The sequence below is a fragment of the Electrophorus electricus genome, chromosome 9 (genome assembly GCF_013358815.1).
Source record: "Electrophorus electricus isolate fEleEle1 chromosome 9, fEleEle1.pri, whole genome shotgun sequence".
In the NCBI taxonomy this organism is placed as follows: domain Eukaryota; kingdom Metazoa; phylum Chordata; class Actinopteri; order Gymnotiformes; family Gymnotidae; genus Electrophorus; species Electrophorus electricus.
The window spans coordinates 4988827-5129697 of NC_049543.1; the positions used below are offsets into that span (position 1 = coordinate 4988827).

Here is a 140871-nt window from a genome sequence, read left to right on the forward strand (position 1 = left end):
AAGGAAGCAAACGTGAGTCTATGAATAGATTTAATAAAAAAGGAAAAGGAACATAAATATGCACAAACAAGAAGTAAAGAAAGCCAACAAAACCTCAGTGACTGATAATCAGTCATGCAAACACAATGGACATGTATAGTGCCAAGGTAACATCATAACTAAGTGAAACGGTGAATGGGACTCAACACAGTGTCTTTGTTTTGCTTAACTTCCTTGTTGTGGTTCTGTTCCTTAGATTCGCTTTCTCTGCCCCGCAAGAGTTGCACCTGTATCTTTTTAAATCTTATTAATACGTGCATTTAAACCCTGCCTTGTTGCTTGTGTTTTGGCTGATCATTGTGTTAATCCTAGCCGCTGTTCTTGTTCCAAGCCTCGTAGTTTCTCTACTTGTTTTGTGATGTTTAGTGTTTGTTCTTATCATTGCCTGTGTCGTTATTATAGCCTGCTTCCCAGTTTGTCATTGTATTGTTTCGTGTAGTTTAAGATGTATTCCCAGACTCTACGTGTCAGCTCTATGACCCTGGACTGTGACTATGACACTTCTCAGCATGTGCATCCGCCTCGTGATCACCCCATGTTTCTGTTAGACCCAGAGACAGCTAGGTCTTCACTCTCTAATTACTCAATGAACCTCAGTAGTATCACAATCACATCTTCCCTAACATGGAGTTATTATGTATCCCAGTCTCTTCGATGCTCATGTAAATAATACTTCTAGGACTGCCTTTCTCCACCTCAGTAACATTTCAAAGATTAGGAACATGCTCTCCTCACATGATGCAGAAAAGCTAGTCCATGCATTTATTACTTAAAGATTGGACTACTGTAATGCTTTACTATCAGGCTGTACTACTAATTGTCTAAAGATGCTCAAGCTAGTTCAAAATGCAGCAGCCAGAGTGCTTACTAGAACTAGAAAATTTGATCACATCACTCCTATCTTAGCTACTTTACATTGGCTCCCAGTAAAATGTCGTATTAATTATAAAATACTTTTAATAACCACAAAGCACTGAATGGTCTTGCCCCACAGTACCTTGGAGAATGCTTAGTGCATTACGATTCACCATGTCTGCTTAGATTAAAAGGTGCAGCTCTTTACTAGTACCAAGAATAAGAATATCTACCGCAGGGGGCAGAGCCTTTTCCTATGAAGCTCCCACACTATGGAACAACCTTCCTGTAAATATTCAAGATTCAGACACAGTCAATATTTAATGCTAGGCTGAAAACCTATCTGTACATGTCAGACATTTTAACTACTTCCCATCTTAGTTAAAGGTGTAGATCTGGGGTTGCATGGGCATTGAGTATTATGGTAAACTGGGATGTTATGATGCTGTCACTTCACCTCTCTTTTGTCACTCATGTTTGTTGACTGAGAGTGGAGGAGTGCTTATGTTCCAGAGTCCCCTCATGTTTCCTTCTGGCTCTTTCCTTTTAGCTGTGCTGTCATAGCTAGATCTGCCGGAGTCCATGATTGCACATTATAGCTCCCTAATTTACCCTCCCTCTTACCTGGACATGCCTAATCCAGTCTCTCTTTCTGCCGAGGAGCATAACTACAAACAAGTGTGATGGACAATTAACACAGCAGGGGAGGGGTCTAGGAGAGGGGGCCGTGACAGAATCCCCCTCTGACGGGGCAACTGGAGGCTTGGACTTGAACATTTATAAAGCTGCTTTGTGACAACATCTGTTGTAAAAAGCACTGTATAAATAAAAACAATTTTCATTTTGACTGCTTCAGGTCTTTATGGATGTTAGATTAGACTATTTATGGAATAAACAAAATGGGATTATTTATTTCTTTACCTAGAAATGGGTAAAGAATACAGAAATACAAAACTAGTCATACAAATCAAAATAAGAAAAACTTTCCACCAAAAGCACCACTTCTTTAACCTTGTTATCCTTATGAATTTGCAATGATAAAATCAGTAGTAATAATTGCCAGCTAAACTGACCAAAGGATTAAAAACAGAAGAAAATGAACATTTTATTTGCACAGAAAGCTGGGTTACACACAAAGAACTGGCCAAAATAAATGAAAACTAACTTTCAAACATGCAACTTTAGCAAAAAGGGAAATAATGCCACATGCATAGATATAAATTACATGTAATATTACATTTTAAAATGGATCCTTAAGGAACCCTTTTTTGTGCCATCATTTATGGCTGCCATAGAAAGCTCACACACTATCGTACTTCCACATCACAGAGGCACTAAACACTTTCTGACCCAGGTGTGTGCTGCCAGAGAACCTGAGCAGAGAAGGCATACAGAAGAGGGTTCACGCAGCTGCTGATGAACGTCAGAGCTCCAGCAATATTTCTGACAGCTTTTCCAAACCATAACAACCCATCATGCCCGAGCAACACTGCAGCAGCAAGCACAATGTTGCTAATATGAGTTGGGATCCAAAGAATGAAAAAAGTCACCACGATTCTGGCCACCAAATTTGTCATCCTGTGACTGTTAAAGAAAGTTGAGTGTTTAACTCCCTGGTGAAGACGGCAATAGAAGTAAACCAGTAGAGGGAAGGGGAGCCCAAACAGAACTAAAGTCTCCAAGAGCAAAGTAGTCACCCTCTCTATGTCACTGGAATAATGCTGTGTGCAGTGCAGCTTTCCATCTTCCTCGGACTTTACACTGCGCTGAATGAGAGTATAGGAAGCCAAAATAGCACTCAGGCACCATATCCCAGTCACTAGTCTATGCTGTCCCCGCTGTCTGAGCTTAGCCCACGTCTGAGTGTGCAACACCTGCATGTATCTCTGCATGCTCAGTGAAGTCACACACAGCACACTACAGTATATGTTCCAGTAGACCACATAGGAGAGAAACTTACACAGAAACAAGCCAAAGACCCAGCCATTCAGGAGGGCCCAGATCCAGACTGGTAGGGGAAGCAGAGTCATTAGGTCCGACACAGCCAGACTTCTCATCAGCCTTGGGGTAAAAGTACCTCCCTTCAGCCACCCAGGAAGAAGCACCAACACTGCTATATTACCTGGTACACCGAGCGCAAAGCACATTCCCAGTACACCACTGGCGACCAGGTTTTCAGGCAAGCTGTGGGTGCTCACAGAGCTGTTGGAAGAGTTGACGTGTTGCATGGTTGAAGGTGAGATGCAGCTGTGGTGACAGCAGTACAGCTTCAGCTAAAGAAGTGAAAATACTGAGAGACAGTGAAACAAACCTGCACCCTGTGGGTTCTTTATTAAAAACATTGGTTGAAGCCACACTTCCTCAAACCATAGCCAGGAACATTTTGTTTTTAAATAAGTTGTCAGTTCTTGATGAAGTGCAGAATGCTCCCTTAAAAGCAGGCAAATGTAGCATGACAATACTGATAAGTGCATTAATATTACAAATGTTTACTGTAATGACTACTTAAAATACGTTTTAAGTTTATAATGTGTAATGGAAAATATAAATATCAAAACTACATTTCAAAATCCAAAACTAAAAATAAGAACAATGTGCTACAGTAAGACATATAAAAAATAAAACAAACATTCATATTTTACTATATTACACTCGTTTATATAAAACTCTGTGCTATAGGTTTCTATGGTATTGGTGAATCAAAGTCGTTAAGGCAGTCCGGGGTCAAAGACCCGACACAGAGAGTACGGGGATACATGACAAACGAGACAAGGGCCAAGATACTCGAGTAACTACACCCAAACAGCGACGACAACTAAACGCAGGGAAGCACACAGGTTAAGCAGGCTAACTATAACAGAGACTAGGAAACACGAAGGCTTGGATAACGCGAAGGCACAGAGTACAGAGAAACATAACCATTAGAATAAACATACATTCAACGAACAGCCACGACCAAGGCACACAACAGGGTTTAAATACATGAACCAAAGTTAGAAACGAGGGACAGGTGCAAGCAAACGAGGCGTGGAGAAAACGAAACTAAGGTATGGAACCAAAACACACAAGCCAGGAAAACCACGGAAGCTGGAAACTGGGAGGTGACTGCCTGCACCACTTTTGACATGAGCATGTTTCATTGAAGAGTAAAACAGACTCATAACTTCTGTTTGTTAGCACTATAGTGGGTAATGCTTCACTGATCTTATTTGTGGAAAGAACAAGCACAAGGAAAATGTCCTGCTATTACTCTCCTCATCCTCTAGCAGACACAGGGATATACACATATACACGTGTATATGTGTACATAATGTGCACATCAGATGTCTAATGTCAGCCAATGTGGGCAGGCAATGTTAAAGCTATTTCACTGATATGTGAGTGTATTTTTAGCCACGTGTACTGGAAATGAATTTGTGCATTAGGATGTTTGTGTCCTTCTGCAGATGCTCTCTGGACAATATTTTGTGCCTGTAATTTAATTTATCTTGGACTCAGGTGAAGGTTGTGACTCAGTTCATGACTGTGGGGAAGATAAGAGTGGGGTTCATCTGGTTTATAAAATCATGAGTAAACAAATTAATAGTTTAATAATTTCAGATTTACTTCAGCCTCATCTGTTTTTTTCTGATTCGCCCTGCATTGGGTTTATGTTGGTCTATCTTACCACTTTAAAAATACTCTAAAAGCATCATTCCATCATAAACTGTAAATATATCAATTATATAAACTTGATATGCGTCATGCATCTATGTCATCTATGCTTCATGTCTGCTTCCAAGACTCTCATCTCCCTCACATACAAACACCACCATGCATTTCAGTTCTCTGTTATGTCTTTTTTGTTTATCTAAAAATTAATGTCTGCTTTTTGGCATGCAAAACAAAAACTTTGAAAACATGTCTCTTCATAATCTATAATCCACAGATGTTTGTTTCTACTTGATCCCTGACATTTACATGAACCTTTACTGACAGCAATAATCAACAGCTTGTACATGTTGCTGTTAGAAGGTTCTCTGTATGTCCTCTGAAGCATTTGTCTTGGTGGCTACAAACAAAGAAATTCTGTGAAAACTGTGACATCGGGAAAAGGGTCTTTAGCTCACTCAAATCCAAGCATCCAATTACATTTATGGAATGGAAATTGATCTATACTGTGTTCACTTTCCTAATAGTGATATACTGTACCTTAAAAAAATCATTTTCCCATTGGTGAAAAGGATGGATGGACAGTACATGGGAAAATTGTAACTGGAACAGAGGGTTTCATGGGTTTATTGGTATTTAAATATTACTGTAGCATGACAACAGGAAGCATGTGGTGGAAGGAGTGCAAAAAAGGTGATATGAAATGATGTGAGGGATGGGGTGGCAGGCAGATAGAGAGGTAGAAGAAGATGGAAAGCAGGACTGATGGGCAGGTGTGAAGGACATGACAGGAGAGGGAGAGAGTGGGTAGGAGGCGTATAACGAGGTCTTTAATCGGATTGGTGGAATGCTTAATTGAATCAGCCTTCTGTCATGATGTGGAGACCGTGGCTGATGGATGTCAGCGCAGTGCCCCTGCCAGCATACTGTATTTCTGGCTCAGTTGTCACCTGCTGGAATACATGTTTCTCTGAAACACAGCATATCAGTCTAAATCTGTCAGCGGAATCCAATAGAGAACTGGAATCATTTTCCTAAGCACTGGACAAAATGAGCAAAAACTCTGGAGATTTCAGGTGGCAGATAATTAACAGATACCTGGCATACATACATGTCATGCCTATATTGCAAACTGGCACTTTGAGTTCTCAGGAAAATGTGCCAGCATGTGCTTCAGAACAGCACCTTTACAAAGCAGCCCAAAATAGGTCAGTTTCACTCAGAAATGCCTTCACCACTCACCCCTGTCCCTGCATACACCAAACAAAATCAGATCTGCACTGCCTCTTCCTTAGAACTAAGCATGGAAAAATACATTTTGCATACCTCCCATTCGTCCCACAAATATTCCCAGACTCCCAGTCTTGACAGGTGAGTCACACAAAGATCCTATTATCTACCTGATGGGTGTCCCAGGGGTGTTCATCCAGAAGCAGCTTGACCTAAATGTCGCCTGCTGGCTGGCTGGAAGACAAGTAAGTGGGAGGGTGCAGGAGGAGCAGGCGAGGACAAGGAGATTAAAGCTAGCTGGCAGAGTTTTTGCCCAAAAGGCAACCACACTTGGCTCAGTGTGGGCAGAAAGGACGAGTCCATGGGGCATCTGGACGTGGATGGTGTGAGGATGCTGGGCATTGATTTTAGTAATGCCAAACTGGGCCAGTGGTTCAGGCATGCAGAGAGTTTGAAATGGTAACAGAAGGAGGACAAACCTTGAGGTCGTCAGGCATGTGAAACCATATTTTTACTAACAGTGAAGCAAAACATTAAAAGCAAAAAAAACCCAAAATATTTCTTCTGAACAGAACTTCATGCTGATGTACACAGCACATGCTGTTACATAATGACCTCATCACTGACACCATCAACAGGAAAAATGGGGGGGGGGGGGTGTTGTTTGTTTGTTTCCCTTGAGGTGGGACCACATTCAAACTAAAAACAAAAATACATTTGTTTTTTTTCCTCCTCATTTCAGTGAACTGAGCTGTTGATTTTACTAGTGTTACTTTAAATAAGAGAGACTCCATTCAGGACAGAGTTTACAGTAGAAATGTAGTTAGGCTACTAATTTTAAGAGACAGAATGTATCTGAGTGTTTCAATCTAATATGATAGTGAAACACCATCACAAAATATGACTAATTTGTACAGACTTATGAATCTTCACACAAACGTCTATCCCCACACCACAATGGGTCTATCAAAGGCAAAATAAGGACTAGAAATGGCTTAAACAGATAAAAATCATCTTAAAAGACATATTCATGCTCTGTAGGTGAAAACCTGGGACTCATACTATAACATGAGATTTCCAAAGGTAGTCATTCTGAGATGCAGCTTGGGGATTTGAATACTAAATAATAAGCATCACACATACTGCTAAATCAATAAAGTGCACAACACATAATGCTAAATCGCTAAAGTGGACACAGGACCATGGACCAACCTGAAGAAATCTTTTTTTTTTTTCATTCATTTTCTATGAGACACATTCTACAGTTGTCTTCAAATCAACTTTTTTTTTTTTACTTTTCATCAGACTTAACAATATATCTTGATTGTTTGTTTCCAAATACATAATATTTGCTTTCTGGAACAAAGTGACAGTTTCAATGGTATTAGTTCTGTGTCTCAACAGATGCGGAGGGTTAATCTAAACTACTAAAACCATGAAAGTATGCAGTGCATGGTTTAGAACCACTGTATCATTATGGTTTGGAAGTCAAGCATTGCTTCTAAACCATTCGCTTTCAGCATATGAGTGAAAAACATTGAGATTCTAGTTGTGCAACACTGGTTTTGAAAGTGTCGAGTGTTAGTTCTTTGTCACAAAGGAAGCTACTTATTTAATGAGCTCATTTAATTAAAGACAGAAAATATGAACACTGTGCTTTAGTAGTCATATACCAGATTGACATTTTTTCAGATAATCAAGACTATGTAACTATGATTTGAGATTAAATGTATGAGTAATACTTTGTAATTTTACTTTTGTAGTAATACTAATGGATAATAAGCTCTCAGAAAGCAATAAGCAATCAGCTTGCAATCTGTGTAAAGTAATTCCTCACCCACAGCCCTGCAGTCAGCTCAATCCCTGACAGCAAGCTGCTGTTCTATCACTGCTAATGGAGGCCCCAGAACAGGCTGTGAAGAGCTTGCTGGAGTTTTTACGAGGTGGCAGGTGCACTTGTGTGTTTGTCGCGTGGATCTTTACATGTTCTCCAAGCTGTTTTTAGAAGCTCCTGTGACCTGTGACGCACACGAGACACATTACTACCCACCCACCCAAGCCCGAACAGTACCCAAGAATAGCCCGTCAGCCAGTGGCTAGGTGTTGAGTCTACCTATGATCTCTCTAAATATAGACTGATAAAGCCGTCTCCCCCCCCTTAGAGAGAGCTGGTAAATGATTAACAAAACGTCAAAATGTAACCTAACTGAGAAGTAGGTGTTTAAGGTCCTTCAGTGTTGTTAAGTAGTAACAAAATGTGTTCAGATGTTTAGTGATTTTTATTTTTCTAAGACAAATTTGTGCACTGTGAAAAGAAGCATCATTCTTTCCATAGTGAATAACAAAATGATTGAATGGCATTAATACTGATGCTGAACTAAGAAAATTGACAATTGATTTGAACAATTATTCTTTTCAGTTTTCTGTAGATCACGTTGAGTCAATATCTAAATTCATTTGCACATTTGTGTAACTCACACTGGCTGTATCCATAGAAACTTTCAAAAGGTCAAAAAGCTACTGGAGACCAATTACTGTCGAAATACTGAGGCGCTAAATACACAGATTTCTTATTATGTGCCTTACCTCAAATCAGCAAACAAGTGACATCCTACTTAAAACAACAACTTGCACTGTACACGCCAACTAGCATGTCGATAAAATGCACTTACAAGAAAAAGAAATGCAAAGAAAAACCTAGTGTCATTCATTTTAACAGCTCAGTAGCTATGAATATGTATTTACATTTTTTGTGAATAAGTACAGACTAACATAGTTTACATGCTAAATGTATTTTGGGCCATTATAAATGTCTAGGTGGAAAACCAAACTTCTCACAGCAGAACACAACAAACTTCATAAAAAGCATTTTTCATTAGTAGAAACATAGCATAGATAAATGCTAAAAACTGTAAATGCAGTCTATAACAAATTATATCATACAAAATCTAAATCTATCAGGACAATCAAGCAACAACATTCATATTTGTAAGTTCTTAAATTCAGCCTCTAGTTGATTGGCCTGTATTGTATTCTCATTTTCTGGCCTGTGCTGTCTCTGTTGCATTCCCCACACTATTTAAGTGAGCATCACTTCCTAGAATTTGAAATTTATGGCTGTTGTCAATAAACATAAGAATCTGGTTTGAACAAAGGTATATATACATAAAATCAAGTTCCTGGTTCCTCAGCTGATCAAACCCAAACCTGTTTCACTTCAAAATTTCTCTGTGCTTCCAAATCAAATCTAACACTTACAAAAGCAACTTAGATACTCGAAGTCTAGTGGTATTCCTGGAAGCCTTTAAAAAGATCTCATGCTTCTTCCATGTGACAGGCTCTAATTTAAACATGTGGCTCAAAGCAACCTTTGGTTTCCTAAACTGAGCATAAGGCAATTGAACTGAGGGTAACTACGTAAACGTTACCACACCACATCTAGTCACTCTCGTGAATGCACCCACACCCTTTTTTAACTACAGCCAATTAGGTCAGTTTTGTCCCTGCAGAGGGGATGCGGAGCAGAGGGAAGTGAATGGGAGAATGTGGGGAGAAAGGGAAAGGTCTCTGTGCTGGAAACTCAGTGCAGTTGCTCACATTCACTGTGATTCTGCCTCAGGGCCACCTCTAAGCCCAGTGGTGGCCCCGAGCATCTCGTCCAGCTGTCTCTCACTCAGGGCTGTCCAAACCGTGCTTCATTTAATTACTCTCCTGACTGCCATCCAGCATGTCTGCAAAGATGGGCTCCAAACTAGGCGTGTTTAATTACCCATCCAGAGTACTTTACTGTCCCTGAATGCATGCCGCTGCACCTGGGAAGAATATCCCATCACAATTGGGTTTACTTTGTAATTCTGCGGACACGCTGCAATTTTAAAGCTCCAAAATAGCTTGGTATTAATATATGATATGATGCTCTTAAATAAAACAAAATTGATTGGCAGCTATAAGCTCATGGGAACATGTCGCCTGCAGGAAGATAGATCAGGTTTGTGGAAAAGGGACTGAGGCAACGAAACAGCATGCAAAGTCACTAAAAAGGACTTCTTCTTAATAAATGTTGTGTTCAGTGAAACTTGCGGAGAATGTGAACACAGTAGTGTTTCATAGTATTAAACAGTACCAGTCTAGCACAGAATAGCATGTTATATTTTATTAATTTAACTGTTGCTGATTTTTCTGCTATCCAGTGGCTGCAGACACCAAGTATGTTAATCTCATCAGGCAGAGGTAGCCAATGGCCACTGGCATCATGACCTATAAAGAATATCACAGCAGCTATATTTCTGTGCCTCCATATTAATTTAATGTATCAATCCTGCAGCAGGAGGTGTGTAGGTGTCATGTGACTGATGACCCACGAGGCTAATCGGCTTTGAGGCCGGTGAGTGTCCTTGACCCACTTACCTGAGCCTGCTACTGTTGGCCCAAAAAGAGGTGGCATCAGAGGGAGAAATCCGGGGAGCAGAGGAGCAGGGACTCTGTGATCAAGATGATGCAGCACAAAGTAGCAGGAAAACAATGCAATGACTGATTTGAAAATGTAAACAGTGATCTTATCTTAAAGAGCAAAGCAGGACTGTGCTGAAGGATAATGGATTTTCTAGTAGCCAGGCGACTGACCTCTCAGTGTGATTTTAAGGCAAATGTAAATTCTGGTTCAGATGGGTGAGTGAGACATGACCTTTCACTAAAATTAGTGATCCTATGCATAAGTGAGTCTGTGTTCCAAACAGAACTGAAGAGTTCTGGTTACATTTGATGGGTCTACTATTTAAACTTCTAGGAAAAATCAGATATGCATCATATATATGATAATAATCAGACTTGACTTGACTTGACTTCCTATCAGATTAAACCATACTCATGTCAGTTAATCCTTATTGGAATGCCAATCTCTGTGTATGCTTTTTGTTAAAGCAGTCCATCTGAGCCTGACTCTCAGAGCACTGTTCCTCTGGTCAATGCGTCATGTCTTTCTTTTCCTCTAAATTCTCTCATGTGGGCTGAGCCACTTAATGCCTGCCCCCCACTGCAGTCACGTCTCCCTTCCATCTTTTTTTCATGTCCTGCTCTTGCGCTGTATTGATCTATCTCCCTATATGACCTCCTTGTGTCCCCATTCCCTACAGCCCTCTGCTCGACCTCATTTTCTCCAAGTGTTTTGCTTCATCATTCTGTGCTTTTTCACTGCAAAAAAAAAGAGAAGAAAAACTGGCTCTTGGCCGGCAAAATCATTGCCATTCTGGCTCCAAACATTTTTTGGTCTGGAATTAAGGATACAAGAGGTTGAAAGGCAGTGCCTCACTCTCAGTTTCAGAAATTCACTATTTCAGTGTAAGTTTCATCTTAATAACTGTATACATTCACAACATAATAATAAAGGCGCTTATCGTCTTGCTTTGATAATCTATGACAATCGGTGTCTATGACAATTCTTCTGCACCATGTGGAACCACTGAAGGAGTTCATTCTCGGTCATCAAATTTGCTCCAAACCAAGGATGTGATGCATGTTGTTTTTTAGGCCATCTGTCAATTTCTGTATCTGGGCTGGGGAACGCCCACATCAGATACATCGTTCAGCTTTCAAATGAGTAGAAATGCATGTCCATTTTTCCAGGGTTCACTCATTCCTGGGAAACCGGACCGGCTCCAACTCGAGAACCTGCACTTTCTTTATAGAAAGGCAGTATTTGTGTTCTGTTGGAACCTGCCTACATCGCTCACGTTGTCGTACCCTCTCCACAAGAGCTACATCGCATTACTGCAGCTCACAACTAGTGCTCAGACATGAAGCTGTCTGGCACTGATTACACACCATAAGGTGATGGAATGAAATCCAGCACAACTCAAACACATTAAAAACAAGACAGCGCTTGGAGACACTTGTGCTCATTTCAAAAGCACAAAGTTCACAGTTCAGAAACCACAGATGGAGACCTATAACATCTACGCTCTCAGGCTGTTTATTTTCTAGGCTGATTATTTCCAGCTGGGCAGGGCAGGACTTGCTTCTGACCTTTGCTTTTCTTGGGGCGCTTCTGCATTCTCAGTTTCTTTTCGTAGTCTTTGATAAACTGGATGCTGAGGTGCTTGATATCCTCCCGCGGGTGTGGGGGGTCCTCGTCTTCCGAGGCAAAGAAGGGAGAAGAAAAATATAGAATGAGTAAGACAGAAAAAGAGAGATGATTTAGGAAATTCTCAAACAGGTCAATCACATAACCTCAGCAACAGACAGTCCAGGTTACGGCAAGCATTCAAAGTAGAAGAAAAAGAGGTAAGAAATCCTCAGTGAGACACACGGGCACACACACACACTCAAGGTAACAAATACAGACCATCACCTTATACAGCAACTCTTGATGGATGGTGGTAAATGCTAGTTTTAAGACTTAAGCGACCCAGTTGTCTGGCTCAGTGGGCTAGAAGATCGTGGCACTGTCGTGCACAGGTCTGCTGACAATCTTGTAGTTTCTGGGTTCCTTCATGGTGCTCTGCACTAGGAAGCACCACATCTGCTGAGAGAACAGCTTGGTGAGCCTAAGCGATTGTGGGCTTCAAGAGCACAATGCTATAACTCAGCCAAGAGTATACCATCAGCCGAGAGGACCTGACCTTCTCCTGAGTCCGGCAGCTCATCTTCACTGGCTTTGGCCTTATGCTCTTCAGGTAGGGCAGATAGGCACAGATCTCCATCAGCTTTTCCATGGCAGTCAGTCTGCCCTTCTGGAGAGACTCCTATGGGTAGGACAGGGCAAGAGGCAAGAAGTGCCAAGGCGGATGTGGACCTGTTCCTTGATTGAAATGTAAAGCCCTGAAGGAGATTAGACTGAACCCTAAAATTATCCTATCCACCATGATCCCTACCATCATGCAGATCTGTGAGAGCCGTAGGCCTAAGGCCTGGTGAAATATTACCAATTTATCAGTCAACAGTATAAACACAATTATGAACTCAATGGCTGGCTGGCTTTTTTCATCTGTTGCTGTATCATGGCTGAGAAGAGTATCTGAATGCCCTTTTGTAAACCCAAGTAAACAGTAAATAAAAATTAGACAAGTCAGTTTTTTTTAGTGTACTACATTTTGGTGGATTCATAGCCTTACTCTCAAACAGCTCCTTTTATAGTTGAGGTTGTCGATGCCCTCCTCTATGATCTGCAGCAGTTCCTTAGACTCGGCCAGCCTGTGCTCTCATCGGTTGATTTGCTCCTGCTCTCGGCACACAGCTCCTTCAAGCCCCACCTTTATTTGCTCGTACCTTTAAACCATCAAGTGCTCAGTCACCCAACAATGTCCCTCACTTATCACTGCTAACCCCTGAAGGTGTCCTCTTAAATCCAACATAAAAGCAGCAGTCTACATGGCACAAATATGATACAATTGATAGCACCACTTAAAACTAGCTTACAATTCTGTCTGGAGTCATATCTCCTTATATCATCCTAGACAGCTCCTTAACTTTGTTAAAAGACAAAGGAGAGAGAATGCAGTGGGGTCCATGTGTTTTATCAGATTAAGGCATTAAAATGGAGTGCTGCTGTATTGAATGTGTCGCCAGGGGAGTCGTTAATTGTATGAAATTCTGGAGGTGGAAGGGGCAGAAGTAGCAAGGCATGCATCTCAATATGGATCAACTATGATGTTGATCAGGGCTTGGCCATGAGGAGAGTTCCAGTACACTGCGTCTTGCTGCTACAGCCCCGCCCACTCACCCCGCCTGCAGGTATCAGTGCAGCGTGGGCTCTCGGCCTCTCTCTGAACAGTATACCACTACAACCACTGCTAATGTTCGCCCAGGGAGGGGCTGCTTGGTGCCTGCATCCACTTGTGTGCCGAATGAGTTGGAGAGGGAGCTGCTGATGGGAACTGATTATGGGAACGGATGATGTCAATCCCAGAAACAGGCTGGAGATCACCAGGATGGCTCAGTGCAACTCAATCACTGTCTGCATGAGTGATGGCAGATTGATATGTGTCTGCAAATGGAGGCAGTGGGTAATAGCTCTCCGTTCACATAAGGAAGAAAAAAAGCAGCGTGCAGTATTGCTCCCCGTGCTCTTATCTACACTCTGCTGGGCTTCACTATATTGGATGAGTTGCTGCAAGACTAAGCTCCTTCACACAGTATATTATGTCATATGGTATATATATGACTGTATGACTGTACTATCCCTTGACTGACCTTGGTGCACTCTCCAGCAGGCAACAAAATGCTGAGATCATTACTAACATTAGAGGGAGTGTTCATTTTATCAGCTTTATCTGTTATGACATGTTAGGTCAGATCAGGTCAGGTACCCATCACACCTGACTCATGTTTTCCAGTAAATGTCAGAATGACATTTTAGTGCTGTGTGTGTGTAAATTTCTGTATAGCTTTTTGTATAAGCTCCATGTATACTGCATGTCATATAGTTCTGTCTATAGCTTTGTGTATGGATTTGTGTGTAGCTCTATTCAGGGCTCACCTCTCCAATCCTCTGCTGTAGCCATTGAACTTGATCCGGGTGTGCTGGAGCTCCACTACCGCTAAATCTTGTTGGTTTTGCTCCACCAGCTTCTTAGCCTTGGCCATTTTAGAGAGCACCAGATTTATCGCAGCTTTCTGGAACACCAGACGTTTCTCCATCTTCTACAACAGCAAGCACAGGCAGGACAACAGGACAGGTATTACTGTTTGGGCTCTGCTGGCCATTACATTAGAATAAGCAGACAAAATTAAATATATTTAAAGCCCCTCACACAGAAAACTGTCAAACATGTACAATATGGATCTTATACTTTATGGTATAGGATTTAAAGAAGCAAGATTTACTTTTGTTTTGTGCAAGAATACATTTAGAACGAGTGTATAGGAAGAAGTTACCTTTATATCAGTACAGCTCAGACTGACTTTTAAGCAATTAATGCCCTTAATTAATCAGGTTGGACATACTTTGGGAAATGCCAAGCAAGGCCATGGGATCCTGACTCACTAGGGAACACACAGTAAGTCACATTGAATGACATCCTTTCAGCGAATGTTTTTCTCCCACTTCAAACTTTTATGTAATCAGTGCACTTACAATGACATTTACAGCTATCTTTCAAATCATTTATGTCCTAGAAAAGAGCACTGGGTCTGTGGCCATATTTCTATACTATCAGCCGAGAGGACCTGACCTCCTCCAGATTCCCTCGGCTCATCTTCACTGGCTTTGGCCTTATGCTCTTCAGGCAGAGCAGATAGGCACAGATCTCCATCAGCTTTTCCATGGCAGTCAGTCTGCCTTTCTGGAGAGACCCCTATGGGTAGGACAGGGCAAGAGACAAGAAGTGCCTCTGCATCTCTCAGTTCCTTGGCTTGCTTCTCCATCTCCGCCCGCTGCTCCATCTGCCACAGCTCGAACTGCAGGAACAGGAAGAGCAGGGAAGGGGCGGAGTCATCAGAAGTGACAAAGGTCAAATGCAGGGTTGCACCAGCATGGCTGATAGCTGCTCAGAACAGTCCAGCCATGTGCGAGGCCCACCTTGGTGTCGCCCAAAGCAGTGCGGGCAGACTTTGACACCACAGCCACTTTGCTGAGTTCCGCATGACCCCTGAGCATGGTTTTCTGCAGCTTATCCAAACTATTGGACATCTCTCTCACCTCCTGCCACAGATATGCATAGCACATAGCTTCATAAGACTAGTTCAGTGGCAAATTTTGAAAAGGTATAAAAGGTCAGAGTTTGAAGAAAATTGATTTTCTTTATGTGTGCATGCACCCACTGACCTGTTGCAGATATTCTCGCACTCTGAGGTAAGTGTTGTTAATTTTCTTTGCTTCTGTGACCTTCACGTTGACATTTCCCAGGATGTTCTCCAGCTGGCATTCACACAAACAAATACACACAGAGGGTCACTAATGTAATCCATGTTATTCAACGATACCAACATTTTTGTGATTGAGAATCAAGCGCAGACTGCTAACATTGTCATTATTAAGGGTACTAAACTACAAAAGGCCATAATCATTTCGCCTCTGTCCATGGTTCTGAACGATTAGTTCTTTTTATACGTGGAAGTTGCTTACCTGCACACACTTCTCACTCTCCTTGCTGGGCCCTGTGTCCATCTCCAGCCTTCTCACATTCTGCTGCAGTTCCAACAGTCGAGCCTCTTTTTTCCGTTTTATAAACTTTAGCTCGTTGTGCTGCGCTTTTAGTAGACATAGCCTCCTATGCTGTTCGTCCACCGCACTCTACATTAATGTGCACATGTATATCTATTATTCTAGGATCTAGTCCATATCTCCTTTCAAAGAAAAGGCTAATTTGCCTCAGTAGTTGCTCGGGGTGTAGATAATGTTCTCACTGAAGCACTCATCACGAGCGGCCTTTCCTTAGCCGTCCAGCATGACCCTATTCGCTGCATCGTATTCGGCTTGGATCTGAACTCCATTCTGATATATATATATATACACATACACACACACACTTTTCCATATGCATATTTAGTTTCACAGTGAGAGACCAACTGACAACTGACTCATTCCACAGAAGATCCTGGTGTAAAAAACTTGGCTTGTTATTTTCAAAATCGTCCCGCACTGAACCAAACTGACCTCGTCTGCTCAGAAATAAAACTGGATGTGTTTACCTAGTTTTTGTACACGAACTCGTTGCTGCCGGAGAGGCAGCAAACGAGGTGGAACCGCCAGCAAACTCATCGTCGCAGAACTGAGCCGTTGAGTTTTTCCAAGCTGTCCTTTCTACTACTGGTCGTCCGTCATGATGGTTAACGTCACGAGGCAAAAAACAGAACTCTTCAGACAGGTTCTTTGGAACGAAGACACGGAAGCATTCGCCTTCGAATCAGTTTAGTTTCAACAACACATTCTATTTCTGTGATGGAAGCCGTTGTTAGTTCCATGATAAATTTAGGACCATGTGGCTAAACAAACATATTGACAGTACAGGAAACAGTTAAATATGCCCAGATTAAGTAAGATGGTTAAATATCAGCCCCACCACGCGACCCGGTAGATAACGTCGCTAAGATGACCAGGCTATATTTTGCACAATGTCTGTTAATAATGAAACTACAATATTTTTACTGTCAACTACAAATAACGATCCTTTGTTGAAATCCAGTACTGTTTATCTCTTCAGCATGGTCATGGATATAAACACAACAAAAGGGAACGTCTAAAAATGTTATATGATAATTGTTTTGAAAGGTTTGCATTAGAAAAAAAGAAATTTGTATCCTGACCACAGTCTTCTGTGGTTGAACAGATTATGTTTGTACTCAAAGAAATGATACAGTAATGCTGTAAGTGTTGTGTTGCATTTGTTTGTGTGTGTGTATATACATGCAGCTGTTGATCCTTAGTTCAATATTGCTTTTTGGCAGGAATGCAGTTTCAGCAAAGACCAGAGCACTGCACACTGAAGGGTTCTACAGCTGCAGTTCCTTATTAAGTCCTTCATGAGTTGTGTGCAACAAAGCAAGAAACACCCAAGCTTACAAACCCCTGACTGTACATTCATTAATAGTTATGTATCCCATCTGATGCAGGAAACATTAAAATTCAAAATACATCAAATTTCTCAACTTCGCTGTCATTATGTAAGACACTACAGTCTGATTCGTCTCATCACAGAGAACATCTGCAAAAAAACATGAACAACACTATGTTCTGAACAACACTATGAAGCATCTCCGGTCAATAAGTAATGTGACTCGTCTGGTTGGATTTCCGGTGTCGTCTTTGTCTTCTTGAAATCCTGATTTCCTCATCCTGTGTAAAACATTAATTCACCTTGAGATTTTAAGCATAACCAGAGCTATTATAAAACACATGGTCTTCACTTAGGTCCTCTTACTGTATCAACTGTGTCTGCTGTCTCTTCCTCGTCCGTGTGCAGCTCCTCCTCTTCCTCAGTATGCTCATGCTCACTGCTGGCATTGGACAGGTCGAAATCAGACAGAACCACATCATCCTCATAGTCTGTCTGGTACTCCGATTCCTCTGTGGAGGGCACAGGTAACAGATGTGTGTGAGAACAAGGTTGTCTCTGAATGTAAGGGAGAGCCAAATTCATTCCTCACCTTCCACAACGGCCTGCTTCACTGGCTCTATGCGGGACACTATCTCGGCCAGGTCTGTGAAGGAGGCATTTGGACAGGTCACCACCTGCATAAAAGACCATTCATTCAAAGGTCATTTCAGAGAGAAAATCTGTGTAAGTTTCACCTTGTTTCATGATTTAGTTGGTGGTAGGCTCTAGCCTATTTGTACAATGTAAACATAACGTAGTTCTGGTTAGGTTATCAGCTGTTCTATGTGCCAAATGTTGCAGGGCGTAGTGGAGTCAGCTGGATCCATGCCAAGCTGTGAAGGAGAGCCTGCAGTGCCTCACGTTCGTGCTCCTGCTCTTGTGGAACTCCTCTTGGTGTCGGTCCTTCAGCATCTTCTCCACCACACCACTACGGCACCACACGTCGAACACCGTCTTCCCATGCTGGTAGCCCACATCCTTTGAAAGTGGGGGAGTGGAAATGTCGAGGGATCAACCATAAATTTGGGGCGGGGGAGCAGGAGTCCAGGGGGCGGGGCAACAACTCACGGCAATCTCGTCGAACTTGCCGAAGTCTAGAGTCCCGAATCGGTCGATGGCGGGCCGGATGTACTCGCAGTATTCACTCTCCTTGACTGACTCAAGCTGGCGCACACAGCACACGTAAGCCAGCCGTGTCTGGATCTCTGCCATATTCAGCACCTGTGGAAAGGGGGGATCTTACATCACTCTGCTTACAAATCACTGTCCACCCAGACTCATACTTCATGTTACCATTCATCACCCAAACACCTGCAGGACAGAAACTCTTGGAATTAAGGAGGAAAGGCAATGGGGCACAGCTCACTCCTAAAGAGCTGATTCAAATCATCAAACAGCCATCAGGCTGCCACTGCGTCTCTGCTCACAGCCTGACTTGCAAAGATGAACACTACAGACCATCACAGACTTGCAAAGATAAACACTGCAGACCATCGTCAAGGCTCACCGACCAAGAGCTTTTTTTATCAGTGCGCCTGACTAATGGAGGCCTGTTACACTCTGCATTATTAATTGCACGGGCCACTTCCAGAGAGCTAACCTTCACTCGCTCTGCCATGGGGTTCAGTCGTTTCCACAACAACCACCACCCGGACAGCGAGTCACCATAGTTGGTGAGGCTGGTCTCATCCTGGTTGCCCACGTCAATAGCGATCACCACCTTGGCGCCCATGGAGCGAGCTACGTCAGCTGGAGAAAGGAAGGGCACATGAGAAGATAAGTGTACCTGTGCCGAAACCAGCCTCTATGCACACCAAAAGCATTTTAAACACATACCAACCCCACCTACCCCTGTGGCAAGTTCAGTGGTGGAAGTTTAATACTGTCATTTAAACTGTGTTTCATATGCACACATTTTATGAAACGCATGATGGACATTTTAATATGTTTACAACCTTACCAGGCAGATTATTGATATATCCACCATCCATGAGTAAATGTCCATCTTTAGGGTCACAGAGAGGAGGCAAATAACCTGAGAGAGACATGCTGGCACGCACATACCTCCACAGAGAACCTGAATGGCAGACGCAGAAAGAAATGAGCTCAAAGCTGAAAAGAGACACAGAGAAATGGTAGAGTCCAATGAGTCAATGCAATTACCATCTGTGTGCACTCTCATGGAAGATGCAGTGATGTCTGTAGTTATGTTAAAGTATGGAATCAAGAGGTCCTATAATAAAAAGGAAAACAGGTCAAATATGACATGGAGACAGAATTAGGCTGAAAATCATGAATAAGGTTTCTGTCCCTCTAGAAAAGGGAATTATGGGATGGAATCACATGGAATTCTACAATGCTGTATCTGCAGAGCTCTTTCAAGGTACACATCCCAAGGTTTAACATAAGCACTCTAGAGGTAAGGGATTTATTATTGCTATGGTAACCCTTCACTATACTGACAAATTAGTTATGCCTAATAATTTATTTATATAATTGCACTCATTTTTAAATTATGCTTTATATATGCTATAGTCATGTCTAGTGCCATGTATTCCTTATTGAAATCTTTTTCTTGAATATATGATGCCTAGAAGGCAATTCATGAATAAATAAACAAACAAAATTAATAAATGTATAAATATTTTTGACAGGACAGTACAGAAACAGCCATAAACTGAGCTGAGACAAAGCAATCAGGCAATAGCTCTGTCCTCTTCAGGAAACGCTTCAGGGTGAAAGCCTAAGCTTCCCCTTGAGTGCAGCCGGCCGAGAAACGTCACAGGCAGAGCTTCACACTACATTCTCACCTCGATCTGTTTGTCTTTAAACATGCTGCTGATGCTGGAGTTAAAAGAGGCCCCAGTGAACATGGATGTGACCGGGTATGTTAGATCCAGGATCCTCTTAAACACTGATCCAAACTCCTACAGCACGAGAAACCAATTGTTCATCCCTAACTTCAGAGAGATAATGTTTATAGCAGTGTTCTGAGAAGTTCAGCATCTCACCGTGGCCCATTCCCGCGCCCTGACTCTTAAACGACTGTGGTTCCTCTCCTCAGCGAACAGCGCCCCCATTAGGGAGCCAATGGAAGTGCCGCCCACCAGATCGACAGGGATGCCAGCCTCACACAGAGCCCGAATGATGCCTACCTGAGAACAGCCTCTGTTGGGGTGGAGGAGCTCAGTCAACTGTCAGGTGACATAGTCCACTGAAGTCATGTCAGTGCCATGTTCTTATGCCCACATAAGATACTCTGTGTCTAAAGGTTGTTCTTTCACTTTGAAAAGTCTAACTTCAATTTTGTCAAACCAGCTCCTATTTAGCTTGAATCTATTTGTAGGTAACATAGACAGTTAGCTAACTTTCTTCATCAGGTGCTCACTGATACACCATAAATCTTTCCCTACTTCACATAGCTTGCTCTGACAAGCCCTTAAAGCTGACCTGCATTCAAATTACATTGCTCAACTTAACCAGTGGTTTTCACCTCTTTTAATAAGATACTGCTCTTAGAAAAGGTTGACAAGCCACAGTGATATATAGTCCACCTCAAACAACTTAATGATATCATTTTAATGCACAGTAGCTTTATCTTGTATGTAGCAATATTCATAATTCCACTGCCTAATGATCTTCAGAGAATCCAGTGACATTTGAGAAAACATGTAGGATTTGAAACATTTTTTTCTAATTTATTTTCACAGGATGTGATAGAGGGTATTTCTGAAAAGAGCATAATTGTTTCCAAAGAAAAAGTTAGACCCAGAGTTCCTAATATGGGCATGACACCTACTGGATGGATTCAGTGGTCTATTAGCATTATGCTGCAGGATAATAAAATGCTTCTTCAAAGTTGGATTTGTTCAGTCAGGCTTTTTTATTTTTAACTTGAACATGTGCAACAATGCCTCTTTATTATCAAAGTATTGTAAGAATATGAAAACAAATTTGTCAGTGTGATGACGAATGAGAGATCAATGGATGGAAAATTACAACACATTAAAACATTTTTTTAAAAAAAATGCAATTTCATGCCAGGATCTTTTTACCCACCTTTAACAAGCTCCACAGTCTGATAAGGAAGAGGCACAGACAGAGAGCAGACAAACAGAAACACTATCAGCAAAGAACGCACACACACACACACACACACAGGATGCAAACCCCACAACTACCATGAAGAGTTTCTAACTGTTGCTGAATGCAGGTTATCACAAAGCCTGAGTGAAATCATACTACAAATGGAAAAAGAAAATAGGAAAGCTTTGTGAAGAACTACAGTTAGAGTAATTAATGGAAAAATACAGGGAAACCATTAGTGAAATAAACATGCCATTAATGAATATGCTTTTTATTTATTAGTGCTTTAAATTCCATAGATGAATGCTGACAACAGGTGTTGTATGCAGAACGGCTGATGGGCGCCGGGGAGATGCATCAACAGAGAGGGTGGAGGGAGGGTGGAAGCGTACCTGGCGCCCCCTCCGCCCAGCACTAGGGCGATGGCGTTTCCCGTCAGAACACGGGCCAAGCGGGAAAAATCGGAATGGCGATCCGGAAGTTTCTCGAACACACGCTGGTACATCTCACGCTGAGAGGTGCAACACAGAAAAAGACAGAGACAAGATAAACTCGCCGACCTGCCGCTTCACCAGATGTCTGCGCTTATCGACAAAAACGCGCCGCTCACGCTTTTATCGCAGATATTAACTACAGATTAGCAGGACGGCTGCCCATACTATATGTTTAGGTTGGTGTAAGCATCTGTCTTGAACTGAAAGTGAGGAGGGTAGACACTTAGAACGTCGGGCAATTACCAGATTGGGCAGTGGGCCGTTGCATGTTAGCATAAGCAGGTGGCCTTAGCATATTGGCATGCTCACCAGCTTGGGCAGGCTGCGTCGGCTGAAGACCCGGCGTGGGCACGACAGGTGTAGGTGCCTGGATATCCAGCTCCGCATGTTGAGCCACTCGGCTGTTCCGCGTGGCGGAGGCCCGTCCTCATGGTGCAGGAGCACCAGCTGCTTCTGAGCCCGCACTGCGCTGCCCTCCAGCATCCGCTCCAGCTGGGCGAGATGGGGGGGGGGGGGGGGGGGGGGGGGGGTTGGAGGTTTGCAGGTGCAGGGCCAGACCACTAAATACATACACAATCTCAATCGCCACTTCATTAGGCACTCTCTTAGAGGCACATCTTATAGGTGTATAGGAGGTGTTCTTGGCGACAGATGGGCTGCAGTCGCCAAACAACGCAAACAAATAAATGCTCCTGAAAAAGTGGTTGGTGAATGTATGCATGTGGTTAAAATGACTACTACAGCCAGTCATTTCCTGCCACTAATCTCCAATCTGACAGTTGCTTATTATATTAAATGTCATTATGATGTTTTTTAAGACATCACACCAATAAAGTTTAAGTGAGTAAAATTAGAAAGAGAAAGAATGAGACAGATAGATTTTGACTTTCAAAGCGAACCATGCAAGGCCAAGATTTGATAATATATATAAAACACACTTGTCTTTGCTTTGTGGATTACTGATAATCACCCTTCTCTCAGCTCCATTACTTTCCTTAGTAATTCAATATTACGCACCACTAATAATCCTGTCTAACTTCTAACAAATTTTTATCTTGGTCACCTTTCTTGTAGAGAGATTACAAGAAAAATAAAATCAACAACCTGAAGAAAAATCACAGTAAGGAGGGCATGAATGCCATACGAGTCCCTTTGGTAATCAGCTTCTATTGCTCTCTGGGGCTCAAGCTGTAAAGAACTTCATTCAGTCATGTCCAGTTCAGTGTCAGCTGAGTGTATTGAGATGTGGTGCATCTACCTCTCCCACAGTGGGCTCCATCTCCCCAAGCCCCAGGATGAGAATGCAATCGGCCTGCCGAATGCAGCGCTGGGTCCAGGGGGTCAGTGTGCCATCCGACTGGTACAGGACGATCCGGTGGATGTCCTCCTGCTGGCCCAGCCAACTGGACAGGCGATACTCGTGCACACTGGGATGATACAGGATCAGGCGATTGACGTTAATCATACAACACATAAAACATCGAGTCAAACCCATGCTGAATCGCACCGAGTGAAAAATCAAGCTCACAGCTCACCTGTCCAGAGCTGCAGTGCCCAGGCGCTGTTTGATGATGTCACTAGTCAGGAGCAAAGTGGGACCTGACACGGGGTCGTTGTCATGAAGGCAGGGAAAGTGAATACACTTAGCACCATCATCAATCCTTAACCATGGCCATTAATCTTATATAAAGTGTCCTTACCGATAGCACTGAGGGCATGCTGGAGCTCCAGGGTAAATGCAGTCATGGGCACCTCATCCGACACAGGCAGGATGGTGACGGTGGACAGGTTGGAGGCAGGGTTACCTGCATCCCAGTTACTGCCAGAGGTGTGCAGGCCCAGGCTATGAGCTATGGGACCAGCAAGGAGTGGAAGCATTACTAACACACACACACACACACACACACACGTATGGATTTTTCTCTCCTGCATTTTACATACCTGAAAGAGGTCTACCAACTTGCTGCATGTTTCCAAGGATCTTCTGACCGAGGAGGTGAATCAGTCTTGTCACAACCTATCAATGCATCGAGTTCTTCTATGGTTTAGGATGCCTTACATTCACTCAATCCTGACCCGGCCATTAATACAGTGACTGGAGTTATCTAACCTGGGGGTATTTTCTTTTGATGGAGTTCAGGGCCCCTTTGGGCAGCTTGGCCAGCTCAGAGTCTCTGACTGCATGCACGGTGGTGGCCCTGTTCATCTGCGTTAGGGCTTCCACCTGGAGAAAGGCAGCAGGCAAGGTTGAACACCAGGCCACGTAGCCTGTTGTTGGTATGGTAAGGGGACGGCGCTCACCACTCCGATGAGATCACCCCTCCCGTACTCGCCAGCCAGCTCCTTCTTCCCATCATCCCTCAGGATGACGGAACGCAGACGCCCACTCAACACAATGAAGGTGCTGTCTGACTTCTCACCCTGCCTGAGAGACAGACAGACAGAGAAAGAGTGAGCAGATTAAAAGATGTCTATATAATCTCACTGGACACTTCACTTGGTACACCTGTCTTACAGGTGCACTCTACAGGTATACAGATGGAGACTTGGTAGACCACCACAAGCCATAAATGAGAACAGATGAGCTGCAGTCTGTGAATGTACATCTACAAGATGTTTCTAATAAGCATCCAAACAGATGGACACATGTAACAACCCAAAGAGTAAATAATAATTACTGTGAAAAACTCTTAGGCCAGCCAAGAAATTATAAGCCATTTATTCATGTAGTACTTAATAGCATATGAAAGCTAAAAATGCTAGTACAGCAAGAAGTTTATTTTAAAGTTATTAATACCCTGTGAGAACAACACAGGTTTGGTTCCCTGACTTCTCCTCAATGTATGACTTGCAAAAAACATTCAGGATGATAATGACATCAAACAACGAAAACTAAAAACCCACAGAAAACTAAGTCCTTCAGACAAAACACTTGGGATTGGCCAGAGTGGAACTCCCTCAACAAAAGAAAAGGTTTGGAAGCATATACCATGGGAAGATATTAGCATACTTTTCTTTTTTCAAGTGGCCTTAGACTTGTCCCATGCATACATAGTAGTGTTATACACAGGAAGAACATAAAGGAAGAACATAAATGTCTTAGTGATTTGAGCATAACCGATACTGATGTTTGAAGACACGCTGAAATGGATGACTAAGTGTAAGACTGCCAGGAAAGAGATTAGGAGAGAAAAAATGAGAGTGAGAGATTAAGAGAGAAAAAGAAAAAGAAAAAGTGAGCGAGAGAGAGAGAGAGAGAGAGAGAGAGAGAGAGAGAAACTGCCAGACAGACATTACCTGTAAACGGCCTTTCCAGCCTCCACTGCCATCCAGTCAAGAGCGAAGTCAATCTGTCTGACGAAGGAGGAGACTCTGCGCACCACTGTGTGAGCCACATACAGCACCACCCGTGGCTCCACCCGCATGATCCTGCAAAAGAAGGTGGGTGTGTAAGTGACATCGAATAGTTAACACACACACACACACATACACACACACACACACACACACACTTACTTGGGCAAATACTTAATACATATACACTCAAATAAACCAAGAAATGTTTCACAGCAAAATTGACTGGGCGAGTGGATTCAAAGTGCAGTTCCGCAAACGACATGCGGTCTCTGAGAGGAAGCCAAACATGACCTGCTCTTATTTTCCTAGGAACAATGCAGCCTAATCAAGGAACAGCTTCTGGCAGGGTTGCCCTACAGGCTTTAGCCATTCAGAAGCTTCCAGATGGTAAAGGACTCAGTACACACAATGCTACCCACACAAAATCCTCTGTCAGCACCAGACCCTGAGACCACCACCACCACCACAAAAAAAAAATTAAAATCCCAAATCAATATCTCACACAAACAACTGATGACATTTCTGTCAATTAGCTGGGCACTCAGTAAGGCAACTGCTGAGATTTCATTTAAGACGAGCTGACTGCTGGTGGGAGAGCCAGGTGTTTGGATGTAGATCGTTGCCATGGAGAAATCCTTAAATACCTTCAGGGGTCTTTCATGCACACATCCAACAGAGTGACAAAGTGTCAAATCAACACCAAGCTCTACCAAATACAGAGAGCCAAAGAAAAGCTAGTTCCAGCCCTATCCTGCCAAAAAAACATGTTAACATACAGTATGTTCCCTAATGCAAGAAGCAGTGTTCATGAAATATGTGTTTGTGCACATGTGCTCGCGTGCATGTGTGGTCACGTACTCATAGAAGTGCGTTTTGGAGATGGACAGGAAGCTGCAGTCACGGTGGGCACGCACGCTGAAGATAAGTGGCTCTCCGGTGAGCACAGCTAGGTGGCCCACCAGCTCCCCAGGGTGAGTCACGAACAGACACGTGTCCTCATCTCGGTCGATCATCCGCTGGTGCACGTGCAGTGCGCCTGAGATCACGAACTGCATGCTCACATCCTGCCAAGACAGCGACGTTAAGGTGCAAAAGAGGCTGGTGTAATCGGCAGGGGGGAGGCTATATGTTTGGCAGAAGATCTCAAAGGAGGTCATGCTTTTTCCTGGGATATGTACACTGCTTTCTATTACTGTGAGCAACGCAGGCAAGATAGACTGCAAATAAATGTTCAGGTTTTCATGCTTGCATAGAGCACCTAGACAGCATTTTTCAAATAGTGCAGTGAAGGTTTTTGAGGGTGAGTGATCCACTGCTCTGAATAGCTTTACAGACCTGGTCTCCTTGATTTGCTACAACACACCCAGCTCGGACCTGCCTCAGGGTTACTCTCCCTTCCAGAAGACTGGGGTCCTGCAAGACAAAAACAAAGAAAGGAATCAATATAAAGCATAAACTTTATCTGGACACTAAAACTCACATAATTGTAATTTGTTTGTTGTTGTTGCGCGTTTGTTTGTTTGTTTTCTTATTCCATCCATAACAAAGCCTTGCCTGAAGCTGAATGATTTTGAGCAGGTCTTTCTTAGCAGCCTGAAAGATCGCGTTGACTTTGCTGTGGTGAACATGGCCGCAGTGCCCCCCAGTGTCCGAAAAGTGGTACACCGCAGAGGGAGCTGGCTGCATGGTCACAGACTTCTTCAAAATAGACTTCAACATAGTGGATAATAAAAGGAAAAAATAAACACTTTAAACAAATTGTTGTTGTTGTTTATTATTATTATTATTATTATTATTATAATCAGTGCACCTGGTGAAAACTGCCCAGGCTATAAAAAATGCGACAGTACCTTATAAGCACCTGAGCATGAGGGAACCTGATTAAGGTCACCTGTCCCTGACCCTGAGGGAGCCAAACATCAGGAACCATATTACAACTATTCTATACACTATGTACAAACAATACATGATAATGTGGTGAAGCTGATACAGTGTGTGGTCTGTCTCACTGCCTGACAGTGAGCTGTCCATCACAAAGCGGGACTTCCTGACGGAGGCCGAGGGGCTCTGTGTCGGCCTGAGCACACCATCGTCTGGAGTCGTACCTGCAAGGTTAAATCAACACGGACAACGATACTCCCCAACATCACTTCCAACAGAGCCTGTGGCCTTCAGAGAACATAAGCGGCACAGGCAGACCTGCATCGGCGTGAGTCTCCGCACTTCCGTGAGCAGCTGCTTCCTCATCCGTGTGGGAGTGCCTGCGATGGGGGCGGACGAGACTGCCCTCCCCCAGCACACCGGCCACAGTATCCAGAACGACAGCCTGACTCTCCTGAGACACACAGCAGACAGGTATTCCCTTCAAATATTAAAGGTCATGCTGGCCTTTTAAAGCTGTTCATTTTGGGCAATAATATGTCACTTTGAAAAGAGTTCTATATGTTCTGACCGGGTTGAAGAGCTCAGTGGTCAGTCCCAGGTAGTTGTGCAGAGCAAGGAAGGTGACACGCTGCAGTCGCACCATGATGATCTGGACAGGCAAGAAGGGAGCATGAGTTTTCCCAGGATCACGCAGTTTAATCATCAACGCTGTTCCTACCTTTAATTCAAGCTGCGTTTAGTCTTGCGATGGTGACGAGGTAATACACATGGCCTTCGCTGTGAGTGCGTATGACCTTGCGGGAGGGAAGGTACCTGAACAACGCGCACCAGAGTCTCTGGGTACTTCTCAAACACAGACTGGAAGGCTGCAGCGGGGAGACGGAGCACGGTGGATGGAGCTGCAGCCTTGGCCGACACGGTCTTATAGGGAGCCGGGTATCCCTACGCAAGATGAAAGCAGGCTGAGAGATGTGAAAATGAGGTCAGGTGTACATATGGCAGGTGAGAAGATGCTTGTACTGCAGTGCCAGAACACTGCCTTGCACAGTAAGAAAGTTATGATGAATATTACGGTGATAATGTCCAGGATGCTGAGCAGACTGTGAACACTATCTCCAGGCAACACATGCTTAACCACAAGTTCTGTGCCATCCTGAAAAGAGGATAGATAAAGATTTTTTTAATTGTTCCTAGCAACAAACATCTGCTGAGTTAGGCAAGCATGTGCTATCAATACCAAAGAATGATCACTAGACGGAGCAGTGAATTTCAGATGGCCTGGATCTTACACTCTCATGAATGCAGAGTTCCAGGGAGCCATCCTGCACCACAAAGATGCTGTCGTCAATGTCCCCGGGCCGAAAGAGGCCCTCCCCCTGCTGCAGTTCCACAAATACCATGTGGCGACACAGTTCCAGGAACAGAGGCTTCTCAAAGTGACCGAGAACCCTGGTAAGAGGAAATGGGAGCAGGACTCACAACATTCTGTATGGTGTTGCCATTTAGAGGCCAACCATCCTTTCAGCCAAAACGTAAGGGGGAAGAAATGAAGCAACCCACCGGACATTCTTCAGCATGTACAGGACCTCCGAAGGCAGGTGAGAGTTCTGCACATCAAACTCAGTCAAGTCCGCCTCCAAGACGGAAGGAGGTGGCTCTTTTGGCTGGAGGGTGGGCGGTTCCCGACGAATGCGCAGGATCCTTATTGGATAAAGCAGGTAAAGCAAAAGTAATGGAGCCAGTTTGGTTGAGGTGAAGAATCGCTGTGCTTGTGTGCACTGCATGCCACAAGAGAGAATGGCTTACATACTTGCGTGCTATCGAGAGAACTTTGGGTCTCTTTCGGGTTCGCTTTTGAGATACTGGACCTGAATTTGCTGGTGAAGATAAGGTCTGCACCTGAATTTTTAAAACATATATGCAGCTCAGCTACATGTCAGAAGGAAAGTGTTTAATGCATTTATTGTTCATCACAAAGACTTCTGGAGACTTCCTTTAACAGGAAGTTATACCTTTCTCATTATTTTCCTGCCATAAAACATCACTTTATCCCTTTTCCTGAAACGATATTTAGGGACTCCAGCCTGTTGTTGCTCTAAAGAAAACAGAGCCACAAAATAAAGGGGTTCCAACAGATGGCAGATATGACAATTACACCAAATTTGATAAACAAGATCTAAGATTTTGCCAACAGTTATCATTGTGGCTTACTTACTTGCTCTGTATCTTCTGTACACAAAGAATATAATAACACTAATGAATGAGACTGCAACTGCTATTCCAATCAGCACACCCTTCCACTGAAAGAGGAAGCACAAAAGGCATTGGCACTACTGAAAAAAACAGACGGTATGTCTGTATAAAAAAAACAAAAACAAAATACAAGCAGGTGAATCCAAAACAAACATGCATGTATACCATAGTGGTGTGCAATTGGTCCTCCACAAAGTGCTGCACCCAAGCCCTGATATCACTTCCATAAGGCAGCACTGCCTACCAAACACAACAATCACTGTTAAATCTGAGGCTCAGGGGTGCTTAATCAGGCCCACCCACAGAAAGCCAAATGCACTTGTATAAATGCTCATATTGACATGGTCTTCATAAGCAAGATTAAAACCATATACTGATAATTCTTACTGGGTATATACTGCACCTATCCTCTTCTGTGTCATACATTTCCTGCATAGAAAAAAAAAGTTTCAATTCAGAAATAATTAGATTAACAAGCTTTTTTACATCATTCTAATTAATAAAACTGTGTTCCCATCAGTCCATATTGCAGCAGAGCAGAAACTAGGTAGAATAAGCCAAAATATGTATGGAATAAGTCAACTCATTTGACGATGTAGGCTTACAGTAGCACAGACAAATCAACACATACACTCTCATGTTTCTTTTTGTAACTAGAGAAAAGCAATGCCCATTCTGCATATAACTGAAATCCAAAATAAGCGACTGCCAGGATCATTAAACCGGACGTGCTGCAGGGCGAGTGGATTCCACAACACCAACATTTTGCAGGACACAGTCCAGTGTAACGGGACCCAATCCCCATCCAATGCAACCCCATGTTTGCTCTCTAACAAGGGGAAACCGAAGACTGAATCAAGGTGAACAAAGAACTACACTACAGTTGGTCTATTAGAGACGTGCTAAGTGGAAAGTTTGTTTTTGTTTTCTTTTTTTAAATATGAGAAAATGTCTCAAAGTTCAAATTTCCTAAACAGCTGTGATCTCGGTGTTGTTTACAAAGCACGTCGGTCAGCAAGCACTTGTAATCAGATACACTCGCGTCCTATAAATCAACAGCTGCAACAAGATATAATATTGTACAAATAACGCCCACTCTTTGATCCGCCACTGTGCAAGACTACACTGAAATCTGATAATGAATTGTATATTACTTACTAAATTGTTTGCTAAACCTCCCTTTGTTAACGACAAACTTGGTTCAATCAAAACACGATGTCAGGCAGACTCGGAGACTGGTGGAAACGCTGTACCAGTATTTGATATTCTGATTGGTTTGCGTTGCGCTGAGTTGACCTATCACCATCCACTTCTTTGAAAATACCCAATTGGTAATATTTCAGCCATATCCCACTTGAAAGCACGCTTTTCAAGGTGAGTGTTCAAAATTAGCTAGCTAGGTAACGTTAACATTTTGAATAAGCCTTGTTGTATGATGTCTGTGAAGCTAAGGTTAGTATTCATAATTGTGCAGAGCTTTCCCTCCGGCCAACATGCCGTAGCCACCTACTTCAGACGCTCGGTGCGGTTTTTTCCGTTCGTAGCTGTGCATACATCGCAAAAATATAGCTAGTTAGCAAAGTTGCACGTACGTATTTGTTAGCTGTGAGCCAACTCGGGTCAGGGGAGTTCTCGACGTTAGGCGACTGAACTTGCCAGTTAGCACAGCTTTAGGAATATATGGATTTGTGCGCTTTTGTTCTGGGCTGGCTAAATGAGACGTTAAATCATACAGATGGGGGTACTGTCGACACTGACGCGAGGGCTGGTCCGCGGAGCAGACCGGACAGCGGAGTTCACGAGCAAGCGGGGCCCCAACACTTTCTATAAAAGCAGAGGGGCTATGCCCACGGGAATACTAACATCCAGCAGGAAATTCATACCTGTACGCGAAATGACACCCGAGTTCGTGGTACCCAATCTAGAAGGATTTAACCTGAGACCCTACGTGTCCTTCAAAGCCCCAGCGGGGACGGAAGAACGCATGACGGCGGAAGAACTCTTCGCCCAGGTGGTTGCGCCACAGATCGAAAGGGACATTGAAGCAGGCACGTTTGACAAGGAACAACTGGAAAAATACGGATTAGAGAAAACGCAAGAAGGAAAGCTGTTTAAAATGTATCCAAAAAATTTTGTTCGTTAACTGTTTGTTATAATGATTACTGGACTCTGAAACTGCGTTTCTACAGGCTCAATACACCCTCTAGGCACATACCGCTGAAACAGTTGGCCATTACAGAATATGCAAAACAATTTTGTTGTGACTTAAATACAGCTCATATTACAGTGTTACTTTGTGTTATTCTGGAGCCCTGTAGCATGTTCGCTAGTTGGGTTAAACTTTATGGACGACTTAAAGGAGTAACGAGTAATTTTTCCAGTGATGGTTCTTCACATTATGAAACAGCCTTTATATCGACACGCAGTGGCCTGCGTATGTCAAAGATTTTGTGCTAAATCTATTTTAATCACAGTTGCTTCCATGTTGGGAACCACTCTATGGAGCCTAAACTTATTTACTTGGGAAGTATAAAGCAATCCGATTCATCTTGTTAGCTATACTTTATAAAACTCACTTTCATAAATGTCAGCTGTTTTAAGGTGTAAAAGATTGACTGCTCCTTTTAAAGTAATTTTACAGAAAACATTTGATATTTTATTTGCTTCCCTGTTTACATAACTATTTAAAAAAAAAAAAAAGTAACGGGGTCAATAACAGAGGGGGGAAATGACCAGAAAGACTAAATTTGAATTCTCTAAAAATGTCCATAAATGCAACCCAAAAATTGCCTATTTAAGTACAGTATTACAACATACTGTGCTTAAGGATATTGTTTATTAGCCAAGTCATATTTAGTTCCAAATGATGCGTTCTCCAAACATTCCACAGCTAGCCTATTTTCTAAGAGCATTTCCACTCAAAGATCAACGCTCAGGAAGTGGGAGGAGGCTCAGTTGTTTCTTCCCCAGGTTCCTCCTCAGTCTTCCCTGGACTCCAGTCCCATCTCCAAACATGCAGCATGTGGTCATAAAAGGAGCAGGTGGCCAGCAGGCAAGATAGGGGGGCTGAGTTCTCGCCAGTGCTAGGGAGAGGAACAGGTTCCGGGGGGCTACTCTTCCCTGGTGGAGGTGTGTGGTCAGGAATGTAGTGACCCAAGTCATCTTCCAGGGAGGTGTCGAAGCTGGCAGTTGGGGATTCATACTGGATCCGAAGGTGACCTCCAAGGTCTGGGAACGTCACACTAACCGGAGCAGCTTCCTGAGGTAAGGAGGATGCTGAGCTGTTCAGAGGAAGCCATGACCAGTCTGCTCCATAGGCTAAGGAGTTATGCAGGATGTAGGACGCCAGAATAGGGCATGGTCCTTCACTTCCATCTGTTAAGACAAACAGAACTAGAATGCAGTTTATGGATGGGAAGAAATAACCACTTAGCCTTTGTCAGGATTGCAACCAATAGCAAGCCTCTGTATCAAGCAAGATTTTTAAGGCTTCTTTAAAACAAATGGCTTTTTGTTGTGCTTACCCAAAGCTTGTTGGCAATGGAGAATGTGGAAGTCATTGTGCATACATGCAGCCAAGAGCAGATGTTTGTGAACAGGGTTCCACTTGAGTCTCCACACCCCCCCACCCACTGCAGTTTCACTGAGGGGTTGTCGCATGTTCCTCTCGTCCCACAGAAGCACATTCTCATCATAACTGAAGCAAACAGGGAAGTCACGCAAGAGTCAACCAGTGTCAACAGTGCTAATGAGACTAAAGAGGATTTACCTGCCAGTGGCTAAAATGTGCTCTCGGTGGGGGTTGCTGTGTATGCTACACACTCCCATTGAATGCCTGTAAATGAAGCATTTAGGGAAAATGATGTAAGTAATTATAATGGAACATTATAGGAATCACAATCCAAACAAAATTTTTAAGAATGTGATAGGTGCTTGAGACTTTTTCAAAAGTCAGTCCCTTACCTTTTACTGGCAAAAGTAGGGAAATCAAACCCCATCCTCAGATCCCAACCCTTAAGTTTGCAGTCATCACCACCTAAAACAGCAGCAGTGTTAAACATGCATTAAAAGGACAAACTAAATTACTTAATATACTTTAAAAAAAATATTTTATGATGGAGAATGACTTAAGAAATGTGATGCTACATGTCAGACCATCTGGCAATCTGTCCCTCAGAAAAATCCCTAAATAGCTGTCAAAAATGACATTCCTGATTTACCAGAATAAATTAGCTGTGTATCCCAGTAGCTAAAAGCTGAGATCCAGGCTTCAAAGTCATGAGCTTTCCATTGGGAGACAGTAGTCAAACTGGCCTCCCCAAGAGACAACACAGCAAGGGAGCCTGTTGAATCACTGGACACCAAACGTGGGTCAATACTGTAAGCAAAAAGTTAGAAACTTTATCTTAGGCCAGTCATATTTGCATATATATCAGGTTTCATTTTAATGCTTAGAGCTGTTTACCCTTCACCTCTTCCTGTTGACCAATCCAGTGACAACACTAATCTGTCAGGACCCAATTCCGTGCTTAGCACATGCTCCAAACCGCAGCTGTTGTGCTAGTCAGCAGAGATGACAGACAAAAAATAGAATCAATGCGTAGGTATAGAAAGTTATTAGGATAATGTGTTTATTAGTCTCCAAACGGCTTACAGAAAGCAAGGGTCAAAAACACACCTGCGTCTCGATGAACGTATGCAACTGGATTTCTCCACAAGCTGTAGCCATTCCCAGCAGAGGGCGCTCGAGCACTGGTATATGACACCTGGGGTGCACCAATGTAAATTAAACACCACAAATCTGCAGCAGAAATTCGTAGACTTATTTGAACTCATTTTAAAAAGTTACCATTTTAAATCTAGGATAGCTGGAGTATCGATTCGCTGTATCTCAGTTAGTGGTGGGGTAAAAGATCCCTGTGAACGAAACTGGAATAGATACAAGCGACCGATTCGGCTTGGAGTCGCGCATTCCGCTGCTGACTGCGAATAAAAGGACGTTAGAAGAATTAAAGACAATCAGAAAATGGGTCAACATGGGAAATCTTGAGTAATCCACCGATTTGGCATTCAGCGCAGCGGCACGTTAAATTCAGTTGTTTTACTTGACAAATTACTGCATTAACATTAAGAGCTTCACTACATCATGTAAATTAGCTAGATAACTAGGCTATGCCGTTACTCACATTGTCCTCGCCTTTCTGGAGCTGGTAAGTTCCACATGCGAGCAGGTGGGACCACTGAGGCAGTGGACACCACTCCACGGTATCCGCACTCAGCTCGGTGTCCCACACTTGTAGACTTCGGGTTCGGGAGTTCCAATCCATATGAACAAGTTAAGCATACTATGGAGCAAAACTTGCTTGTTAATCGTCAGCAGCGACCCAGAAAAGCTAACCTACCGTTAGTTAGTGTCTCTCTAATCGGAGGGATTACAGGACATGGAAAAAAACATGTGCTTCTAAGTAGTTAGCGCCAACGCCCCATGCATGACCTCCTGTTTGCGCCCCAAAGACAACACCAGCAAGTCATTACTTACTCCCGCAACTGCAATACTACAAATTCATGACAAAGCTATGACAGTATTTTTCCTTCACTTTTTTCCCCAACGTGTGATCTTCAATCAGGAAGTACCTAGCTAAGGAGTAACATTAACTTCCGGGTACTTCTACGTTTAAAATCCGTGAGAACATTTAAACTGTCAGTCAATGTAGCCTAATTTTTGTTACACTAGTGATAGGTGTTTCTGTTGTTGGCCTGTTACTCTAGGATGGATAAGGCCGTCCTCTGTATTTTGATAGACAAGAACGATAAATCCGAATATGTTTGTTTTACGCAAAAGAAGCCAGAAGGAATACACATTGGGTGAGTAAAAGCAGCACAGTAGCGCGCCTGTCGTCATGGGAGGGTTATTATAGCTACCTTATAAAATGTATGCAGTGTATTTTCACCACCTGTGATTAATTCTGTCACAGACTGAGCAATGGTGAAGATGTTTGGAAAGCAGATCTCTCAGAAGAGATGCTATCCCAGCTTGTAAGTTATTCTAAACATGGAGTTCTAACGATAACAATATTCAACGTTATCCCGTCTATCTAAATGAAGAGAATAATCGATATTTTTGCAGAAAAAGAAAACGTTCTTGAAGTCAACAGAGGATTATGCCCTGAAGCTTAAGTAAGGCAGCTTGTTTATCAAAACGAACATATGGAATGGATGTTCTCTCGTTGAGGCGCTTTTCCCTCTGTCTTGCTCTGAGTCCGATCTCTTGTGTGCCGGGACAGGAGTGCATGCCAGAATGGCAATGCATTCATCTCTCTGCAGGAGGACAGTGCCGTGCTTACCCTAGGCTCGGAGTCTACAGACCCGAATGTGTCATTTTCCAAACTCCCAGATCTCGAGGGAAGAACACAGATCAAGGAACTGCTCTTCAGCATGGCAGGCAGCCTTATGCAGCAGAACAGTACAGGTAAACTTTGTTTTTGCTGTGTGAGCATCTGCAACAAAAAGCCAGTTGAACTTTTGTTTTTGTACCCTAACAGGGGGTCAGTCTTCAAGCCCCATGAAGAGCCTTCAGAAAAGAAGCACAGGTATGTGGTAGCCCCACCTTCATAATCCTTTTTTATTTTGGGCTGGTGGATTTGTTCCATTGTTCTGTAAAAAGAATATTTAGCCACATCTAACCATTTGAGAATAATGCTAGGTGTCCATTTTAGCATTTGAACCCAGGAAACACCACGGTGGCCCAACAATAGCAGTGAGGAAGCGTCTTCCAGGAGATTCACTGATCAACCCAGGGACAAGAAGGTGACTAGCTCTAATGATGAGTTATAAATTAGGAGCGTCTAGTGTTTTGGGCTAGGTCTGTAAAGAAGCACCTGATTTCACTAATTGGGTTCCTTTCATGATTTAAAAAAAAAATGTAGAAAAAGTGTAAACAAAAGTGGATTTCTGCAGGTTTGGAGCAAAAACCTGCAGACACTAGGCCCTCGATTGAATCAATATTTATGATCCATTTATGACGCATGCATTTTTACTGTTTTATTTTGCAGGAAGCTGGCTGCTACAGGAGTAGATTTTGATGATGGAGATGACATGTAATCTCCTGATGCTGATAATGACACGAATGTTCCAGTTTTAATCCACCAACACTATCACTTACTGTTGCTAATTACTATTTTTTAAATATGTAACATTAACAATACAAATGTTTTTTAAAGCTCTATGGAACTATTCTAATGAATTATGATGGTTTTTTTTAAATGAATTATGAATCTAATGAATTATGATGGTGATTTTAAGACTGTAATACAATGTTATTTCTAAAATAAACACTTAAATTCCTAAATTAGTGACTTTGTAATGTGCAGAATTAAACATTTTTCCTCCCATTTTATATTATAGAACTTGAACACTTCATCACAAGAGTAGAATGAAGCTTAAAAGTTGGGTTTGTTACAGTGTTAAGTTGAAATGGATAAGAAAATCTCCACAGACAAATAAATATATGCACATCCATGTCTTTTGAAAATATAATGACATTTTTAAAAGTTCCATTCAATATACTCAAGGGCACTTTACAAGAAAATACAACGCCAGTTTTGAGCAGGATTTATTTATTTATTTGTTGTTGTTGGAGATGTTTTTTGTTTGTTTGTTTTGTTTTGTTTTCGACTGAGGAGGGGAGGAACAAACCTGAAGACAAAGAGGAAGCGTGCCAGGAAGTTGATGCCGGATTTGAGTGCAACAATAACTGTTAATCCAACAGTCGTGCTTAACTAAATGGAAAGCTAGAAATGAAACGCAATACAAAAAGACTACACAGTAAGGGGGGGAAACAAGTAGGAGGGTAACCAAGACTAAAGTACAGCAAAGACCGACATATTAAGACATGAAAATGAGAAGTATAACTAAACAGGATGTTTAGAGGAAAATGGGACACAGGTGAACAGACAGCCAAGTGGTGATACACTGGTGAGTGGCCACAGTTCTGAAACTGGGCTACAGAGGGTCAGTCAAATCTGGGATAGTGTGGCCTCCAGAAAGCAATATTTGTAAAACCATAACTCATCGTTTTACGTTTATGAAATATGTTATACACAATTTCTGGTCATTTTCAATTCTACAATCGTTCTTTAAGAGTACAAACATGCTGCTTTCAAAGTTTCTACGTTGCTTGCAGTAGTCCAGTCTAAGTCCAGTTGTGATACTATTTCTGTTTGCGGAGCCAAATAAATTCTTAAATAAGCAAACAAATCACAATATGTTATTGCTTATTACTGTGAGACAATAAACGGCGCTTGTAGAAATGTATAAAAGCAATATTATCCTCGACACTCGGCCGAATCACAGCCGTACTGATATTCAGTATATCACGAGTTCGAGTGTGATATTGTTTAATTAATTAAATACTTTTTTAGTTGAGCAACAAAATTTAGGTTAACGTTCATATGCCCATGTTGTTTTTACATTTTACAAAGTGGCGACATTTTGTACTGCGCGATTGCTCAGATACTGCAATTTGTTTTATTGGGGTTACATTTGTAGTTCTATATGTTTTATGCAATTTTTGGAGACTATCTAGGCTTTTTTGCTGCAGCCACAGACTGAAAATGTAGGCTCCTTTCCTATTAGTAAACTTAGGAACCTTTGCTAATAATAATAATACAGCATTCGAATAGAAATTTGATAGGCGAATTATTCTTGGGTGATCTTATGGGGAAATCCACAAGGAATTAAACAGTCTTCAATTTAATATACACTATAATATAGTGTATTTACCTCTGTATCAACCTGCTTACCCCGAAATTCCTATATGCTCTAACCTATAGCCTTTTTACTGTCACCCCAAGATTTTTACTGACCCCAATTCTGGCTCCACCGCTAAATATGTCTGCAGGCGTCAACGTGTGGCTTGCTAGTAAACATGTATGCCAGTGCGTTAGATTACAAACTGCCTTTTGAAATTGGCATCTTCCACCAGAGGCTTTTTCCCACTTCGAAGCCACGGGGCGTTTGGTGGGACTGTTGGTTGCTAGGGAGCTGTGGCGCGTGCTTGGGTAAATGTCAGTCAAGTTTTTGCAGTCCTGTCTCAGGCGTCGCGGGACCTTAACTGGACTTCTCATTTAGCTTTTAGCTAGACCCAAACGGACTGTGAGTACACATTTATCATGATTTGTTGGGTCAAAACAAACGTGAACATTGTTTATTTATTTTTATGCTGCTATAATGCGATAAATGGTGTTATTAACGGCACGGAACTCAGCAACAAATAGCTGAAATAGCTTTTAAACATGCACACTCATTCAGCTTTATTCTGTGCACATTAATTTAGCTTGTAAACGTTTGTTTTCAAGGTGTAGCCTAGTATTAACACGATACATTATAGAACTCTAAGGCATTTTCTTGGACCCAGATGTTAATTGGTAGTGGAATTTATGAGGTTTTTTTTGTTTTTTTTTTGTAGACAGGATCCCGTAGCGTTTTCTTGCGGGTCCCCTTTTACTGTTCCCTGGGTAACAGGCCATCAACAGTCGGACCAGCTTCCCCCAACTGCCTGCTTCAGCAAGTTAGCTAAAACAAATGAATTAATTACCCTTTAATTAGTTTTAAAATATTTATTCACTACATGAAAGTTCGTTGGGTAAAATAAGTTGTCTGAAGTTGTAAGTTAATGTTGAGAAATGCAGTGGAAGTTTCAGCAGCATGCTTTCGTAGCTTCACCTCGTAATGTGCTTTTTAAAAATATTTTATTTTATTTTTTACATATTGTAGGTAATGGAAGATGGAAAATATGAAGGAACTGATGACACAGATGAGCTGCTCTGTACTGGTCTGAATGGTTACCTCAGCCTATTACTCTAAGTCTGGATCAGTCTTGTGGGTGTGGGTGTGGGTGCATATGTTTTATCTTAGCTTTAAAAAGTTTGGTTTTAGATCAGCTTAAAGGGGCTGTCTGTATACAAAGAACTGGCACGATTGTTTAAGGTTCCATAACCGCTTAAAATAATTCATGATGCCTCCTTGTTAATATTCCACGTAAGTATTGTGTGCTGCACTAGTTTGTGGTTTTAAAGGCTGACCAGAAGCACAAGCTTTTTCATCACAACAACAACGGAGTGCCTTTTCAGTGATGCATCTTTATCTTTTTTGCCTGTTCTCTCTTTTCAGATGCTGAAGGAGAGGAGGCCAGTGATTTTCATCTCGGCACAACTGTTCTCTGCCGAGACCACTGCGATCTCCTGCTGGATGCCATCGATGATCAGCTCAGTCAGCTGCAGGTCAGAGAGGAGGCCACACAGACAATACTTGTCATTTGTTTCTTCTTGTACCAGCTTTACAAACTTAACAAACTGAGGAGGGACCTTTGAAAAAGTGCATTACAGATACTTAAATGGGTAAATGTTGATGCTCTAAAAACCTTCACACATCACACAGTAACAAACAAACTCAACACTAAAGTGAAAATGATACACAACTGAGGTGCTGGGAACCCAATAAACATGCATATTCACATTTATGCTGTTCCAACACAGCTGACTCGCCTCGTACTAACCCGTTAAGGAAATAACACAATACCCCTGGTTCCTAAGACCTGAACTAACCCTGTGCACGACACCCCCCTCTATAACAAGATGATCAAAGAAATTTCTTTCATGCAGAAGATAATTTGTTTCAGTCCCAGAATTTTATTAGCATGAGGATCCTTTTGAAGGATATTATCTTACATCACTCCTTTGTACCAGATAGACACCAGCAGAGAATCTGATCATTTGACCAACATATTTATTAATATTAACTTGTACATTTGCAAGAGTTCTCATTTTTAGTGGGTGAGACTAAAGATAATTACTACAAAATGAATTCCACAGCCCTAATTACACAATTTAGTTCTTTAAAACTCTGTTGTGTATTCAGACTCGACGTCATGGCCAAACAAATGGAGGAAACGGCAAGACAGAGGATATTCTCCACGCAGGTAGGCCCAGGGCATCTGAGGGTCATATAAGCAGATGTCGATAGCTGGTGCCATGCCATGGGGTCCAGTGCCGTGCTCAGCATGTTTTCGTGCTTCTCCCTTGTAACAAGCCTGATTCAGCTTACCAAGCAGGTGTGAAACTCATGAGATGAGTGTTGCTATGCAGAAAATATGCTGAGCTTGCGGTTCGAGGGCTGTGATTGGAAACACTGCCTTTTGTTTTCTGAAAATTCTGCAGTATGTCATGTTTCGATTACTTTTTGAAAATAAACATTTATGAGCTAAATTAATTTAGCATTATTTTGTTTGTTATAGGATATACCATCTGTTTTTTTTTTAAATGGTCCTTTCTTTTTTCTATTTTGCTCTCCTTTTTTTCAGTGCATCTTGAAAGGAGTAAGTCTGTGAGTAAAGACACTGGCCTGGGCACTACCAACCCTCCCACTGATAAAACAGTCTCCACGCCCGATGGGTCAATTTCCGATCCCCTGGACAAGTGCACAGGTAAGACAGACCAATAAGTATTCCAACCCTGGGAGCAGGGCAACCTGTTATGCTGAATTACTGCTTGTTTTCTGCGGTTATAGAGGCCATTAGGAACAGAATAGAGGAAAGAGGGCAGCAGGAAGGACACAATGAGCATTTTGGACTATTTACTGCCACCTCCTGGCAGACAGTGGGAGCTGCAGGATCAGGGGCCTCCAGGAGTGAGCAATGTCTCTGGAGACTGGAACGACTGCTGGGAGCTACCGATGGGGTGTGTGTGTGTGTGTCAGTCATTTATTGTGAATTTATGTTTATTCCCTTTATATTTTGTCATTATATTAAGACATTTGTTATTAAATATTATTTAATAACAAATGTCTTAATATAATGACAAATAAAGCATAAATAAAAAATAAATAATTTAAAAAGTGTAATTTTCAACACAGAAATAACAACCTTCTAAAAAAGTGCAAAACACTATAATAATGGTAAAAACCATCTTAACAGGTAGCAGGGCAGGAGGCAGAAGAGGAGAGTGTGTGCACTGAGGACTTCAGCTCAAGATTCAGAGATGTGATGCTGGAAGTCCCAGAACCAAGTGCAAATGGAGCGGGTATGCTGATCTCAGATCCGTTCCCTGTGATGTTTTAGGTTAGGACAAAGGGGATTGGGAGGTGGAGACTGGTCTCAGTTTAGCATAACATGAGCTTGTGCCCAGGATTGACCTAGGCTACAGGCCTGCTTGGGACTACACTCAGTAATTCAGTCTGCTTGGTCACTAATTGCTTGGATGTTACAGAATAACAGATGTAATGGAACCGGCTATTAACTGAGCTGCACTGACAGTTATCCACCTATAGGAGGCATGCTTTAAATAGAAACCTGAACTGTACCTTTATGAAATCCTGCTTTTCATTTAGAAGGGTGCAGTAATCACTTTTATGTGAAAATGTTTTCTGTCAGTTGGGGGGGCTATAGGGACATAAAAACATATTTGAGAGATATGTATACAGTGAGTGTGACAGTTTGACCACTGATACTGTACTTCTTACTGAAGCCCAGATGATTTACAGTTATGACTGAGTACAATTTGAGCATTTGATGGTTAAGGGCCTTGCTCAGGGGCCTAACAGTGGTAACTTGAACCCACGATCTACCTATTACAAGTCAAGCACCTTAACCACTGAGCTACCACTGCCCATTACTGTGAATACCGTGCATAAATACTCATACCCAGACTCCTAGCATGTAGCTCCTAGAGTAAAACTAGTTTAACTCAGAGCATGATGCAGGTTGTTGTCCATGCTTCTGTAGGAGTTCCCCTGAGGAGTTTGGACTTGGTTACCACAGACAGTGATCTAGATTCTGTGTGCATGGAACGGGTTCAAAGGCATACCCTGGACAACAAGACAGGTTGTTTGTGTTTGTGTGTGTGTGCGTGTGTGCGTGTAGTCTTGTGTATGTGTATGCATGCATGTATGTATATTTGTGCATGGGTACAAGTGCACTTGTGGAATGTTTCTGTGTTTCTGTGTGAATTTTCATAGGTAATTTTGTATTAAACATATAAGTGATGCAATAAGCATAATAATCATAATTGTAATAAACATGCAAGAGACTTAACCAAGCAGCTCCACCTGGGACACTTAACACCTACTGCCTGACCTCCTGCCCCATTGATTGCAACAAAATGACAAATTTTCTTTGGAAGATGCAAAATCCATGAATAATATTCAGATTGAACTGAAGCTGGAGAGAAGCAGCTTGTGACTGGGTTTAAGAGCAGCCCAGTAATGTGGTTTTGACACACTGAAATGCTACAACCTTCTTTTATCTGTGTGTCACATGCTTTAGAAGGAAGGCAGGCAATGTGACCTCTGACCTGAGTGAGTGTTACTCATGTGGAGGAGCCAAGTTATATATGACACAGGTCATAAGCAATGTTTTATGAATCTGGATAGGATTTTACAAGCATGGCAATTAAACTTCTCTGTCCACTTATGTAACATTACAGTATGGGAAGGGTTGGGTCAGAATGGATCACGTGTGGGAAGGCCCAACTTAACACACACTCAACAGCATGAAGATCAAATGATCAGGTAGTTTCTACAATCAGCATGGAATCTTTATTATCAGATACCTTTGGGATACAAACTGAATCAATAAAAGTGAGTCCCAAAAATAGTCGTTCTTTGTGTATGCTGGTCTGTCTTTCTCTTGGTGTCTCCCTTTATTTCTGTCTTGCTCTCTCTTTTCTTGCTCTTTCATTCTGTGTGTGTGTGTTAGCTCTGATGATGAAGGGGAGGTGAAGGGTGAGTGTGTAAGACACTGCAGAATGCTGAGCGTGCCAAACAGCATTCAGCGAAGGAAGAAAAGGAACCAAAGCCAGAGGAACAACTCCACCCCCGCTACACCCTCTACATCTTTTACACCCTCTACGCCTGTGAGACTGTGCACTTCTTACATGGGCCCTAAAAAACTGGGAGCTACTGAAATCTTGATTTTGGTGTTTTTTTTATTGTTTTTATTTTATACATGTTATTAATGTGTGTGTGTGTGTGTGTGTGTGTGTGTGTGTGTGTGTGTTTCAGAGCAAAAGGAAACAGGATGGCAAGCTTAGAATGGATTGTAGTGACACAGAATTGTCACTTCTTGAACTTCACCAGAAAAAAGCAGTACATAATACACAAGCACACACACACACACACACACACTCCATGCTCCAACATTGCTTTCACTGTATTATTCATTCCTTATTATTCAAAGCCAAGTGTATGTTACATACACACTAAATATAGATGTAGCTTTATACATTTGATAATCCATAGATTGTGAGAGATGCATGTGTGTAGTGGGTACTGTAAAGCTGTGTTCGATGAGGTGTGTTTGTTTAGTGTAACACTATTCAGTGAGGTGTGCAGTAAGAAGCTGCATTTGATGAGCTGTGTGTGTAGTAGTAAGCTGTGCTTGGTGAGGTGTGTGTGTTGTAAGGCGGTTTATTCTCCCCAGGCTGTGGTGCAGATGGTGCAGAGTCTAAGGGTGGAGCTGGAACAGGCAGAGAGAGAGCGAAACACTCTATACATCAGCTTGTCTCACAGCAGAGCACACACTCAAGTCCTCCGGTACACACCACTCCCTCCCACAGATCCACACACCTTCTCTGCACGATTGCTCTCTTCACACTTTAGGACAGCGTGTTGATTGCACAATATAACAACAACTGAGTTGACCATCTCTCTTTTGGGTATGTTTGTGTGTGTGTGTGTGTGTGTGTGTGTGTGTGTGTGTGTGTGTGTGAGCATGTCTTTGCATGTGTGCTGTAGGAGTGAGCAGCACAAGCTTAAGGTTCAGAGAGACTCCTGTGTTAAGGAGGCCAGGGATCTGCAAGAGAACCAGGTTGCCTTACAAAAACAAGCAACCACTTGTAACCATGGTGCCAGCCCTCACAGAACCACCCATTACTATGACTCCAGCCCTCATATAACTGGATGTTACTATGACGACAGCCTTCACAGGGTAACACAATACAGCTTTATTCACTGTATTGAAACCAAGAGAAAGAGACAATCTAACAATCCCATGTAAATTTCATTGCCTCCTGTATTACTAATTTGACCTGGCTTGGTAGTCATCGAATTTTAATCTCAGTAGGTGTCATTTAGAATGATCTGAAACTGACTACTTTAATTCTCAATAAGCAATTACATTTTAATTGAACATGCAAATTCGTCTGCAAGACCAGATCTTAGAATAGGTGGGATTATTATTAGTAGTCGTAGTTGTGTTTGCGTCCATTCACACTTCCTGCTATGGCACTATGGAAACTGTAACAAGATCATATGCACTTTGGTGACACCAAAGAAACATTGTATTACTTCTGCAAAATTTAAAAACACTAACTAATAATCACAAACAGCTGACAGAAACAGCAACATTGCCACTGGCCCCAGCATTTTAAGTTTGAGCAAAACAGTTTAGGAAAAAGGACAAGTTTGCCCTACCCTTCCACTCTTCCTGCTACAGTGTTTTCCCTTTTCATACTATAGTCTAGAGATTTGATTTGTTTGCCACTGATGACACTGTTGTTCATACCCATGCTTTCTGTTGATCTCTATAGCAGTTTAAGGAGCAGTGTTTGCCAGAGCTCGCACCCAGAGCCATGTCACTTGTAGTCTTCCTTTTGATGAGCGTTACTTTAACTGACATGAATGATTGAGTGAATAAGCTGAAGTACAAATGCAGTTAAGGGCACCGATTGTACCGTGTCCAAAGGAGCATAAGTCGAGCTCATTCAAGAAGGGGAGGGGTACACACTTTTACCTTCTTAAAAGATTTGCTAATGTATTCATCTGTTCAGACTGACAAATTAATCAATTGTGCAACATCTGTAGAAAATGCTCTGTGCAACCGTTGTGTGCACAATAGTGTGAATACAGTGTAACACAGGATTTCTGCAAAAGTAGATTTGTGAATAAAGCACAAGAAAGAATTTGTGTAAAGGTAGGTGACTGGTGACTAGTTGACAACTTGTAAATGCTGGGTGTCCAGTGCCTCACTGTGAGACCACACCCAAATTGATCTTTTGGCTTCCTTTGTTATTGTTATCTATACTCATCTGTCCCATCTCCACCGTTCCTTCATGCCTCCTTTCTTCCATTCCTCCATTTCTTCCTCGTTTCTTAGTGTGTAAATAAGAGATGTGTGGCAGCGTTGGAGAGGGAGGAAATGGATCGATTGGTGGATAGTGCCAAATCGGAGCTCTTCTCAGAACAGCGGAGGTTCAGACACACACTGGACTGCCTGCAGGAGGTACCCCACACAGCCAGCTGGTGCCAGGGTTAGGGTTGGAGTTAGGGATAGGAATTTGTTTCTTCTTTTACTGAATGGTGGAATCAGAGTAAACGAGTCTTCATTTTTAAACTATAATTAACACAAGCAAGTTTTGCTTGGTTCCTTCGGTCTTTTTTCCCCCATTTTTCTTCTTCTGTCTCCCTTCCTCTCTCCTTCTCTTTCCCCTTCTCTCTCTTATGCACACACTTTCTCATTCAGAAATCATCCTTGCTAATCCTCCTAGACACTTGACACCTTGTCTAGTCAGACACATGGTTGATCTCTCTCTCTCTCGCTCCCTCACTCAGAGGCTGGAAGAGGTGACACAGGACTTGGAGCAACAGAAAGAGGTCAACAGAAAACTAAGAGAAAGATGTTCCCATCTGGAGGAGAAGCTGGCTACAGCTGACAAACACAGAGAAGAACTGCAGGACGTTCGTTTTTTTCTCTCTCGTTTATTTTGTCTCTCTGTCTCTGTATTTCCCTGCTTCTCTCTGTTTTTCTCTCTGTTTTTTACTGTTTGTGTCTGTCTGTCTCTTTCCTTTTTGTGTCTGTTCCCCAGCTTTCATTTGTTTTGTTTTGTTTTTTGTTGTTGTCTGTCTGTTCTGTATCAATCCTTCAATCTGTTGGCTCATTCCCAGCCTTTGCATGTGTTACCCAGTCTGTGCAGATTGAACGGGTGGAGCAGGGCAGGGTGGGGGCCCTCGAGAAGATGGTTGCCCAGAAGGAGATGCTACTGCTGGATATGCAAGAGGAGAAAAGCTCCCTTGAGAAGGAGCTCAGGGCCAACCGAGAGGAGCACAGCACTAAGCTGACTGCAGAGCTTGCACACCTGCAAAAAGAAAAGGTATTTGCGAAAAGACATTGGACATTCTTTAATTATAACATCATGTGTGGGGGAAATAAAAAACTGAATGGCTGAACTGGAACCTGGAGACAGAAAGACTGAAGTAATCAGCTCTTAGGAAGGTAAGAGCGTCCTTTATATGTCTTGTATTCGTGTCTTTGCAGGAGCAGGATATTGAGCGGTTAAGGTCTCAGTGGACTTTGGCTCACGAGCAGGAGATGCAGCTGGTACAACACAGACAGAACACACACCAGCACTCAACACCACATGACTGTATGTACGGTAATGGTTAACTGTGTATGCGTCCAGGTCCATCATCAGGCACACGAGGCAAAAGTAGCAGCCCTCAGGGACCAAGCTCTTACACACACACGCAGCACTGAGTCCTTACACAACTGCATCAAGGTCAGAGGTCACACATCTGACTTAAAGCTATACAGTATGCACACAGTTATAAAGCAAAATCCCTCTTTCTCTCCCTCTCCACCTCTCTGTTTCTCTCTCGTTCTGTCTCTCTTTTTCTGTTTCTATCTCCCAGATCAAGGGGCAGGAGGTAGCAAGACTACAAGAGTCTCTAGAGCAGCAGCAGGTGATGCTGAGGAGGCGAGAGGAGGAGCTAAAACGAGAGACTCAGGAGCAGGTTACCTTTCCCCACCACCATCCCATAATAATCTTCCCTGTCAGCCCTCACACTCCTCCTCTGCTCTGGGAGGGTGAAACTTCATCTGTAACATTACACTCCTCTACTCCTCTTTCCCACTTGGTTAAAATGTGACCTCTTGCGGTTCTTCTTTTGCAACATTATTACCAAATAAAAAAACTTACTTCATGTGCAGAACGGTTTACAATGGTGGTTCCTTATCTCATAAAGGGTTTGATAATTGGCTAATGTAGATATGGTAGCGGGCCAAAGTAAATGTGAACCGTCATCAGTGGATACAAACTGACCTGCCTCTTTGATGTATCTGTGTATGTTCTCTGCCCCACATCTCATCAAATGAGTTTGTGATATGTGTGTGTATATATAAATATATATATAATTAATTTTTAAATTTTTTATTTTTTTTCTTTAAACTCAAGGAAATGCTAAAGAGCTTTGGGGATGAAATTTCATTGTAATTAACTATTAAGCGCTACGGACCTGCATCCAGGTAAACAGGGCAGTAGCGCGAGAGCAGAGGAAATGGGAGAGGCAGATGGCAGAGTCTCTCAGAGGGCAGCATGGGATACTGGAGGAGAGAATGAAGGAGGTGGAGCGAGAGAGGAGGACTGCACTGACTCTGCAGAATAAAGCCCTGGAGCTGCAGAGGGTGAGGAGCAGGACCCTTCCATGACCCTCGCAGCATTCTTTACCCCCACTGCCAGTTCCATTGCCCTGCTCCGATGCACACAGTTCTGTTTAATACAACAGTGCAGCCCTAAATGCCACACACTCCACCATATGATTCACTATCTGTTCTTTCAGGAGTGGTTTCAAAACCAACAGATCTGACATTTAATTAGAGGTCTTTTGGGTGATTTTGCACACCTCCTTAAATGTCAGATTTTTACTTCAATTTTTTAAATCTTAGTATTATTTCCACTGGTTAGCTATTTGTTTTTCTGTTTACTTGTTTATTTATTTCTGCCTCCCCTTTGCTTTCTCTCTTTCAGCGTGTAGAGGAGTTGGAAAGGGAGGCGTCTGCACAGACAGCTGTGCTCCAGTCTCTCAGAGACGAGCAGCAGGCAGAGTTAGAGGGACTACGAACCCACCTGCTGAAGGTGAGCAATCGGTTTACTTCCCCAAGAGGCTTGCTTTCCTTTCCACATGCCTTCAGTTACACTAATAACCATTGAATCATACATAGCCTGGTTCCCTAACGTGGGTTGAATCGGGTGATTCACCATTAAAATACTTTTAAATACCTAGCCTTAAACCTGTGTATAAGAACCTGGGGCAAGCTGAGCCCCATAACCAAGGCACAAAAGTCCAGTATTCCCAAACTCAAATGTAGGGCTGACTCTGGGGTAAGCAGGCTATTGTGTCTTCTTTGCTTGTGATACAATGTAAACAGAAGGCTGAGAGCGAGGCCGTGCTCTTGAAACAGTGCGTGAAGCATTCAGAGCAGGAAATCCAAGACCTCAAAGCAGCGCTTGCGGAGTCTAGGCGGTGCCACCAAGGGGCAGCGGCGAGGCAGGAGCAGCAGAGCAGGAGCTGGGCTCAGGATATACGAATGGAATGTGTGTGGCTACAGGAGCTGCTGAGAGCCAATGGCATACCTGCAGACACTAAACCCCTCTCACACAGGTGAGCTTGAAGACCTGTAAAAACCCACTTTTGCACATGGCATTTTCTGAAGAGTCTTGTAATGCAACTATAACAGTAGTGCATAAAGCGAAATGTGAAACTATGTGCAAAATGTTTTTTAAATAATTGAGTTATTGTGCCCACACAATTCAAGCTGCATTGGAAAGGTGAAAGGTGTTTGTGTGAGTGTGTGTATGTGTGGTTTATGAGGTTTTAACTTGGAAAAAATGTTAAAAAGGTCAAATATTTTTGATAAGCTTTAGAAGAAAAGGCACCAACAAGGCATTTTCACCCAAAGAACTGCCACTCACTGGATATTTTCTTGAACCATTTTCTGTAAACTCTAAATGGTCTTTTTCAGACCATTCTCTGTAAACCCTGCAGATGGTTGTGCATGAAAATCCCAGTAGATCTGCAGTTTCTGAAAGACCAGCCTGTCTGGCACCAACAACCATGCCACAATCAAAGACACTTAAATCACCTTTCTTCCACATTCTGATGCTGTTTCCAATAAAGTTACGGAGGAAGGTATATTCTATGTCATTGTTTGTGGGTGCATGTGTTACTGCTGTAGTGGTACAGTGAGTGAGACCCTGCAGGTGCTGCAATTGCTCAGAAATCCTCTCCAGGACCTCATCACCAGCCTAAAAAACAATATCACCTCGCTTACGCACACCACCCAGCAGCTCAGTGCAGACAAGGTAGGTACAGGACACACATGCACACATACATACATTTAGCACATTTTTCTAGCCTAGACAGAAATGCATTCAGCAACAGTCAATCCAAAGTTCTAGGGGTGTGTGTGTGTTTTAGGAAGTAGATCTGCGTCTGCAGAGAGAGCAACTGACAGCAGAGAAGGAGAGCGCTCTAGACTCTTTAAAGGAGAAACTCATACAGGTGTGAGCCATTCCTGCCTGAAACACACACACACACACACCCCTGATGTAGAGCTAGTACCATTTGCGTTACTGCCTGCTCGCCTGATGGTGTGTGATTCTGTGTGTGGGTGTGTATTGTTCATTCTAAAGGAGCATATTGAGGAGCTGAGCTGTGTGAGCAGGTTACGTCTGCATGAGGATGATGATGATGGTGGCAGCATGGCTGCGAATCTCCGCAAGCAGTTGAAGGCTAAAGATGAAGAGCTCAGGCAGGTGCAGAGGTACGTGGCGCATTGGAAGGAGAAGACTACTGCACGACTCGCCCACAGGTTTGAGGAGGAGCTTACCTCTGAGCTGGAGAGGTGAGGAACACACACAGACACACACACCAACTCTTGTTGAGTATCTCATATATATACATTGACACATGATCTGTGGCCAAATTTGTTCAGGTCAGAATGACATTTTCCACTTTTATATCACTTTTATACTCCCAATTTATGAGTCCAAGGAATGTTTATTGTGTTTTCTGTGTAATGAAACACAAACACCACACAAACTTAAACTGCTGCTATCGACGGCATATCATAAAAATGTCAGGAGTAGATATGACACTTAAAGGGACCGGCTGCTCATGCCTGTGCTTTGCTGCCAACAGATGGAAGGTAGACTGGTTTAGGAGAAGGTAAGAGCAGCGTCGCCCTGCAGAAAAGGTTCCGGGGTGCATGTCTCTGGCCCTGGAGCTCTACCACCCAGCATAACTCAGTTTGAACACACCTCTAATATTCAAATACTACCAAAGACCTTGAATAACTGGATGATGTGTGTTAAATTATGGTGAGAACTAAACTTTATTGGAAGGTGGTAGATCTCCAGAACCACAATTGGGCACTCCAGTGTTAGAGCCTTAGACCTTTTATGTAGCAGACATCAGCATGCTGACCCAGGATCAGCTCCTCTTTAATCCTTAAACTGTATTTAAATTGGTTTGTTAGATTTTGAGGAACAAAAACAACTTTCATCAGCAATTTGGTTATTGTGATAACTCAATCCATTAGTTTTAGAGACTAATCTATTAGGCCTCTGAGACACTAACAATTTGCTATGGTGCAGTGCTTCCTGACTCAGTCCTCTGGGACACCAGACGAGCCCCCTATTACTCTTAACTCCAAATGTGCCCAAACCCCACAGTCTGAACACTGAAATACCCTATATAGGTGTGCTGAATGCTGGAATAAAGCAAAAATGTGCTTTTGATTGTTTGAGGTCCCTAAGGAGTAAATTGGGAAACTGCTGTAGAACCTCATGTAAGTGTCTGTTGAACTAAACTCATTTAGTGCATCTCTGACTGACTTCTAACACTCTGGCAACTGTAGGTCTGACTTCATCTTAGTTGTGTATGGCCTGATTACTCATGTTATCTTTGGAGTTCACATGTGATATATACCCTACTCTTGGCTGTTCCTTATTTCCTGCTGCTTGATTTACAAGTCCTGGTTTGTGTAGGTGTTGGTGACCTAACCTTTATTTCCATTGTAATGTTTCAGCATTTTCTATCTGTTAGTAAATTATGTACATAATTTATCCATATATCCAATTTTTGAAAGACCCTGCAAGCTGTTGTATAATCATACTGTCTGAACTTTATAGGTTATTGCTTGTAACAGTCATGATTTTACCTCCTTTGTGCCTCCTTTGATGAGAAATCTCACTTCATGTTTTTACATATTCTTTATTTGTCTGTTATCAGATTAATATGCTTACGAATGCTCTTATGACAGCATATTAATGGTAATCGCATGTACGAAACACCAAGAACACGCATGACCATTTCTTTTTAGTTGGCACTACTATGTGTTGTGTGCTTAGAAGAACTTCCAGACCAAGATCAGAGCAACAGAGGAGGCTGGATCAGCTGGAAGGGGAAACGAGACACGTGACTGGGGTAAAATCCCCGGGCACGCAATGTACACGTCATATCAAACAAAAGAATAACCATAATGTCCAGTGTAAGGGAGCCAGTTTCAGAGGCACAAATTAAAGTGAAATCTCCCTGATGTTGATGTTTGTTGGCAGTGAATGCTAACTGTTGGATTTCAGCTGCTATTGTGCTAAAGGGACCGTGTAAAGCAAATCGCAACTGTACAACTGTGGTTGCCTTTTAGAGTAAGGAATTGATTTAAGCATGGGATAGAATTTTGGTGTACTTTACGTTAACCCTAGCCAGATCTCTTTTACTTTAAGCCTACCCTGAGCTAATGTTTGCAAACTATAGCTTGCACAAACAGACTCTTTAGTGTAGTAATACTTTTCAATTTTAAGTATTGCATTATTTATATAATATTCATCTAGAATGTTATAATCATTTACAAATTTTCATTGAAAAATTGTTTTTTTGTTTTGTTTTCTGTTCTGGTTATGTTCATACATAACCAGAACAGAAAACAAAACAAAAAAAACAATTTTGGCTAATTACTTCTAGCTAACATTGTCCTGTCTGGTATCAATAAGCACACAAGATTAACAGCCCATTGTCACCATTAAGAGTGTGTGGGAGGGGACTGATATATGGTTAATTTACATATTGTGTGACATATGCATTTTATCATTGTTCTGCTTGTCCTGCTCCAGGACTGTTGTGACAACACAGATGTGCACCCGGCCTCCGCTTCCTCTTCTAGTGTCCCAGACACACCCAGAAGCCAAGACCTGACCTCATACAAACTGCTACGCCACCTCCAGTGCCGTATCCGCCAGCTCCAGGCTGACAGCCAGATACGCACACCCAGCCCTGCATGCCTAATCCAGGGCAGACAGGTCACGGACCTGGCCGGGTCCTACCTGGAGACGGTACGTCAACCTCCACTTGGCTTGCTTATGCTGTAGGCAAATATACAAGAGTGTAGTAATAAGGATTTTAAGATTTTCTCACTGGTTCAGTGGTTGTGCTATAACTAATTCTATTCCTATAATAATAAATCCTAATAATTCTATTCTAAATTATTCTAAACATTAAATAAATGTAGTAAAATAATTTCCCTTCCAAAAAATCTTGTTTGTAACTTTTTAAAAAAGAACTCGCATTTACAATAGCTACATTTTCCAGTTTTTCACATGGTTTTCCGCTCATCTCTAGATTGGCCCAGCACCAGAGAGTTGTGTCACAACAACATTCCAAGAACAACACCCTGCTGATGCCTATGAATGCTAATCCTTGAACTTTGACCCCATATTACATCCGTTGCCAAGCCTTTTCCAGAGATCGTCAGGTTGCTCATTTTTCAGTGAAGATCGTTTTCTGCAGATGTTTTATAGCTGGACCGAAAATAAAAGAACGAGGGAACAAATGAGTGGTAAAAGGAGTGATGGAGTTAAAACCCTTACTGTTTAATGATTCAGATCAGATCATTTTTGTCTTCACTGTCCTGTAACAAAAATCTGGCATTAGTGTGACTAGGTCTGTCATGAATGGACCCGACTGAGCACATTTACATTGTCACAAGAATCACTTCAGTGTGCCTTAACAACATGCACTCCCATGTTAGAAGTGGAGCTTATCACTTAACTTAAAATTGTATTAAATGTAACAGTGCCAAACTGTGGCAGATGCAGCTTCCAGTTTTAATAAAGCTCACATATAACTGCATAATGAGTCTCTGAAGGATCCCTTCCTTAGCAACGACTCCACCTGTAGACTCCATTTTCCCCTTTGGACCAAATATTACAGACCATCAAAAATAGTAACAAAATTAGCTGAGTATTTTTATAGAGCGTGTTTTTGCTAAATAAACACAAGTACTACATTTAAAAAGCATTATGGTTTTTAATATATAAAGGAAAAACATAGAACTTTTTACACAGGCCATTAATGCTTTTGTCATGGTGGTGGTTCAGGTAAGCAAAATAAACACCCCCCCCTCAAAAAAAAATAAAAAATCCACAACCACCACCCTCAAAACAGGAAAACAATGAGGAATGAAATGAATATCTATGTGATTTGCACTTACTGTAGGCCAAAGGTGAAGTACCAAGTTTGTACATCACCTACTACATAAATGCTTGCCTTTTACCTCATTAGATCATTTGGTGAGGATGTAACTAATGGTGCATATATCATACCACACAGAAACTCATGCCCCAAATGTATTTTTCCAAATGCATCTGAACCTAAAAATTGTACAGTAGCAATGCAGCTAATGCACTTCGACCATGCATTTAATAAACTGTAAGGTCACACAACATCCAGCATGAGTGTTAAAGCCTGTTATGTTGTCTATAAAGCCCATACGTTGCTGAGGAACAGCACTGCTGACGTTATCAAGCAAATAATTATCACTCATTATGTATAACAATCTTTGTCTGGACGTATGGCTAATGAGTAAGAGCTAAGCTTAGATCAGTAAGGAGTAATACTCATTCTGGAGCGGGAAGGAGGTCTTCATTTAGTCTAAAGACAAAAGCGAAGATGTGATAGTTGTTGCAATGTACTACTGCCAGGCATAGTCTATGTATTCTCTATGGTCCTAACATGTTAAAATCTGTTTTGCTGAAAATGAGTACTCAGCCATGCTGTGAGACCATGCTTCTATGTGCATATTACATGAAAGAGCATTATGGTCCCTGTTGCACAAATTCATTTCTGTGATGACCAAAATACTGGGAGGAAAAAAAAAAAAAAAAAGTGGCATCAAAATCACATTTCATTTCGTCTCCCATCACCTCATCTTTGTAGTTCAATACCTTGAAAAAAAGCTTCATAAAAATGCTTCATTTTGGCAGAGATGAAGCAATCCAGTACTGTTGTCTGTTCTATTAGGTCACAGTTTGTCCCAACAGTGTACAAAAAGTCAGCAAATGTCTATAGTTCCATATCCTCCTCCACCGTGCTGGAGGTCACCAGGGGGCAGTAGGGACCACTGAAGGACTGTTCCACTGACCTTTTGGGCTGCGGCTGTTCAGAAAGGGGGGTGCTCGAAGTAGGTGTGGGCGTTGGTGTCTGTCTACACACAGGGTATTTGCGTTGCTGTCTTTGGAGAGAGTCTTTCAGCTGTTGAGTGACTGGGTCCTCTAGAGGGCGCCATAGCACCAACTCCATACAAGAGCGGCTCCTGCAGAGACAAAGACGACAAAATGAGTACTCAATTCCCTTTGCAAGTAAACACACGCACACGCGCACAAACACGCACAGCACAAAAATCGAACATTTGGGATGTGTTGGTGTTTGAGAATGACAAGTTGGTGTCCACTGGTCTGGAAATGTTAAACCTAACACAGAATGTACTATTTTGAGAGGTGACATTATGACTGTATTATGACTAACACAGTAACTATGCAGGAGTGCACTCACACAGACTGTGCTACTGTATGAGGGAGAATGTCACAGAGGCCACGCTGAAGCCCTTCTCTCAGGCTGTCGGATAGCACCAGTACTGGTCTACGGTGCACTGGCTCCACGTCCAGATCCTCGTCACTGTCATCCTCCAGAGTGATCCTACACACACACACACACACACACACAGAAACATTTAACAATCATTTTCTCTTCTCTTCCATTTCCCAGGCAGGTAATCAAAGGCTCAGGTGCTTTGGATTATGGAGCAACACTAAACAGAAGACTAGTGCCTAGGGTGAAAGGCTACGGCTACAGCCGTGATATTGAGAGTGTTGGCATAATGTGTGAGTGAATTATTTTGTTTGTTGTTTTTTTTAATTATTATTTGTGGATGTTCCTATTTATTTGAACAGTTTCACCCAGATAATCAGTATTAACAAGCTGATATTCTAAATTATGAATAAATTAAAAGCACAATGTCCCTGGAGGAAAACAACCTAATAACCCTGATTAAACACAAACCTAATTAAGATAACAGAACATTAGGAATCCATCCAAATCCATACTAATAACAAGGTGTTTTGTGTTCATCTTGAATTCCATTAGCTGTAACTACAAGCCAAAGAGTGATCACGTGTCGACATTCACTCACTGGCCCCGCCCATCTCTCACCTATCCTCAATCTCCTGCAGCTTCCTCTGGGCCGCCTCCACCTCCATGCAGCAGCCCTCGTTCTCCAGCCTGGCTGGGGCTAAAGAGACAGATGGGAAGGCCTGGCCCATGTCCTGCGTGCTGTGACCCGACATGAGAGCTGTAGGACTGGGCTGGGATGAGGGGGAACAGGAGGTTCCCTCCACTTTCCAGCCCTGACTGGCTTTGTGGCACATGTTCTCCAAAGGGTCTGATCCCACCACTTCCATCAGCTTTTGCCTTTTGGCACTGCAGCCTCTGGAAGAGGAAGCCAATCGCAATCAGCAACACTGGTAAGCACCAGTTATCATACACTCTAGAAACCAGACCAAATCAGAACGCATGAAGTAAAAACCTTAAAAGCCACGCAGAAAGAAATTTTACAGAAGCACACCGACTTACCAGCCAACCAAATTATATATAATATAGAAATACATCATAGTGGCTTACTCATCATCTGTCCTTCTCCTGTGCTTCCTCTGACATCTTCTGTCCCAGCTTCTGAGGTAAAATAGAGGACACGAGATCCAGTTAATTTCAGATCACATATAAATCTGACTTGTAAGCAAGGCTGCCATACCAACATAGCCACGTAAAGCCAACATTTCAGCATTGGCACTGTGCATCTTTGATTACCTTTATCGTTTCTACTGATACTGCAACAGTAACACTAGAGCACTAGAAAATTGCATAAAGGCAATGTACAACACCACAGAGTTAAAAACTGAAGAAAAACTCACAACTCTGTGCACGTTTGCTAATCAACAACGCCCTGGTACATATATCTACTCTTGCAGTGAAATGCACAACACGACTAGCTCAAAGCAACCTTAGTGCAACCTGAACAATGGCCACTGAGTGACCTGTAACATTACTTACGAATTTGTCCCCGTAAGATGGCGTGAACCACTGGGATGGCCCTTCGACACTCCCATATCGGGGACAGTTAAGTGCGGAAGAGTCCCGTACGTTGAGGGCAGATACCCAAGATCACTGCTTCCAGCGCTGGCACTGTGCATCTTTGATCCCCTCCGCTGACACTTACATCTGAGCTGTAAAAAGTGCAAAAACATACAACATAGGCGAAAGTAATCACCGCATGTCACAACGTCTATAAAAATGAAGGACATCATTTACAGATAGGATGCAACCTACTGCTAATGAAAGTGCATTATGTTAGCTAACCAATACGGCTATATCACATCATATAGTTGGTTAATATTCGACTTTTTTGCATAGTTAAGTTTACAACAAAGTGCTCTCATGCAAGTCAGTGAGTGAGCTAGTGAAAACAGCGTGTCACAGTTATGGGCTTTACGTCAGAACGTGTTCTTGTGAAAATGCATAAAATGCGACTATCCGGCAAGATAACTTCGATAATATCCTTCTGTCATTTACTTAGCTAACCTAGCCATCTAGGCAGAGTACAGTCCCTGCTTCGGTGCAACCACCAAACTTAGCCGACTAGCTAGCCATCTTTGAACTCTTTGGGCCATAATACGCTCATCGCCAAATGACGAATGCAAGATGCAAGTTGCAGACATGCTCTGATTAACCCTGATATCGATATCACATAAAACAGTAGTCATTTATTTCGCGTGTAAATGCCATGAATATGTCACTTACCGTTCATGCAGTTTACGAACCCAGCTAGTTCCAATGCTTAAGAGAAACGTGAGGCTTATGAAAATGTGACGCTGAACGCAAAACAGTTGTGGGTCTGCGTGAACTGAGAAGTTTCTGGCGAGAACGCATGTAAACGTGGGACTTGTAGTCCGTTAATTTAGTACTCCTCATCCGGGTATCGTTATCAAATGTAAACAAATTCACATGGCAAACACAGATACATGGATATTATCGGTCGCTCTTGAATGTAGCCTTCTGCTAAGCTTGGTAGCGTTATACAGATAGCAGAAGCTTGTAACATGCGAAGATAAAACAATAACAATAATTCTACAGACGTCTGTTTATGCTAAAATCTGCCCTTGTTTTTTTCATGTCCATTTCCATTAACTCCGCCTTTGTTAGCTAGTCATGTGATAAATGGGAGATAAGTTTAACTTTTGTGTTAGACACTAGTGTTACAGTTCCGTCGTCCATTCTGTGGCCCTGGTGTGCGAAGGAAATGTAAGTCTTGGGACAAATAAGTCTGTTTTGTTATTCCCGGGTTTACTACCAATTAAGCGCCTGTACTATACTTAGTGTTTGATTTTCTTTTGTAGATCAACCCAAGTGAACATGATTCTTTTTGTTGCGGTGGCGCTGATTGCTCTGACAGCAGGAAAGACGGCATGTGGTATTAAAAATTACTGCATTAAATGTATTTTTCTCTGACGCTATGAATTCTGTATTTATAAGATGTGATTCAGAGCAACTAATTCATTATTGGAAACTCATCTAATTCAGTACTTGAAGTCTAAGATGGTAATACAATTATGTTACTTAAAAACTGGTTTACTGGTGAAATGAGGTAAAATATTTAATTACAGATTTAAAATATCCTATGACCTTTGCATTCATAGACTTATGTAGCCTGGTTAGATCGCACTCAGTATATTAAATTCATTTTGTTAGCTGTGTCAAAGTTTGTACAAGGCATTTGTATAAATGTGCAGAGTTCTTAACTACATGCATCCTCTTCCTCTTGGCCAAATAATGCAAGATTTTGGGCTATCTTACCACAGCTATGCAGACAACATTTGGATTTACTTAGTCCTCAGACAACTACAATCCCCTCAGCTCTCTTTGTAAGTGCCTTGAGCACATCACTAAGTAGATGCGTCCTGCCTAAGGTAAAAACTAAGCACGGAGAGGTAGCATTCAGCTATATGCTGTCTTTGAATGGTACTATTTGTCAGGGGATATCAAGAGTGCATAACATATATACACTAGATGTTTTTAAGTTGAAACTAAAAGTTTCCTCATTTGGCCAGTCTTTCAGCTCAGCTTAAGCACTGTTCCCTCAGATCCTGTAGCACTGCACTTTTCACTTTTAAGCACAGTTTTCTTTTTTTTTAATTTCTGTTTAGTCTATATATGTTTAATCATACTTAAATTAATTCAGGTTTTATCTCTTTAATCTTTAGTTAATTTAGAGAAATCAAATTATAGTTCATGTTTATTTTATTTTAATAAATTGTATTTGTAACATTTTATTTTAATTTTTTGGCAAAGACCTTCCCAAGGTTATGGATCTCAGGATGTAATAAGATTTAATAATAAATCTGCTATTCTCTTATTCTATATCTTATGTGAAGCACTTTGAATTACCACTGTGTATAAAAGCTATACAAATAAACTTGCCGTGCCTTACAATTTTGCAATAATGGAGCCCTTTTGGGCTGAAACATTTTTTCCTCTGTACTTTGCTTTTAAGAATAATGACCATGGACTGCTGTACTGCTGAACCAGCAGTGTGAATCAGTCATATGTGAGAGGTCGATGAACCCATTGACATTATAGTGAGCATTCACTCGTAAATCCTTAGGGAACGTTTATTAGGACATAGCAAAATACTCTCACTTTGGCTGTTTATATGACTCAGCTACTTCTCATGCCAAGTAGGAGAAAAGGGTGTGAAAAGGGGAGAAAGAGGGAGAAAAAAGCATGTTGGCATCTCTGTCCACATGACTGTGGCCCATCCCAGTCTGCTCTTTACTGCAGTGTTCCTGTTTGAATAGAGATTCTGTGTATGTGTCTTACTTTCTATTCGTGGTTTCCTCTTCCACTGCCCCCCTCGCAGCATCAGGAGACGAGCTCCTCCTCCAGCTGAATAAGGAGCTCCTGCAATCCACTGAAGCATCAGGTTCTCTGCCCAACCCCAGTGTGCATATCGCCCTGCGCCTGTCCACCCACCACAACCTGCTCAAGGAGAGCCAGAACCTCAATCAGCTCAAGACCAAACTGCATGATGACATTCAGAGGTAAACAGCTCTTGGATGCTGTTTCTGTCACACTTGGCTATGCCCAAAAAAGCTCCCACTTAGAAAGCTATTTAATGAGTACGTATCATTTTGGTACTCGATATCACTTGAATAATAGTATCCAGTGCCCCTTATTGTGACTTTAAGCAGTCATCTGCCAGTGATGAGGCAATGCCTCACATCCCTAATGAAAACAGAATCCCCTCTGCATCTTGGTGTATAATCCTGTGTGTGGTGATGGGTTTTGTATCACTTCTTTTTAGCTCTATCAATGACATGAAACCGGTTGTGGGCCGTCTGGCCTTGTATGTGCTGGCACTGAAGGCTTCCTGCCAAGACCTGAGCAGCTTCACGCTGTCTGTGAACGAGATGAGCGAACCCCTGCTCACACACCTCAAGAAGGAGCTGGAGACAGAGAAAAGGAACATTGCATGTGGGTCATATTTTATTATTATTATTATTGGTGTTTGTTGTTATATATTGTCTCTCTCCCTCAAACATTGAAAGATCTGTGTTTCCTTAAATATCTCATGAATCTGTCTAGTTTTTCAATCCCTTATACAAGATCAGGTTGGCAACAGCAGCAGTAGTCATAGATTAATTAAAAAAAAAAAAAAAAAACACTTCCCTTTACCCTTTCCAGCTGTCACAGTTTGTAGATGGACAGTGACAAATGTTTTCAAGTTAACATGTGCCAGAGTGCCTGGAAAGGGAGAGAAATGGAGCTGCGCATGATTCAGAGCTTACCACCTAATCTGTGAAACGTTATAGCATGTACTCATGAGCCTGTATTGAGGAAATTACTGCTATCAACATCACAGGATACATTTTGAAGTGTACACAAACATTAACTGCCTCTTCGAACCAAATGGCTCAAGAAAGTGGGTGGTGCCTCTTCTTGGACCAGGACAATGATGTGAAATAAATTGCTGAAACAAAACTGTAATGATTTCAGGGCTAAAAAAAGTGGAATGATTTTGACTGAACAAATCACTTCCTGAACACAAGCCTTAAACCTAAAAGCCTCCAAAACAATAAATAAAGAAGGACTATATTATCAACTTGGCAAAGATATCTGTAGGGAAGCTACCATGTTTCTGGTGATATCAGGGGATTATAGATTTCAGAAAGTGTTTGATAGCAAAAGATTTACTACACAGGGTAATTAAACATGACATTATGTTCATACACCTGATTACTTTTACACTTTCAGCAGACACTTATCCAGAGCAACTTGTATACATTGCTCAGTACACAGCATGTAAATTCTCTGGGAACTCAACCCATGACCTTTGTATTAACAGGACTTTGTGCGGTGAGGTATATGAGAATTGTTTCATCGGGTCCGCTGCGGACTACGTAAAAGAAAATGTGCTGTGATGTCACTATAGCACTATAAAGATAATAATAAATATTCTCATATTTAAGAAAGCCCCGTTTTCATTGTTACATTTCGGTTCCAGCCTCCTCGAGAGCTGAAGCAAAATATAATGTTTGTTAATTTAAAATGTTTTGTTGCACACATCTCGTTCTTAGATCCACCCCAGTCCTACAAGTTGGGAGGAGCACTAGCAAAATAAACTGATTCATTTTCATGTTTTACTGTTGTTAACTCCACTGTTCCAAAGGTTTTTTTCTGTTTATTCTTTTCCGCAGCTAAGCAACGACCCAAAACCAACTACTACCAGTACTCTCTGGGTATTCTGGCTCTGTGTGTGAGTGGCGTCAGGGTCAGTTCCCACATCAGCCATAAGCTCATCCACGCTGTCCAGCATGGGCAAATCAAGCATGATGTCTCCTTATGTATAGGTGAGTTTATCAAATTTACCAGATTATACAGTTTAAACATATTTTATATTGTATTTAAGTTGCAATGACATCCCTCACCCCTGGGTGTTTAGAGATTCTGCTTCACCCCACATAAATGTTTAAAATATATATGTTGTGCATTTGATGTAAGTGTGATGTGTCATTACAGAAACCGAAAAGCCATATAATACTAAGGTCATCTTACCTCTAGTCTAGAATGTTCAACTTGATACTGAATCTATCATTTTAAAATGTTCTTTTGTTGTATGATGCCTTTAATTATAGGGACATGTAGTACAGTTTATAAGCAGGAATCCCTTTTTTACGCTTCTTAGACTCACATGCGATGGCAGGGATGGCCCTGCAATGCCTGAAAGATGCTAGAACCACAGTGAACAATGAGGCAGAGCTGAACAAGGCTCTGGCCACCATCAAAAAGAAGCTTCTGGAGTCTGAGCGAGCCGACGGCCACATGGGTAACGAGTTCAGCACCGGACTGGCTGTTCAGGTAAGCGGTGGGGTTCAGGTGTGTCAAGATTTCTCTGCAGTAAATGTGCTCCTCTGGGCCCCTCTCGGTCATTACTGGTCAGATCAGAAATGCATTTAAATGGATGGAAAGAGACTATTAGCTGTGTCATTTTCACACTTCATAGAGTGTAAATACTGCAGCTTAAGTAGTTTCATACCTGAGTAGCTTTGAGTTTTCCTTTCGTTTTCTGAGTTTAACAACTGAAAATACGGACATTGTGGTGTATTACTTTATCTATGTTATTATTACTTTGATCTAAAACCTACAAAAATCCAGCATTTGAAGAATAAAATTGTAAAATGCATCCTGATTAAAAAAAAAAAGCGGGACAGCTTCTGTCACCAGCACCCAGCATTTCTCACTGCATACCCTCCATGTCATGGAGCTAAGAATATTTATACAAAGTTTTCAGCAAGCAGAATGTCATCAGTACCTCCCCTACATATTTCAGGCCTTGTTGGCAATGGGCAGTTACGTGAAAGAGCACGCCAACTCTGTGGAAGCTATGAGGGCGGATGCTAGGAAGGGCACCTACCACAACCCTATGGCCATCTCCCAGATCCTGCCAGCACTCCAACAGCGCTCCTACCTTGATCTGAAGAGCAAGGATTGCCACGACGAAGACGGTGAGGACAACTAGCCGCACCCACAACCCCAGCAGACCAATTCAAACCAGTGACATTGCCAAATAGAAATGGAAACATAGTGGGAAATCCATGAGAGCTCTGGCAAAGTGCCTTGTGATTAATGTGAACCTAATCTAATGTCTGTTTCATTTCTGACTCTGTTTTTTTTTTCCTGAACAGACTCTCTCATTTGGAATGTCCTTCCTGTCCAACCAGAAGTTCAATCCAACGTCCTTGTGCATGTGCATGTGGAGGTGGTGAAAGCCACTGGCTTGATCTCAGACTTCCTGGTAGACGTTCCCAGCGGCTCCTCATTACTCAAGGCCCTCACACTGCTTCAGGATCAGCAGATAGGCTTCACGTTAGTCTCATTTTTGAGTATTTAAAAAAAATTATAAATGCTAACTTTACTGTCAGTAAATGAAAGCTAGAAGGGTATTGAACTTTGTAATACTGAATTCTGTGATGATGGTTTCAATAAGCAAAATAATCAATCAGGCTAAACAAGCACAGATCTTTTTGAAGCCTGTTGTGAGCGTAGGCTGGATATTGTATAAAGAGTCTATGGTTGTGAGCATCCTGGCCAATATCGGACAGATCTATTCCAGATCTGTTTTTGTCAGGAACGCTAGGACACGGGTAGGTTTGGATCCAAATGCGGAAGACTTTCATGGGATCGCAATACAGGTCGGGACTGTTTGAGGAGTTTGTAGGATCAAGATGCAGAGAGTAGTCAGTCAAATCCAGGTCAGAACCAGCAGGCAGAGACCACAGTCAAACAAAGGACTGGGAGCAAGGCATAGTCTGGGGAAGAAACAGAGGTCAGTAGCCAGAAAATACAACAGGAGAAGGGAACACTTGGCATGCATACTAGGATAGCAATACATCGCAAAGAGGTCTGGGAGAATGGGAGTCTTTAAAAGGGAACAGATGGAGATGAACAGGTGTGGTACTCAGGAGAAGGTGATCTCGGTCTGGGTAAAACTAGTGGGCTGGGCCAAATTCATAACAATTTCGGGTGAATCACACAATTCAGATGATTCCACAAAAATAAATAATTTCGGTCATAGTAATTCAGGCCAGTCTTTAACCATGAAGAATTCATGAGTGCATTTTATAATTGCATATCACAGTTGTGGTATGTAGTAATATAATCACAGTGTAGTGTTTTTGCCCATATTGTTTAGGAAGTCAGAACTCATTAGCTAACACAATTCTTTTATGTAATGCTCTCTGGGGCTTTGAAAAAGTGATAATTCATAGGTAAAATATTACTTTACTGTGTTAGGTAAAGCACTGATGTACTCATGTTCTGACCTTTTCCTAAGATGGAATATTAGTAGCAGTTACGGAAGTTAACAAACTTGACTGGCGGTATTGAATGCTAATTAGAGGGCTTGTGGTGGGTGTTGTCTGTTAAAGAAAACTCGGTCAGTGATATTCCATTGAACCTGTGTTCGTTTGCCCTCTGTGCTATAGGTTTGAAAAGGAGGAGAGTCTGTGGGGGCCCTTCCTCAGCCGAGTTAACGGGGAGTGGGCACGTCAGTCTGACCGCAGATACTGGAAGATTTCTTCAGATGGCAATGCTTTGAAAGAGGGTTAGAAACACACAGCATCTCGCAGTAATTTATGTATAAACACACAGTCTATACAGGCCTGTTCATAAACAAATTAGCACATACTACATTAATAGTAATAATGCCACAAACCTGTTTGAGGCATTAAAAGTTAAACTATAGTGTGAAATATTGTATCCATTCTCAAAGCTACACTTTTCTGACTAGGCATGGGGGATTACAAGATTGATGCAGACCAGAAGATCACAATCAAGAACATTGACTACTGAGAGCTCCAAGCGGTGCCTGATGACGATGGATTTTGAAAAGACAGGTTTAGTTTATTTTAACAATAACAATGTCAAGAACCTCAGTGGTGTTTCCTGGGAGGTTCACAAGAAGCTAATTAGTAATACGAATCAGAATGTCCTTTGTGCTTTAGTGTTTTATCAGATTAGTTTTGGTAGGAAGTGGGCCCTTCTGCACTGTTTTCATGAGAAAGGTGTGCAAGAAAGAATTGGTCAGAAATGGTAAGCCAAATGCCATATCAAGTCAAACGTAATGCACACAGGCCCACCAAAAGCAAAAAGTAAACAATGCAAATTATGATCTCATTATTGTTTTAATTGAAGTTGATTGGGGACCTTATTTAGTTCTTACACGGCCATTCTGAGTGAACATTGATGTTTTGGGTAGCAGATGAAGCAGAATGCCGAACCTGTGCATTCTCCGTTTTAAAAGAAGTGAGCAGGTTAAAAGTAACTCTTATTAAACAACACAAACCATCAAGACACGCTGTCACAGATACATATGACACATTGAAGTTAACTAACATTCAGGTCACAGTTACACATGCAGCTTTTTGTAGACTGGCTTAGATACAACCTAACTGGTAGTAACACTCATGGAGAGCCCCCTCGTTTCCAGGCATGCAGCAGCCCACCGTGTAAAGCTGTCCACATTAAGTGAATTTGTTCGTTTTTACTCAACTCTGTAATCTTGTCCTAATTTACCAGCAAGAGAACCCCAGTTGGCAGTGCATGAAAAGTACCTACTAGAAAGGTAGATCATTCCTGAAGTCATTAATGCACTTACCTAGCCGACCACTGTTACATAGATAAAATTAGCATATCATACTAGTTTAGCTATGCTATCTATTTAACAAATATACAATTTACAGGAGGCAAAGATTATTTCAGCCAGACTCACAAGTGTGGTATTCACGTATATAAAAAAAGAGACCCTAATCTGAAGAAAGGGTCAAATATTAAATCTCTGAACCTTCCTTTTGTACTAAAACTATTGCTGTCTTATATTATCTGTTAAATAACAATGAGTGAAATTATACAATTGCCGCTGTCAATGCCGCTGAAGAGTTATTACAATTGTCACTGATCAGAATCAATAAATCGCCTGCTTGTACTCCTTATGAACACGTTATTCGTTATGGAATTGTTCTAGGACAATGGGCATAACTTTGCTTTGAAAAGGGCTAAGGAAAAGAATGCGGACCGAGTGCAATCAATGCATCTGCTCATCAGATTCGTGTTCTCTTTAAGAAATCAAGTCCTCGGGCACGCAAGAAATCTATGCTTGGACATAAGGAAAGAGGTTCCCGGAAGGTTTTATGGCCATTGAACACTTATTTAACAATGCAATAAGTATCAGCACTGTTATTTAAAAATATTACCGCGATTTCGGATTGTGTTATTAAGAACATAATAGCCTACGTCTTTTACTGACTAAAAGAGATTATATATTTATTGAAAAAAGTATGTCAAGTGATGGAGATAAAATCTGCCATTTCACAAAATGATGTGGACATGTTTCCCATTGTGCCCAGTGTAAATTACGACTGTGTAGTTACGTTGTTGTGTATAAGTGTGGGCAATTAGAGGTTGTTCAGCTACTTTATTTACTCTCATTCTGGGTTTTTTTTTAAATATTTTTTTAGATTAGAGACACACTATCTTCTAGATATAGTTGCTTTTAGTCTTAGATTTAATAGTATTGGCTTAGTAGATTTGTATTGTTTCTGTTGAATTCATTTAATTAGATCACACGCTGTGTATAACTTTTCAGTAATACGCCCACTCAGAATCACTTGTTGTTGTTGTTTTTGCATGTTTCTTTGAAAGGTTATTACACTAGTATTGGCTGCTGTGATGTGGCAGTAGTGCTGTTATGGTGATCAGAGGTGAAGCACCCTAAAAGCCTGCACCCCTGGTGGTAGGACCTCCTAGATGGACCCCAATGCAGATGAGGCTGAGTAAGGAAGGTGAAATGAGAAAAGATGCAAAACATGAAAGGAAATCGAGTAGCAGGGAGAAGGTTTGAACCGAAGGAGTGGAGGACTAAGGGCAGACGGCTCTACCCACTACACTACTGTGAAAGGGAGGTTTGAACCGAATGAGTGGAGGACTAAGGGCAGACGGCTCTACCCACTACACTACTGTGAAAGGGAGAAGGTTTGAACCGAATGAGTGGAGGACTAAGGGTAGACGGCTCTACCCACTACACTACTGTGAAAGGGAGGTTTGAACCGAATGAGTGGAGGACTAAGGGCAGACGGCTCTACCCACTACACTACTGTGAAAGGGAGAAGGTTTGAACCGAATGAGTGGAGGACTAAGGGTAGACGGCTCTACCCACTACACTACTGTGAAAGGGAGAAGGTTTGAACCGAAGGAGTGGAGGACTAAGGGCAGACGGCTCTACCCACTACACTACTGTGAAAGGGAGAAGGTTTGAACCGAAGGAGTGGAGGACTAAGGGCAGACGGCTCTACCCACTACACTACTGTGAAAGGGAGAAGGTTTGAACCGAAGGAGTGGAGGACTAAGGGCAGACGGCTCTACCCACTACACTACTGTGAAAGGGAGAAGGTTTGAACCGAAGGAGTGGAGGACTAAGGGCAGACGGCTCTACCCACTACACTACTGTGAAAGGGAGAAGGTTTGAACCGAATGAGTGGAGGACTAAGGGTAGACGACTCTACCCACTACACTACTGTGAAAGGGAGAAGGACTTGGTGAGTGCTTGATGGAGATGTAGAGTCAGAGGGCAGGAAGGGAGCTGGGAGCTCACACAAACTGATGGGATGGATTTATAGGTGAGCAAACTCCCAGAAACTTCTAACTAAAAAAAACCCCACAACTGGTTCAAAGCACCTCTAGACTTGCCAGGTCCAGGGACTGAACACCCACCAGACTCTAGCCATAACTCAGTGGTTGGGAGAGGAGACACAACTGGGGCTAAGACAAACGACTAAAAGAAAGTAGAAACCTCGCCAGAAGAAACAACTTTAGACAAACGCAAGGGATGACGGTCCCTCATAGAACAGGTGAGAAAGACAAACGGAGAATCTCGTACTTGAGAATAACGATTAACGATTAGACAGAGTGGCGTTTGAGAAACTGTTATATAGGGTGGGGCCACCTGAACGAGATCAGGCTAACGAGCAACGATTAGATCCCAGCTCGTTGCTTCTCTCTTGTGGCAGCACGCTGGCGTTGCCAGCCACCCGTAACATGTTGCAATTTAAACTGTATGCCTTATGTATTACATATGCTCCTCAGTGATTTTAATCCCGTCTGAATCTGAAATGACAAGTCATTTTTTTTACGGACTGCGCGTTCTTCCTGCGTCTTTTACCTACTATAAAACGATCGGCAAACGTACCAGGTTATTTTAATCTCGTCCGAATTGCCACATGTCAGTAACTATTCCGCCATGTCTTAAAAAGAGTTTTTAGCGCTAATAGATAAACACCCATGTTGTTCAGCAATTACAGATGTCAGTGAAAAGTAATTGTCATGGTTGGCCACTCCTAGTGTCCCTGTCTTTGTGGTCTCCGTGTCGCATGTCATTGGTTCATTTACCCAATTCTCGTTCCAGTTCTTGTTTTGGTTTTTACCTTCTCATTTGTATCACCTGTGCATTGCTAGTCCTCATTACCCTGTGTATTTAACACCCCCCCCCCCCCCCCCTCTCTCTCTCTCTCTCTCTGAGTGTTATTCATTGGTTCCTGAACTCCCTGTGTTTTACCTAGTTCTGGATGACCCCTTAGTATTTGGTTGCTTTCAGGATTGTTTCTCTCTGGCTCTGATTTTTGGATTTACCTGCTTAAACTATTGACTTATTTGCACGCGTCTGGCCCTTCTTGCATGCACAAAATTAAAAAAAAAATTGAATATTAAGAAAATATTAAGGAAAAAAATGTGAGTAAGTGTAGAGTATGACTTGTATTTGCACATTATGAATCAGCATTCACATCTGAACACCTGCAATTCTGCTCTATATGTCAGTATACGCTCTTTGAAGTGATTTCATAAAGGTGTCACCTCAAGCCATAATGGCCCAGATATAAATATCTCATGCATAGTATCATTTTAAAACATTCTGTGTAACGATGCCGAAGAGGACAGCTGCAAAAATGAGCTGCTTCTGGTGCTTGTACGCTGGAGGCATCAAGGATGATTATCAATTTACATACAAATAAGGAGCAAAAATCCAAGAGAGATGGAGTTACGAAAATCAAAAGAAGCAGAAGTGGAATCTAAGAAAATGGAGGATCTGGCGGGAAAAAGAACGTATAGTGGATTTGGAAAGAAGCTGAAGAACGCAAAGCAAACCAGATGTCACCAAAGAGAGGAAGAGACTGATGTTCAAGACCTGCCAACAGCTCCTCAATCTGCCAGCTTTCAGAATGCTTCTAGAGAGTCACAGGAGAACTGAAGAACTCCGTTACAAGAGAACTTTGGTACCACTGGCGAGATGGAGGAAGCTATAATGGATGAGACTGAGACAGAGAGCACCCATCGTCTGAGTGAGCAAATTAATATATGGTAACACCATATTTTAGGGTCACTTGGGATCATTTAAGACCTTGTTCCTTTAAAGTTTTATTTTGTAGTTCAGTAAAGTCCAAATTAGACACTTCTACACGATTTGCATCTTCTTGGCCATATCAGAACATAATTGAACATCTGTTGTGTATATAAAATCTCTCATAATTTCATTTTCCATTATAAAGCACAATAAACATGTCATTACTTTGCTGTAAAAATGATTGACTATAGATTAATAACCTAAATTCATAGAAATCTAATTAAGGTTTAATTAGCATGTTATTTTAATAGGTTCTAGGTAGCATTCTGGTGTTTATTGCTTTAAGTGTTAAAAATTCACTAATACTTATGGTAATTTGCTAATTGTTTAATAATAATAATAATAATAATAATTCCCTAAACTGGCAATGCTATTATCACTATGCCCATGCAAATTTATCAGTGGCCTATTTGGTTGTAAAAAGATTGAAATAAATAAATAAATTATATATAATATATATATATATATATAAACATCCATTTAATATCAATTTGTGACAAAATGATACTGTAACACAGCAGAACTATTTATATTTCTCTATGTACCCCTGTTTTCTTTTTACTCAGTTTGGACAGAGCACTCTCAACCATTTCATTGCGAGTTATACTGTGTATGACTATGTATGTGACAAATAAACCAAACTTGAACTAGAACTGTAACACAGCAGACCTTTTTCTACTACAAGATTGCACATCTACTATTGCCACATTCATCCTAAAATATAAAATCTTTAGTCATGTTTTGTTGAAAATCTTATTCTTTCTGGAGAAGAAACTCTGAATATAATGGTGAGTGCTGAATCTGAGACTTCGAGTTTGTTTTTTTTAAATTCATTTTTAGCAAACCAGGTGATTGATGTCATGGAAGTTCAGGCTGAAGCCATCACAGAGCTAATGCAGGTTGACCTGACAGACATGTTGGCCATCAGTGACCAGCTTCTGAATGAGTAATGGAAATTACTCACTAGATCACAGATTGGCCATAAAATTGCTGATGATTGAGTCATTTACCATGACTCAATTTCATCTTACCATCACATATCTTTATTGTAATATACATATTTCTAACATCTGATGTTTCACTGGCAGCAAATGAAGCTTTATCAGGAAATATTACTTAATATTACTCTACAGAAGTGAAAAGAACAACTGTTGTTAAAAATGAGTTAATGTGATGAATCACTGTGGTTGTGATCTAAATTAATAGCATCTAAAACAAAAAATCTGTTTATATTTATTAATGTTTCACTTGGAAGACACCTGTTCAAGATAATGAGTGCAGAAGCTCAGTTGGAAGCCATGGATGAGCTTGTGTACACTCACCTGGACGAGACCGAGGTCAATACCAACACACTTCTGCATGAGTGAAAAAATAAATATCAGATCTCATGGTACTAACACACCTGTACATCTTGTTAGGACCTTTTCTGCGCTCCAGGCCATAACAGGAAATGTGAGGAAAAGGGCTTGACAATTGAGTAGTGGAAATTAAATCAGACCGCAACAGACCAAAATTGTTCGGTGCTAGCCGGATGTATTGCACAAGACCGTGATATATACAAGAGACAGTGTGACAGGAGTGACACTAACTAAACCTACACAGACAAAAGACGCACACAAAACTACACTTATGCCCTAAGTGGAAAACACAGATCAATCCCACACCCCAAACCAAATGGCAGTCACTCCCTGCTTACCAGTGGACATGCAACAAAAAGGGACAAAGTGGAATATGTGCAAATATACAACTGCAAACTAACTATTAGTGCAAAGACAAAAGAAAAGTGAAAACAGGAAGCAAAAAGGTCATACAGCAGGTCAACTATGATGAACTATCACACACACACACGTCTCCTAACCAATCTCGCTGTTTCCTCTCCAGCCCCTCCCCCTGATCCGCCATTCTCTCCCGGGGGCGGACGGAGTCCTGTCTCGTGACTGGCTGCAAACATGAAGCGGCGAGATATGGAACTGGACCTGGAAGGGAAAACAACCAGACTCCACACACACACACACACACACACACACACACACACACAGGCCTGGTCTCCGCACCTGTTAAGGCTAGTGATGAAGTCTCTGATGTCATCAGGCAGGATTACCCTGTGCTCACCCATGTCTCGATGGTTACCCAGCACGCACACGGGCATGTGAGTTGGCACCCTGGGCAGCTCCCGCAAAACATAGTTGTAAGTTATTATAAAATGATGAGTGATGAGTCTGAGACCTTTTAAGGAGCTTTTTCACATTCAGTCAGGGACAGTATGATATACAATCATATAATCATAACTGTATATCTGTTGAAATAACCCTGTACATAGTTATGATGTTAGTTCATGTTATAGTAGGAAATGACATCAACATAACTACTAATATGCCTTAATTATTTAACAGCAAATCAGGTGTTTATGGATGTTGAAGTTCGAGGCTGAAGCCATTAAATATCTAACGCCTAATGACATAGATAATATGCATATAGCTATCAACCAGCCTCTGGGCGAATACTGAAAATAAGTGCTAATAAATATCAAAATAGGAATTTATGACAATTTAGCATCTCATGAACGCATTGTCACTCCAGTCATATAAGCACCATAGTTGGAATGAAATTTATAAACATACATCAGCCTGTGAATGGGAAGGAGAAATATATAGAGAAAAAGAAAAATACCCAAAGAGGGACATTGGGTAAAAGGTGAAAAATCAACTATAGAAAGAGAGATCCAGTTTATCAGGAGAATGAAGGTAAAAGTAAGTATTATTTAAAAGCACCAGGAAAACCACATTATTCACTGGGTCACAATAAGGCAAACTTCTGGGTGAGTACCACAATAGACCATGATAACATTGACACACAAATGTGGAATGCTGAATGTGGAAAAATTAAATAATGTTTATGGATAAGAGAAATTATGAGAATGAGCTAGATGGAAACAAACTATTTCTTCATACAAAAGTAGGAAATGAGATCTCATATTTTTTTCTAAATTCTGTCCCATAGTTGAAAAGAATTAAATAAACTAATCCTCACCTATAAACAGAGCTGAAACACAAAAAGAAAAGAGAAATACCATGAAGGAAACACAGGATGGGCCTCTAGCGCCAAAGAAATGGAATGCAGCATCGGAGAGACGATATGGAGCTTCGGAGAAGAGGAATTGGTCTCCAAAGAAGAGGTCTGCTGCTCCAAAGACAGGACACTAGTTCCATTAAAGAGCACTGCAGCTCCACAAAGGAGGACAGCGGAGCCGGAGAGGAGAACCGTTGCACCGGAAGTGAAGACAGCAGCGTTCTTCCTTTTCCTTCCGGAGAGGAAGGATCTGGATAGGAGACTACACTGATGGAAAAGAAGGACTAGGAGATGACGTGACATGCCAGCATAAACAACAGGAAAAATGTAACTAATAAAAAAAACAGCTGCATCTTTATCTTTATCTGCTCCACACCACACTGACCCACCTGGACAAAGGGAGGGGTAATTATGTTAAAATGCTGTTTGTCGACTACAGTTCAGCATTTAACACTATCATCCCCTCCCTACTCACTGCTAAGTTGGAGGATCTAGGACTGCATACATCCCTGGGCGACTGGATCTCCAACTTCCTAACAGACAGACCACAATCAGTACGGGTGTGCAATTGTGTCTCATCCACCCTCACCCTCAGCACTGGAGCTCCTCAAGAGTTGTGTCCTAAGCCCCCTGCTCTACTCACTGTACACCTATGACTGCCTAGCCACTTCCAGCTCCACCATCATTGTCAAGTTTACTGACGATACCGTCGTCATGGGCCTGATCTCGGACAATGATGAGAGGGCCTACCTGGAGGAGATTAAACACCTGGAAAACTGGTGCCAGGAAAATAATCTCCTCCTAAACATCAGCAAGACAAAGGAGCTGATTGTGGACTGCAGACAGAAGCAGCAGCGGCACTACCAACCTGTGAGGTTCAGTGCAACCACGGTGGAGAGAGTAAATAGTTTCAGGTACCTTGGAGATCACATCTCGCAGGACCTGTCCTGGTCCCGCCATACCAACTCCCTGGCAAAGAAGGCTCGTCAGCATCTTTACCACCTCAGACGCCTAAGAGACTTCAGACTGCCCTCCAAGGTACTGCGGAACTTCTACACCTGCACTATCGAAAGCATCCTCATGGGGAACATCACAGTCTGGTTTGGGAACAGCACCAAACAGGACAGACAAGCACTCCAAAGGGTAGTGCATTCAGCAGAGCGCATCACTCATACGGAACTTCCTGACCTGCAGACCATCTATTACAATCGGTGCCAGACAAAGGCCAGGAAGATTGTGAAGGACCCCACCCATCCCAACAATAGGCTCTTCTCTCTGTTGAGGTCAGGGAAGTGCTTTCGCTCCCTGAAGACCAAGACAGAGAGACTGAAGAGGAGCTTCTTCCCACAGGCCATTCGGGCCCTGAATCAGGGAAACTGATAAACTGTGGGGAGCACCACCACCATGTGACCGTAAATCTGTACATTTGTAAGCTGGAACTGTACATTGTGTACATACACATATATCCAGATATCCACATATACATTGTACATTGTGTATATATACATATTATACATATATTGTACATAGTTATATATATATATATATATATATATATATATATATATATATATATATATATAAAGATAGATAGATAGATAGATAGATAGATAGATAGATAGATAGATAGATAGATATAGATTTCCTTATGTACCCCTGTTCTTTTCCCTCAGTTTGGACAGATCACTCTCAAACCATTTTACTGCGAGTTATACCGTGTATGACTATGTACGTGACAAATAAACCAAACTTGAAATTGTTCATTAGTAATTAATTTTGTTTGCTAATACAACTTTATGCCATTTCATTGAATTATCTGTTGAGCAGCTGCAAGAGTATTAATTATTGCCTGCAATTCATACAAAAAGAAAACAACTAGCTGGATAGTGAGGAAAAACAGTCTGTTTGTGTTCCACAAAATGATCCGCAAAACTTCTCTTGGTTTCTCTGACGTAAAGCCGGGTAAGGTGTGGGTGATGACAATTGATCCATTTATGCTAGTTATTTGATTGGTTGTGTTAATAAATTTACATGTAGCACATCCAGAGCAGTTGCAGACTACAGTACCACAGTTATTATCTGAATGGTCATTTATTTCACATGTCTTTGATGTTTCTGTTGTAGGATATTATTAGAGGATCTGTAAAAAGGGATTCAGTCTGCATTACCCTGGAGGATTTTGAAGATTTATAGTATAATATTTAAGTATAGTATTAAAGAGTTTAAATACAATAGCCACGGTTTTTATTTGTAGGATGATGAGTGAACACCAAAGGAATTCTTGTCGTCTAAAAAGTAGATTATTTATAGATCGGCGCATCTGTTCTCTGAACAGGTAAAACATGAGCAGAGACATCATCTGTGACTTCCTTAAGAAATCCAGTTATTCACACAATATTCACAGATTTCCTTTTTTTTCTGGAGAAAGTCTTCATTCTCACTGTAAATGTGCTTAAGATGTTAGTAAGGGATGGAGTTTCTGTAGGCCTTGTATTGTCAATAGGAATGGGAGTCTGTTGGTTTATAAGGGATAGTGGCATTTAAACCAGAATGTTCAGAGTTATACTGAATAGGATATTCTATACTCCATGTATATTATTACAGTGATGGGTGGAACTTTGAAGAAATAAACAATTGGAGCTCTTCAAATGTGCATATAGCAGTATCAAAAATGCCATCAGTGTATCTCAGAAATACTAAGTGTACAGGTCCAGTATATTGTTAAAAATGTTTCTCAACAAAGTGATTTGCACAGGGTGGTCCCATGTTAGTATACTAACTATAAACGAAATATTTCGCCACTAGGAATTTTAATATTTGATAAAGCTTACTACTTTTTTGAAATGGCCATCGACGTGTTTACACCCGCCGCGTACCTAGTGGTTTCGTGATTCACACTTCTTTTGCGCCTAAGACTACAGGAATTTGCATGGTGAGGTGTCCGTAATGTATCCTACGCTGTGGATGTGGCTGGCTGTTTGTTAAGGGAAAATCTAATACGATGTGCTTACAATGAATGAACTATGATCTCAAAGTAAGTACAACATTACTCTATAGACAGATGTATAGCTAACAAAAATAGACTTTGCATAACGTTAGCTAATCAACCGAGCCAACTAGCCTTAGCTAGCTATCTCGCTTGCTAGGATGGCTAGCGAGATAGCTAGCTAACTAGCTAATTACAGTGCGTTATTGGATAAACGTTCGATTCTGGAGAAGTTAAATAATTTTGTCTGTACAAAACCTCCTATTTATCTTAATCCAATATATATAAAAATATTGATTTCATTACTAATAATAGTTTATTTGCAAGAAACTGGAAGAAAGAACAGTTCGAATTTGTATTAACGTTAGGAGTAGACACTCTTAATTGTAGCCTACTGCAGCAGTGCAGTGGTGTATTTACCTGGCAGGGGAGTCTGTTATCAACTTCGTACGTCATTTCAGGTTTTCTGCAAAAAATACCCATGTAATGTTTAATTGAAAAAGAGTTCAAGAGACCGGTTATGATACTGAGCAGGAAGTGTCATCCTCCAAGTAACCAGATTGTGTTGTCTTTACAGGTCTGTGTAACTGCCTGCTTTGTCTTCATAGCTTTTCTCATCTGAGGTCGATGAAGTTTGGACACGGTGTGAAAAACACTAATTTGGTGTCTGGACAGGTTATGTCACCCCTTAATTTAAAAAGATAAAGATAAGCTCTTTGTTGAGTTCTGTTTCTTTTGATTTAGGAAACAGATGTTACCATGGCACTTGCACAAAGAAATGCTTAATCAGCATATCCTGATGACTATAAGTCTGTATATGGCTCCTCTAAGGCTGTAAAAGCCAGTTTGGGGTGAAGTCGACCCTTTCCTTGAGTGTCAAACCTCTGTTGGAGAAACTTCAGTTTAACAACCTCCTGTGAAGATGTTTTCTGCTCTGAAAAAGCTGGTTGGCTCAGAGCCACTTGTCCAGCAAAAGGAGAAGAACATTCCTGCAGGTCTCCAGTCCATGAACCAGAGCCTGCAGAGACGATTTGCCAAAGGGGTGCAATACAACAGTAAGTCGCACTGTTGTCAGGACACACTCAGGCATGAGGCTTTTGTGATAATCTAAGATAGGACACCATTTCAGTTTTGAAAATTATGTATGGAATAGTTTTCCTAGTACAGACCAGCATCTAGATGCCATAGAGTGAAAATGATTTTGTGTGGGTAATCCCCTTCCACAGACTAGCTTAACCTGTGGCCATAGAAAAAAACAAAAACTGGGCCATGATGTTCTCATTGAAATTTTATTACTGGTACTCATGTTTCACCGGTTTGGGTTTTCCCTCGTACATCCAAGCAAGTGAAACACAAAATCAAATTACATTCTCAATGAGTACAGAAGTGCAAGTAGAGTTGTTACAGGAGCCATTGTTTATGAATGTCCTAGAAGTGTTCAATATGACACACTTAACTGCACACACTTGTTCCATAGACTCTCCACACACACACTGTGGACATACTATAATGTGTTCAGACAACCATTTCATTTTTTCTGAATGCACCCAAACCACCAAACGATTGACTTTTCATTAAGGACACAGTAAGTCTGTTTTCCATGCTCCTTAAACCTCATGTATTGTTGATTGTGTGTTTGGTGTAGTGAAGATTGTGATCCGTGGGGACAGGAACACGGGGAAGAGCACGTTATGGCAGCGGCTTCAGGGGGGGAAATTCCAGGAAGAGTACATCCCCACACAGGAGATCCAAGTCACCAGCATCCACTGGAACTACAAGAGTAAGAAGTTGCCTTTTAAATCAGCGATCGCAAGACCTCACACTTGGATTTTTATTGTCCTTGCTCTCACTTTCTTTCCCATCGCCTATCGCCGTGACTGTTGATGCAATGTGATCATACCGTTTATATCAGACCTACGTAATTATTATCAATGAACTTGTGGTCAGTCAACAAGCACAGTTTATCTGTTTCAGATTAGAATATGTCATGTTTTTGTGTCTCCTTTTGCATAATTGTTCAATCATTTGATGGAATAGGTGCACTGCAAGGTAAATAAGCTCTTTGTAGGCCAGGTCTACACCTTATTAGCTAGCCTGTTAGACTAGAATAGATCAGTAACTTTTAAATATCTCATTTTACAGATTCTGCTTGAAAGTCAAAGTCCTGCTCTTGTGGGGTCTTTATACATATAGTATATTCTATGTTTAGTTGCAAAACAGCTTTCCATTTTATGTGCCTTTGTGGTACAGTTTTGTCACCTGCAAATCATGTGACATGGCCTTCAGTAACCACGTATGTATTCTAAGAATTGCTATCCTTCTTTGAATAAGACATAGTTAATTTTATTTGTTTTCAACCTATTGCTTAAAAAAATAATTTATTTGCCAAGGCATGTCGCAAGCCCCCTGGCAAAGGCCCAATTACAGTCCAATCTGCATTATCAGTATTATAAAAGCTTTAACCCGCTGTTGTCAAAGTGATGTAACCAAACATCATTTTTCTCAATTATAGATGTTAAATGCGACTGTCATCATAATTTAAAACAACAATTGTGCATTCCTGTTTAAAAAGAAAGAAATGGGAAAACGAGGCTTTTTTTGTTGTTTTTGGAATTGGAATCAGGATTTCTCATTCCTTTACTGTCTCCACAGCTACAGATGACGTGGTGAAGGTGGAAGTGTGGGATGTGGTGGATAAAGGTGAGTCTCACACCATCTGCATTTGTGTTTGTCCTGCACTTAAGCCATTATTAAAGTCCCAGTCCGAGTGTTTTGGCATTTTTGCCATAGACTGACTGAATTAGTTCCTTATTAGTCCAGTATTGACATTTATTGTTTGTATATTCTGCCTGTTCTAGTTTTGCAATCTTTTAAGAATAGGCATGTTTATTAATGTATGTATAGTAGTCAGACATTTGGTCTGTCGTCTGACCACAGTAATGGTAGATGAGTGTGTAAAAGCTAGCTTACCTACCTCATGCTGTCATACAACTCCATCCATTCAAATGCATGATTAAAGCATGGTCTTGTTTCACTTTGGTGCCTCATCCCACATACAGACTGACTGGCTGCCCTCCCCCAAACATACATGCGTGCGCACACTCACACACACCTCATGTGTATTAATGTTGTTTCTCTTGCTCTGCTTCCACTGTGCGACCAGGCCAAAAAATCCCTCTTCCTGAAGGTATAGGTGAGAAACTCTACTCCATAGAGTCTGTAGGCATTAGGTTGTGGTTTGGCCTTTGTGTCTAATGGGTATGAATGCCTTTGTGCTGTGTGGTGTAATCTAAGTGCAAACATAGCCAGCAATGTTCTCGGTGACTTCAGATGGATTCAGGTCTTGGTCATATTTGCCTGACAGCTAGAGCCTAATATCTCACCTCAGGTCTCTGACAGTGTGCAATATGTTGAAACACACCAACGATATTGCACTCTGCACAGGCTCCTATTAATCGGACTAACGTTACACAGTGTCCTGCCTGAAACTCACAGTTTTCACGTTTATTGACTGACACATATATAGAAAATATCCAATACAGTCCCTCCAAAACCAGTGTTCCTGCTGCTCAGGTAAGATTTTCCTGTGATGGTTGTGAGTAGGGATTGGTGTGACTGCAGACTGCATGCTGCTCATTCTCGTCGTCATTTGCTGTGTGTAAACCTCAGTACTGTTATGCATTTCCAACAAGCAGCTGCCTGCACAGACTTCACTTTAATTTATTTTTTTTTGTTGTTGTTGTTTTCATGTGAAATGCAGAGCAGGACCGCTGGTGCTGTCTTGCACTGCTGTCTGAAACCACTCTCCCTTGCTCCTTCCACCTCTTTGTTGATTGTAACGGATTTTGGTTTTTTATTCTTTCCCCAGGCAAGAGTAAAAAGTGGAGTGAAACCCTGAAGCTGGAGAATGAACCCCAAGAGGTGAGGCTGCTTGCCACAAACATGCCCCAAACCTGCTCCCGAGATCAGCCTCTAGCTGCTTAATTAAAGTTTAATGGGTTTAAGTGGTATTTAAGATTTAATGTGACCTAAATTTATTTTATTTGGTTTTTCATGTGTGGAATTTTGCAGTCTGAGAATGAGATGGCCTTGGATGCCGAGTTTTTGGACGTGTATAAGAACTGCAATGGCGTCATCATGATGTTCGACATTACAAAGCAATGGTAGAATACCTCAGCCCTGTATAGATCCATATGTGTTTTGCAAGTAACATACACGCACCAAAAAACATGGGAGGGGGTGTGTGTGTGTGTGTGTGTGTGTGTGTGTGTGTGTGTTGTGTGGGGTTTTTGGGGGGGGGGGGGGGGGCAGGACTTACAACTATGTTTTGCGGGAGCTGCCCAGGGTTCCAACTCACATGCCCGTGTGCGTGCTGGGTAACCATCGAGACATGGGTGAGCACAGGGTAATCCTGCCTGATGACATCAGAGACTTCATCACTAGCCTTAACAGGTGCGGAGACCACGCCTGTGTGCCTATCGATGCTCATACTTAAAAGTGTTTCCTATTGTCACCAGGTACTGTCCTCCACAAAGGTGATTAAAGTCTCCACTTCTTGTCAAATTTTCTCCTGCCCTAAACAGGCCGCCGGGCTCTTCCTACATACACTACGCCGAATCGTCCATGAAAAATGGCTTCGGCCTGAAATATTTGCACCGATTTTTCAACATTCCTTTCTTGCAGCTTCAGGTGAGTGCAACCACACTCTAGGAGTGACTAGGTAATAACTGGGCAATGTCACTACAGGGAGATGGCAGGATATGCATAAAGTCTTTCTTTCTTATTGACTCCTTAGAATGTTTCTGTGAAACTGAGAAGCGGGTATTTAGACAGTTCAGCATAGACAGGGTTCACTGTCATGTAACCCCCGTGTAAGGTTTCATGAAGGTATGCTGTTTGAACTCTCTTGAATGTCAAGCAGCAATTAGATCGGGGGTGTTGGACTCCAGTCATGGAGGGTGGTCCACGGTTTAATGTTCCTGTTACTTTTACTCATCAGCTAATTACAAAGATCTGCACTGGCTGAGCAGACCTTCATGAGCCTGAGTTTGACACCACTGAATTAGATCACTAACAGAGCTCCCTCTCTCTGGTTCACGTCATTACATAATGTACTGTTTTACCTAATACTGTTTCACCTGGTGTAGATAGTCCACCGCAGAGTGGCTTGCTTATGGGATTGTAGGGCTGGCATAATTGGCTGGTTTTTAATGTGGCCGTTATTCATGGTGACTTGCGCAGAGAGAGACGCTGTTACGCCAGTTGGAGACTAATCAGCTGGACATCGATGCCACTCTGGAGGAGCTCACAGTTCAGCAGGAGACCGAGGATCAGAACTATGAAATGTAAGCATATTCAGCCAGCCATATCTCTATTTCCAGGCCGGCAAGGCCACGACTGCTGTGTGTAGTGTTTCCGTGCTCAAGAAGCAGTCCTCTCCTTTCCCAGGCTTGCACAAAGACTCCCAACAGCCCTGACTCCACTAAGCTAATTATCAGGGATTTGATGGCCTGAGTCAGGTGGGTTAAAGCAGGTTAAATGCATAAAAAAAAAAGTGCACCGCTGGCACTGGGCTGGAGAATCGCTGCTTTGTACATGACTGAGGCGACTCTTAAAGGGCCTGGTGATTAGCAGACAAGTTCAGAGGGGCGTGCCACAACATGAGTAACTTGGGAGCCAGCAGCACTGCTCAAGCTGATCTACTTTACGCTGTCAACACTATCTGAGGGCCGGTAATTAGGCAGCTGCGCTTGTAGCACTGAGGCAAAGGGGTGAGTGGGGCAAAACTCAGCGGACTAGAAGGAATTAATTTATTATGAGATCATAATCTTGGTATTTAAAGTTGTCGTCGCATTAACTGTGCTCAGCACCGAAGCCTTAGAATTCCTCCTGGCCCTTATTTCCCTGGTCCTTTTTTAATTGAAGATTGTGATACAGTTCTTATTGATTTGTACCACAGTTCTTATAAAACTTGTCAGCAGCTTTTTTTCAGATAAAGAACATGTTCACAATGACTCTGCAGATTCCTGGAGATGATCGAGTCCCGCGCCAAAGGCTACACCTCGCCTGCCGCCGCCAACGGCCAGAGTCCTTCCTCAGGCTCCCAGTCTCCCGTGGTGGTGGCAGGCGGCAGTTCGACGGGCAGCTCCAGCCCTGGCACGCCCCAGCAGCCTGCCGTGGGAGTTTTGCAGAGTGCTCGTTCCCCCTCCTCCTCTCCGTCACCCCCTCCACCGCCCCTCCCGCAGGGCCAGATGCCCGTCGCCCCCGAAGCGCGCTCTCCGGAGAGGCCCGCCCCCTGCCTGCCCTCTGCTCCCCTTCCTGCCCCCGTGCCGGCCCCCTCTCCGGTTCAGCTGCCCCAGAAACGCAGCTTTATCTCCAGGCTGTTTGGCTCAACCCCTGCCCCGGAACACCCAGCAGCCGTACCGGGTGAGTACGGAGCAAACTCGCTGCAAGAGGGAAGCAGTGCAGCAGTCTAAGGAATATAACAACAGATGTTGGTACATGGTTGTGCATGCTTTTCTCCTGCACCGTGCCAGTTTTCCATTGTTCTCAGTTCTTATCTAGATATATACAGAAAAATGTTGTTTTTTGAGATTGCATAGACAAGTCTGAACATCACACAATAAATATAGCTTTGTGGTTTAGTAACTCATTGTTTTAATAGTGCATGTCTGATCTTGAGTTCTGTGTGAGATGTGTGAAATTGTTTCTTGATACTCCTGGTTTTTGGTAAAGGGGTCTTAAGACGTTTCAAGAGAGTTCAGAAGAGAGTTCAGATGTATATATGTGTGCGCACGCGCACATACGCTTGGATTGTGCTTCCTTTGGGCTAGATCCTTTAATACTTTAAAGAATGAGAAGGATTTTGTGCTCGTGAAAATCATGAGGTTTTTCCAGCTGTATATCACAAGATCCTTTCCCGTTATGCCTCTGTGGGTATTCCATCCCATCTCCCCGGCAACTCATGGGGAGAGAAAACATATACCTATTAATTTATAGCTTTTTATAAAGAATGACAGACCTGTAGAATAAATTTTGCAAAATTACAATTGCATTTCAAAATGACAAAATTGGGCATATAAGAAATGACATTGGAACCTCTGATAATGCAGTTTACTGTAGCCTTACAGACCATACACTATATTGACTGAAGATATACACAGTATTGTTTTACTTACTGCACCTGACCTTGGACAAGAATCTCAGAGCAATAGAAAATGTAAGTGCTGGTGTGAAGTCCAACCTCTCTATAGGATATCCTAAGCCATATGAACGGCTCTAGGGGTTTGAAATGTTAAGCTAAAAACATGTGTCCTATGCAGCCATTATTGTACTCCATGGTTTTGTGCATTTATTTGTTGTTGTTTGTTTATTCTCTGCGTAGAGGTGGAGTCAGTAGCCTCAGAAGCACCACGCACAGTTCAGAGTGTGGACGACTTTGAGCCTGACGGGGGACTGGATAAGAGTTTCCTAGAGGACCGTGTGCCCTCCAGCACAAAACACAGCATGGACACCCAGCTGCAGGCAGCCAATCTGGACAGCGACAGGTAGGACACACCGTGCGTTGACTTAACGCATCCAAATTAGGATTTCAAATGCACTATTTGGTTTTTTGGTTGTTTTTCTAGTTCTTTAAAGCAGCAGTCAGATTATGGTTATTTGTTTATTTTAGAATTATTCTAAACCTGTGTGCATGTTTGTGTGTGTGTGTGTCTGTCTGTCTCTCTCTCTCTCTCGGCCAGTGACGGTGAAGGGAAAGGGGGCAACCCCATGGTCGCAGGATTCCAAGATGATCTGGATCCTGACGATGCCGAGCAGAGCCGGTTGGAGACCAGAGCCTCTGACACTGGTAAACATCTGGACATCACATTATCCAGCGATGAGGGAGAAGAGATGGCCCCGCCTCCCATAGCTCAGGATGCGCCTCTGGAGCTTGTACCCAGCAAAAATCTGTAAGCTCATTTCAGCTTACAATTGTTTTATCGCCAATATTTTTTTTTCCTTCAGGAAAACGTATTTCTTTTCTAGTCGTAACAGAATCATCACAATAAGCCACTTTTCTAGACTTTTAAACTCTTTTTCAGATTTGTTCTAGATCTAAACAGAAGTTCCATGAAGAAGAACTTGTATATGTATACTTTAATACAGCACTTATTCATTGTCTAGGAAACCGTATTCTTAAAGGTCCATTTTTAAATGGTCCTTCTTCTGCAGGGCTGATCTGAATTCATTAACACTAGTGGAGACACCCAAATGCCTGGAAGCTGCACCTTCACTCCAGCCGAAGGTGACTGACAGCAGACGGGCTGAGTCAGCTGTCCTCACTCCGGCCCCTGGCCAGCCCACACAGATGTCTGCAGAGGCCAGGGGATCAGTGGGGCGAGCGGCCCAGCACGGCAGGAGGAAAGTGGGGGTAGTTCAGGGCGACTCCTCTGACACAGACCCCGAGGGCCCGGTTGCTCAGCAGATGCTGTCCTTTGTCATGGACGACCCCGATTTCGAGAGCGAGGAGGAGCATGTGCAGAAGGTTAACAAGGTATGATGACGACACCCATGGCGGCTCTTTTATTTTGAGCGTCTTGGGTATAATCTTTTTTTTTTCAGGAAAAGTTTTGAGAATTTGGGGTATTTCGAAATGTTGAGCGTGTGTTTAATGACACGCTGTCTTCATTCTGCTGTAACTCAGTGGGTCTGGTGTCCTGTTCTGGGGATTTACTGAATTCTTGCATGCCATCTTCTGTTCCCGAAGGAGGCCTTTCCTGTCAGGGCCAACCTCTCTGACCTTTCGGATGATGACCTCGTCCCTGTCAAGACCACGGACCCTCTGAAGCCGTCTTTGCGCTCCTTCAAGGTCACGGACGACGGCGACCTCTTCGGCCTGGGCATCGAAGAGAAGACGGCCAAGAGCAAAGAGAGCAGTGAGGAGCCAGATGGCAAGTCCACAGTGCAGCGCTCAGACTTCCACCCCCACTCCTCAGCGTGCAGGCCCTCACATACTCTCACTGATGCTGAGGTCACCGATGAGTGCAGTCAGATCTGGTGTGAATTTACCCACGTTTCATGAGCTGGAAAGTGAGCTAGCTCTGTCTCTTTGCAGAGAAAGAAAGCAGGCATGGAGCGAAGGAAAAGAAGAAAAAGAAAAAGAAGACTAAAGAGGTAAAATAAGTGAAACCTTTCTGTGCACTTGTTCAGAATCAGAACGTGCTTCTGTGATCTCTGGTTTGGTTATTAGTACAGTCATTTTCCTGTTTTAAGGCCTCAGACTACTATGTGCAGTAGGTTCTAGTATCTTTATTGTCTATCCCTTGGCAATGCATGTGGAGGGAATTTGTTGTTGTTGTTTTTGTTGTTGTTTGTATCAGTACCAGTCAGTAATGGGTTTCTCTTGTTTTATGTTTTGTACTCAATGCAGTTGTACCATAGTATAACAGTAAAGGCTAGTGGTTATAGCACCTATGACCAGAGTCAATCTAACAATCAAATTCTAAGTGAAAGGGTCCCATCCCCACGTTCTGCCCTGCTGTGTATAAGGAGCATCATTAACTCTCCTCCAGGATGAAGAGAAAAGTAGCAAAAAGAAGCACAAACACAAGAAAAAGGAGCGAGAGGAGGTGACGGGAGCTGCTGAGGAGAAGGAGAAGAAGAAGAAAAAGTCCCGGAGCAAGAAGGCAGGGGAGCTGGACGACCTGGAGGCCTTCCTGGCCGGAGGGGAAGGGTCTGTCCCCAGGGAGGAGGGAGACTACGAGGAGCTTTAGAGGACTACGCGGGATCAGAAGGCCACGCAGTGTGTATCTGTGCTCTTCGCCTCAGCATGCCCCTGGCAAACAAAGGCGTTTCATAGCAGCGCAGTACTCGGCTTGTAATGATTGTGTGTGTGATTGTGTGTGTGTGTGTGAGAGAGAGGGAGACAGAGAGAGACAGAGAATATTATTGTTGGAAACACAGGAAATGTTAGTTCGCTTCACTTTTACACCACAGAGGGCAGATTTTTCCCAGCACTCCAACTGCAATAAGTGAAGATACTGACCACTGCTGCGTCCTGCATGGAACAACTTCCTGAAATTGACCGGCTACCTGCCTGCTGGATTATCTACCTTATCCTCTCAACCCCTACTCCCCCACCCTTTTTTTTTTTTAACATTTTGCTTCATTTATGTCATCTTTTCATAGTCACTCCCAAAACAAACCACAGTTCTTTGCTCTAAAGTGCATTGATGTATAAACTGTCCTTATGTAAAGAGCGTGTTTCTTCAAACCTTGGTGCATGACTCCAGGTTATTTTCTGTACATTTCATTTTGGTGTATTGCGTAGGTAAAATGCTGTATACCACCTGTGTAAACATATTGGTTCCTTGAGTGGCTTATTTTGGGATGTAACGCTTAATACGTCCTGCAGGTTATAAATTAGGTCTTTGTAAATTACGTTGTATTTCTTGTTCAGAAATGACTCCAAGCTTCAGTCAGAAAATCTTTTTTTGAGTTATAACTGAGTTGGCCTGTGTTTCTCTGTTGCTTGCTCATGTACATTTAACATAGGTTAGTAAAATATATCTAATATGGAAATCCAGGAGGTCCAGAGTAGTTCTCAGGTTGTTAGCTACCGCATATTCAAAAGAAACTTAAATAGCTCTTCAGTCTTTTGAGGATGCTATGAGACTGCATGCCCTGCACACGTAGTTACACGCACGCACACACACACACACACAGTTCTACTAGTTTTGAAGCACTACTGCACCTCCTGCCAACTACACAGGTCATAAAGAACCTCACCATGCAGCTGCGATTGAATGGGTTGCAATAGACGATAATCTTTGGTCGACTCCTTTCCTCACTCCCTTGTTAGCACAGTATAGCATCATTGTGAGTTTCACTTTTTCAGTTAGATGTTTAGCAGATTTGCTGCAAAATCTTTTATGTTTATTAGTAGTGTTTAATATTGGTATTATTGCTATTTTATTTACCTTTCACTTGAAACCAAACGTTAAGTGCAATGAACTCGTCTCTTCAACTGTAAATCTTTTTAAATCGTACTTTTAAAATTGTTTGCCACTTTTAGGTTATGTTGTGAATAGTGTGTATGACTGCTAAGAAAAAAATGTGCTACTCCATATTTGTATTGCAGTAACGAGCTCAGATTTAGAGTGCATTGCTGTATGCATCTCAAATTCAGTTCTGAGTTACTTAACAGCAATTAATGAACACAACCCACCCATGTAAAAGATAATGGCTTCAGCACTTTTAAAAGCAAAAGGTATTTTTTGTCTTGGAACACACACACTCCCCAACAACCATAAACTGTGAGAAATATAAAGGAAAAAAAAGAAATATAGCGAGGATTTTCCTCCAGATCGTCTGTGTTTTTCTTTATTATCCAGTATTGCTTGTGGTAAGTACAGTTACACAAGGTACTGAACAAAGATTTGCTGATCAAAGTCTAAACATAAAATAACAAAAGCGATATGATTAGACCATCTTACTAGATCTAGTCATACTCTTTCTAGAAAATACTTTCTCCACCAGATGGTGTAAGGTTGTACCAAAATTTTTATACAATACAATATTTTCTCCACTAGGTGGTGTAAACAATTTCATCTCACTGACAAATGTATGAGCAAATATTTATTCCTTTATATTTACCTAAAAAATACAATAATTTTTGTAGTCACTTATTGGCGCATTTTTTCCAGACAGATGAAGTTTAGTACTAGACTTTAAAAGTTTTTTTTTTTTTTTTTTTAAATGATTCTGTAGAAAATCCTGAGCTGATTTGTGCTTCATTGTCAGTTGTGCCTGCATATATTGAACAGTCTTCAGTCAGCCTTCCATGACCACACTTGCATATACTTTGTCAATCTAAAACATGCACAGATTAGGATTAATATTTTAAATCAAACACAAATGGTGATTAGGTAGATTTGAAAGAAGCTTATCGTAAACCTTAAGAATCATATCAATTTGTGATTGTTGACTGAGGAAAACTTGCCGAATGCACGACTTTCAGGAACTTACCTCTCCCTGTCTGTCTTTCCCTATAAAAGAAGGGGAATTGAATTGTTAGTTTCTGGTATGCATAGGTGTTTTCAGGAAGTATGGGCATGCCAACGCATGTCCACTTTTAACCCACGAGACGAAAAGGCACTGTAGCATCACTCCGTGAGCAGGCACACAAGCTTGCAGTATTCACCAAGTCATCAACAACCAAGTACTCACTGTTGGAATACACCGAAGTCCCCACCACTGCCGCAAACAGCAGGAAGAAGATCACCCAGCGAAGGACGTACCAGGCAAAAGCTGGCGGGGCTAAAAGGGAATCAAAACCACATCACCTGCTGGGACATCATTTCCGCTGACTGCTTAGTCTGTCTGACTGGCTCTAGGGCCTAATTACCCATGCATGTAAGAGCATTCTACGAAAGAAATTTAAAGCAAACCTAAAGAGAAGTACAAAGAGCTCATAGACTCACTGGTGTAGAGTTGGCCCTCAGCCAGCTTAACAATGTTGGTACCGTTCTTGAGTCCACACCAATACACCCCGTCACCATCTGACAATTTCGCCACGGAGATGCTGAAGGCGTTGCCGTCGTCCTGCACACGGATATTCCCATCTTCCAAGTTTCTTTCCTTGGCGGTGAAGGCGAAGCCGGTGCAGCAGTCGTGGTCTTTGGGGTCTCTCTTGCACCACACCCTGTAAAGGCTTTTATCCTTAGAACTGTATGGGCAAGTCAACGTTTGCTGGTAGTGAGATTCACACACACCTGTGGAAAAGGGTGTAGAGTAATGAGTTATGTAAAGCCTTCATATGGATGTTCGTCCATGAACAAGAAAATTAATTATTACTGCTCTTAAAGACATTTGGACAAATTTGCTTTTTTATTCATTTATATGCTTCTTTCTTGTGTAGTTTAGGAGCATGACTAATAGGGTCTCAAAATAAATTTTGAGACAAAGAAGAAAACCTGAAATTTGTTAGTAACTTTAATTTTCTTCTGTTTTTCTGTCTCTCTCTATGTAAAAGAACACCAATTTTTGCTGCTAAATTAGCAAATATTAGGAAATGATATTTTTTTTTTGTTATCTGTCTTTCTGTTAGACTATATTATAACCCTTTTTCATTTATTATTTATTTGATATAAGGAAATGTTACTGGGAAAAAATGAGTAATTATTTCTGAAGGACAAGATGTAGTGAATTAGATCGTGATGGTTTGTTTTCTTTTTCTTTGTTTGATATTTGTTTTTACAAAGTACAAAGACATTAACCATTTTTCACCCATTTAGCATAAACTTTTGTTAAAAAAAAAAATAAAAAAAAGTGCTGCAGTAAAGAGTCAAAACACCATAAATGTATTACTGTTCAGTTACTCTAATATATTCACTGTGTGCTACAATCAGCCTGAGTACTATCAGGCTGTTCAAGTATATCAAACCAAATATTTTAAAAGGTTGATATTTCCTGTTCTTAATGGTAGGAAAAGCTGAAGAAAGGCTGTTGTATTCATTTTTATTTTCAAGACCTTTCAAGAAATGTAGTTTCATTGGCTGCAATCTACAGTTTGAATATAGAATTTGACCATCATAATTTGTGTTTAATCTTTTCAAGTGTACATGAGTTACATGTGCAAAGAGCTCTTAAGTTTTCTAAATTAATCTTTTTTAAATAGGTTGCTATAGTTTTCTGTTACCCCGAGTTCAAATATTTCTAATAGAAATCCTTGTGCATGTTTAGATAACTCCCTAAAGCATTTACTGTATTAAAATATTTTTATTTTGAATTATTTTTATTCCAAGAATGGCATTTTAAATCTGATATATACTGATCTCCAAGAGTATTTTCAAGTATATTTGTTGTGGACAAACTAAACCTTATTCAGCTTTAAAAAAGTTTTAATTTTCCAGTTTTCATGCTTATTCCAAATGCTCATATGCATACTTGTATATACATACATATGATTCCAGGTGATAAAAGACCTCTGTCCAAAACCTCCTGTTTCTCTGGAAACCTTATGTACTTCACTACAATTTTGAATATCTGTACGTATGTAGGTGTGAATGTGTGTGTGTTTGTGTGTATTGTATATGTATATATACATACATACCGTGTTTATTAACATGTTTGGAGTAGCTCTATACATATTTGCTAAATAGAGAAAAACTGCTTCCCTTGTATTTTTACATAGTTCATGCACAACACACATAACACAACAGTTTTTTTTTTTTTTTTTTTCCCATTCACACAGACACTGAAGCATAATATAGGTATATGGTACATAATGTGTACCCTATAGAGATGCAGTCCTTACCTGTGGAAATTAACAGCAAAGTAGATGTTAATAGGAACATTATACTTGACTGAAGACTCACTGAACTGAATATACATCAGCTCCTATTTCTAGAACTAGTGAAGAAATATTAGGAAGTTATGATGACAGGAAGTACCAGCCACAGACGTTCAAATGTGTACTTTTATCTTATTCCAGTCTGTGAAGCCCATGACATTACTTCTTACTAAAGAAACGTGTTGAACACATCATGTTTTTAATGCATTTTTCGTTTTTATTTTCTTCTTGTTTTAAGTGTTATTTTTCCTTTAGACTCTTTTGTGGCAGTATTTGCACCTATTTACATATATGTACACTGTCAACAAGTTTGTATATTTAATCAAAAAGCAACTGGACATATTTATTAGGTTATAGGACATGGTTGTTCAGTACGTTCATTACTTTTATTTTGACAATATTGTAACGTGTTCTTCGAGGTTGGGTTCCAATAGGAAGCCGTGTTAGTGGATGGTTCTTCGGATGCTGTTGTCATCTGTGTAGCACATGTGAATGATCTGAAAAAATACCTACAAAATGGTATGTTGAATATTTTTGGTTTTAACTAACGTACATCATGTTTAATTCATCAAGGCTTCTAGTTTACTTACAAACTATACAGTCATTTTTGGAATGTTAGATATCTTATTGCCTTTATAACGCCACACGAGCAAGAGAGGAGTTGATAACCTAGCTAGCTAAATATATATTCAGAGTTAGTTAATCGCTAGCTGTTTTGCGAGCTTTGCGAGTTTTGACTCAGAAGCAATAAGTTACATTCTCATTTTAGTCAAAGATGAAGTATGTTTGTTGTTTCGCAAACTCGCATGTGAAACCGTAAATGCTTAGAGATACCTAGCTAACATAGCTAAGCAAGCTTCTCTGTTTCCGCTTAGAGTTCAGTCTTCAAAATCTTACAAATTGTCAGTTGTATTAAATGCTCTCCACCACGTTCGCTGCAATCAGCTCTACTGGCAGTAGAAATAATCATGTTTCAAATTGCTTTACATTTTAAATCATTTTACTATCTAAATAGCGGCGCTAAAATGACGAATTTCTAAATGCCCTAATACTTTACCATTCTGGTAGAGGTGATAATTATCAAGGTAGGCGTTTTCAACATGCGAAGGAATGGTTAATGTTTTTATGCAGACTTTACACTTGCCTCATTAAAAACGTATTGCGCAGGTGAAAAAAAATCTAACGTTTCGCTGTTATAAAGTGGCAAATTTAATGCATAAAGTGTAGTAAGTATGCAAACAAAAATGCTCCGTGGCCTTATGTGGAATCTCTTATTATCCGCTACAGAAAGTTCTGTTCGAGTGCCAGCACAATCTAAGTGTGTAGTCCACTACAAAGATGTCTAAGATGCATATCTCTCACTCATTCCGGCTATTGGAGTAGTTGCAGGAAAATTTGTCACTTGTCACTGATCATTTTTGTCATTCTCTGACGCAGAATGGCTGCTGTATTTCCAGCACGCAGAGCTCAAACTGTCACCTGAAAAATCTGATACCTGGTTTTCCAGATTCAGCCCAGTACTGGAATAAATTGCTCATGTAACGCTTCATTTAAAGCTTGTTATAATGCTTAATAACACCTGAGCAGGCTTAATCTTTGCCCACGTAAATCAGCTAATTTGAACGGAATGTGTGTGTGTGTGTGTGTGTGTGTGTGACAGCTGCGACGTGAAGTTCGGCTCAGGAAGGAGTATCTGTACAGGAAGGCCCAGGAGGACCGGCTGCGCTCCATAGAGGAGAAGAAACAAAGGGTCAAATCCGCATTAGACGGTGCGGCAGTGACTTTGCCCCTGTGCTCCCCACGTGCATATCGGAAAAGCCTAACAGCGCTGGCCTCATTTTTCTCCTGTTTGAGATGTTACTTGGGTTGAGGTTTGACTTTCTGCTCTGCTCCCCCCCCCAGAGAATCGTCTTCTGCCCACGGAGGTTCGCAAAGAGGCCTTGCAGCTGCAGAAGCTTTTAGAGTTTGATGATGACGGTGGAGAAGGTAACTCTTCATTTTACAGATTGCACTCTGCTGAAGAAACTTAAGTTTTCAGTGATTTCCACAAAGGGAGTAAGGACGTGGCCATTTGATTATTGGTATTCTGGAGTGAAAAAGGGCTTTAAAATTGGGCCATCACCACCATAATGTTTATGTGGTGAATGATGTTGTTTTCTTGTCTTAGCAGCTGCTACTTTTACCACAGCTGTTTCAATTTGATTACATTTTAAGTGGGTACTTGAGTCATTACCTTTTAGGTCTGTGGTGGCACTCTGCTGATTTCCAAAGTGCTGACATGAATTAAACATGTTCCTTTGTCGCCCAAATAAAAACGGCTTTGTGAAGTGTGCAGTTGCTGTCAGTACCTTCTGTTAAACCAAATGAAACTTTTAATATCAATGTCAAAGTAAACGTGTGCAGAGGCACAAAAATGTCTCTGCTGCGGGTTGCTAAATTATACATCTCTGTCAGCAGCAGACATTGTGTGTGTGCGCGCGCACATGTCCCTGCGTCTTTCTAAAAACTCAAGGACTTGTTATAGGGATCAGACAGCACAATAGACAGACATAAGTACATAGGCTACATTAAAAAATTTAAAGGGGGAGAAGCCAGAAGGAGAGGGGGCCTATGAGTGGTCCAAGATGAACGTGTGTGTGTTTGTGTGTGTGTGTGTGTGTGTGGTGGGGTTTAAATCTGCTCTGATGAATTTGAAGATGTTATGTGTGGGGAGAGAAGTGAAGTGATGAGAAGACCAGCAGAAGAAGAATGCAGGGGTCAGGGTGGAGGGAGGGGGACAGGACTCAAGGTCAGAGCGGTAGGAGGGGGTCAATCCATGGATGGCCTCGTGGGTGACAAGGAGTACCTTATTGTCTTTGGGAGTCTATATGGGAAGCCAGTGAAGATTTTTGAGAAGGGCTGATATGGCCAAGGGATGGGGAAGAGTGATAATACAAGTATCAGAATACTGAACTAATTGCAGTTTTTGGAGTAATTTTGAGGAAATACCAGGAAGGATGAAACTGCAATAGTCAAGCCGGTAAGTAAGCAGAATAAGCACGTATTTCAGTATTGGACAGGTCATATTCAGCACACCTGTTCCACAACAAAACGTGCAAGCTGGAAGAGACTAAACAGGGCCTCCAATGCAGGGATATCTGTAAGGGAGTGTTGGGTGTTAACAGTGTTCTCCTTCTCTTTGAATCAGGCGTTAGCTCCCATATAGATGATGAGTATAAGTGGGCCGGAGTTGAAGACCCCAAAATCCTGGTCACAACTTCCAGAGATCCAAGCTCGAGACTCAAGATGTTTGCCAAGGTGTGCTGAATAAGTAATTAACTGGATATCTCTTTACGCTGTTTATGGTCTTACAGCTCTGCATGTTAACAGTGGTTAGTGGTTAGTGTAGTATCACTATAACTCCCCACTGTGTTTACACAGGAAGTGAAGCTTATGTTCCCTGGGGCCCAGCGCATGAACAGAGGAAACCATGAAGTTAGCATGCTAGTTCATGCCTGCAAGGCCAATGATGTCACGGACCTGGTGATAGTGCACGAGACCAGGGGACAACCTGGTAGGAGACTCCATCAGCACTGCTGAGTGTATGGGCACCTGGGAGGTCTGGTGCCTGCACCGATCTCTTCAGCGCCGTGATGTCTTGAGTCCCGCATCGAATGCTGCTTCTTCCCCCAGATGGCTTGGTGGTGTGCCACCTCCCTTTCGGACCCACCGCCTACTTCACTCTGTACAACGTGGTGATGAGGCATGATGTCCCGGACATCGGAACCATGTCTGAGGCCTTCCCTCACCTCGTCTTTCACAACTTCACCTCGCGTCTGGGCCGGCGGGTGAGTCTCTGCTATGTCCAGACACAAACAGCAAGACATGCACCAGCCATCTTGTGGCAGACGATTTAAGACGCGTTCAAAGGGATGCACATCTGGTTTGATATTAAAATCACTTTTTTTTTTTTTTTTTCTTTCTGGATATGAGAATTAAAATGAAACCTTGAGAAAACTGATTGATGCACACCATAACTACGCATGATAAAATTTGTCCACAATTTTGCATTTCCTTTAGAAGGAAAAATAGTATAACTGCCCCTGTAATGAATTTTACCCTTTTACACTAGAGAACTGTAAAAGAATGACGATAGCGATACCACTGCACAAACAGTAGGTTAGAACCTCGTCTATGGTGAAGCTGAGAAAACAAGGAAGGAAGTTGTAACACAGTGAAGGAAAGGGGAAATAGGAGAAGTGTGTCACACAACACACAAATGTGACAAGGGTGTCAAAGCGAACTAAATTTGCGTCTGAGCATAAACAAAACTCAATCGCTAGCTCCAACCAACGGAAATGGTTGCCAGACCCTATGTGTCACTTAGTTATCAGTTTATTTTATATATATATATATATATATATATATATATATATATATATATATATATATGGTGAATGTTAGCTAGCTGGTTTGCTTGCTTGCTTGTTTGTTTGTTTTGAAGCCTATTTAACAGCTAAAGCACTGCAGAGATTACTCCAGCCCTAATCTAACACACATGCTGTTGCCAGCTAGTGTGAGATAGGCATGTTAAACAGGAATCAAGGCAAAAATGCCTTGATGGTGCGACAGCACCATCTACTGGACATAAATAACAATGTTTTAATATGGTTTAAAGCTGCATTCGGTAAGAATGGGAAGAGGACTTCGTTTAAAAATTTAGATGAGTACAATTACAAGGCCCCTCCATCTTCCTCCTCACTGTGCCCCAGCCTCAACTTCAAAGCCCCTCCCCACAGTGTGAAATGTAAATATTGCTGGCCAACAAACAAGCACAAATAAGTCTTGTATACATGAGAAGTCTACAATGTCTTTTTGGTAAAATGGCTAACACACTTATTTAAATGCTTAAGTGTTAGTTTGATGACAGAAACTGTCATGAATAGTGCTAAATAAAAGGTAAAAGGTTCTCATTTGTGAGAACATTTAGTTATGAAGGGGCAGGCACACACACATATATCAAATAGATTCTCAGCAACATACAAATAAAGCAACAATAAACAGTAGCCTTAGCATCAGAAACAAGTTAAATGTTAGGCTGACTGTAACATCACAGCGAAATTAGAATGCACTACGTGTGTTCCACAAGTCGAATAAAAAAATACATCATACAGGGAGTAATTAGCTCACTGTCAAGTAGAAATGTGGCTAAATTGGTTTTGAATCTTTCCACATCCTCTAGCTCTTTCCACCTCTGAAATTATTTATCCTTGTTTTATCTCGGGCTTGGTCTAAGATTTTCTTTTTAGCTCGTATTTCTTCATTTGTCATCATCTGTTTACTTCTCGCTGTTGTGTATGGTGGTGTGGGCGGGTTTTTTGCTGATGGTTGTTTATCCACCATTGCGTTTGCAGAGCTCCTGAAGCCACTCGCTGATGGCTCTTGACTGAGTGAGAGCATGTGTGTATGCTAGCAGTGATTGACATTGTCAGACACGCCTCCTGGCTCGGATCGCTCATTTTGATTCACTGTGGATTCTTGCAAATGGCATTAGGAGGAGTAGGAGCACCTAGGGTGATTTCCAAAAAAAATCCCTGCCCCCCAAGTTTATCTGTCTCATGTACTACTGTCAGGACATAGTGACAGTTTTAGCAAATATTAGTGCTATTTTTCTAAGTATTACCTACTGCTGATTTAAAGGAACAATAAGTCATTTTTCCAATTATTTGTCACATGAAAAAGAAATTATACACTTAGTGGCCTGGATGTTTGAGATTCTGTACTAAATCTGTTTTAAACAAGGCCTTCTCCAAGTGGGGCACCAGCTTTATGGAGCATAAACGTTTTCATTTGAGGACTACAATGCAATTTGATTCTTCATCTCATGTCAGCTGTACTTTTATAATCCCTTTAATAAATATTATTTGCTACCTTTTGGTGGTAAAAATGATGTATTGCTCCTTTAAGTGCCTATGGTGCATATACCAATGTGGGTAGTAATACAAAATTTGGTGTCATAACTAATTTTGTTAAATACGAGGTTAGTCTTAAAGACATTACTGAAGCACAAACAGCAACATTGTAATGAAGGCAGTTAGCCTTTAAACATTTTAAAACCAGAACTACTGAACCAAATGAACCAATATGACAAGGGGAGAACATTCTAGAGCACTCCAGCACTCACTAATCCATCATTTAGGTTTCCTGCTGTCTATAGGTGAATATTAGTACACTGTGGTGGTCTTGCATCTAAAGGTATTGGTGATTCTGTTACACAGGTGTGCAGCATCTTAAAATACCTGTTTCCTGTACCCAAAGAGGACAGCAAAAGGGTAATCACATTTGCCAATAAGGATGACTTCATTTCTTTTAGGTGATTTTCTGTACTTATTCACTTTAATGTTCAAATTCTATATTAATCTTTTTTTTCAGTTCTGAAAATATCCTTCCTTGGGTATTAATTTATGGAGATTAATTTGAAAATGTAGTTATTGTCTGATGTAAACATTTTCCTTTTTATAAAATTATGCAACCTCCTAATGAGTGCAATTTATTTTGATCTTTTAAACTGGTACTTAAAATATTTAAATATTTACAGGCACCACACTTACAAGAAGACTGACCACAAGAACATAGAATTAACAGAAGTTGGACCAAGGTTTGAAATGAAATGTAAGTGACTCCTTATTCCTCTGTAAAAATTACACAGCTCCACTAATTTAACCCAGCTTCACTTTTTGAAGTAAAACCTGTTTGATGGTAGTACAACAAGAATCCAGGTTTGTGTTAATGGCCACTTGTGTGTTCAGTAGATCTTTGCGCCTCATTCATTGCTATATAATCTACATTGAAGCTATAATGTTACACAGTAGCTGTAAAGTTATACAACTTGACCAACATCTTCTTAGCAAGCCTTAGTAGATCCCCCCCCCCACCCCTTGTGTGTTTGTTTTGGTTGGTGTTTCTATAACACTGGCTTGTGCACAAGTCCTAATGTAGATCTCCCGTTTGACACTCGTGGTTTTGTGTGTTCCGTCTTGTTCCCAGTGTATATGATCAAATTGGGCACCCTGGAGAACGAGAGCATTGCGGACGTGGAGTGGCGTCACCATGCGTACACGCGTACTGCCAAGAAGCGGAGGTTCCTGAGTGTGGAGTAGACATGTCCTGCTGTGGACATGGCGAGATGAACATGTGCCTTTGTCACCTGGCTGGTGCTTTTTTAAATTTTTGCTCAGTGAGAGTACAGTGCAGGGAGAAACTGTTTATTTGTTGTTTTTTTTAATCAAAACAAAAACAAGCACATGGATATTTTTAGGGTACACAGAATTGATGCCAATTTCTTGGTAGTGCTGGAAACCTGCAAAGGATTTACTTTACAGTCTTACCCTTAGGAAAGTTCTGATGGGTAATAGAGTTGACTCACTGAATGACATAAAAATAACCAGAACATAACCCTGTTCACAGCATAGTCTCTTTAGGACTGGGATTGATCACTGCACATACATAAAGGATATGCAGATCAAAGGACCAACACAGAGCCTGTGCTACTCACACACACACACTCAGTATTTATTCATATATTCTGATGTTCCTCTTAATCTTTTTGTCAGGACTTTGATGACATACATTGATCAGACATGGTGGTGCAAAAGCACAGAGTGCTTTGTAGTTGTCATGCTAAGCTATTGAATATTGTCAGTAACACTTAAACACCAAGCTTTGATAGTCACTGTTTTTGTTTTTGTTTTAAATAATGGACCATGTGTGTGTTCTGCTACTGAAAGTAACAATAAAAGAAATACCATAAGACTCTAAGGTAAATGGACAGTAAAGGCTTTTTTGTCATTTGGCTTTTTTGGCTTCAATGGCTTCTGCTCTGTCAGCCAATGTCATTTCAGCACAATGGAGTATGCAGTTAACTGATGTGCATTCTGAGAGAATTTTGAGGTATTTGTAACACATTCATGATCAATATTTCATCAGACTTCATTCTGCCAGTCGGACTGACTTGCCTTCATTCTAAAATGAATTCAACACTCAGAGAAATGTGGACTGAGTTATTTTTTTTTATTTTCGCTGTAGGTTGATAGCTGGTCTATGCAGTGTTAAGGTTACACTTTAATTCAAACTTTCCTACTCGGGTTTTGTTCAACGTGAACCTTTTTTTATTGAGCTGTTGACATTGTGTAAGTTTCCAACTGCCGTCACTAATAAAAAAACTAGACCTCTGATTAAAGCCTTTATTTTGACGTCGTTCTTCCAACTCGTAACCGGAAGTACTATTTCAAACTAACGGCCATAGCTAAACTGCAAGTATTTAACGCTGCTCTCTACCATCCATGTGTGTTACTGTGCTCTAAGAAACATGCAGACGCTGAACAGCTTGCGGGCACTGTGCTGGTCTCACAGACGTGATCCATGCCTACTAAATGTTTGTACCGCCTTGTATTCAAGTGCCGTTTCAGAAAAAACTTTCAACTTTTGCAGCAAAGACATGCGGCGCAACACTGGCGTTTGTGATTTTAAAGTACTTGAAGCCCACATGACCCTGCACTCCAAGAACTCTACGAGGAATTTCTGTACGTCTTCAACAGTAAGAAACTGTTGGAGTTGCGGCTCTTCTCGCCAGTTGTTCTTTTGCTCGTCTTGTAAAGTTATACAACCTCCTATTGAGAACGTTAATTATTTTGAGCTTTTCAACTGGTAAGTATCTAAATATCTGCCAGCGTTGTTGCTAAACGTGTCTGCTAAATGCTCCCAGGGGCTAGGGTCTATAAGCTATGTGTTGCATAAACATATTTGGGGGGCTAATTAACAGCTAGTTCGTGTTTAACGTGCACTTGCTACACCGTCCGATGGGTATTAGAACGCAAAGCCAACTAACCAGCGCGAATGCGTGGCTGCACCTGGTTGTGTAGCTATAGCGTTAGCTAGCATAGTCCTCTAGGTCAGGTGTTTTGTCGAGCCAGCGGACCGTTCAGTGCTGCGCATGCGCACGTCACCTTCGCTTCAGGTTTTGGATGCATTTTTAGACATAGCAATCATATTTGGTGTGGTGTTGTCGGTGTGTGTGCGGGATTTTTATTTTTTATTTTAATGTTCTGTGGAACAGTTTGTTTTGGAAGATTACGCAACTGAACGACAGTTCACACTAAACATGTACACAGGCAAACATGCATATCCCCGTCCCCAGTGCTCGAAGTGGGCCGACATTCATTGCCACTTCTACATTTTTGTCTTTAGCGTACCTCGACACTCAATCTCCACGTATTCCTTTTCTGTCCTTTCCATATCCGGTTCTGGGAGATGCCTATAGAGTGACCCTATGTAAACCTCTTCATTACAGATGGGTCACTACGTGACGCTCACCCGTTCCCCGCACTATCTACAAGTCTAGTACAAGTAGCTAACGTGAATAATAGTCTAAGTAATGTTAATGCTAAATAATAATGTTGGCCTGGCTCCAAAAGAACACGAAGAGAACGCTTGAGTCAGAAAAGTCAGCCAGACGTCCCAAAAACACCCAGACGTCATAATTTGACCCATGTATGACCTTTTGTACAGCTCTTCCTGTCCTTTTGGATGCCTTTTCTTTTTTTTTACAAATTACACACCCTGTGGGTCTACTGGGGCCTTACACTCTAAAGAATACTAACCTTTTGGGATGAAAGGTTACGATAATATTTGAGATTGGAAGGCAAATACTCTTTGAAAGGACTCGACATTTTCACAAACGAAATGTCATTATCTTTATCACTACACCATAGTTTGGGAGGAAGTGTTATAAATAGTTCTTTATATTCTTAAGTAACAGATGGGAGTCATTTGCTAGCCAGAATTTGTTGTGAGGAAGTTTGATGCAACAATGGTAAATAAACCCAGATCTCTTTTTAGTTTTATGTTGAGGATTCTGCCAATTTTCTGAGCTATGAATTTCCAGAATCTAGAGATGCATTTACATTCTCAAGTCATGAAAGTTTCCTTGTGCCACTCTTCTGCCGCACAGATAAGATACTACAGTCAATTCTATTCATTCTCACTGCCATGTAGTCACTGTATACATTTGTAAAGCCTTACTGTATTTGTAATATTAACTCGGCTTTATTTCATCTATTATTATTGTAGTAGTAGTTGTTGTTGTTGTTGTTGTTGTTTGAACCAAGTGCAGTGTTATTTCCTTTGTTGAGAATCCATAAGTGTACACGGAGATCAAAATCGCCCGAAGTAGTTAGATTTTAGCTATGTAGGCCCGACATACTTTACGTACATTTCAACAAGGTTAGACAAATCCTCAGAACACTGGCCCTTAGGGTCATCTGCTCATGTGAGTCTCCAGACACTGCAGTTGGGATTAGAGGAGGCTGTGGAAGGTTGCTCAATGAGAACTGATGAATCTTTGCTTCGATATGTAACCTCAAAGTTGTTAAAATGTTGAAAGATGGAGGGATTTTACAGACGAAAACTGAGAAGCTTGCGGTAAACACTTTTATATATAGATATATAATAATTTTATACACACTCCTCTGGCCTTTTGGGTCCTTGTGGTTCATGATTTACAAACTCAGTAAGCTCTTAAAGTTCAGTGACTTTATATGTATGGTGCTGTACAGTGTGTTTTTCGCAGGCCCTGTTGTGTTTTTAAAAACACAAGAGCCATACAATACATTCAGTTTGTTGAAATGCGTGCTGTGTGGCCATGATTAGCTGCTTAGCATAGCAACATTGATTTCCTGGGTAGTTTTGTTTGGGTTGTTTGACAGACTAGATAGTCCTGGGAATGGATTACTGGCTGAACAGTCCAGGTGTTGGCTTTAGCTACAGTTTGGCCCAACCAGACACTAGTTTTCAACATCTGCCTTGTGCAACCTGTAACTTTTTTTTTTTTTTTGCTTTTCTCAACTAGTGATCAGACATTTGCGTTGGACACTCAGAAACTGCAGCAGCGGTATCTTGAGCTTCAGAAATCCCTACATCCTGACAACTTCAGCCTGAAGTCCTTGGTACTTATCTTTTCAAGCATTGCTATGACTTTTACTCCATGACTTTAACCCAGATTAAACAGAACACTAGTGACCTCTAGTGGCGCCATGGTAGGCTGCAGAGAACTCAGAACATTTTATTTTTTTTGTTGAGCGAAATGTTTTATTTATTAAGACAACACACTTTGGAGCTAAATTTATAGCAATTCATCATTTCCATGAACACTACAGAACCTGTATATAATTTGCATTTACAAACTCTTCAGTACAGGAAGATTCAAACTTGCAGAATCTGCAAGCGACAGTCATAAATATCTGTATGCAGTTCCAAATTTTGCAGCGTCCACATTAGCACTTCCAAAAGCATCACATTAAATGGTACTGGTGTTAATTTGATGCTTATTCCTTTTAGAATATTAGTCTGCTTACATATGTCAGAGGCGTGTATTTCAAGCCAATCTGCACTAAGCTGTGAAGACAGTTTTGTTGCACTGTTGGTGTCCCAGATCTCCTGTTTTAGTGTCCTAATTCCAGTTGCTTTCTATATATGCAGAGTGTGCAGGTCAGCACTTTGTTTTTTTTTTCCAATTTATTTATTTATTTATTTTTTAGAAACAACAAAAAACCTAACAGCAAAGCCAGTGCAGTCTTCCTACAAGACTGGGGGGTATGCTTTTTAACGGCAACATTCCCGTGCCTCGATGTGGATTCTCTGGGGCTTGCCAAGCCTGACGGCTGAAAAGCCTTCTAGCACCAACCCCCCGCCCCAATGCTTTCCTCTTATTCTGCCTGTCACCTGCACAGCTCTGTACTCCCTGAGACAGCTAACTAACATTCAGTACCTCTGCTGTTATCCAAACCTTCAGAATTTGAGGAGGGGTAAAAAGAAAATGCAATTATCGACGTTGCCAAGGATTCCTGAATGGAGAAGGTGGCTGCACGCCATAGGGACTGTTGCAAAACAAAGTCATGTTCATTTACTGTGATGCTTGGGATTGACTGACTGTAGGTAAATCACATTCTGTGAATGGTAAAGTGTGAAATTATAACAGAAAATTGCTTTTCATGAGTTCACTGTTGACATTCTGTATGTGTTGACCATGTGGCTTGACTTTTTTATGTGGCAGTATGTTGCCAGCTAAGAAGGTGAACACAATGAGCAGGAGGGCAGTAATTTGGGCAGGTTTTGTGATTCTTTGTTTCAGACAGAACAAGGATATTCTGAACTGCAATCAGCCTTGGTAAACAAAGCCTATAGTACTCTTCAGAAACCTGTTACACGTGCTGTCTACATGGTAAGAGGACCAGCCTTTAATTTCATATAAGCCTTCTCCTATGTATTTAGCACTGACGAGCTTTGTGCTGTGTCCATGCACTTATTTACAGTGCTATAAATGGGAAATCTTAGTACGGCACCCTCCTGTAGTTACTGCTGAACTCATCTGTTAGTCAGGGATTTCGTATGGCTGGGTTTTAATAACGAAATCGTAGAAGCCAAAGGTTATTAAATGGTGAACAGGCAGTTGAATAAAGGCTTTAGCTCCCACCTGCTCCTCAGATACAACTTGTTTCCTGCGTGATCACCCTCAGCTACAGCTGCAAGGAGTTCATCTTGAGGAGGGCACAGACTCCATGGTCAGCCCTGCCTTTCTCCTAGAGGTCATGAAGGTCAACGAGAAGCTGTGGGAGACCCAAAGCCGTGAAGAGGTCGCTTCCATAGGCCAATCGGTGCGAGGTGAGTAGGAAACCAACAACTGTTGCTGCATGGCACATTAGAACCAGCTAGTGAACATTGCTTCCTCATGTATCATAGACCTTGTTCATTTGACTTCTTAAGGCCTGAAGTATTTTTACAGAAATGCCCAAGGCTGTTTAAGATTTTTTTTAAAAATCTGTTTTGATGTCCTTATTTTTGTAGGCTGGGTTATTCAATTGCACAAGTTGCACGCGCTCTTTGCACGTTGGAAGCCTTGACTCACTGCTTCCGTGTCCGTTTCTTAGCGCAAGGACACGCAGTTCTGCTGTAAATAACCACCATCCTTTCTCTCCGTCTCCAGAGGCGTTGAAGGACCTGAATGAACAGATAAATGCGGCGCTGAACAAAGGTATCTCTTCATTTCACCCCAACCCCCCTTCCACCCAAATTTGACACTGGCTTTGCCAAGGCTGCTGCTAAAGGAGGGAGCAAGCGAAGGTCTCGCATGTTTTCTTGACACGCTGTGGAAAGATGGTTATTTATTTATTTTTTGTGACAATCTCACGACTTTTTTTCCGCAGGGGACTTGCAGTCAGCCAAAGAGCTCCTGGCTCGAATGAAATACTTCAGCAATCTTGAGGAGAAGGTAAAAGAGCAACTGACGGAGAGCTTGTGAGGGGGCGTCGAAGGACTGTTATCGCACACTTCCTTCTTCATACACAAAGCATGGTGGGATTTCAGTTTAAATTTCATGTCGTTTTAAACTTGAACATGCATTATATTAAAACATATTTTTTAAAAGTGCATTATTCTCCTCCTCTTCTTCAAAAAAACAAAAAACTCCTGCTGTAATGGAGCCAAACATGAAATTCAGTCACACTGCTTGACATGCCTGACTGAATTAAGGTTGTATGGAACTGTGTTCCATCTGGTAAATGCCATTTAATATACCATTGACCCCATCTGTAGATGTTATCTACATATATGCCTTGTGTATTTTAGCTCTTTTGTTTTAAACTTGGATGCACAAAAATGTCACCGAATCTTGCTGGCTCACAGCCTTACAAAAAAAAAGATCCCTCTTAGTTAAGCTTTCACTCTTGCAGTTTTCTGTCTTCCCTTTGCAGTGTCTGTGATAAATGCGTCTTATTGTACTATAATGTAAACTGATTCATTGGCTGTAATTGGAGCAAGTTTTGCTAGATTGTGTCATTACTCTGGACAACCAGTTAAACATCGCGCTCTTATTAGATACCGCTTTAGCAAAATGGCTTTATTGCGCCAGTTTGTACTGCCGCTTAGGGTGGGGAATAAACTAAATTATGTAATAATCCATTTACTTGATTCAGGATTTATGACCGTGTTTGTGATTGTGAATGTTTGTGTTCCAGTGTTAAGGCAGAGAAGCAAGGTTTTTGTGTGTGTGTGTGTGTGTGTGTGTGTGTGTGTGTGTGTGTGTGTGTGTGTGTGTGTGTGCATTTTCCTGCATATGTGTGGGTACACTGGAATACCTCACTCAAGCTGTAGAGGGAACCATGTTGCCTGAAAATGATGCAGTAGAGATAATGGCAAACAGATGGTTGACCTTCTCACCGAAATGGATTTACATTTGCTTCTTAACACATATGACATGGAATAATATACATTATCAGAGTTAGACTGGTTTGAGCTTCTTTCATTTTAGAGCTGTGAAATTATTTTGCAAGAAATTGTGTTAACAAACATGGCCTCTAATAAGTGAACTGTTGTGTGGATTTTAAGCAAAATCAAATACTAAACTAGATTTTAACCTAGAAGTTAAGGTACATCACCAAACAAAAGAGTGGAGAATGAATTTGAAGGGGTGTGTTTCGCATTTACAAAAACAGCTTAGACAACAATGTGTTTTTGAATCCCAACAGAATTCATGTAATGCATCTCTAGCACTGCTTTGAGAACGTCTTGCAGTAATAAGACTTGACTGCTTGTTTATTAAGTCCCGAACAACAATGTCACGCACCCGAGTTTTTCCTCAGAGGAGACACCATTTCCTTAATACATGTAGATTGGCTTTGAATTAAACGTTGCCGGCCCACTGCGGGGAGAGAGATGGAGACTGGATGGAGACAGACGGAGGGAGGTAGAGGGATGTGGCCTATTTATTATTCATCCAATAATTGGGAGACATGTACCACCCTGCCAAATTAATGAGAAAAAGTGATTGACCAATCCTGACCGCCACCACAGTCTCCACGGAGACTTTGAAATTGAGTTTGAAGAAGAGCGAGAGCGTATGAGCGTGAATGAGAGTGTGAGAGAGGTGGGAAAAACGAGCTTCAAAAAAACACTGCATAGAGGAGAAATTGACTGGGGCTGCATAGAAGGACGCAGAGCAGGAAGTTGTGTTTGTAGATGGCAGTCCGCACGGTTAGGTTTCTCCTGCTGGCTCCATGCCATGACTTTAAGACCATGTTTATTTTCGGCGAAACATGATTACAATTGTGAAAGCAATTGTTTGACTATTATTATTGCATTGCACAACAGGCATTACTTTTGTATTCGTTACTGCCTTATGTGAGACTCAGTATACCATGTGTCATTAGCTACACCACAAACATGGGTGAAAGTTATCCAACCTGAATATTAAGTAGTTTTTCATCCCTGCCTGCCAACTTCAAATGTGAAAAAGCCTCAAGTAATGCAAAGTAAATAATAAAATCCATAACTATATAAATGTCAAACAGTGCCCAAACTACAGCACAGTACCATGACTAGCTTAGATAAAAGGGGCTCTCTTTATACCAAAGCTCCGGTCTTATAAATGTTAATTGGTGATTTATCCTCTGAATGTCACAGTGCTGCTCTTGTTTGAAGCTTGCCATTAATGGTTGTGGACATTATTATAACGTACATGAGTATTTGCTATTTTAAGGTCATAACAGTATATATAAAAAAATAAAATAACCTTTTTATGTATTGCATAAGTATAATGTATTAGTGTGGCTTCAGTGGTTGTAGCTGTATTTTCTTAGATGCCTATCGAGGATATGGATGCATGATTTAATCCTGGGATACAGCAATAGCCACCTTAATTGGAGGCACAGAAGTTTCAAAGCAACGTAAGCAGATAACAGATGCAGCTTGGGGAGTGTGTCTCCTCTTGGTTTTGAAACAGTATACTTTAGACTGACATTGTCCACAGATTTTAATTTGGCGCATTCTTTGTTCTTTATTAAGATCTGCTTTTGTATTTTTAAAACGAGACATCCATATCAGGAGAACTAGGTGGTGCTAGTGCGTTGCTGCATTTGCACATCGTATTGCTGCAGGCGTTCACCTCACTGCAGTACTTTTCTAAGCTTTTGATATGAGAACAGCAGGAGGAACTCTGGGAAATGAGACTCAGGCGGGACTGAATGCAGCGCAGGGCAGGACAGCATGTCTCAAGAATGACAGGTTCCATCACCCTTAGCATTCCAGGCTTTTGAGCTCTAAATTCTAATTCAAAAGTTCTTTTAGTGTGCCATCACCAGGCACTTGACTATCTTAGGAACTTCGCCAGTTAATTACCTGGGTGCAATATGTTGTATACGAATATTATATTTATTTATAGAACAGGTGCCCCACTCTGGTCCTGGAGATCTACTTCCTTGCATGGTTTAGTTCCAGCACCTGGCTCTATATTCAGATTTTCCTTAAGGCCTTTATTAACTGAATCAAAGTTGCTTAGGCAGCGTCTGAATTAAACTCTGCACGATGGTACATCTACCAGCCCAGAGCTGGGCACCTCTGGTTTACAGCAGGCCGAAGTCTCAAAGAAAGAAATGGAACTTGGTGAAGTCATTATGATTGTAATCACAACAAATTTTGTGCTTCTCTCTGAAAATACATAAATCCTTTAATTTTTAAAGGTGCTTTTTGTGCCTTCACACAGCTTTATTAACAATTATTCCAAAGCTGTCTACACCCAACAAAGCCCAGAGTGTGATCCAATTTGATGCTGGAAACACACTGTTCAAAAGCGAATTAATTGGCAGTGAAATTGCAACACGATGACAGAGATTGCAGTATTTGCGAAAGTATCAGATTACTGCAGACACAACAGGGAAGCATCTCATCCTATGTAATGTGTGTGGCCTTTGGGAATGCATTTCTAGATGTTAATGAAAGATTGGAAGAGCACTGAATTTCTAGCATATCAGATTATATATATATATATATAATATACCTACCTATCTCAGATATTGTTTTAGAACCAAGGAACAAGGAAGACTTTGAGACAGCATTCTGGTAAAAGCTTTTCTCTCAAGAATAGGTGGATAATCATTGTATTCTATGCCATGCTCAAGTGTTCTGATCTCTGTTCATACATGTTATTACCTCTGGATACGAAACAAACTGATTTATCATATTAAGGTCTATAATCCAATATGCCAACTGCAATAGATTTTTTTTAATTCAAATCCCACGAAACCTTTATTTCCATCTCCAGCACATACTCTTGTTACTCACAGTGAAGGCTCTTTCTTTGACTTTTTCAGAGATCCTTCCTTTACCTCTGCTTAATGACATGACTTGCAACTACAAATTTCTTGTTAGTTCACAAGATTCAGGCCTCTTGGTTCAGTTTGCTTCACTTTATTTCAGACTGCGGAACAGTATGTTCCACATTTGAGCCTTTTGTACTGTTACTGCACATAAACCAAATACACTAAGACACTGGACTATCTAAGGATACACATAGAGTACATGGAGTATATTAGACTTAAATAAGATAAACTATAGCAATTGTTCAATACATCTAAAATAGAACAGGTATAAAATGGAATATTGAATATGTGGACTGGTGTAGTCCAGTAAACTGAAATTACCACCTACGTGACAAAGTAGTGAGTGAGACAGATTACTTTCTCTACAGCAAACTCACATATCACGACCCATCTCACACATATGCAGCAATCTTTGGATCCTGGCTAGTCAGAGGCTAGAGATATCTGTATGAGATTAAGTTGTCTGCTTTTCTCAGGTGAGGACCAATTTTAATTGTTTAATTGAGTGTCAGTTCATAACCTTTAAGCTCCGAGCATACTGAATCCACATTCAACGCCAGTAAACCGTTGCAGTGCAGGACCTATGTGTTTCTGTCATAAGGTCTTTAGAACTTTCTCTTTCTGGATTATTTGTCTTGTCTGAACTTTCCAAAACCAACAACCCACCCTAAACTGTTCATGTTTGTTGGAGGACGCTCGGTCAGTGTGTTGTAGGTTTTAGAAGGACTGTGTTTACAGGAAAATGTAAGGTTGACAGGCCCTGGTTTTTAAATTGTTCATGTTTGAAGAAGAATGTTGGGCTTTAGGATACTGATTTAGCTTTATACTTACTGCTACTGTTAAGGGCTTCTCTCCATTCACAATGAGGTTTGTCTGTTACTAGCCATAGACTAAACAAATGTGGAAAACATTTGAGCTTTTTTGACCAACACAGGGGCTTGTTTGAGGGGGGTTATTCTTTAGCTGGACTTAAGGTACAGGTCATGGTATTCTTGTGAAAGACATGAGATTATGTCTGAAAATTTGAATTTCAAAGTTAGTAATTTATTTTGGAATGATCGAGTAAATTGTGTACTTGTGTGCACAGATACCTATGCGTGTTGCCAGTGACACCATGGGAAGCTACAGTTATCAAGGCAGTGTTGCTCAGTTCAGGTCTAATGACAAATCTAACTGAAGTGTTAACTATCCATGAAAGACAGAATCATGGAAGAATGGATATGGTAACACAGAAAGCTGACGGACAATACACTTGTATTGTCTTGTATCTCATCATCATGCACTGATAGTATTTATTTTGATCCTTCAGTCTGGATGGGTCTGCTTCGCTCACCCACACAACACATCTGATGCATGGGTTTGGAGCACTGTCTCTACAGCCTTCTGATGTGCAGGGCTGAGGGCCTACGACCTGGCAACCAATGGAAAACATTTTGATTTTTGCACAATCAATCAACGCATCCTCCACCCCCCCCCCACCCCCAGTGGACGGCGCCGGGATAATGATGCTCCTGCTTTTGTGTTCCCCTCACCTGCTTAGGCGATGCAACCTCTCTGACGGGCCTCCTGTTTCCATGGCAACCGCATCCTCTGCCAGCAACTTTGCCGAACAATAATCGCACACAAAAAAAGCCGATTATGGATTTTGTAGTCATCGCACCTTTATCGATCCTGCTCTTCTCTGAGACTGATAGGAGAGGATAAGAATGCAGACTAGATGGGACAGGGTGATTTCTTTTTAATCCTCACTGTGTGTGAAACAGAGAGGAAGAGAGAGAAAGAGAGAAATAGATGGTGGGTAATTTTATATCCATTCAAACTTTGATGCAGAACCTGCGTTTTAAAGAAAGCTACACTCTTTTACCTTGTCACTGTATCACTCACACCAACACACATTTTTTTTTGTATCCCTCTGGCTTCCTGTCCTTTTCTCTTTGTTTGCCTCTCACTCTAATTCACACACACACCCACAAGAAGAATATGATCATAGCAAAGCTTCCTATTGTGCTAAGGCCTCTGGTTGGAATTGAGCTGATGTATTACAGGACACATGGCTGAAGTGAAGGGAAAACATCTCTGGATATTTCTTGGCCTTACCACGGTTATTGCATTTGACAGGACACTGACCACATAACTCAATCCTGTCAGTCGCCAAATTGAAGGCCCTGCAGAAATGTGAATTGTGATTGACTTGTGTTGTCTGTGGCTAGTGGCTTATGAAATAGTACAACTATAGCCTGAAGTTATGGGCTGCCATATATATATATATATATATATATATATATATATATATATATATATATATATATATATATATATATATATATATAAAATCACATGCAATCCTGCATTTACAGTCGTGCCTATCACTATTTAAGAAAAAAATTAAAAATCTCACCATGTTGTATATGTCTCAGATGGCCCATCTGTCTTTGAACTCCCATCTGTAATTTGGCAAGAACTGATCTTTAGATTAATCCCCTGTCTGAGATGGCTGGAGGAAAGATCAAACCATGACAGATTAATGGGACTCTCCTCCCCTGTCTTTACGCCCCCTAACTCTGCAGTAATTGGACAGCATAAAAGGCTTACGTGGATTGTGTGTTATGCACTAAATGTAGTGATGGAGGGAAAGGCTAGGCAGTGGAGGGCTGAAGTCTGGACTCCAGCAAGCCCTGAGCCGCACTTGTCAGAGCACCAGGCTGCAGCAGCTGGCAAGCTCAATAGATCAGGCTCCCTTCACTCTGCGGTGTGCTCTTTGTGTCTGTGGAGTATATGTCCTTTTTCTTTGGTGGTGATGGTGAAGGTGGGGTGTTCTGTGAAGAATCATTGAGAATTACTCACCTTGAGGGATGAGGCTTCTCTGAAGAATTGTTTACAAAAAGGGTTTTTTGAGGACCCTCACTCGAGAGAAGAAGAAAAAGGTCTCAAAAGGGTCCTTCAAAGCACATCTTCATCTCTGTGAAGGCGTTTTTCACAGGGAGAAAGTTCTTTGTCCAGGACATAGATAAAACCTACAAGAAAAACAGTGAACAAACACTGCTGATGTTGTAATTCAGTCAAAGGAGAGATTATATAAAATATTTAACACTTTATTGAACATAACAGTTTTCCAGTTTTAAGCTTTTCCTTGGAAATACTCAGGATGTGTAATGGATGATTTTTCTTAAGACAGGTTCACCACAGCCATTTACCTCTTGGCACAGAGCAATGAACTAAGGTTTAATACTAATGATTATTGCAGGACAGCTGTAGTAACAGCTGCAAATTGCTATAATGTTTGCAGAAAGCTTTACACCACCATTAATGTGAATTGCACAAGAAAATTTTGCTACACAAAAACTGTCTAACAATATGTCTGCTTTTGCAAAGAATGGTATTAACTGAACTGAATGGACTGATTTTACATGAACGTCACTTCTCCGACTGAATAGAAACTAATGAAGCAATTACAGCTACAACCACTAAGGTGCTGCGATTAGAACTTCATCTTGTACAGACCAATTGTACCAAGGGTCTGTATAGCTACCACTGTAGAAGTACTCAATCAGCATGCTTTGGTGCTAATGTAATTGAGTTTCACTCAAGGTTGCTTGGTCTGTGGGGAGTTCCTACTGAAAAGTTGGTTTTGAGAGTTCAAGAGCTTGTGTTAAAGTAGTATCATTAGTTCCATTGTAGGCTGCATGAAAAGCCAGCCAGTCTGAGTGAACAGATGCCCCTGGCTATGGCGTGCACTCAGCACTTTGCAGGCCTGTTGCCCCATGTGCTTGTGGAATGAGGTTTATGGGGATGTGAGTAGCATGTTGAAGGAGAGGCTTGTTGAAAATGTAATTTTTCTCAACCAGATGGTTCTCTCTGGGCTCAAGGAGGGAACTTGATCCCCATGAGGAGGTGTTTATTCCCTTTGATTTTACCAAGAGTTAGTAGCATCTCAATCCAGCAGACGACTTGAGTCTACTCGAATAGATGCAGCTGCTTGAGTGTCTGCCGTACTACCACAGAAGCTGTACTTCTGAAGAAGCCAAGAGACATGTCAGGTAGGTGTGCTTTATGAGTGAAGGTGAGCTCCAGAGGTTTTGACTAGAAAAACACAGACATTTCCAAAGGCATGGCAGAGAGAGATCCTACAACACAGTAGTTATCTGATAAGAAAAAACGTTATATTATCCTTACATCATAAGAGTGGACAGGTGGCACTTCCTGTAATCCAGCAGTGATGGTAAAGTTTTCTCCAAAGCCTGAGATAAAGGTTCCTCCTTTATGTATTTGTCTAACTCATTAAGCCCCAGAAACATGTGATGATTGTAGGGAAAGCACCACCCCCTGCTCTCACAATAATAATGTTGTGAGAAAAAAAAACAGCTTCTGTTCTCTTTTTTGTGGGTCAGCATAATTCTGAACACATCTCTCATTAATATCTGCCAAACCAGGCCAGTGTTGTTTCAATATACCTGCAGGCAGATGCCAGTGTAATTGGGCTGCAATATGTTGTCTCCCCACCATACTGCCCCTAACCCCCCACCCCAACCCCCACCCATCTACTAAGCAGGGGTCCATAAGCCGGGTCCGTCAGCAGCTGCAGTGGGCAAGTCCACAACATGCCGCTCTGACGGAGGGGAAGTCATTTTTATTCGGTTAACTGGAGGCTTAAAGATGTGGAAGGCTTCATTAGCTCATGGACATGGTGGTGGTGGTAGAGCACTCCTCCCAAGTGCTTTTTCCGCTTGCTGCACCCGAGTTTGAGAATCCTGAGTGAGGTCTACTGCAGCCGATTTAAACTGCTACGTTAGGAGTTTGGTCAGAAACCTGACCAGGGTTCCTAAGAGCACAGCTGAATATCTTAGGTAAAGAGTATATGTAAGCCTGGTGGCCTGCTTTTTTTGTGAACATATTTATTCTCTTCGATGGTTCTGGAACAAGGAGAGCTATAAAACTACTGTCCTATCACAGTCTGTCGTCGATGGGAGACCCAGAGAACATAATAGACCCTGCTCTCCGGGTGGGAGGGATGGACTAGTTCCCCTCTTGCTGTCGATCAGACTGTTGGTAGCCAATTGTAGCTGCCTGTTAGATCATGACCTGTGTTACAGATAAAGGCCACTGCTGGAATGTGAACACTGTAATTGTGGTAATATATAATCCTGTGCTCCTTAGCTGGCCTGGCTTCATTTTACAGGCCGCGTAAATCACATGGCAATTTGAGCTCAGGCTGCAACAGACAGCGTCTGTCGCGTCACGCTAGAAAATTCACTACATTGTCCTGCGATTATTGGGATGGGTTTCCTTCCAAGTGTCTGGCCATTAGGCATTCGATCTGAGTTTACAAGGGGAATGGCCCCCTACTCAAGGTGAAGATTATACTACGAGATCCCAGATGCTCAAAATTACACAGTTAAATATTTATGAAGGCCGAACATCGCCTAGTTTCCAACAAGGCAGAGGGTTTAATTTCTAAGGAGAGAGCATGCAATTGCTTGGTCAGACATTCTTGCTCTCAGTCAAGTTTAAGATCCCTACAGGTACTTCACAGAAAATAATGGGAGCACTTAAAAAGGGCTGCTGTAGAAAATTAGGAAATCAACAAAAACAAGGAAGTGAAGTGTAAGACCTGCATTATGGATTCTGCATAAAGTACTTATAAAGTACTTAGATACACTATTATCAAAAAACAAAATGTAAATGAGTAGCTGTTCTGATAAGTGTCTAATACACCTCACAAATAATATCTTATAACCTTAAACTTGATCACTGGTATAGTGATGCTTTATTCCTGTGAAAGATACATTTAATATCATGACTCCAATTGGATATCATATTTGAATAAATATTTGTAGAGTGTATGTATCTGAACACATTAAGTCGTCATTACTGATGTTACAGTTGCTACATTTGTCTGAAGAATACATTTAATACCATCATTCTCCTATAAGTACAATTACGTAAGAAGTATTGTTTAAAAGATCCACACCGATTTTTTTTTTTTTATTTTTTATTTTTTTCCCCCCCCCACATGTTAAGGAAGTGGTCAGCGTGGAAGCGGACACTTGCAACGAAAAACCATACATATCTTCATACTATTCTTCTGCATTCTACAAAATGAAAGCAATAAAAGCATTATTGCAAGTTTTATTTTTAGATGCCCACATGAATGAAGTAAGGTAAGTCAAAATAAAGCATTTTTAGCATTTTAATGGAAAGGTTGTACAAAATCAAAAACTAAAAAGGGGAAATGGCTGATATATGGTTTTTCATTGGAAGGGCTCATTTATCAACACTTTTAATACTCTTGATACATTACATATGATTTGATAGGAACCTATGTATCTAGTATAACTGATGCCGTTAATTCATTTGGTGGTGCTTAGATGTCCATCTGCACTGTGAGTGGGTGACAGTGATGCTTGTCTACTAAAGGAATAATCTTTTAAAGGAATCAGATAATATTGGCAAGCTTGAATGACATATCAAGCTACTCACTTCATTGTCTCACTACTGATTAGCTTAAAAGAGCTTTGACAGTTTCTTTCCTATGAACCAATTTATTTCTGGAACAAATCCAAGCTAATCCAAAATGCCTTTTGCTTTTTGAATGTTTAACACACCTTAATTAACTGTAATAAGAGCACCCATTTTCTAGTAACTTAGAAGGGTGGACATGGTTTTTTACTTCACAATGTAACTGGATTACAAGCACTGTGTATTCCCAATGAGAGGTGTGTTTCTGAAGTCTGCGAGTTATTAGGTTAGACATGGCACCTGACAGAATAGGTAGCATCTGTTCCTGGAAGGAACTCTTATTGCTGCTCCATAGCCTCAAAATCAGGCTACTGTTGATGTTTCCTATGATGCGCCATTGTCAAGGTTGTGAGTCGGTAGTAATAAGATGGAAGTTCTTCAATTCTGCTGTGAAATGATTAGTCTAAAACTGTCCTATACACAGGACTATCATTTTGATTTACAATCTGTGCAAGTGAATTAAACAGAAACTGCCAAACGTATTTAAAGTGTGGTCTGTGGATTCATTGTGATTCTTTTATAGTGCAGTTAATCTCACATTTATTTCCATCTGTGTTACTTCATGAATTATGCTCCTTGAACAGGCACAAGATACAAACAGTATGCCTTTTAAAAATGTTTTGTGAAAATCTAAGATTTATTGGACTCTAACCTACTCTACTGGCTAGGATATATTCTGTGACTCAATGACTGTGACGTTTAACGGGTTAAGGAGGATGCGGGGACGAGGCACGTTAAACAGAACATACGTTTTAATAACAAGCACAACTCAACACACACACAAATACACCACGTGGGTCAAACACCGACAACTTTGATGATGCGACTTCGAAACTTATATACACTCATGACAATTACACACAACAAGGATCAGGTGCACAACACAAGAGAGCGTGGCAATACGGACACGCACACACAGACACACAGACGTACATTTGAGGGGGGAGGGGCCGTACCATGACCACGACAAAGCACTTTTGTAAGTCGCTCTGGATAAGAGCGTCTGCTAAATGCCGTAAATGTAAATGTAATAGCCACTGAGTAGCTAGACATCAATTTTTGCCATTTTTGTCATAACATTTGTTTTATTTATGAATGCATAAACAGCAATGTAATCCATGCAAATGATATTTTATTTAAATTATATTTTTAATATATTTTAGCATATTATTAAATTATATAATATTTGCAATGAGGCACTAATTGTGTAATTTGGCACAATTGTGACTGGCAACATTTTTACATCTCCTGTCAGCATGACATAAATGTCAAATTAAATCAAATCAAAATGGATTTATATAGCGCGCTTTACAACAGATGTTGTCACAAGGCAGCTTTACAAATGTCCAAGCCCCGAGTGACAAGCCCTCCAAGCGACAGTGGCAAGGAAAAACTCCCTGGAACACGAGGAAGAACCTTGAGAGGAACCAGGACTCAGAGGCGAGGGGGCGGCCCATCCTCCTCTGGCTGACAGTGGTCACCACAATAGTAGCAACTTTTTAAGAAAAAAAAAAGAAAGGAAAACATAAGCATTTAATGTCTAGTCCAGTTTTCTAGAAGTCCAAGTCTGGTCCCACTGTGTGCGCGTGTCCAAGACCCATCCCGCAAGAGAACGTCTATAAATGTGACAATATAACCTTATTAAAATATCAAAAGTAGACCTTTTGAGGTTTATATGTACCAAATATGGTAGTTGTATCTGTATTATAACATAGTTTACCCTTTCTTTTGAGCTCTGATGTAAAAATGTCCAATTTGAGGTACATGCTTGAAATAAATAGTTTTGGTCATGTGACCTGCATAAAAAACGAAATCAAGGAAACTGTAAATTAAAACTTTGCTTTTTAATAAACACATAAACAGCTCTTTTAGATCTTAAAAAATCAAACCATAATTTTTGTCACTATTGCTACCAGTGAGATTAAATGGGTTGAAGGTAAGCTGTTAAATTTGCCTTGACAAATTTTGAAATGTTTAAAATACAGAGAACTCAAATTTAGGATTAACAGAGACTAAAACAGCAGCTTTATTTACCCACAATAAGATCCGTGGGAAGTGTAGAAGAAGGCCGTGCCATGCTGCCCCATCATATATCCCTGTGAGCTATTTAGAGTTGCCTTGTGATTCCCTACTGTGTTCTGCCAAAGGATGCATCCTTAGAAACCTCCAGTTATGGGTCAACACACTTTGGCTTATCCATGGGGTGGATAGAAAGAAAAAAAAAAGAACTATATTATTAATATTATAAGACAGTGGTGCCTGAAATGTACTGGGCAGTTATATTCCTTAACACATGCTATTCAACTCATTGAGGATTTAAACATTATCAGATGACTTGGTGACCTGCACTGTGACTGCCCAAGAACGGAGTATGATTACAATTACCAAATCATGTTGAGCACTGTTGGAGGCACTGCTATAAATCCTTTATCTCCTACGGCTTGTTACTGCTCTGGAGCACTGAAGCCACCCCAACCCTTTTAGCTGCTCTGAGAGGAATGTGCCCTGAATGTTTGAGGGAGTAGGTGTTCTGCCACTTCCACCAGAAAGACTAGCCCTGGCACTCTGAGAGGGAATGGATGAACACACTACCTTTTTCCTTGTAATGTGGATTTGCCGCAGAGAGTTCATTTTCAATCAGTGGATCTGCATTGCAAATGCCAAGTGTTTATCTGAACTGTGTAAGCTCTGGCTGTTTTTGATGCAGGTGAAGTCAGCCATATCTCATGTGCCATTTGTGGATAAAAGCATATTTTTTGAGGCATACAGAGTTAAAGCTTGGCTGGAGAAAATCTCTGTGGCTAGCTGTTTAACTGCTCAGTCAGTGCTTCCTGATCCGTTCGAAATTTGAACATTTTATCATTACCACACACACACACACACACACACACACACCACACTTCCTGATATTGCACTAACACGGACCTTCTTTTTCTATTTAGTGAATACACATTTCTAATAGCTTCTGATAACACACTCAGACACTCAACCTGTCTATCACTTAGTGCTGCTAATGGAATCATAACACATGAATCTTTCACCATCCGAAAAAGTCAAAGAAAGCAGTAGATTTGGAGAAGGCATTCTCCAGTAATATTAATATTCTCGCTCTCCTCTCCGGCTTTGTAGCTGATTACAGCAGCTCTGGTTCAGCCACGCCCTCTTGACCTTTTGTGTTGCTGGCCTGATTCTTCCGATTCGTCTCATGCTCTTGTCAGCTGTAGTGATGTCACACCAGGCTACCGCTGTCTGATTCCACAAGCCACTGTTCCATTCTAACAATCCGAGTGAGTAAATGAATGGGAAATGGAGACCTTCGCGACCCACAGATCTGATCTGTTGACAGAACGATGGAATTGGCGAGGTGTCATTTTAAAGGTAGCACTGGCTCTGCAGTTATTAGCTGGGTGAAAGAGCGCAAGACAATGGAGCTACGCTTCTCTAAACTCAGCTAATTAATATACCTACACCTTTAAATATTAGTTCTTTGTTCTCTCACATACATTCAGACACACAAAGGCACTTGTTTTTGATTGCTTCATTGGCAGTAAATTGTCTTACTTTAGCCGTTTAAACCTCTGCTCGCACTTCAAAGTTTTGCAAGGATTAATTAAGTCATCATCATCATCATCCAAAATTACCACAGAGTTCGGGAACGTGTGTCATGCTGACTGGTAGGCCTCCTTGTCCTGGACACAGAATTGCCTCCTCACGTGGTGTTTGGACTGGGTCTCATCCCTTTGGCATGTTAAAGGCTTCATTGGGTCACATGCTGGGAAAGCCATTCCACAGGCATGAGCTGAAGAGCTGGTTGTACTACAGGGCTCTTCTACTACTTCTACTACTAGAATTTCCCTTTACCAAGCTACCAGCATTGAATATAATTCCTATATTAAGGGATCTGAGACCAAACAAAATGTTTCCAGATCATCCAGAATTCCTTGGTCCTTGCTTGTGAAGTCTCCTCTTTAACCCAACTCAAATGTTTTCACTGGGGTTTATGTCAGGGGACTGGAAAGGCAACTGCAAAATTCTGTGATAAAATCATTTTTGTGTGTATTTGGAGGTGCCATAATAAAAGTCCCAGGCTCTCTTGAAGAAAATAATCATAGGGTGATCATGATGAACAACTTCTAATCTGTACAGTGAAGACTGGATTCTTTTATGCATGACCTTGGCTCTTTCTATGCCATACCCACCTGTGGGCTGAGAGATTATCTAACCATAAAATCCATTCCAATAAAAATTCCAGTGATGTTAAGCAAACTCCAGGTTTCTATGGTAGCAAGCCTTAAAATTATTTTGTTGGCATTGAGATGGCATCTAATTATCAGGTTTCTGACCTTAGGGCGGGAGTGAGAAGACGATACAACAAAGCAGACTGGCTCCAAACCCAATGATTCAGCCAAGCATCCTTTACCTAAAAATGGGAATATATGTCAAGGAATTTTTAAAATGAGAATTGATTTTTAAAAAATAATTTTACCTCAGTTAAAATATGTTCTGTGTAAGGTCAAGCTGGTAAACAAGAAAGGCTTTCTTCCATAACCATAACCCCTAGTTCATCTTTATCCAGGGTGCTAATCATTCTGGAGAGTGCTGCATTTTTCCTTGGCTGTCCTTCTGTTTCCCTTTCTGTTTTACAGTTGTCCTGTTCTAAGAAAGATGGATGTGGTGAAGTTACAAAGCTGCTAATGCACACACACACACACACACACACACACACACACACACCCACACACCCACACACCTCGAACATCCATGTGCTCAGAACCCATGGCAGGTGTAAGGAGCTGGTGAAAAGACATCATGGCTGCTGCTAGGGTCTGTCATTGCCTCCTTGACATGAGTGGCCCTCTGAATCAGCACAGATTCCTCAAGGTGCTGTTCTGTTTTGTTGAGCACCAATGCTGTGGAAGTCTGCTTCTTGTTGGTGTGCATGCATGTGCATGTCTGTTTGTGTGTGTGTGTATGTGAGAGAGAGAGAGGGAGAGAGAGAGAGAGAGAGAGAGAGAGAGAGAGAGAGAAGAGAACATATGTGTTAACATTATTTACTCCAAAGCAACCAACACTGAGCTGTCACATTCATGTTCTTTATGTCTGTTACAGTATCCTAAAGTATCATAAAAGCTGCAGATCACTGAGCAAGGGGGTGGTGGGGGGTTGGTGTGAGTAGTCAGGGACAGATGAAGAGACATCGAGGGTTCATAGCAGGAGGAGAAGAGGAAGAGGAGAGTGAGTAGGGAGACTGGAGATGAAAGAATGAAAGGAGAGTAAAAAGGAGGCAAGTAGAGTGAAAAAAAGGCAGAAGAGAAAATCCTAATTTAATATTTAAACTTTGAGGGAAGATCATCCAACAGTCACTCATGGGCTGAAATTAAATTGGCGTGTCACACTGCATTTCATTACCCTACACCACTCGCATACTAATGACTAAATCAAGTCTTTGTGAGTGCTTACAAGCCAACGAGCAAGACTGGGAGAGAGCAGCATAGGGGTTGTGCAAGCTCGTCAACACCGAGCCCCAGGATTGTGTTAGGATTGCGCAAGCAGCTCATCATCGACCCCTAAAATGACCTTGTAGGATCCCACCTCAGAGGAAGGCTCCGAGCTGACACGAAAGCGAGAAGACTACGTCACCACATTACGCTGGAAGACTGCTGTGAAGTTGCTGCCTCCCCCCACCCTCCACCCTTCTCCCGAATGAATCCTCCTCGGTGATGCCTGGCTGAATCATTGGGTTTGGAGCCAGTCTGCTTTGCTGTGTCGTCTTTTCACTCACGCCCACACTTTCATGCTCTTCCCAAGCATGCAATAGACAAGCCCGAGTCCTCCTAATTATTGATGGAACATACTGGATATTCTGCCCAGCATTCTATTCCGGGCTCGGCAGCGGCATGGTTAAAACTGAGCATGCTCTCTTATGTAAGGAAATGATGCACTGTTCAGGTGTGGTGATCACTTTACCACGGTGACTCCCAGAAAACGTGTCATGCTGGACGGACAGAATTAATTTTATTGTATCTATCCAAATTGGCAATGTAGCAATAAATTGATGTCATTTGCAGCTGTAATGACTTTAATTAGGTTGCTCAGTGATTTTAATCTAAAAAAAAAAAGAAATGGATATTACTGGTAAAAAAAAAGGCATCATCACCAGCTCTGTGCGCGATTAAACCCTTCAGCCTGCGGCGAGAATATTTTTCCTATGTTGTTCTCTCATTTTGTTTATTGTTTTAGATAAGTTACACTGTCAGTCTTGCTGTCAGTGCACACAGTAACAGTAACAGTGCTTGCATCAGTAAATTTGGACTGATAGAGGCCTGATGAGAATTGTTTTGAGCATCAGCTTCAGGAGTTAGGTCGCTTTAGCTAGAGAAAAGTCGTTTCTTCTTTTCAAAGACAGAACTAAACACAGGGATTTTGGGCGAGTTGTGAATGTATCTATATCATGTCAAAATTCTAAGCAGAAGTAGACATTCAGGGATAATTGTTGGGGGTCACAGCCAGCCTTCTGCACCCTCGGACAGGGTGAGTGCAGAAGATAAGGGGATGTATGTATATGTGTTTGTGTGTGTGTAATGTTCCAAAAAATCAATTGTCGCCAGCTTCCACAGAGCTGAGGGATAATGACTTTGTCTCTGTCGACAAGCTGATAAAACAGCATGCATGACTGCGTGTGTCAGGCAGGCCGTTGAGATCCAGGCCCAGCGCATCTACTCTTTATTCTTGGGACCATCTGGTGTCCCACAGCTTCTAGAGCAGAGGGCCCAGCCATGGCCTGAGGGGGGTGCCAACAGCACCCCTTACTGCTGGGCTTTCCAGGCCACCCAGACCTGCCTTGTTTCTCCACTTCAACATACAAATTCCATCAGACATCTGGCCAATCACAGTCATCTACCAGCAGCCCTAACTGTTTCCCTCCACCTTGGTAATTCCTCCCTTGACCTCTGGGTGGCAATAGAGACTCAGACTCTGGGGGCGGGGGGTGGGGGAGTGGGGGGGGGGGGGTTGACATGTACAAATGAATCATTTTGCACTTTCAAAAGAAGCACAGTTCTGTTGTGTATTACTTATGTTCAGTGGCACACCCAGGTTTTCGAGTGTGTGGTATAGAGCGCGGTGGCATTACTGTTGGTGTGGGAGGCCTAATTGTATTTTGATTGAGGCAGAAAAAGGTGTGAATGTGCAGTTCAGCCCTGCCATGAACACAAGCACACTCATTTGTGTCTACTCCTCTGCTGCAGATGCCATTGGGAAAAAAGAACAGACTGCCTGATTTTGCCTTTAATTAGATTCCCAAAAGTACAAACACACAACATCAGATTAGCCTGCCATGCTTGTGTTTTGTACACTCTGATGAGTCAGTGCCCATATGCATAGTCTCATATCTTAATTTTGGTATTAGAGATGAATGAGTGAATGAGGAAAAGTCATGTGATTTTGATGCTGCTTTATTTAGTATTCAGTACTAAGTCTATTTATAGTAGTATATTTGAAATGAGATCAACTATATAGATGAATCTTACCAGGGCCAACATGTGGCTGCTGGTGTTGATACTGCTGCAACCTTCTGATCTTTAGGAAGCTTCAGGCTAATGATCAATAACCTTGCTGTCTGCCTGTGACTGCCAGGATGCTCTGGGGCAACCAGAAGTTGCTAACCTGTGGAGAGGTAGAGGGAGATGGGGGCGTTTGGTGATGTTTGGGTTGGTGAGTGGGCGAGGCAGCTGGCCAACCGAAATTTAAGCTCCTGTGTTTGTCTTGGCTGGAGCCACTACATGGAAGCCAGAGATAAGGAAAGCATTGGGGCATGAGAAAGAGAGGAAGGGAGAGAGAGAGGGAGCAAGAGAGAGAGAGAGAGAGAGAGAGAGAGAGAGAGAGAGAGAGGGGGGGGATGGAAGAAGGAAAAAAAGAAACTGGTAGCAGTTTGTGAAATGCTGAGTGATGATTCCATCATAGGCCTGTTTTGAGCCACATGCTAACATTAGTGTATCAGAGCATGAGGGTTACAGCAGCGTGGAGGCAATGTAAATATGTAGATTTGAAATGAATATGCATGTTTTACTGATTTATTCTAATTGGCATGTTAGACAAATCCCATAGTTCTAAAACCAGCCTTTCCTCTGTGCAAATCAAATTAAGACAACTTGGCCACTAATGGTCCTATGAATACATAGTGATTCATGCCCTCATAAAATATGACTTCAAGGGGGTGCTAGTTAGCCAACAGTGTATAGCAAGATCCTTTGCTCGATTAGGGACCCGTGATCTACACAAGCAGAGAGTCGAAGAAACCAACGAGCTTGGAGATCTACATAGCTTTTAGTATACCTGTCACGATCACCCTCTCCCTTCTGTTTTGTTTTTTTCCTGGTCTTTGTTACATGTGCTTCCTTTTTTGGTTTTGGTTTTCTCTGCCTCCTTGTTTAGTTCTCTGCCCCTTTTTGGATTACCCGTGTCTTGTTAGACCTGGTTAGTGTATTTAAGCCCTGTGTTTTGTTATCCTGTTTGTTGGTTATTTTATATGCTTTGTATGCTATTCGTGGTTCATTTCATGTTGCCTCGTATTTGGTTTATATTTTTGGTTTTGTTTGTACACACTTTTAGTTTAATTAAATTCTCTTTGCACTTGCATCTGTCACCTTGTCTTGTTTAGTGCCTTTACAGTGCATGTTACAATACCAGGGTTATGGTAGCTATGTCAGAGCGTATACATACAGGTGGCAACCCACAGGATGCATGTGGTAGAAGTATACGCAATATTAATGAAAATGATAGAGAGATACAGGGCCTGATCATACAAAAAAGTTTGGCAAAATTCACCTGTCATTGGTGTAATTAAAATTGCACGCGCAAATTCAGGATGAGCAAAATGACTTGATAAATTAGTCCAGTTGAGAACTAATGTGTCAATCACCACAGAAGGCCTTAAGGAGAAGGTGATCCCCTCAGATTTCTACCTATTATTGGCTATTCATTTCTCTCACAGTAATCTTCAACCTATGAGATCGTGATTGTTCTTCACCATTACATACCAGATTGAGAGTTGAAAGTGTGGTGGATGCCATTATCAACCTGGTGCTGATTCTGTGAATCATAGGTTACTGCAGGACTCTTTCCAGGACTCCTTGCCAAATTTACACTCTCCTCCCAAATGTCTGCTTTCTATCTACCATCTAGCCTAGCTAATGAGTGCACACACTGCTGAGCTACTCCCTCTCTCTCTCTCTCTCACACACACACACACACTCACACACTCACTCGCACTAATTGACAGGCCAGGGAAGGCAAGTAAAGTTTCCATATTGTGATACAGAGAGAGAGAGAAAGATGGCCAGGTGGAGTTTGGGGGAATGCTTATCTGCAGGTGCCGGAAAGGGAGGCAGTGTTAGTTAAACTGCTATGGCTTTTGTATCCAAGAAATCAAAACCATCTCCTATTAAGTCCAACACTGTGATTTACCCTACACAGTGCTGAACAAGAAAGGCTGCACCCAAAATAGACTAAAGTCTCTACATTCTGTTCATTATGTTTCATACCACAATGGGTCTGCTTTAGCCCTTCATGACCAGCTGCTACTGGAACCAGAGTGGACTGCCAATGGGATACATATATTATAGCGACCCTCTGTAATAAAACTGCACTGCTGTTATTCCCAAAGCTAATTTCTACTTCTTTCTCTCTCATTATGTATTTACATCATCATTACTATTAGTAGTAGTATTTGTGACTGATTTGCAGTGAAACAGGGCTCTAAATCTCCCCTGGATGTCGTAACTAAGCAGTTGCTTCAGTAATGCTTGCTGATCACATAAGGGTCTCGTGTCTGATCTTTACACTCAGATTCCACCACAATGTTTCATACAGGCTACTTGTTCTAACAGTGTATATGACACATCAACTTACAAACACAGCAAAAGCGTATAGGGTGAGTACTAAGTATCAATGCATTGGAGCACATTTATACGTAGAATATTACACTGTGTTTAATGGTATAGATACGCTGTAGCAGTGGTGGTGTAATATAAAGTGTTGTCAAAACACTTTATATCAGTATAACTTTAACATTGACAGAGTATAGGCATATTTGTTTTGTCCTGATATTATTAAAATTCACATAAACAGAATATAGAGCTGTTTGTCAATTTTCACCTGGTACAGATTTATCAGGCTAAGCTTAGGCTTTCTTTTCTTGTCTGTTGGGTTGAGCATGGTGTGTCACCCTCAAATATCCAGCCAACAGGAGCCTTTGGTCAGAAACTGACCACTCAGGTAGGGAAAGAAGATTTATAATACAACCTGTAAATAGCAACAGATGAGTTACCTAACTGTACACCTACAAGGTGCTTCTGAAGTCGCATTTCTGAGTGTGTGGTGAGTTTGTACAGAGGGGAGGGGAGAATCTGAGTCCTGTTTGGTGCTGCAGTTCAGGACAGCAGGTTGGGCAGGATGTTCTCTCCCCTCTGGGAACCAGATGGCAACCACATACTCTCTCTACAGAAGTCTTCTTCACTAGGCTAGCAGTGGGCTTTGGTGAAAAAAAATCACTGTATCTTGACTGTCATAAAGTGATACTGGAACAGGTGGTGTGACCTCATGCAGGAAGCCTAGCCCTCGACCACATAGGTTGAACCTTGCTGTGGGGGATTTGACATTGCGGGTGTTTTGCCTCATGATTTTCAGGCTTCCTGTGTACTACTGATTTTTCAGCTTCGTGCTTGTTGGGCTTGGTAGCAATAAATAAACAGTGTAAAAAGGAGAGCATACAGTCTGTGTTGTCTAAATTTAACCTCGCTGTAATTGTGCCCATGTGTTTGTGTATTGTCACAGTGGATGCTCCCCTCAGGCTGACTTATGTTTCTCCTCCTACTGTGTACACATAATAAATGTGCTAATTCATATTCTGATTCAAATGAGCGCATTAATAAAGGGTTGGAATGGTAAATAATCACAGCAGAATAACAGAATGATGACACGGCAGGCCAAGCCTTCTTCTCTCTGGTATATTATAGCTCTTCTGGAAGACAACCTGACTTGGAAAAAGACCTATGCAAGAAGAAGTATGTCACATCTGCTAACAGTGAATATGCTTAATCTCAATGTATACCTGAAAATATCTTTAAATTTGGATTCATCTTTATGTGAAAACTTGTACATTTTTTGTATTAGGATGAAATGATGTTCATAACTCTGTCAGTTCTGAAGGCCACACATAGCAATGACGCACTGGAGGAAATTATTTCAATTGCTAATGTTCTATTTCAGCTTTCTTCATGATCACCAATTAAGTCATAACTGATTCTGACTATTGATCGTGACCTGTTCTGCCATTACTGGAACATTCTAGAAAGCTACACTCGCTATTCAAGTATAGGTCAACTTAGGATTGACAAGTGAGCTTTGTTGGTCTTCCTTGGGCATTTGGATGGGGTTAATTTGCTGTGTGGATCAGACAGTACCTTGGCTGGAACTTTGTCTCGTCTTCGCTGATGGAGCGAAGGCTGAATCGTGCTGGGTAGGGATCTGTCTGTAGACAGGTTATCCTTGACAAGTGCAACCTTTTATCAATAAACCCAGTGAAAATAATAGCTGAACAAAGTGCATCATAACCTTTGAAAATACCATACTGGCCATCATATTTTTTCTCTGTCATTATTTTTTTTTCAAAGTCTACCCAGGGCCTCATATACACCTCCCGCAAAGTTAGAACACTTCTGTAAACTAAATGTTACATGAGATTTATCAATTAATGTAGCAGAGCAGAACTATTCATTTCCCAATTACATAATTATAAAACCTCTGTTTTCACTTAGATCTGCCTAAATACACTGAGACTAGCCTTGAATTTTCCAGGCAGACATGTTTGTTCTTGTGTTGTGGCTTTTGTTTATCTGTTTGGGTTTGGTTGGAACCTCATCCTCGTGGGTTGTTTTGAAAGCCAGTGTTTCCAACATAAGAGGGATGGAGCTTTCTCCCAGTTGCATCATTTTCAGTGCTACCGATGATCCCGTAGGAGTTCCCACAGCAAGCCTACTAATCTCACTGCTGCTGAATTGTCCATCAGTGGCTCTGTGGGAATTACTCTTTTGTAATGAAACGCTGTGTGTCTTCATATACTATGCCAAGTTACAATTTGAAAGTCATTGAAACTAGTTACATATGAATAAATGGGCCTGGAACACACCTGTCATCTTTTTCTTCCCAATGTTCTTGCCATAAACTAATCTAATAATGGTTAATAATAAAATTATAAAATAATAAAATAATAAAAAGTCAAAGTAGGGTGGATGGGAAGCAGCACAAGATATTTTCCATAGTTCGGCAAACAACAGCAAAACAAAACCTCAGAATCTCTCTTGTGGCAAAGTGCTAACGAGACATAATTAGAGTTTTTAAAGCCCACATGCTCCACAGTTTCACAATCAGTTCTGATTCGGAGTTCCTCCTCTCTCCCATCTGCTTTCGTTGAAAGAGAGTCCCCATGCCAAGCAAAATGCAAACAATCCTCCTGTTTGCAGTGTGAGCAGAAGTTTAAATCTCATCTGTGAATAAACCAGATTTCTCATAAAACAAAAAGCACAGGACCCGGCATGGGCTCCGATGAAGGAGAACAAAGTAATTTATAATTCAGGAGTGGGTGGGCCCTTTGGCTCCTTTAAGGGTCATTTATTAGTGACGGCCCAAACCCTCCTGTAGCACTGCAGAGAAGTGCTGCCAAGTCACAGTGCCAAAAACCATTCCATTTCCTGTCTCATGGAGACTCTTTTTCCAGGCTCTGTCCCAGTCACACCTGCCTGTTTATTGTGTCGGAGGCAGAAGTGGCTGAAGAACCTCCGGACTGCATTGGGCAGTGTGTGTGGGCATTCCTCGTTTATGTATTCATGACACACTGGGGAAACACTAGGACACTTGGATCAAAAAGGAAACCAAAACAAAAAATGTAAAAGAAAGAAAATCTGAAAAATGAGGTGGCCATTAATCGAGAGGTGAAATGCGTCAACACACGGCTGATATGGAGCAGCAGTACTGAGTGACACTGCTTCTGTGGAGGGGAGAACAACTACCTGTTGCCTCTCCCTCTCTTGTGTGGTTTGAGATTTCCAAAACAGCTTAAATTTGAACCAACTAGAGAGTGACGAACTCTAGTTTGGTTCAAATGTAAAGCTGTTTCGGAAATACATTCACCAGGTTTGGGAGTTTTCTTTATCAAGACCTGTCAGAATCATTTTCTGTGAGATTGGGCAGTTGCCTGTACAGAAAATGTTCAAACTCCTCACGTTCCATGAAAACGCTACATTTTTTGCTGGTGTGAATATGAAATACTTAATTGTTTAGTACAAGCCCATTCTTCTTGTTCAAGAGGTTATCTAGCTATTTCTAAAAACCAGAATTTTGATTCTACCCAGGATTTTGATTCAGATGCCTGCATTTTTGTGCAGGGAGAATTATTGAATAAAAACCAACAGGGTGATCCAAAATCATGGCAGGCATTCTCCATTTAGAACATGAACTTCTCCAGCAAAGATAACACCATGCTAGATTTCCTCTCTTTGAAACACTATAGGAACTGCAGAGCAGAGGTTGTCTCATTTTTCGGTTTTGCACCTCCGTGCACGAGCACTGTTTTGACAGCATGCTGGCAAAAATAAGAATCAGTGACACCTTGCGCATGGCCCATGGCCTTTACCTGAAGCACATCCACATCCTCAGCTCCGTTACACTGCCTCCCCCAAGTGCCAGTGTCCCCCTCATGCCAACATTATCGGTGTCTAAATGGGTGTTTAACCTCTAGACCCAGGCCAGGACTCATTATTATACAATAAGTGATATGATTGTGACTTGGCTGGCATGAGCAGGAACCGCTGTGATTAATCAGACGAGTGAGGCCGCACGCAGCATCGCTTCCTGCCGAGCCTGTCAACGCAGGGAACTCGGGTTGCCACGGCTGCAGGAAATTTGCATAACGCACAGGACAGCACGTCGCTACTTGTTGTTAGGAAAGCGGGGGGAAAAATGCTATATTGTCGCAAACAGAATGCAGGAGGCTAATGCTTTACAGTCTTCCTCGCATAGAAAAATACAATTTGTTAAATGGATTGTGACAATAGTGTTATTCACTGAGGAGTAAAAATGATTAGTCATTAACTACAGCTTGCTTGCAAGTCATAGGTAAAAAAGGTAATCAAAATCTCATGGAAAGCAGTAGGGAAAAATAAAATTACAATAAAAACGTTTACCTTTAACACGGTGGCATTCAACATAATCACAGTAAAGACTTTTGAGTTTACAGGCACTGACAGGTCATAGAAATCCTTTTAATTGCTGGAACCTTCACAAAACCTTGATTTGTATCAGGTGGTTTGTAAATGTTTTCTAAGAGAAAACAGTCAGAAAACCTCCCTCCAGAAAACCTCGCCACGAATCCATCACGGTCTGCCTGCGGTCGTCGGGGCCTTCTGCCGACTGCTCAAGAACAACATGCTAACTTCCGTGGTTTATTTTCAGCTGTAAGGCTTCCAGATATAGACTATCCTTCTGTTTCTGCCATCTATAAGCTTCTTGGGAAACTGTGATAACGTAGATATCATGAGCGGTGGTAGTGGTGGTGGGGTTATTCCAGCTAACCCCCCTCCCACTGCTAATCCTCGCCATGTCACCTTTGGTGGCGGTGCATGCTACAATTGCCGCCATGATGACTTCCCTCTCTCTCTCTCTCTCTCTCTCTCTCTCTCTCTCACTCTCTCTCTCTCATGCATCATGTATAGCCTGTCTTGGCTGCAGGGCTACACAATAAAATGAGGAAATTTAAAGTCATTGGGGAGAAAATTGAATGTAACAGTTTAAACCACAGTTCTCTAATGCCCAAGATACATGTTATTAGTTGTAACGGGCACAAAATGTGCATTTCGTATTTTTTGAAAACACTTTATGATGCATTGTTGGTTTGTTTGTGACTCAGGCGAGTGTAGCTGTACAAGTCATCTACAAATGATTGTGTTGTCCAGTAATTATGTGACCATTAATGCATTTCATATTTTGGCGCACAATAATCATGCATATCGGAGATTGTTCCTGTGATGATTTGTGAAAACAGAGAAATTATTTGAAAAAGAGGGTAGGAAAGTGTTTTAGGGGTGGTTATTTTCAGAGACAAAAAGCCCCAGAGAGAGCAAGAGAGAAAGAGAGATCACACGTTATTCACACATCATTACACACTGAGACACAGGGCAGTTTTGATCCGGAGCCCCATATCTACTGACTCTCCACATGCAGAGGACGTATCTATTTCCTGAGAATGCACCAGTTGTACCATCTAACCCCTCCAGACAACAGTAATTATCAACTGCATGAGAAAAACAATGTGAGAAAAAAGAGGCCTGTCACTAGCACTGCAGGCAAGTGATTGCGCTTTGGAGTCACAGCTAGACCACTGTCTGCAATATGAGTGGATCAGTGGGCTGGTGTTCAGACATCACATGGTTGGAGGGAAGGGTGATAACTTTTCGTAAACATCTTTGCAATTGCGATCATTATCACACTTCCCCGAATGGACAGTCCCACGTCAAAATGCCTTATTCCTGTAATAAACTGGTGCTTTGGGACCAGCATGAGCAGACTGTAATTTAATTCTAAAATACTGTGGCCATATGATCTTTGGAAAAATACACACACACTCAGACACTCATTTACCCATTCGGATTGGGGTGTATACATACCTGTGTGTATGATCCCATGTCTAAAAGGTCAGTGTCAGATATCACTGTCTGGCTCTCCCATATCTATTGCATTGAAACTGTGCAATTCACACCGATCAATCACATTATATGTCTTTTTGTGTGCAAGGAGTTATGCATGCCTGGGTGTGTGATCATCTTCATGAAAGGTCAGTGTCAGGTATCACTATTTTGCCACTCCCCAACCATTGCAGTGATACACTAAATACAATTTACCATCAATCATACTGTATGTGTGAGTATGTGTATGCTGTGGATGGGTATGGAAGATAGTCAGGCAGTCACAAATGAATCTCACATGTGTGTGTGTGTGTGTGTGTGTGAGACAAGGTGGCAAGCACGTTCTAAATCTACTAGGTCTACTAAGTCTACCATATTTCTAAGGCTCAGTCAGCCCCTGGCTTATAGACACCTCTTGCTGTTGATGCAGTGCCATTTTGATGCAGAGCTGAGACCATGTAACAGGGCCACTGAATTTTCTCCCCATAATTTTGTCTCAGGGGAAGCTGAGGCTCAGTGAGACTGATGCTTTCCACATGATGCAGGCCAGCTCTGAGAATGAAATAAGTCTCTGGTTGCCTGGAATTCTTCTGTTTCATCTTTCTGGGTCATGCTGATAAGTTCCAGTGTGCTTCTAATACATCTCATTACAGCACTGTGAATCTGTGGGAGATGAGACATGTGCACTGACAGAGCTAAATGTTTCCTGCTTCTACAGGAACCAGACCGGGACACGAGGAATAATATTTTCATTGCATAATACGATGAAGTGTTGTAGGGTTGGTTACAGTGTAATTGTGGTGCTTCCTGATAACTGCATCATAGATCTCTCATCTTACCCTCTTTTTTCTATATCTCATTACGCATCATGTGAGGGCTAATTAAATCGGTTTAATTCACTAATGATCAAGGTTACGAATTAAGTGTGGCCCAAAAGTCTGGGTAGCCATAAAATCACTGAGCTTGTTAGAAGATAATAGGATGGAATACTATTCAAATGCTCCCTCTGCAAGTTAAGGATCTTAAAGCTATGATTTGTTTTTGCAAAATTTGCCCACTGTAGGGTCAGTAGGGTTAGGGTAGGGTTATCAGCAAAGAGAATGACAGACAAATGATGTCAACTGAAATGAAATGCAGAGGTTAATTCTTAGAGCAGTACAGAGCAGAGACATGACTTAGTAAGATATTTGAAGCCTGGGCTGCTGTCATTTTAGTGCATACTTTTATAACACAAATGAAATACAATCACATTATACTGGAAAACCATTTCACCCACATCCACCAAGTTCTTGTAGTTGGCTCCCTTCTCAAGTTCGTGTAGAACTTGAGAAGGGACCAAGTGCCGACCAGGGTAATTTCTTTAATTTATACATTTTTATGTAATGTCATTGGTTAAGGTACTCGACTTGTAATCGGAAGGCTGCTGGTTCAAGCCCCACCCCTGCCACTGTTGGACCCCTGAGCAAGGCCCTTAACCTTCAATTGCTCAAGTTGTACTCAGTCATAATTGTAAGTCGCTTTGGATAAAAGCATCAGCTAAATGCTATAAATGTAAGATGCAGACATGGAATTATGTGGTTGAATAATGTCCAGCATTTACACAGTTTGAATATGCTCTGTATATTACATCTGTATGTATTATATCATCCAGATACTAATTAATGCCTACCATGGGTTCAGACATGTTAATGAGTCTGGGAGTTCTAGTTTGGGATACTAGTAAGGCTACATTTTTTATTCAGGACATTGCTGCTCAAAAATCAGGAAACTATTGCTGTTTCAGTGCTAGAAAAGCTACCAGGCTCCCCAGTTCCTCCCTGACTTCAATAAGCTTTTGATGAATACTGGCACACCAGTGTGTTTGAAGCAATAAGGCTGCATGTTACAGTGCTTTTTTAGCACAGTTAGGCAGGATGCAAAGCATGGTAAAACCTTTTCAACTGTGGTAACAGTTGGAACAGTGTAACATACAGTCTTTAGTGGCTTATTGCTCTTATAAATCAATGAAAAAATACAAAAGGATACAATACACCAATACTCAATAAATGTATTGCAGTAAACAATCCTTCGAGCCCTGTAGTTCATTAACAGTAGGCTATGGACACTAAGTGACACAAAGGTGTGCATGAATAGATAGTTCAGTTAATGTGTGCTCTCATGTGTGTGTGTGTGTGTCAACGTGTGTATGTGTGTGTATGCAAGTATTTTACTATGTGGCTCAGTCAGACATATTTTAGAATAAGACTTCAGTTATTTTAGAATAAGACTTCAGTTACACTGACTTCTGTCAATTTTAACAATTGTTAATTACATTTTAGAACTGCACATTTCACAAACTTCAGTCCTCACAGAATTAAGTTATAATGTTGGTATTTACTACATAACATTCAGCTTTACGGATGTTGATCAGACAATTTCCGTTTGGCCCAGCCATTAATTTGTAAAATGTAACATCTTTTCAATTTACACCAAGGAACACATCACCATCCCTTTTTCATTGCTATTACTAGAACATTAGGTAATTGTATTACTATTGATTACTCACTGATTGTCATTATTCTTATTAATGAGAGTGTTTGTTTCGACCAAGCTAATCTTAATCCCAAATGTATTCAACAGATGGCAAATTAATACTATCAAAACCACACTCAAGTACAATTACTCTGACAGTTTGGTGATTATGATACATGCAATATGGCTAATACAGACTAATTGCATGTGAATGAGGGGAAAGGGTATCCACCCACTTATTTATGCAGAGTCTGCCCATGCACTCATAACTAGACACCATGTTTGCTTTAGACTCTGGAGATATACACTGTATACACTGCCCACTGGCTTTTGAAAGCTGCCTTCCCACAACACACACACACACACATACACACACACTGTTATGACCTCTTTCCCCGAGGTTCCAGCCCTGGGTCTTTAGTCTATGTGTTTTGGATGCAGTAACATAAGAACAGGGCACAATGATGTGGGATACGCAAAGGTAAATGGGACTTGTATTAGTGAGATGGGTATAAACTATGGCAATTTACATAGTCCATGGGGAAAGGTCACAACAACTAGGCTTCAGTGTGAGCTAACGCCAAATCAATAAAACAAAGCACCTAATGTCCTCATAATGTTAACTTCCCTAATCCAAAAGAAAATAGAACAAAAATACAAATAACTGCACCTAGCTCCTTCTGCGCAGAAACAAAAAAAACAGAACCAACAAAACAGAAATTAAATGGCACACCTCTATGGTTGTTGTGACCAGACAGTTTATCAATCTATCAACAAGTAAGCTGTTATTGTACAAACTGGTAGAAGTAGTCTACCATCAGCCATCAGCAATATCTCTCTCACACAGCTCATCTGTATATCCACAATCCCAATCACACAAACAAGTAAACTCTAGAATGAGTAGAATTACGTCTCCGCACCCGTTGCCATGGTGTTAAACGTGTCGTGGCTCTGCTGCACTGTTGCTTTCGAAGGCATGTCTCCCCCCGAACACGATCCAACCACAGCGCACAGCAAAGTAACTGCATCTGGTACATCTCCACCCAACGCATCTCAACTTATTACAAACGAGAAACACCAAGACACAACAGAATGAACCACAGGGGACAGCACTAGCATCATATTGTAAGTAAGGAGATATACATCCATGGTCATAAAAACAGAAATAAAAAGCAAATCAGAACTCCAAATGTGTCTTGGACATAACAATGCATACATACATACATATGTATATACAGCACATACAAACATGCAACATATACAAACATATACACACATGTACATACAAACACTGGAGCAAAGCTTTTAAATTGAGAACTACTGGAGAAATCCCACAAACTGGGGCCTTAGGAGCTGAAGCCCGTCATCATAGCTCATTATAACAATCTCAGTGAAGAGTATGCGGAACCAACACTGTTGTTCAAATGCTTGCACACAACATACACACACACCGTAACATGTGGATCAAATGGGTGGTATCTCTGGGGGGTTTGGCATAGGTTGGCTTGTTCCCTGCCGAGCAGATCGAAACAATGATCTCAAGCTGTGCAAGACAAATTGGTCTGAATCCTGTGGAGTTTAAGGCAGAGAAGATGATGATCAGAGCTGAAGCTGGAGAAAAGCTTCTGCTCCCATGACTGTGAGGCCCCCGGGGCTCAGATGCCTCACGAAAGTGGCCCTTCCTTACCCTGACAGACATGAGGCATGAGGCTCGGGCAAGCTAACAAAGGGAGAAAGAGACAGAAAGTGGAGAGAGTGAGGAAGGAAAATGGGGAGAAAGAGAGTGAGAAAGAGAGTGAGAGAGAGAGAGTGAGAGAGAGCGTGCTGTGAAAGCAGCATAGGGCAGTGGTTTTAACTGAACAGTGAGGCGGCATTTAGCCGTAGTTAATACTGCTCAGCACTGCCTCTCATGTCTCAGCAATCCTGAGTCGTATTAGCGGCTTCTAAATGTCACTTTGTAACAACCAACCGCATGAAATGGAAAAAAATCTCCACAAAACCCCAAGCTCGACTGTGTAGTCAATACTTCAGGAGCTGCATCAACTGGGTGTGTCCGTGGAGACACTAGCCACAGCTTAAACTGCCATGTCCAGTAAGACGCTTGAAAGTATTTGGCACAGCTTTAGTAAAGCAGTGACTTTCGGTCTAAATGGTTACCAGGCTTTGAAACATACACAGCATTATAGCATGGTGAAATCTTCCTACACTTCCATGATGTTTAGGGCCGGCTTGCATTCGGCATATTAGGTGTGCCAAATTATCCCATCCTGACTCCCCCCTGAGGAGGCTGACCTCTGACCTCTGAACTGAGTGTGTTTGGTGTGCCAATGCAGTCCAGACCAACCACAGGAAGTGATGTCAGATGCCGTGTGATTTTGAGGGTACAGAGCAGATGATGACGTGGTCTAAGAGCACAAGGCAAGATGAGCAGTGGGCGAACACGGAGCGGTGATGAGATGAAATGCTTGCGTAAATGTTGGGTCCAATCCAAGTCCAGCTGTTTTCTTTGCTCTCATCATGAGCTCTTAATTTGTACAGTCTTACAATCAAAAAATACCTGAGGACAGCATCCCAAATATGTTTTATTATAGCAGTTATCAAATCTATCCAATCACAATGTGACTTTTTTAATCAATGTTTTTTTTGTGGTTTAATGTTTACTTTTTGAACCCACTTTTTAATGCATATGTACAAAAATAATAAAAATAAAAATGAAGATTAAAAGCATTCTTTGGACTTTTTGCATATAATGCTGTTAATTGGTCAACAAGGGACCTTCCAATTATGGGATATCTGACTAGAACAAACTTTGGATTGATGATAAAAATTCTTAATCTGTTTGAACTCTAAGATCTAGGTGTAAAATAAGATCTTTTGCAACATTTTTAAAAAACAAACTAGAGGTATAAACACACCCTTAGTGTCAAAGGCTCTCTAATTAGTAGCCTATATTTGAATTGCAAATTTTAACAAGAAGACCATCAGTAATCCCCTGTGCCAAATTATGAGAAATATATGATTTATAATCCAGCACTCTTGAGTACAGGTGAATACCTCCAGCTCAGCCTTTCCAGTGATCATATGCAACATATTCAGCACATTGACATGACAAAAAATGCAGCTCCCTCTGCCTCTGTTTCATCCCTCAGCCGGAAAGGGAGAACCAGTTTACACTTACCTGCAGCTGAGAACCAGACGGGGAACAAGCTTCCTCACAGAAGCCAGAAGTGTGGGCGATGTGGAGAAAGACACAGAAAGAAATAGAGTTGCCAGAGCGAAACTGTGAGAGAGAGAGAGAGAGAGAGAGAGAGAGAGAGAGAGAGAGAGACAGAGAGACACACAGAGAGAGAGAGAGAAAGTGAGAGAGAGAGATAGAGAGAGAGAGAGAGAGAGAGAGAGCAAGAGAGAGAGCCCTCGGGATGGAGGATAGCACAGGGATGACGTTTTTAGGGCAGCTGTTGGAGTTCTAGTTGAGAATCACATTTAAATCTTATGCAGTGGGAAAATTGCCCTGAACAAAAACCATACTGAGGAATTTCAAGTTGTTTGTGTCATGGTACATTTACATTTTAGTGAAGCAAAACTTTGCTTTTGCCTTCTGCTGGCCATTTTCGGGATGTTTTGCAAGCAAGTTTATTGGTCCAGGAACATAGATGCCTTCTTCCATGCTTTTTTTTTTTTTTTAATATGTGAAATCCTACAGAGTTGTGTCAAAAAGTACAGGAAAACCTGACACAACCGTGATAATGCTCTCCTCTGTGCGGTCACAACACTGAATTCAGCTTGTGGCTTGATGTGATGAAATGCGCCACCCAGTGCTGATTGGCTACTGTCCTCTTAAACTCCGTTCTCATTTCCATAGAGTTGAGAAATGTCCAACTTTTCAGTGCTCTCTCCACTTGGTTCACTTGGTCCACATAATACTCTGCCATCTGCATCTGTAGAAATGAATGAGAGTCGCTGTGCTAGGCCAGCTTGTTACCATGTTCTGGAAGTTTCTCTTACTGTATTACCATCCTAGGGAGACAGTTGGTGGCTGATCAGCAAATCTAAGGATTCAGTCATTTGTTCCAGGTTGCACAGATGAAAGGAAAAGCCCAGTTGTGAAGCATGACATGTTAGAGGTGCCTTAGATGTTCTGGGTTTTTGGTTTTGTTTGTGATTTTTGTCTGATACTGCCTTCAAACACATTGGAGCAATCCGTGTCTATCTGATCTCAGAAATATGGTTAAGGTGCTTGGTTCTTCAGGCATCTGCCAGTAAATTAGTCTGAACACTGATGTGGTGAGAAAAGCGCTGGGACACTCTTCTGCCTCACTAAATAACTCGTAAGTCGAATGTCTGAAGTTGGAAAAATTAAAATTGTTCATAAAAATTAATCAGGAGTTAAAGTTCTCTTTTTAGTGACATATGAAGCAAAGAAAAGCAAAGAAAAGAAAAGCAAAGAAAATCTTAAATGTTTTAACATTTAAGATTTTCTTTGCTTCATATGTCACTGTTTTGCTAGTTATGTTTGTCTGGTTTCTGTTGGCTTAGAAAGACTTATTTTCTTCTAAATCCCAGGATGTGAGTGTTTCATGTCCTCTGTTTTGCCTTCTCTTCACAGTTAATGCTCACACTGCTTATTTCTCTTCATTACCTTACTGTGCTTATCTGCTGTGAATCGCTGGCTGTGTTGATGGTGACTGATATCCCTGGCAGTCCTGGGGGGAGTCTGGGCACATAAGTGCCTTATAGTCCTCATCAAAGAACATCACACAGCAGAACAGCAGAGCAACAGACAGCTAAGCAATATCTATTAGCTTTCTCTCTCTCTCTCTCTCTCTCTCTCTCTCTCTCTCTCTCTCTCTCTCTCTCTATTCTCCTTTTCATTCTTCCTTCCTTCTTTCTTTCCTTTCTCCTTGTTCTTTGTCGCTTCCCCTGGAGGTGTTAAGAAGGAGGAGCAGACATGACCATCCAGAGGATGGACAGTTTTAATATTGCACTCTCACCTCTCTAGGGACTGGTTACCCCCGAAGACATCACAAGCTTCAAAATGAACCCTATCCAATTCTAGTCCAGCGCACGGTGACGTGCAGGAGAAACTGCAGAGGGTCCTGTCTATTCACGAACAGCCTTGGTAAACGTCACAGGCTCAGAGAACCCTGTCTCCTGATACCTAATAGAAGGGTGATTGAATTCCTGAATAAAATTTCTTATGAGTCTCACTGTGAGTTTGGGTTTCCCTGTCCTGATCCTAGAAGACTCCTGCACTACAGGCTTTTAAACTCTTTTAAACTCATGATGAAATGAGTGAGGCGTGTTGGAAATAAAGAAAATGCTAAAATGTACACGGCTGTGGTAAACCAACTTCAGGAACAAGGAGCAGTGGGTTTGTGGTATATGGAATATGGAAAAGCTCTATTTTATCTTTGTCTGCATGCTATTTCCTGTCTTGCCAGTCGTGTTTCTTTATGGAGGCAGCTGCCTTTCGAAGCTTCCTGTCTTGGTGGGTGGCATTTTAACTGAAAAGGATCACATTTAAGAAGATACCTTTCAGTGTCATATAACCACATACAGTCTAGTGTGCTGTGCTCTACACTTATGTTTACTTGCTTTCTGGGCTTCTCAACTTACCTGACAGGGTGGATCTCAAACTTGCTGGTCTTCTGGTATTAACACTTACTAATGTAACTAGCCAATTACCTAGACACATATGTTGTCAGCTTTTGTTTAATTGGCTAGCTAAATGTAACCATGGAAATGGTTTCAGCAACCTAGCTTAGTGGTTAAGGTGCTTGTAATTGGAAGATTGCTGGTTCACTGCTAAGTTGCCACTGTTGGGTCCCTGAGCAAAGCCCTTAACTCTCAATTGCTCAAGTTGTACTCAGTCATAATTGTAAGTCGCTTTGGATAAAAGCATCAGCTAAATGCCATAAAATGTAAATATAAACACAAATTTAATTGTAAAGAAAATGTTAGCTAAATTCAGTTTGCTGTTTTATTGATACTAAGTGTGGAAAAGCAAAAAGTACAGAGCAAATCAAATGAACAGAATTATAGGAATTACTCTCATTCACATATTACCTAGCAAGTAATAGTACGTGAGTAAAGACTGTCTGCCTCTTGCTTTGAATATTCAGTGTTACGTTATGCTATGGTATGTTATGTTCGGTTATATGTAGATTCAGTCTTTTGTAAGGATGTTTAGCCAGCCGTGATTTCATCAAGAGATAATAAAATTCTGCTTCAATCGACAAACAATTTTAGCACAAATAATAGCTGGTAAGAATATGCTTTTATTGTAACTCTGGGCTAATAATGTGGTAGGGATAATTGAATACAAAGGAGAATAACTAACCTGTATTAAGACCCATAGAGTGATTCTGATTCGCATGGTGAAATCCTTTTATTGTCAAGGTAATTCTACATTAAAATAACATTTTATAATTGATTTGTCATGCATATTGTATGTATATATTTTAATCACACTAAATATCACACTGTAGACTCATTTGTTATGTTTAAAAAGAATAAGGTACCTGCTATTTAAAGGGTAAAGATCAATGTTACATGTCTCTATTATTTCAGAAAGAGCTATGAATAGTTGATGTGGTCCACTGTGTCTGGCAGTGGTATCCTAGTAACAAGAGGCCATGCAGGGTCTCAGTAGTATGTTTATCTACTTGTTGGATAAATACAAACAAACAAGAGCGACTTAATAGTGGAAATGGGATGCCCTCTCTAATGCACTTTGTGCGTGCACTGCCTGATGGTGTCTCTACACACTTCAGCACGGCAGGAGGTCTTATGCAGGAACTGTACGGAGTACAGGGTTATAGCAGTATTACGCAGGATGCAGAAATTAAATGCTTTAACTTCACCATCACTTATAAAATCTAAATAAATATAGATTTAAATATATTACAAATAAACATATAATAGTGTTTTGAGCAGGCTTATTAAAACTGACACACTACTTCAAGATGTAAAATTCGAAACAACATCCATTAACTTCCACATGTTAAAATGCATTTCAAGCATTTTCTCATTAATCTGATTTGTGGCAACAACAGTTTAATGTGGGTAATGCACCTCTTCTATGATGCCATATTAGACCACTCTTAACTGGATCTGCCATACCAGAAAAGCCACTTTCAAGTTCTAGGCACAGACCCTTCGAGGTTCAGGTCTCAGCTATTGCAGCCTGTGCTTGTGCTGAAATGGTAAATGGAGACAGCCCTTATTCTCTCAGGACCCCTAAATGTGCTGCACATCAAGGCGGCACTTACACCAGCGCTACAGCAGGTCATACTGAATTGATCCAACAAATTAGTTTTCTTCTTCCACAAAAAACCCAACAACAACCACCACCACTATCAACAATAGGACCACCACCAGAACAACAGCAACAAAAACACTGTTTGTGTTCAACTTTTCTGAATAAATAAAACCAATTTTTCTTTGTCACAGAGGTTCTGGCTTATGGAGAGAAAAAAAAAGGAAAATTATAGTAAGTGTGGCTATTCACCAGGACGCTGAAATGAATGTGGGCATATACCAATTTGATTTACTGCTCCACTTGTTCTTTTGTTTCAGCTTGTTAGACTTTCAATATATTCATCCATGTTTTTAAATGAAAAACCTTAATTAGTGCATGAGCTAAATGATAAGGGTTTGATAAATCATGCCTATCCATAGCACTAATTAAATCCAGCCTCTTTGCTGTTGATTTTCTTCAGATGTTTTTGAGTTGGGAGAGGTGACCATGCAGGTTACCTATACGTCCTTGGGTGACCATATGTCCTCTTTTTGGGGCTGGGATTTCTAAAATGCCACAATGTCTGGGATTTTCTTTCCTCTGAGAACAAAATTTCCTTTCTACAGTGGCCATACACTGTGAGCTCTCTCTATAGGTCCCGCCTGCTTCGTTGATCATGTACATGAACTACACGCAGCCATTGGTCAGACTGCTTCTTAGCATGAGCGTGGCTGCTTCACAGTAGTATATGGCCTTCTGCATGGTCGTTTGTATGGTGCCTTAACAAGGCCTAGAAATGTCTAATCACAGCGCTGATAGTGATGTAAGAAAGTTATGCTTGTAAGAAAGTAATAAAACAGAAATAAAAAAACAAATCTGAGTTATGTGATGTTGGTACCAAGGAGAGCAAAAGGTGAGTGAAAGTCGAGAGAATCTTTCTTCTAAATAACAGCTCGAGTCAAGTGAACCCCCCCCAAAAAGAAAAAGAAGCTGACAATGCAGTGGTAATAGCTCAGTGCGTAGAATAAATGCAGGAACAAAAGGGGTGCTTGAGAGCAGGTACAGACGACAGCTCCAGGCGCGTGACGACTAGCAGTGCTCAACACCGACGGCTAGTAGCAGTTGGCTTTAATAGTGTGGAGAACGAAAGAGGACAAACAAGGAACAGGTCTGTGCAATAACTAATAAGTGGGTGATTGGGATCATGGCAGGTGTGTTGTGTTGTGTGTTTCTGCGTGTGTGTGTGTGTGTGTGTGTCTGTATGCGTGTGAGTGAGTGAGTGAGTGTATGTGTCCCTCCAGCAGGGTGCCTGGCACACCATGACAAGTATAGATGTGAAGTGGCCAGTTTGTGTGGAAATCTTAGCAGACTAGATTCCTACATATAGTCTACATGTCTGCCTTGTAAAAATGACATTTTTGTATTGACAGAAGATTAACTCTTCAGGAAAGTATACCTGGCCATATCAGAACTATTGAAAAGTGTCTAGTGAAGTTGTGGATTTTTATGGCAACTGATTTTCCATTTATTCAATGACCATGAAAATATATATATTTTAAATGTTATTTTATTTGAAGGGAACAGCCTGATGGATAGGAATAAGATTATCTGGTCATATAGGCTCTGAAGACAATTGTTACTGGTCCTGTAAATAAGTAAATACATTTGTTAAAAGTGGTTATATGTATGAGCCCTCCCCCGCTTTTATTTATTTTTTGTTTTTGGAAACCAATATGTGTAATGGTCAGTCACAAGCTGCACACAGGAGCTCGGAGCTTTAAGGAGCAGACATGGGTATAAATGAGAGCCATGCTTGTAAAGACAGCAGTCAGACACTATCAAAGTGCATAGTCTGGCTGAGGAGGAAATAACAAACAGGGTCAGATGCTGACTGTTCAGACAGGAGGAGAGACTGTATAACAAGGAGAGACAAGGCTCCCACTGCATTCCTGACTTGGCAAGACTTCACAACGGGATCCAACACTGAGCCAGCGTTTGTAGTCCGTAGCTTGGTGGGTGGGTGTGGGGCAGATGTGCGGAGCACATGTTGGTGATGAGTAGGTGGGTTTTGTGAATGCAAACCGGCGAAAAGGAGGGAAGAGTGCCCTGGGGTGTGGAAAATAGGTTAGCATTGTAGCTTCTGTTGGGGGCGTAAAACTGTTCCGTGAGAAAACTGTTCTCCTCCTGTGTAACTGACAGATCCAGAAAAAGGCTCAGTGCTATTGTTACTACTATACTAATACACTA

The 140871-nt window shown here is 41.5% G+C and overlaps 12 protein-coding genes across 17 annotated transcripts; 7 read left to right on the top strand and 5 right to left on the bottom strand.

Moving 5' to 3' along the window:
• Positions 1 to 1861: 1861 nt before the first annotated feature.
• On the bottom strand, positions 1862 to 3124 carry LOC113577782 (apelin receptor B-like). Its single transcript, XM_027010648.2, has one exon. The coding sequence runs from the start codon at positions 3120 to 3122 to the stop codon at positions 2229 to 2231; it is 894 nt and encodes a 297-aa protein (XP_026866449.2). The 5' UTR covers positions 3123 to 3124; the 3' UTR covers positions 1862 to 2228.
• Positions 3125 to 16382: 13258 nt separating this feature from the next.
• On the bottom strand, positions 16383 to 30597 carry pnpla7b (patatin-like phospholipase domain containing 7b). Its single transcript, XM_027010636.2, has 36 exons — positions 30539 to 30597; positions 29768 to 29809; positions 29546 to 29620; positions 29343 to 29427; positions 29140 to 29222; positions 28938 to 29026; positions 28688 to 28828; positions 28417 to 28576; positions 28200 to 28280; positions 27941 to 28069; positions 27696 to 27776; positions 27443 to 27578; positions 27253 to 27348; positions 27094 to 27146; positions 26798 to 26953; positions 26579 to 26656; positions 26102 to 26307; positions 25184 to 25315; positions 24188 to 24311; positions 23997 to 24110; positions 23828 to 23903; positions 23587 to 23736; positions 23422 to 23485; positions 23145 to 23313; positions 22196 to 22378; positions 21785 to 21903; positions 20318 to 20474; positions 20117 to 20233; positions 19470 to 19539; positions 19267 to 19383; positions 18907 to 19055; positions 18375 to 18527; positions 18168 to 18284; positions 17857 to 17941; positions 17631 to 17776; positions 16383 to 17545 (listed from the first exon to the last, which is right to left on the bottom strand). The coding sequence occupies exons 2-36, from the start codon at positions 29804 to 29806 to the stop codon at positions 17471 to 17473; spliced, it is 4005 nt and encodes a 1334-aa protein (XP_026866437.2). The 5' UTR covers positions 29807 to 29809; positions 30539 to 30597; the 3' UTR covers positions 16383 to 17470.
• Positions 30598 to 30717: 120 nt separating this feature from the next.
• On the top strand, positions 30718 to 31672 carry mrpl41 (mitochondrial ribosomal protein L41). The gene is made up of 2 exons (XM_027010623.2): positions 30718 to 30754; positions 31116 to 31672. Exon 2 carries the CDS (start codon positions 31116 to 31118, stop codon positions 31521 to 31523), a length of 408 nt encoding a protein of 135 aa, XP_026866424.2. The 5' UTR covers positions 30718 to 30754; the 3' UTR covers positions 31524 to 31672.
• Positions 31673 to 32010: 338 nt separating this feature from the next.
• dph7 (diphthamide biosynthesis 7) lies at positions 32011 to 35008 on the bottom strand. Of its 2 annotated transcripts, XM_035530169.1 has the most exons (10): positions 34920 to 35008; positions 34567 to 34725; positions 34230 to 34363; positions 34059 to 34146; positions 33846 to 33940; positions 33601 to 33758; positions 33344 to 33416; positions 33150 to 33215; positions 32905 to 33077; positions 32011 to 32755 (listed from the first exon to the last, which is right to left on the bottom strand). In XM_035530169.1, the coding sequence occupies exons 2-10, from the start codon at positions 34705 to 34707 to the stop codon at positions 32313 to 32315; spliced, it is 1371 nt and encodes a 456-aa protein (XP_035386062.1). In that variant the 5' UTR covers positions 34708 to 34725; positions 34920 to 35008; the 3' UTR covers positions 32011 to 32312. The 2 variants fall into 2 exon arrangements, with proteins under 2 accessions (XP_035386062.1, XP_026866460.2); XM_027010659.2 differs by having other exon boundaries at positions 34567 to 35008.
• Positions 35009 to 35023: 15 nt separating this feature from the next.
• Positions 35024 to 36728, top strand: paxx (PAXX non-homologous end joining factor). The gene is made up of 7 exons (XM_027010660.2): positions 35024 to 35245; positions 35356 to 35416; positions 35508 to 35557; positions 35665 to 35849; positions 35923 to 35970; positions 36097 to 36187; positions 36433 to 36728. Exons 1-7 carry the CDS (start codon positions 35151 to 35153, stop codon positions 36479 to 36481), a joined length of 579 nt encoding a protein of 192 aa, XP_026866461.1. The 5' UTR covers positions 35024 to 35150; the 3' UTR covers positions 36482 to 36728.
• A 1738-nt stretch (positions 36729 to 38466) lies between these two features.
• On the top strand, positions 38467 to 54370 carry si:ch211-102c2.8 (trichohyalin). Of its 2 annotated transcripts, XM_035529757.1 has the most exons (30): positions 38467 to 38533; positions 38847 to 38948; positions 39155 to 39212; positions 39551 to 39660; positions 40298 to 40358; positions 40740 to 40862; positions 40946 to 41115; positions 41352 to 41457; positions 42159 to 42257; positions 42859 to 42943; positions 43131 to 43287; positions 43436 to 43519; positions 43854 to 43966; positions 44168 to 44360; positions 45528 to 45653; positions 45983 to 46108; positions 46336 to 46521; positions 46686 to 46748; positions 46831 to 46926; positions 47060 to 47161; positions 47673 to 47831; positions 48175 to 48282; positions 48576 to 48808; positions 49383 to 49509; positions 49625 to 49708; positions 49840 to 50051; positions 50348 to 50374; positions 51559 to 51634; positions 52321 to 52539; positions 52826 to 54370. In XM_035529757.1, exons 3-30 carry the CDS (start codon positions 39158 to 39160, stop codon positions 52898 to 52900), a joined length of 3375 nt encoding a protein of 1124 aa, XP_035385650.1. In that variant the 5' UTR covers positions 38467 to 38533; positions 38847 to 38948; positions 39155 to 39157; the 3' UTR covers positions 52901 to 54370. The 2 variants fall into 2 exon arrangements, with proteins under 2 accessions (XP_035385650.1, XP_035385651.1); XM_035529758.1 differs by lacking the exon at positions 45528 to 45653.
• Positions 53493 to 57453, bottom strand: ccdc117 (coiled-coil domain containing 117). The gene is made up of 6 exons (XM_027010621.2): positions 57338 to 57453; positions 56591 to 56763; positions 56162 to 56212; positions 55694 to 55969; positions 55037 to 55180; positions 53493 to 54797 (listed from the first exon to the last, which is right to left on the bottom strand). Exons 2-6 carry the CDS (start codon positions 56728 to 56730, stop codon positions 54548 to 54550), a joined length of 861 nt encoding a protein of 286 aa, XP_026866422.1. The 5' UTR covers positions 56731 to 56763; positions 57338 to 57453; the 3' UTR covers positions 53493 to 54547.
• An 89-nt stretch (positions 57454 to 57542) lies between these two features.
• Positions 57543 to 65587, top strand: tcn2 (transcobalamin II). Its single transcript, XM_027010620.2, has 10 exons — positions 57543 to 57838; positions 57934 to 58007; positions 59454 to 59634; positions 59898 to 60067; positions 61291 to 61443; positions 61779 to 61951; positions 62424 to 62598; positions 62779 to 62959; positions 64078 to 64196; positions 64383 to 65587. The coding sequence occupies exons 2-10, from the start codon at positions 57950 to 57952 to the stop codon at positions 64442 to 64444; spliced, it is 1272 nt and encodes a 423-aa protein (XP_026866421.2). The 5' UTR covers positions 57543 to 57838; positions 57934 to 57949; the 3' UTR covers positions 64445 to 65587.
• A 9432-nt stretch (positions 65588 to 75019) lies between these two features.
• Positions 75020 to 86203, top strand: rabl6b (RAB, member RAS oncogene family-like 6b). 4 transcript variants are annotated; one of them, XM_027010612.2, is made up of 18 exons: positions 75020 to 75147; positions 75677 to 75742; positions 75844 to 76154; positions 76745 to 76879; positions 77752 to 77799; positions 78263 to 78292; positions 78968 to 79020; positions 79171 to 79262; positions 79411 to 79551; positions 79683 to 79788; positions 80341 to 80444; positions 81122 to 81525; positions 82484 to 82646; positions 82842 to 83051; positions 83314 to 83635; positions 83849 to 84032; positions 84197 to 84255; positions 84654 to 84854. In XM_027010612.2, exons 3-18 carry the CDS (start codon positions 76022 to 76024, stop codon positions 84852 to 84854), a joined length of 2385 nt encoding a protein of 794 aa, XP_026866413.2. In that variant the 5' UTR covers positions 75020 to 75147; positions 75677 to 75742; positions 75844 to 76021. The 4 variants fall into 4 exon arrangements, with proteins under 4 accessions (XP_026866413.2, XP_026866412.2, XP_026866414.2 ...); XM_027010611.2 differs by having other exon boundaries at positions 75677 to 76154; positions 84654 to 86203; XM_027010613.2 differs by having other exon boundaries at positions 75677 to 76154; positions 78263 to 78286.
• Positions 86204 to 86435: 232 nt separating this feature from the next.
• On the bottom strand, positions 86436 to 89505 carry si:ch211-102c2.4 (uncharacterized protein LOC568178 homolog). The gene is made up of 5 exons (XM_035529704.1): positions 89399 to 89505; positions 87564 to 87854; positions 87310 to 87399; positions 87109 to 87128; positions 86436 to 86952 (listed from the first exon to the last, which is right to left on the bottom strand). Exons 1-5 carry the CDS (start codon positions 89436 to 89438, stop codon positions 86914 to 86916), a joined length of 480 nt encoding a protein of 159 aa, XP_035385597.1. The 5' UTR covers positions 89439 to 89505; the 3' UTR covers positions 86436 to 86913.
• Positions 89506 to 89572: 67 nt separating this feature from the next.
• On the top strand, positions 89573 to 97640 carry imp4 (IMP U3 small nucleolar ribonucleoprotein 4). The gene is made up of 9 exons (XM_027010615.2): positions 89573 to 89953; positions 91095 to 91203; positions 91337 to 91420; positions 92622 to 92731; positions 92855 to 92987; positions 93107 to 93261; positions 95692 to 95786; positions 96012 to 96085; positions 96461 to 97640. The coding sequence occupies exons 1-9, from the start codon at positions 89951 to 89953 to the stop codon at positions 96571 to 96573; spliced, it is 876 nt and encodes a 291-aa protein (XP_026866416.1). The 5' UTR covers positions 89573 to 89950; the 3' UTR covers positions 96574 to 97640.
• Positions 97641 to 97683: 43 nt separating this feature from the next.
• hscb (HscB mitochondrial iron-sulfur cluster cochaperone) lies at positions 97684 to 102895 on the top strand. Its single transcript, XM_027010609.2, has 6 exons — positions 97684 to 98119; positions 100320 to 100416; positions 101601 to 101690; positions 101986 to 102130; positions 102453 to 102500; positions 102673 to 102895. The coding sequence occupies exons 1-6, from the start codon at positions 97782 to 97784 to the stop codon at positions 102765 to 102767; spliced, it is 813 nt and encodes a 270-aa protein (XP_026866410.2). The 5' UTR covers positions 97684 to 97781; the 3' UTR covers positions 102768 to 102895.
• The last annotated feature ends 37976 nt before the right edge of the window (positions 102896 to 140871 follow it).

Bases quoted from the DNA above. Each gene is read 5' to 3' on its own strand.
- LOC113577782 (XM_027010648.2), bottom strand. From the start codon at position 3,122: ATGCAACACGTCAACTCTTCCAACAGCTCTGTGAGCACCCACAGCTTG.
- pnpla7b (XM_027010636.2), bottom strand. From the start codon at position 29,806: ATGTATGACACAGAAGAGGATAGGTGCAGTATATACCCA. The intron at 29,428-29,545 runs GTATACATGCAT...TTCCTCTTTCAG, and splicing joins ACCAATTGCACACCACTATG to TGGAAGGGTGTGCTGATTGG. The intron at 26,308-26,578 runs GTCTGTAAAGCT...CTGTCTTGGCAG, and splicing joins TAGCAAATCAAGGAGACCAG to GATGTGAGCATGCAGTTCGT.
- mrpl41 (XM_027010623.2), top strand. From the start codon at position 31,116: ATGGGGGTACTGTCGACACTGACGCGAGGGCTGGTCCGCGGAGCAGAC.
- dph7 (XM_035530169.1), bottom strand. From the start codon at position 34,707: ATGGATTGGAACTCCCGAACCCGAAGTCTACAAGTGTGGGACACCGAG. The intron at 33,417-33,600 runs GTAAATCAGGAA...CTGCTGTTTTAG, and splicing joins TACACAGCTAATTTATTCTG to GTGGTGATGACTGCAAACTT. The intron at 32,756-32,904 runs GTAAGCACAACA...TTGTCTTAACAG, and splicing joins CCATTGCCAACAAGCTTTGG to ATGGAAGTGAAGGACCATGC.
- paxx (XM_027010660.2), top strand. From the start codon at position 35,151: ATGGATAAGGCCGTCCTCTGTATTTTGATAGACAAGAACGATAAATCC. The intron at 35,558-35,664 runs GTAAGGCAGCTT...GTGCCGGGACAG, and splicing joins GATTATGCCCTGAAGCTTAA to GAGTGCATGCCAGAATGGCA. The intron at 36,188-36,432 runs GTGACTAGCTCT...TTTATTTTGCAG, and splicing joins ATCAACCCAGGGACAAGAAG to GAAGCTGGCTGCTACAGGAG.
- si:ch211-102c2.8 (XM_035529757.1), top strand. From the start codon at position 39,158: ATGGAAGATGGAAAATATGAAGGAACTGATGACACAGATGAGCTGCTC. The intron at 46,522-46,685 runs GTATTTGCGAAA...GTGTCTTTGCAG, and splicing joins CACACCTGCAAAAAGAAAAG to GAGCAGGATATTGAGCGGTT. The intron at 48,283-48,575 runs GTGAGCAATCGG...CAATGTAAACAG, and splicing joins TACGAACCCACCTGCTGAAG to AAGGCTGAGAGCGAGGCCGT.
- ccdc117 (XM_027010621.2), bottom strand. From the start codon at position 56,730: ATGCACAGTGCCAGCGCTGGAAGCAGTGATCTTGGGTATCTGCCCTCA. The intron at 56,213-56,590 runs GTAAGTAATGTT...ATTTTACCTCAG, and splicing joins CATCTTACGGGGACAAATTC to AAGCTGGGACAGAAGATGTC. The intron at 55,970-56,161 runs GTAAGCCACTAT...TTCCTCTTCCAG, and splicing joins AGGAGAAGGACAGATGATGA to AGGCTGCAGTGCCAAAAGGC.
- tcn2 (XM_027010620.2), top strand. From the start codon at position 57,950: ATGATTCTTTTTGTTGCGGTGGCGCTGATTGCTCTGACAGCAGGAAAG. The intron at 62,960-64,077 runs GTTAGTCTCATT...TCTGTGCTATAG, and splicing joins GATCAGCAGATAGGCTTCAC to GTTTGAAAAGGAGGAGAGTC. The intron at 64,197-64,382 runs GTTAGAAACACA...TTTTCTGACTAG, and splicing joins TGGCAATGCTTTGAAAGAGG to GCATGGGGGATTACAAGATT.
- rabl6b (XM_027010611.2), top strand. From the start codon at position 76,022: ATGTTTTCTGCTCTGAAAAAGCTGGTTGGCTCAGAGCCACTTGTCCAG. The intron at 78,293-78,967 runs GTGAGAAACTCT...TTCTTTCCCCAG, and splicing joins CCCTCTTCCTGAAGGTATAG to GCAAGAGTAAAAAGTGGAGT. The intron at 81,526-82,483 runs GTGAGTACGGAG...TTCTCTGCGTAG, and splicing joins ACACCCAGCAGCCGTACCGG to AGGTGGAGTCAGTAGCCTCA.
- si:ch211-102c2.4 (XM_035529704.1), bottom strand. From the start codon at position 89,438: ATGTTCCTATTAACATCTACTTTGCTGTTAATTTCCACAG. The intron at 87,400-87,563 runs GTGAGTCTATGA...ATTCCCTTTTAG, and splicing joins TGAGGGCCAACTCTACACCA to CCCCGCCAGCTTTTGCCTGG. The intron at 87,129-87,309 runs GTGAGTACTTGG...CTTCTTTTATAG, and splicing joins GACTTCGGTGTATTCCAACA to GGAAAGACAGACAGGGAGAG.
- imp4 (XM_027010615.2), top strand. The intron at 91,204-91,336 runs GTGCGGCAGTGA...TCCCCCCCCCAG, and splicing joins GGTCAAATCCGCATTAGACG to AGAATCGTCTTCTGCCCACG. The intron at 93,262-95,691 runs GTGAGTCTCTGC...TCTGTTACACAG, and splicing joins CCTCGCGTCTGGGCCGGCGG to GTGTGCAGCATCTTAAAATA.
- hscb (XM_027010609.2), top strand. From the start codon at position 97,782: ATGCAGACGCTGAACAGCTTGCGGGCACTGTGCTGGTCTCACAGACGT. The intron at 101,691-101,985 runs GTAAGAGGACCA...GATCACCCTCAG, and splicing joins TTACACGTGCTGTCTACATG to CTACAGCTGCAAGGAGTTCA. The intron at 102,131-102,452 runs GTGAGTAGGAAA...CTCCGTCTCCAG, and splicing joins CATAGGCCAATCGGTGCGAG to AGGCGTTGAAGGACCTGAAT.